This window comes from Strix aluco, chromosome 1 (assembly GCF_031877795.1).
Source record: "Strix aluco isolate bStrAlu1 chromosome 1, bStrAlu1.hap1, whole genome shotgun sequence".
NCBI lineage: Eukaryota > Metazoa > Chordata > Aves > Strigiformes > Strigidae > Strix > Strix aluco.
Window position 1 is genome coordinate 146,784,502 of NC_133931.1, and position 144,179 is coordinate 146,928,680.

Sequence of the window (144,179 nt, forward strand, 5' to 3'; positions counted from 1 at the left end):
TTTTTAGAAGAATGCATTTGAAGAGTTTCAACAAACACCAAGGTCATAGATGGGAATTGTGAGACTTTCAGACTCCTGAGTCACAGAAGTCTCTCAGTGCATCTCTAAGGGCTTTTAAAGTGTTAGGGTTGAAAAACAACCTGGGTAGGACATTATGACGGGTTCTTCCAGATGCATCATATCCCTGAGGACTGCAGTCCTAGTAAGGTAGAACGAAACAAGCAAAAATATAATGGTGAGTATTAAGAAGAACTTGTTAGACTCTTTTTTCAGAAGTGCTGCAAAATCTAATTCAGATAGCATAAGCATTAATTTAAAACATTTTTTCACACTGTACTATTGCTACCTGATCTGCCTGCCTTTGCTGATATATGTACCGAAGCTACAGATTTATTTCTACATATACATGTTTTTGTATTTGGTAATAAATTTTTTTTAATAGAGTGACTCCCCAGGACTGAGATTATATGATCTGATTGATTTAAATGCCTGTATGAGACTGTGCTTTTGCTGTCTGGCAAAACAGATGACATAAATTTGACTCTAGAGCCAAATAAATTGGGGAATTGTACTAAATTGTACTAAAGAGGGAAGATGGATCATGAAACAAGCCACTGCAACAAATACTGCATACTCAGAATGTAAAATGTAAAAGAAATGAAATCCCTATGAACACAGGAAACTTGTTACCAACAGTAGAGCCTAAGCCAGGTCTGAAAATTACTACACATACGGCCTCATGGAGATACATACCTCTGCTCCCTTGGCAGATGGATATTAGATGTCCTTAACCGTATTAGTTGATATTAATTACAAAAAAAAGTGATATGGATAGAGCAAGAACACTTCTTCCTTTTCTTGCAATGATTGTCAAAGTTTTCTGAACTTCAATGAGACAAGGGCTGTCCCAAATATTGTAACAGTAGCTATACCAACATAACTAATCCATAAAAGAATAAAAAGCCCATGCAATGATTTGATCCAGTTTCATGTCACTCCAGGCTTATTCCAGTGAAATAACTTTATTTTTCCTGCTTTAAGATGAAGTAGTGCATTGTTGGAGAAAAGCCAGACCAGAATGGGTCTGCACAGCTCATTATTGCAGAGGAAATCCAACAAACAACATGGGCAGATGTTTTTCAACACTTTTTTTTTCCTTAAAAAATAGAGAAAGAGTAATGCAAAAATGCTTTTTCTAATTTCTAATAGCTTTTGTCAACTTTCTTGGGCTACTTTCCAATAGATGGTGGTTGCATCAAAAGTAGAAATATTTTCATCTAAGAACTGAGAAATACTTCAGTCCTTCAATGCCTGCGTGTGGCAGGGATTTGAAAAGAGAGCTGAGGTCCTTTCTTTAGCAAGAGTTGCACAGCACCTAGGCCCTTTCTTTGTACCTGTTGCCATCCAAGTGAAGAGCCTTGTAGCACATCCTATGAGAGCAGCCAAAACCCAAGTGCATTGCACCAAGCCAGTAACTGTTTCATCTGGAGAGATGGCTCCTTAGCAGGCTGGATGTACAGAGGGTTAGATCCCTTTCTGGGACTGTTACTCAGACACATTTCACTGACACTAAATGTGACTTAACAGCTAATCTTTGAATTAAGTGACTTAATCAGATGTGAGATAAAAGACACTACAAGCTGGAAATAAAAAACGACTGTAAACTTGCCCAAATGAAACTTTTTCTTCTCTTGAAATGTTGACCGAAAAGAAGGGTAAGATACTGTATCTACTAAATCTGGTTTAAAAAGCCAGAAATCCTATGAAATAAATTTATAGTACTGGTCTTCCAGTCTGCTTTTTACTTCCTTGGTTTTCTCAGTGTTAATACAGCACCTGAAATACTTTACAGCTTCTATCTTCGGCACATTCTTATGGCATGTGTTGGGTAACGCCTTGTGTCTGCTATAAGGAAACAAATGACCACAGTCTTTAGCGCCTAGGCTAAAAGTCACTAAGGAAAACATAAAAGCAGGGTTTTATGTCATGAGCATGAGAAACAAAGAGTAGGATCTCCACTGTTCCAGAGAGGCTGTTTCCATCACAGGAGGGGAGCTAGTCCCTTGAGTTTGTGGATGTGCTGTGACACGCTTGCATCTTATAACCACAAATGACTGTTGCTTCCCCACAGGTGCAGCAATCATCCCTGGTAGCTACTTGCAGCACTTTGCTCTGCAGAAGTCTAGAAAGGACCCAACAGAAATGGTGGCTTCTTTGGAAAAGAGTGAGGAAGCTCAGGAAGGTGGTCTCTTGTTGTCTCTCAGTTCTGTTACAGGGCAGGATTGCAGTAACATCATGGTATAGCCCTATTACCAGTTTGGTGTCTCCTACCAAATGTGGTTATTGAGACACCTGAACTCTTCAAGAATGGACATCTGTGCACTGGTTGGCCTGCCTGGATAATGCTGAAAAACTAAGCAAGAGAAGGACGGGGTGGTGTGGGATGATGGAGGGCTGAGAGAAGATCAGGAGTGTTGAGCTGGATAAACATAGTGAGAAGGCAGCTTGCCACAGAGTTCAAGGCTTTACGCTGTTGCTTTGTTGTTCTGTCCTGTCCTGTCCTGTGTTCTGGGGCATCTCACCTTCTGCCATCAGCTAAGATTTGATCTGCAAGGAGGAGCCAGAGGACACCAAAACCTTAGACACCAGCTCTGCTTTGAGGATGGTATTTGGATTTTTACATTTAGTTCTGAAAGAGATTGGCTGGGAAAAGAAAGAAGATGCTGAGCTTGTTAGAGACCCACAGGGGAGAAAGTGTTCTATGAGATAGTTTGGGAGTTGTTAGTTGTTTTGGCAACTGTTATTAGACATGGCCCATAATTACTTCTGTAGCTATAGAGGAGTGTAATTTGCTTTTAATTACTGTATTAGCAAATATATCAGTAGGGAAACCAACAGAAAAAAAGTTGCTGAATTTCTTTCAGTCCTGTTCTTTGCAACTCTAGAGAGGCAAAAATATTTGGACAAAAAGAAATTATGCTCTAATGAGCCCCAAACAGACACATTCTGAGACTGAGGGGAAAATAGCTATTCTAGATAGCAGAGAGCTGGCTTCTAGCATAGCCCTACAAAGTGGAAATAATAGCCTCTTTCCATTGTAATTTTAAAATTGTAACTCAGTGCTGTTCTTCTGATGTTTTGTGATAGATGCCAGGAGTGGAGACTGCTCTGCTCCAAGTGTGAGTCAGATAGTAAAGCAATTTCTGAGCTGTAGCAGCATTGCACCTTTCCTTTTGTTTCCTCTAAGAGATACTGTAAGGCTGCATTATCAAGATTCACCCTCACAGCCTAATATTTTATTTTTAAAATGTCCTTTAAAAGAATTTGTGGGTCCTGAAGGGGATGTCTTATCTCCCATCATTCTCCTCGAGAATCTGAACAGGAAAATGCTGCATGCATTTTCTTACCTTGAATCTCAAACAAAGAAAAATTCAGTGGATTTCCTGACCTCTTAATCTTCTTACTGAGAAACTGCTCTAAACACTAATGAACATTAAATCGCTATTGCACTGTTGGTGTGTAGTGCTTCAGTCCTTCCAGAATCAATAACAGCAGGCAATCTACTGCAGTTTCTCCAGTGTTTATTTTTAAAGATAATACTTAGAATGCTTGAAAAAATGAAACATTTCATTCTGAAGGTGGCAGAGCTGGAAAAGCTCTTCAGGATGTTTTTACAGGATGTGAAAGGGACAAACCATTTGGATTGCAGTTTCGCCTCCCTGCTGCCTAGTCAGTTACCAAGCCATGGAGGGAACATGGCTCTTGGCAGGCCAGGGGTGGCTTTCCTTGCTGGCTTCCCCTATTAGCAAAGCACAGGAGATTGTGCAAGTGCAGCTCTCCACAGGGATCACTGAAGGAGGAAACAGAGCAGCTAAAATGAGAGCAGGCAGTAAATGATGATAAAATCCCAACACTTTGTTTTAAAGTGAAAACCTTCACGCAGCTGCATGTATTGCAGTAGAAAAAATGGCTTGGTTGTGTATGCATCTCTAGCTGTAACATCTGGGTAAAGGAGAGCATTATGGCAGCTAAAAAGGCTTTTCCGAGCAGATTTGTTGTGGGGCTGACTTAAGGTTGTACACAGCTCCTGCACTCTGGCAGCTCCTATCTTTTGAATACTTGGTTTTACAGCCACAGGATTGGCCCCTCAACATCATTTTATGTGAGGTATTTATAGACCACCTTGTCTATCAGTAGTAATTTTGCCTGACTAACAGTTCCAGCTGAGTCTCTTCTGTGTCCCTCGGGGAACTGGTATTTTTTTCCCTGTTTGACAAGTTCCAGCCAAAATGATTTGTCTGAGTCTGAGATACAGTTTGGGGAAGGTGTGTCATTCTGTAATGTTAAAACAAAAATTATGATGAGAAACTCTAGCTCTTCACTGAATTTTAAATTGGAAACTACTGAGAGCAGTGTAGGAAGAAGGAACCAGGAGTCAGTGGCAGGGGTGCCAAAACTATGGAGACCAAGAACCTATGTGGCACTGGGCAGGCTCAGAAAACAGTGGCCTTAATCTCCATGCTTTAATTCTCCTCCTGTAAGGGAGGTGCTATCAGTTTTGCCAGGAAAGGTGCCATGAAGATGCATGTATTCAGATTTTGTGGAGCCCAGGGAACAAATTACATAATTTTGTATTCAGTACAGCGTTTGGTGTGTGGTTTAAATAAGGCCTGCAGGCCACATGCTGAATCTTGCGGATAAAAAGAAGTCTGCACTGAACAAGGCAGACACCCTGTGGAAGAAATAGTACATGAGCTTGTAACTAAAAACCACATCCTAATGTATACACAAAATGGCCTGAATTAAGATTTCTTGTGCATCAATAATCCTGGCATGTCCTAATTTTACAGTGCTTGATTTTGTACCTCAGTGTTCTTTTAAAGTTACTTTTCTGTATATCAACTATGAGGAATACACATGCAAGCACATGAAGAGGGGAGAAAAAGACAAATACATTCACTCCCATGCATCAGGTACTCAGGTATGTGGGTAGCACAGGTCTTCAGTTCTCCTTAAGCCCTTGAGCAACATATGAAGCAGAACAGAAGAGCCTATGAGCAGAACAAAGAGTTCTTCACTGCTTCTTGAAAATATTTAGAGACATTCCCTCAATTTCTTTTCCATCACTTTGATATTTCATTTACTTTTGGTTCTTCTCTCAGAGACCTTGATATAATTCTTTCAATAGACAGGCACTGCTGAGCACCTTCTCCCTCACCTTGCAGAGATAAGAATGTTGCAATCTCTGTGCTCCTGCTAAGAGAGAGCTGGAAAGGCAGCACTGGGGTATGAGTTCATTAAAAAAATCCCAAAGACCAAAACTGGGAAAGTAAGCAGAAAAATGTGGGCAGAAAACCCTTTAATTAGTTCGTATTTCAGTTCTGCTCTATGTCCAAGCTGAGAGAGAAGATGTTTTTTTCTTGATGCCTGTTTCTTCCAGATATCCTTACAGGATATTAGACATTGCAGCAGGGGCAAGCCAACATCCTACAGATTGAACATGCAGCTGACCTAAACATGGAAAAGATTTTGCCCTCCAGGCTGAAATGGGTAACAGGTCTCCCCTGCTAGTGCCTCTTCAGGTAAGTAAGGTTGCAAGCTGCATTTGTGTGTATTTAGGTGGCTCAGACTGTTTGTGTAAGTGTGAATCTCTGATCCTTCTAAGAAAAACCTGACGGAGACTGCAAGAACAGCAATGAGCCTTTGGAAGACACTGCTCAGGGCTTTTTAGTAATGTAGGCAAAACTGGACCAGGGCAGTGAAACTGGATTTTGTAGCAAAGGTAGTTTAATTTAAAGAGAGAGGGAGCAGTGCAGTGGGTGCGTGTGCGCGCTTTTATTTTGTACTCTGAAGTTTTGCTAAAAGCTATTAGCAAATTATCTATCAAACTTGAAGTTTGGCTTTTAAATCCATATTTAGGCACCTCTTCATACCCTGACATTACAGAAAATAGATGCTCACACTAAAGACCAATACTTGTGAAAATTATGTTTCTTCTGACCACCTCTATGCAACACTTACCACAGTGGGGCCTGGATTCTTGATTAAAAAAATGCTCTTGGTGTATATACAAATAGTAATGAAGTATTAAATAACTGCAGACAAGGGCTGGAGATAAAACCCTTGTCTCATTTATTGCTGGTAAAACGGAAATCATATTGTGCCTTAATAACAGAAAATTTCAAAGATCTTTTGGGGCTTCATCTCTGCAGCTGGGTACACTGGTGGAAAACTAAACAACACGCTAATTCAAAAGAGCTCAGGATCATATTCACAAAAAAGCCTGTCATCATAGACACTGATATCTATAGATATGAATCTGTCAGAGAAATAAAAAAAATTTTCCCCAAGGCAGTGCTGTGAGGAGGGGGCATTGGAAGGAATGCCAGGTCCTGGGAACATAGGGGCCATTTCAGTGGCCTGGACATACCCATTACCAATAAATTCCTGTTTTGATGATGGTATTTCTTATAAATGGAAGAATGTTTTCCTTTGAAGATTTCTGTGTCCCCAAGCTCAAGCCAAAAATTCCTGTCTTGAGGATAGTTACACCACTTAGCAAGATGTTACAGAAAGAATAAGAGCAAAAATAACAACCCAGTGAATACTGAGAAACATACCTTGGAGTTCTAGCATCTGAAAACAGATTTAGTATTCAACAGCTGCAAGAGAAAATGTTTGACACGTCTGCCTCTGCAGCCAGTTTCAAAGAAAGGGAGGGTCATTAAGCATGAACTATGTCAGTTAAAAGCCTTCCCTCTCTCTCTCGAGCCTGCTGGTATATGTGACCCTGTAGTAATGGTCATTTCTCATCTTCTCAGCTATAAAACTGTATAAGGACTTCAGGGTATCTCATGTAAAAGACTTTGCTGTTCTGCATCACTTTTTCTCTTGGAAATCTGAATCCAAATAACACTGGTTTCCTTTTATGCTTTCCTTGTAGCACTTTATCAAACAGCAGGAATTTATGCTGTTCCTGAGGGCAATCTATTGAACTGAATCATTTCTTATGGCTTTTCACTGTGAACAACACACTGTTTTCCAAGCTTAATGTCAATTGTGAATGAACATAAACTAAATCCAGTTTTGTGAATGCCTGCTCTCCTGGTATAGGTATATTATCTATGCATAATAAAGGGCCTTTTGCCCTTTAAAAAATGAGATTAATCTTTGGTTTAAAAAACATCACAAGTAACTGATATAACCAGATGGACATGTTCGATTGGATGATTTAATCATTAATTTTATAAATCCATTTTATTTGTCCCTTTTATTGGCATGGTGTACGGAACTCCTTCTTGAGGAGATACTCATTCCTCTTGTGGTTTTGACTGAATTACTTAAAATTAAGTTTCTCAGTACAGTAGTGTTCCAACATTGCTTTATATTCAGGTCTTCCACTCTTTGGATTGTACTACCCATGCCTGTTGCATTCTCAGTCATCATGGTGACTTTCCCTGTGTAATAATATGAAAAGATCAAGGTTTGTTATCATATATTTCTGAGTGGCTTGAATATCTCAGGCCTGACCTAAGGCATCGCTTAGAAGGCATAAAGCTATTTCTTTATCATTAATTGCAGTATTACCATGAAAAATGCCATAATCCTTCTGTCTGATCTACATGATTTAATTTTATCAAGAAAACTCTGTGCTGTCCAGACCAATAATGACCATGTAATTACACACAATAGAACAAAAGTCAACTTCAACAAATTGCTGGTTACTGTAGCTTCTTCACTAATCACTTGGAAAAGTGATAACACATGTTTAAGTATTGTCCTCATTGCCAAGTTATAGCATCATTAGGTTTTACTGGGAAAATCTTATGCTAATTTTGTTTTTTATGCTCTGTGAGCTTAGATATGGCTGCTTTTTTGAAATTAATCTCTACTTTTTTGCATCTTAATTTCTGTTCAACTTCAGATGCTTGGTTTTTGAGTATGAAAGGATCAAAACATCTAAAATGCAGGAGATGGTGGTGTCTCTGTAAATTATCTTCTTAAAACAGCACATGACAAATTTTCTTTGTCTGTATAATTTTGCCACCAAAAAATGCAATTGCAGTTGACTTAAAACTATCAATGTCCTTGGCTCCAATTAACCAGCTAGTTTATAGAAAAGCAAATGGTGGTTTGCACATTCACCTGGGCCTTGAGGGACTCCTCCTCTGTTTAAGGAAATGTGAACCTCAGACTCCAGGGCCAGTGGCTTGGACAGCCAGATACTGATAGCAGAGGGAGGAGCAGAAGAAGTTAGAGCAGAGGTACTCAGGGCGCGTTGCTGAGCACCAGCACTGTACAGTGCAGTGCTGTCCTGTCTGTGGTGCTCCTCAATCTGGAAAACCCTGAAAATGCAGACAGCTCTTCCTAAAGCACAGGATAGAAAAATGCTGTGTTTTGTCTTGATTTTCTTACATTAGCTTCTAATGCTGCTTTCATTATATATCTGATGGATAGTGGCAATTGCTTGTATAAAACCCATTAAGTGGTTGCTATGTATTTTTAGAATAATTTTAAAAGTTTCCTTCATAAAGGGCAAAATTTTATTTCTTTTTTTAGGTTTTTATTTTGCACTCTAAATGTGAAATGGAAGATAAATAGGAGGTGTGAATCATTTTGTAAACATGTGAATTGCAGACAATTCCGTTTGCCTTTTTCTCCACAGTATTCACATCCGATTTGCATTATGTGCTGTATCAGTTCACTAAGAGTTTATACTGATAGACCACTATTTTAGCAGTAAGTATATAAGAACAAAATAAAAAGGGCTGTGCTTTTAAACTTTTATTTTCTAATTTTCTGATTTGTTTCTGAGCCTTAATCTCACATAAATGATTGTTGTTGTGGGCTTTTTTCTTCCATGAAATGCCTTTTAAAACTCATAAGCTCATTAAAAAAATTAGTAGGTAGTGATAGTTGCCCTTCATTCTGTCTTTTATAAAACATTTTAAAGTGAATGTTGTATTTGAATTGCAAACTCAGCTCTTGCCTGCATTCATGGAACAATCATGGTGGTAGATGCAGAATGATCATAATTTTTCATCAAAGTGCTTTAACCCCAGACCCGTCAGGTTGTCTCCCAGATAACAAGGTAGGGCAATCTCTATGATCAATTAGGCAATGTTTCTCAAACTGAATGAACATGAAAGGCTTTGGAGAACCGTATAGTGTTAAATGTTATTTAAACCAAACAAAATGGTCTCTTCTAAACTTTTCTGTATGCATTTAGTTGTGTCAGAAATCTTTGGTTCCTCCACAACACAGTCAGAAACATCTGGACCAAACCTACAAGCTCCCCTTGCTCACACAAAGAATCAAAATAATAGATGCTGGTTACTGCCTGGTTCCTTTCGAATAGATCTTTGTCCTAAATATGTGCATGAGAAGAGGTGTTCGTGAATATGAAAAGAATACTGGAAAACCTAGGGATCCCTCCTGGTCATTCCTTAACACCTGTAGGAATGACAAGAGAATATTGCACATTTGAGGTGGTAAATATTTTACTGCCTCTGTGGTGGGAGATGTGCTTGTGCAGTTCTTATGCTCTTGACTGGGGAGTGGGAAGAAGTGGGCAGGGAAACTAAGAAGGGAGTGGATCACCAACAACAAATTCTCTTTTTCAACTCTACACGGGCCTTTTTAGTAAGGACTGTTGCGATAGGACAAGAGGTAATGGTTTTATACTAAAAGAGGGTAGATTTAGACTAGATATAAGAAAGAAATTTTTATTATGAGGGTGGTGAAACACCGGACCAGGTTGCCCAGTGGATGCCCCATCCCTGGAAACATTCAAGATTAGGTTGGACAGGGCTCTGAGCAACCTGATCTAGTTGAAGATGTCCCTGCTCATTGCAGAGGGGTTGGATTAGATGACCTTTAAAGGTCCCTTCTAACCCAAACCATTCTATGTTTCTATGACACGTAGATGATATTGTTTCTCATTCTTCTTTTACTCATGATTAATGTAATTTAATAATGAGTAAGTAGTTTTTATTAAAAAATAGGAATTTATGATTTTAAAATGGCTAACCAAAAGTGGCTGAAAATTCTTAATACTTCTGCCTTGCTAAATATGTTCAGAATTATCATTTTATGATTATTTTTTTTTTAATTCCCAAACTGGAACATTTTCTTGTGGAAATTTCTACCTGACAAAAACTATCACATTCAGTAATTTTTTCTTCTTTTGACTGCAGTTATTATGAAAATGCATAACTCAAGGCAGAACTTATGTCTGAGGCTTTCCAAAGAGCTGACTGCTACCACAAAGCATTCCTGTCTATCCCATGGGGGGATGAATAATGTGTTTCAGGTAGGTAATTCTGTTATGACCATATTAGGATGTTCAAACCAGCTGAGTGCTGACTGCAGGCTTTGAAAAAGGGTTTCGCAAAACCAGGATGTGGCCACTGGGCTACTGCACTGATATAACTAGTGGTGCTCTCCCTGCACCTATGTGTTTATGAACATTTGCCTCTGACAGACATTTGTCTCCATGTCTGCACAGACTCTTTGCACTGAAGGCAGATGCCTTCAATGAGCAGCATCACATGTAGTGAGTCTGACAGGAGGAAAATCTCTCTATCTGGGTGATGTCAAAGAAAGATGTTTAGCCTGTATGATGCTGATGGGGAAATTAAAGGGTAGCAGAATAACATGTCTCATTCATAATTGCTCTAAAGTATACTTCAAAATAGAAATTAAAGGACAAGTTCTGAAGGTTACTGAGCATGCACAGTGCCCACTGAAGTCAGTGGGAGCCTCAGCTGCTGTAGACCCTCTAAGAGCTGACCCAAATAAAGTACAAATGTCAATCAAATCAATTGAAAGCCTTGAGGCCCTAACTGCATTACACACAAGTCTAATTGTGTTTATCAGCAGAGTGGTGCTACATCTCTTTTGCTGTTGATTTAAGAAATCCAACTTTTCATTGACTCAACAGCAGCTTTCAATGCCCCAAGCACCTAAATAAATCTAATCACAGGAAATCCTTCCCCTCCATCATTTCACTTGCATTAATCCTCCTTAAAGTACCATCTCATCAGCAGAGACTGAGGCAAGTGTATCTTGCTTCTCACTGGTAGCAGGGAGGAAATCACACACTGGGGAATGAGACATCTTTTCCATAGTGCATCCTTCATGTGTAGTTTATCTTCTTCACTGCAAGACGCTAACACTGATGAGCCCTGTGGGTCCTAAAGATTCAAACACAATGGCACAATATGAAGATTAAGCCTAGAAAAAAAAATTGGATTTCACTTCCTCCAACACACTGAAAAGTGCTGATTTTTTCCATTAAAGAAAATTTTCCATTAGAGTGTTTTCCATTAAAAATTGCTTCCTGTGGAAAACTAGGTTTCTGATTAAAAGAACATTTTCACAGCAGGAATGTATTCTTTCAGGAAGGGAACGTGCTTGTCATTAAAACTCCCAAGCCCCAGGTTTAAAATACTGGGTAAAACCTCAGTTTTTCAGTTCCTTTATCTTTTAGTGCAAAATTAACAGCTTTGGCAGGAATTCCCTCCTCTGTTATTTTTTATGCAAACTGCATGTCAGGGCCTGTAAGGCACCTGTAGACTGTGATTAACCTGAGTAGTCTCAGCTGGGACCCCCCCACACACAACCCCTGCCCATGCCCCAGGGCTCCATTTGAGCTCAGACCCAGCAAACATCCAGACCTGACTTGAGCTCCATCAGAAATGTATTTGTGCTCCCTTTTGTCTGCCGCTGTCTTGGTTTATGGATTTTTTACTGGATGGTTTCCAAAGCCATGCTCTCTCTAAGATATGCCTGTGCTGCTTCTGGCCGTGCCTACACGATGGACCTTGGATCTACGTCTTCTCCTACTCCTGACTGGACCTTGGATGTCATTCGTCACCATGCCTTTGTCTGGGGGTGTCAGTGGGACTGCCATCCTGACACTGTTCAGATCCTGTGGGAGGACATTCTGCTGGTGAGGTCCCCATTGTGTTGGGGTCCTCCTTGGCTCCCAGCTCTTCCCTGTTCTCAGAGGAGCCCTGATCCTGCTGGTCCCTGCTGCTGCAGTGGTTGACAGGTTGAGCTTGTCACTTGGACACCAGTGAATAGCAACCATTCTCTTCCATTGGTTTACACTACATAGTTTTGGTATAATGGATACTTCAGAAGACAGATTAAGAGTCGTGAACAAGACTCACATTCTGCTCCTGAGACTGAGCTAACATTCAATCAAGGAACAACAGCTGCTAAGGGGAAAACAGCACTTCCTGCAGTGTCTCACAATCGTCCTTTGCTAGGGCTGTGATGTATATAAACCTGTTCACATCTGTGTTTGAGCACAAAACCTTCTCTATATAAATTGTATGTTTAGGGTCACTGTTCCTGACAACACCAGCTTTTAGATGAGCCTGTGAATAGTGCAGGATGAAGGAGACAAGTTTAAATGTTGGCCTTCAAGGACTGTATAAAAGAGCCCCTAGAAAGAATTCCTAGATGCTGTATTATTATGCTTCCTGTGGTCTTCCCAGTGTTTTGAAACTCTCTGTGATCAATATATCCTTGGATCTTCCACATGTTTGTTTTCTCCATGTGGGTTCATACACTGAAGTTCTTGATGGTGATTAAATTCAACATCTGTTTTGGTGATGTTAATGTGAGGCAGCTGCAGGCACAGACAAAACTGTTGGAATTCTACCTATCACATCCGTTGCAAGATTCACTACCACGGGTAAAAGTGTTGTGAGATGAGAATAAAAATGGTAACACCATTAGGCTTTTGCAATAGACAGCAAGAAGTCAAGATAAAAAGGATACGAACAAATGAATTAAACCTAACAGACAAGCTGCAGACTCCTGGTTGCTAATTAATTTATAATTAATAATTAAAACTGAAGGTTAAAGGATTGATACTATGGAATCACCCTAGTAAATAGTCAGTAATTTATTTTCTATTACTTATTGTTATTGGACCAGGAGGTCAATGACCTTTTCTGACAGCATCTGGGCAAAAAACAACACTACAGTCTGTTCTTTAAACTAGAAGAAATGCCTGTTTTAGCAATTTCCTCTGTCAGGAAAGCAAGCATATCGTCTTGCTCCATTCTTTTTATTGAAAGGGCGCTATCAAGCTTTGAATCCCCATTTAAATTTTTAGCCTGGTTTCCTAAGGAAATGAAGCTTATATGATAATACTGACTTTCTGTCTGTCAAGTCCTCCTCAGTAACATTTAAACTGTTTGGCCAACTGCAACTAAACTTGTGGATAGAAAAATGTCAGCTAGACCTACGTTCTTAAAATTTTTGTCAAAAGCAGAATCTAGGTAGAAGAAAGAGATGCAATTAGTGCTCACACTGAGGAAAAGTGGCAAACTTGGCTGCTGTGCAGTTTGGCGTTTGTGGGCTGGCCAACCAGCCTGTGAGCATCAGTGGGCCTGTCAGCACACATCTAGGCTTTCTTTTGTCTTCTGTGGTGTGCCCCCTCCAGTACTGCGGATGAAATGAGTAAATCAGAGAGGGAGCTGGGGACAACAACTAAAGTGAGAAATCTGCTGGAAAACTCTCTTGAGTAGTTCTGCTGCTCAGGAAAATACTTGTTGTTTTGGGATATAAAATCAGGTTAAGATGGGTGTAAACACATCAACATGAACTTTGTGTATCCAATCCGGCAGATATATTCTATTTTCTTTGAAAATCAAAGTGCAAATAAATAGTAGATTTGAATGTCCTAGTGCATAAATTTAAGGCCTGATTTTTGGTACCAAATATGTCCAAAAACTACATTTATATCAGAGGGATTTAAGGATACGTTGCAAGTTCTATGAATTAGTACACTTGGGACTGGTTTTCCAATCTGATTAAGATTATTGCTATGTTAATCTCAGCTATGAATGTTGATAAATTCATACTTTGACTCTAGGACCAGAATGAATCTTTTTGGTCTTCTATCCTGACCTTCCATATAACCCAGAAAACTTTCTTGAAGTAATTATTTCTTGGAACTTTTTTTAAGAGCGAGAAATATCCACTATTAATTTAAACATCACAATGATATACCAGATTTGCTAAAATGTAAAAGAGGTGATGACAAATTATCCTCACTTTTTTTAAAAAAGCTGTTGTTTTGAGTTTATGAAGCTTGTTGTGCTGGTCATTGGATTGTGTTGTACTTTGATCTATTACAATTAGCAGCCCCTTGAATTATTTGTGTAGGTAACTCTGGTCTGATGGTACCATGTTTTAGCCTTATACTTGATATACTCTTTGTGAAAAACTCTGACAGTTATATCCTTGCTCTTACCATTCACCACCACCTTCTCAGTTTCTTAACTTAATTGCTGAAGTAGAAATACAGAAGTCGACAAGCTATTCTGATAGTGATCATAGAAGAGTCAAATTGCAGTGATGTCTCTTTTACACGCACTAAGGGTTCACTAGTTTCTATGTCAGGCTAACTCTTGTCCATCCAATTGCACTTGAAAGTTATGTGTTGTTGATTGTCTATCATGATTCCCCTCCGATATGTTCAGTGTGCCACTTTCCGTGAGACTCTCTCATGGAAAGTGATGGTGGATTTCCTGGTGCAAATCACTGAATTATTTCAGCAATATAATTGGGCTGGGAAAAGAGAAATCATGAATTCCAGTTATTCTGGCCATTTAGGAACTGAGGCAGGAAATACGCTTTTGCTCTGAGGCAGAGTTTCACAAAGAAAGTGATACTTAACTGCTTCTCTTGCATTTCATAACCTCTCAGTGTTCCTTCCCTCACGCATGATTTAAATGGTTCCAATTAAATTCAAACATCACAAATTTTAAGCCAATTTTGGAAAAAAAAAAAAAAAAAGTTGCCTGAAATATCTGGTACTCACTTCAGTAGAGGATGTAGACACACACAATGATATTTAGCTAAAGGGTAACAAAGGACACAGTCTTTTTTTAAAAGTATCTCCCTAAAAGATGAGATACCAAGTCTTTGAGAAGCACTGACTGAGAAAAGCCAAGATTAAAAATTAAATCCAACAGCATACTTCTAAAAGGCAGCAAAAGATTGCAGATGTTAATAGGGAGCATTTAAAAGAATATGACTTATTAATGCTATTATTATGCATATTTTCTTACTGTGACAGTTTCATTGTTGTCTTTTCAGTGCATTTATCTATGATTTCAAATATCATTAAGTTTTTCATGGTAAATTAAGTTCTGATTATGTTTAGTCTGTTCAGGGCAATAGAGGATAGCAGACACAGTATACATGCTGACAGAGTATTGGTTGTATATTCCCTTTTTGTGTTTGTAATATGAATAGCCAAAGTCATGTTAGCTATGAAGATCTGCAGAGTGTTTTAGTTCTCAATAATAAGGAGCAAGAGTTATTCTTCTCTTAATTTCAGTGCACTGATAGTGTTTTGTCAAGTGTGGTTAGAGCAATTTTTTCATAATCAGCTAACATGTTGAGCACACTGAAGTTCATCTAACATAAATAGTGATTCGTCTCCTAACAAAGCAGAATTTGAGAATCCTCTGTAATGTTGTCATGGGAATACCCGGAATTTTTTGATACATGGTGGAAAAAGCAGGGTTCTGCTGGTACTTCACCCTTCTGCTCTTCCTTGAAAAATCTAACTCATCACCACACCTTTCTGTACCAAAATTAAGAAGCATGTTCTTTCCCAGCTGCATGAGATCTGAAAATGCTTTCCCTGAGAGAAACCCTGAGAATTAGCCACACCTTTAATAGAGCAAAAAACTGGAATGTGCTCCAATGTATGCTGGTGGAGATTGCACCATACAAGGAGGTTGCTGCAATTATTTTCTACATTCCCAATGAACATCCATACCTCTTGAGCAGTAAATAAGGTGTCAGTAGGAAGAAAAATATTTCCCTGCAGTTTGCTGCATCAAAGTTCATTTTTGTCTTCTGAAACACTTAACGATTTGAGTTGTCTTTATTTCTGAAAGGGACCGAAGTGTTTTTCAGCAGAGTTGATTTAAAACCAAGAACAATTGGTTGTGACAGCTGAGCCCTTCCCAGCATCATGTCCCTGCTGAGATACGCACATCCTGTCCTGTCTTTTTTTCCATGGCAGCTAAGAATCTTCCCAAAGGAATTTGTTACATTGAACAAAGTACAGATGCAGAGAAGGAATCAAACCAATATTTAGGTAATTGATTGAATTATGCGGGCTGCATTTTCAAAGGCTATTCAGTTTTCTTGTGAATTTAGTCCTGCTTTGCCCATTCAGTGTTTAAAAAGCAAATCTCCTTCCCCTGCCTGCACTACACACACATCCATGGGCATAAAAATGCACAAGTGCTTTTAGCGCACAGGTGCCCAACAAGCAAACTCATATGGGTACATAGCTAATTGCATATTAACTTGACATACAGCTGGAGATTGTATTTATGAGACTGTAGATTGGTTTTGATGAAGTGTCCTTAAACATTTACAAAAGTGAATTCTTCATGTGAATTTTGGCATGCTTAGTTCAAAAGGGGTATGAAGCTGACTTTTACTGGAAAAAGATAATTTAGGAATTTTGTTTTGGAAGGCTTTCATAGGTTAGAGTGAGTTGAACAGAAGTCAGTCATTCTTGCATTTATTTTACACTGAACATGATAAATATAGTGACAATTGGTGGCCCTTTACTTTGCACATTAGACTCATTGACTTTTTTGGGACTTGTCAGTTTTCCCTGAGTAGTTGTTTTAATTAGAAAGCCCTTTCAATATGAGGAAAATTAGGGGGGTCTATTTAAAATTCAGTACTACAGTCAGAAGGAAGGAATGAGCTATTTTCAGCAAGGTCAGGACACTCGTACATGTTCTGCTCTTTCATCTCTACAGACAAGATTTATTGCTGTTAAAAGTGGTGGCATCCACACTTTCTGCCAGTTAGTTGCCTCCTTAAGATAATAGATGTGATTGGAATTTTCTTGTTATTTTATGTTGTGCGGGTTCATTATCATTCATTTTCTCATGAGGACTGGACTGGCAGTCATAACATTTCAGGAGCATTGAACATTTGCATGTGAGCTCAGCTGTTTATTGTCAGGGTAGTCCTGTATAGGCAAAGCCCGTATCAGAAGATGGCAAATGGAAGACTGGGTATTTTAACTGTTTGTGTCCTTTGTTTTCCTGTTTGTGTAAAGTTAAGAAGTTCTTTTTCTAAACCTGTTCTTTATAATTTAGCATATGTTTACTCAAGAGCTCTCCCAGAGAAATTGCATAAATATTATCTTGTAAAGGATGGTATTAGATTGGCCTAAAGAAATCTTCAGATAAGAAAGTCAGAGATGGAAGAATTACTGCCTGTAGTAACTTCCTGTTGCAGGTTCCTTGAGGACAACGCTGCCTATAGATAAAATAAGGTGAAACAAAGAATTCTGCCTAGAGTAGTAGTCATAAGCAGATTTCAATGTTTCTTCAATACTTCTACCTATGGGCCATTGGATATTATTTTTTGTTTTATGTAAGAATGTTTTAGAGTTTGGCAGCATCCAAGAACTTTTTGAAAGCATATCATGTTGATGGTTTAATTTGTCTTATAATGTGGGGAATTTTGTACCATGGAACAGGAAATCATTTGACCAGAATCAAAGAATATAGAATGATTTGGGTTGGAAGGGAACTTAAAGATCATCTAGTTCCAACCCCCTGCCATGGGCAGGGACACCTTCCACTAGACCAGGTTGCTCAAAGCCCCGTCCAACCTGGCCTGGAACGCTGTCAGGGAGGGGGCAGCCACAGCTTCTCTGGGCAACCTGTGCCAGTGTCTCACCACCCTCACAGTAAAGAATTTCTTCCTTATATCTAATTTAAATCTTACCCTCTTTCAGTTTAAAACCATTACCCCTTGTCCTATTGCTAGGGGTAATAGGAGTCCCACCCCTTCTTTCCTGTAGGCCCCCTTTAAGTACTGTAAGGCCCCTATAAGGTCCCCCAGGTGCCTTCTCTTCTCCAGGCTGAACAATGCCAACTCTCTCAGCCTGTTCTCATAAGGAAGGTGCTCCAGCCCCTGATCATCTTCATGGCCTTTATCTGGACCCACTCAAGCAGGTCCATGCCCTTCTTATGCCTGGAGGTTCCAGAGCTGGACACAGGACTCCAGGTGGGGTCTCATGAGAGCGGAGTAGAGGGGGAGAATCACCTCTCTTGACCTGTTAGCCACACTTCTTTTGATGTTGGCTTTCTGGGCTGCGAACACACATGGCTTGCTCATAGTCACTTTTCCATCCACTAATACCCCCAAGTCCTTCTCTGCAGGGCTGTTCTCAATCCACTCATCACCCAGCCTGTACTTGTGCTTGGGATTGCCCCGACCCACATGCAGGACCTTGCACTTGGCCTTGTTGAACTTCACGAGGTTTGCACGGGTCCACCTCTCCAGCCTGTCCAGGTCCCTCTGGATGGCACATCCCTTCCCTCCAATGTGTCAACAATGCCACAGAGCTTGGTGTCTTTGGCAAACTTGCTGAGGGTGCCCTCAATCCATGTCACCAACAAAGATGTTAAACAGCACTGGTCCCAATACCAACCCCTGAGGAACACCACTCATCACTGATCTCCACTTGGACATCGAGCCTTTGACTGCCACTCTTTGAGTGTGACCATTGAACCAATTCCTGATCCACCAAGTGCTCCATCCATCAAATCCATGTCTCTCCAATTCAGAGACAAGGATGTTGTGTGAGACAGTGTCAAAAGCTTTGCACAAGTCTAAATAGATGATGTCAGTTGCTCTTCCCTTATCCACCAGCTCTGTAACCCTGTTGTAGAAGGCCACCAAAATCATCAGGCGCGATTTGCCCTTAGTGAATCCATGTTGGCTGTCCCAAATCACCTCCTTTTTTCCATGTGCCCTAGCATAGTTTCCAAGAGGATCCGCTCCATGATCTTTCTGGGCACAGAGGTGAGACTGGCTGGCCTGTAGTTCCCTGGGTATTCTTTGTTTCCCTTTTTAAAAATGGGGGTTATGTTTCCCCTTTTCCAGCCAGCAGGAACTTCACCAGACTGTCATGACTTTTCAAATATGATGGAGATATGAATGAAGATGTAACATCTGTATTTATGTTCACCTCTAGCCTTCAGATTCATCCTCAGAAATGACTGTGTTCAATAATTCTCAGAATTATCTTAAAAATATTAAATGGTGATCATGTTGGAGATTCAGTGCTGTTGAATCACTGGTGCCATCAATATGTGTGTTAAAGATGTTCAAGACGATGAATCCAGTAAACTTTTATCACCCTGTGAGACAGCATCTCTTTAATTTTTTTTGAAAATCCCTTGATGTCTGAAAGGTTATACATTGGCTGAATACTCGAGTATTCAGAATGTCTCTGTGCCCATAGATGCCCATTGAGTGGATGCACTCAGGAGATTATTCTATGACAATGAGTTAGTTTTCCTTGTATTTGAGTTTATTGGGAAGTAGACCAGCTCTGTTAGATGCAGAAATTACATTTTCAAGTGTACATTTAAGGCTAGTCCTGCCACAATTTCCCACTGTGAGGTATGATTTTCATTTGTAATAAGTAGGAAAATATCAACTAACCAAAAGTCCTCTCTCTTTTAGGAAGGAGAAACTTTCTGCTCGCACCCTAGTGCTGTATGAAGATGGACCTCAGGCTATAACTTTTGAAGACACCTTGATTGGTCTCTTGTTTCAGACCAGCTAGCACGGAATAGCCTGTGTCTCTACTATTAAATGCTCTTAGTCTCCCAGACAGGATGGCACCCACTGGGGATGTTCTTTGGTCTGTTTTGATTCCTGCTCCATGCCCAGGAATTGCTTAGAAGAGTGCTTTGGCTGGGGCCAAAATCATGACCCAAATCCTTCTCCAAGTATGGACCACTGAGTTTGGGACCATAGAAGAATTCCTTGGCACTGTTCTATTTACTGAGAAGGATGTCAATTTGGATATAGCACTGTGCCACTTAGAGTTCCAGGCCAGCTCTATGCTGTGAAATACAGAAGCTGTGAAACGTGTGATTTTGTGCAAGAAGCACCCAAAAAGCACTTTGTGGGTTTTCACCATTCTCCTTTCCTGTCTTCTTAGGTTGCCTAAGTGGCTGTACAAAGGGGAGTCTGGCTGGCTCTTCATTCAAATATGACTCATAACTCAAGTCAGGCAGATTCAAACGATGTGGACATAAATCACAAAGACTTAAAAAATCTGTCAGCTGGTGGGAAAGCGGAGAGGGCTGAATATGCTAATTTAACAGCAAATTCAGAAACTCCAAATCTGTAACAGTCAATAATGCTTTTGTATCATTATTGTAAACAGTTTCTCTGGGATGCAGTCTTGTTCTTGATCAAAACTTCACAACAAATTACAGTGTAGACAGAGTGTTTTGATCAGAAACACTCACAGCAATGGAAACTGACATTGACCATATTGTTCTTTCCCTTCAATTACTGTCAGAGATGAAAAGTTTCCAGATTTTGGTGATCAACAATACCTATTATTAAAACTATTTCAAACAGTGGAATCTTGTGGATTTGTAAACTGTCAAAATTTTTTTAGTTGAGCTGTGCATCCTTTAACAGCGATTTGCCCTGTGGTTTGTGGCTTGGCCCTCACCTGCTCCACATTAGTAGGCACAGACTATACTTTTGTGCTGCTGTAAAGATAGTGAGCTCTCTCTTTAAGGGAGAAGATCCAGACAAGGCAGTTATACAAAAATAAATTCAGTTTTATTGTCATCACCCCCATCATCACAGATAGCATTAATGCTAGTATAACTTACAAAGATATATGCATGTTCAGTAAATGTACTGGGAATGAAGTCAAAGGTCAGCTCTGGAAATGGAAGAGTTAGAAAACTAGTCCAACCTCACAGGCAAAAAAGACGGGACAGTATCTTAATGAGTCTACAAGGTCATATACATCTACTCTGCAGTAGGTATCAGTCCTTTAGTGCCTTAATGTACACAGCTTCCCCAAGACAACTTGATGTTCTCAATCAGACATTTGGGAAAAGTTAGTTACATATGTAGTGTTTTGACAAAAAAGACACAAAGAAAAATTTACACGTGCATATTGTTTTTATGACCTCTTTCTGTACTGTGCTACAAATTAATTTCTCAAGTAAGCAATGATCATGAAAAAATTAGAAGGAATCAATCCTGCTAACAATTGCTGGTGTGCTCCCTTGTCTCCACTGTGAAATGAACTTTGAAAGGGCTTGAATCCCCATGATTCATGCACACTTAGGAACTCCCAGCTTGACATGGCTGAGCTGAGTAGAGTCAGCAACAAATTTCAGTGAGCCCATGTGGTCAGCTACTGGCATTGCTGCTCCATAGGACAGTGTGACAACTACCACTTCCCTCCCACGGTGGTAACATCTCATTTACTTTTAGTCACCTGTCTGGCAGGTGCATAACCTAAGATAATCTTTGAGATTCTGTGTATAGTCAAATATATATATATGTTTACATATGGGGAATATGTGCTTTCAGAGGATAATTGTTTCTACCTGTCTTAGACTCCTACTTAGAATGAGATGAATTACGCTTTAGAAGTGTCTAACACATGCTGTTGAGACAGAGGCTAGACAATTTTTTTAGATTAGATGTCTAACTTTTAGTTGAGTAGATTTAAATGAAATGACTCCACTGCTGGTGTTTTCCTGCAGGTTTATCCTTTCCTAGCCTTCCAGAAAGGATAGATAAAGTCTCCTGAGAAAGTATCTGTACTGTAGATATCCCACATCAATTATGTTTTTTATAGGTGGGTTGGTGAAATAATATATTAGGGTGAAATCCCTGTGTCCTGAGATTGTATATCGTTGTTGGATTTCATTCATAAGACTTGACACTTTTGAATTAATCTATTCCTCCATATGGGAATTCTCACAAGTGTGATTAAAGTTCAATTTCTTATGCCTATTATAATCCTTTCTTTTATCATTCACATCACTGTATTTCCAATATTGGGACTGTAATGTTATGCAGTATACGTTCCCTGGGGTTCAAGTACAGTAGAAGATCTGCTTAAAAGTAAAGTATGAGGGGGATATAAATAAACTAGATCAGAGAAAAGTGCGAAATCTTGGCTTCAAAGAAAGTTCAAAGAATGTAAAAATGCTCAGGGAGTAGTAGGAATGATTAAACCATTAGTGCCACTGAGAAAATGAGCCACCTCCTATGTTGGAGTTATGAATCAACCCTAGCCTCCAGTAAGCCTTGAATGCATACTGATAATTCAAACTTTCAACATCATTAAAATATCATGGAAGTAAAACAGTTAACTTAGCTGTTGCTATGTATGCAATTCCTAAGCAACACATTACTAAGGCTAAAAGAAAAAAATGGAAAAAAGTTGAGAAATGCAAAATTGAAATTCCCACACTAACAACCCAGACATTACCTCTGTAGACTATACTTACTGTCTCTCTTATTTGAATTTCTTTTCCTTTTCTTCTTAAGAATTATTTAATGTATTTCTATGAGACCAGTTGTCTGCCATAAATCATACAGGCTGATCAAAAGAAGAAACATAATAGCACTGTTAGCCATGTCACCTTTTCCTTTTCCAGGCCTTTCCCTCTAAGAAGTGGAATCCTACCTCATGGAATTTTACATTTTTATGAATTCAATCATAGGAGGCTGGCAGTTAATAAAGACAGAAAGATAGATAAATGCAATATTTCAAAGTCATTTTATGGTTTAGGAAATACAGCCAAGACTTTGAAAATTCTGTAAAACCCCTCACTCTTCAGGATATGGATGAGTCTCTGCATCAAAAGAAACTTTCCCTGATGTCCAGGTATTTGTGACTGCTATCTATCAGGAGTATGGTTTTCCTTTTACTAAAGCAGAAATTGCTGACCAGTGTCAGAAGTTAAATACTGCTCATGGCAATTCCTATGCCTCAAGTAGCCTTACAACCTCCAGTATACTACACAAGCCAGGGGCACTGACAGGAGAAGTTGGATCCCACGTAGAGGTCACCCATAACCCCTGTGATATGAGATGCTTTCTTATATAGTGGAAGAGCATCAGAGATAAAAAGCTTTTTAGATACTTAAGTACTGCTTTTTTTTTCTTTTCCCCCCCCAACATTTGTGACAAGGTATTATATATGGTGTACAGGATAGATCCTGCAAGGTAGAAATGGGAAGTTCTGCTAGTAAATAATTAACATGTGAAGTTATATAACTTCATATGCATCAGGCATTGAAATGCTGGTAAGACTGTAGCAACAAATTTGTGTCATAGACACATTACAGTGTCTTTGTAGGGGATAACCCCTGTATGGGGAGTATTGTGATATCTATTATATTTAACATGGCTAAGTATGGTTATTAGGACACAAAACCAGTCAATATAAAAGAAAACAAAAGAAAATTTAGGGCAGGTACAGAAAGAGCATTTTTTTTTTCTCGCACTGTTGATTCTTTTCCTACTTACAAGCAGTTGTTGCCACTTGTGAATGTCTGACAGAAACAAGCTCTTGCAGCTGGGTTTTTTTTGAGTTCCACTTAATGGAGAAAGGCGTCCTTTGAACTCTGCAGAATACACCAGGTCTGACCTGTTTATTTCTCAGTAGAATAGTAGCTACAGACAAGTTGCCCTTTTGTAACCCAGTCAATGTTGCAACAGAAAAGGCCAAAAAGAAGGCACGGATAAACTCCCTATGCAGCAATCCTGAGCCCTGAAAGTGACTGAAAGAGCACAGAGAGTGAGAGACAGACATATAATATTTGCTCCAGCAATCCCCAGTGCACTGTACATTTATAAGTAGTACCTGGTATCCTGGAGCTTTGATGTGCCAGACAGCAAAATAGCCATGCTCAGCTTGCAAACCTCCAGACAGATAGAAAAATAATTCCTCTTCAGTACCAAACAGGGGTGACAGAGTATCTGTCACTGAAAACTAAAGTTGAGATGATTTCAAGTGGCACATTTCTTTTTACCTGACTAAATTCTTACTGCTCTCTTGTGTCATTCAATAAGCATTGAACAGAAATAGTTACCCAACTGACCCATCAATAAGATGAAAATATTTTCCTTTGTTTATTATTGTGGTAAAGCAAATAGTAGAGATAATGGAATCAACTCATTTAAAGATTCTGGCTCATGTGTGTTAGGTATTAGTGCTCTCCTGACACAGTAATATTTTTGACTAAAATTGCCCAAGAAGTGGGATAATTGCTATCCTGATGGTAGGAATACTGTCTGGGCATTCTGAATTTTGATTTTATATGCTGATGTCTAAAGATTTATAAACATTAACCTCAACTCTTTTGTGTTTCTGTCACCCAGTGGTGAGGACTTGGACACTACCACCACCTCTTGCTGCAGGACTTTTCTCCTGAGGCTCAGCTTTCATTTCCATGTGGACTCTAGTCCTAAGAGTTACTAATGAAAGTGAATGATGCTTGAACCAGCACTGTCATCTGTGCAAGCCCCCTAGTGCTTCCACACATGTTTAATTAAACAGGTGAGTTACCTGCTTAAATCAAGGACCGAGTTAAGCAAGGGTGTAATTGTTTCAAGAAACACAGCCTAAGCCAACAGCACTAGGGAAAGGATGAATTGCTCCATTCATCAACAGGGGAGAGGTTTGTTCTGAAACTTAATAACATTAATTTCTGTGCCAAATAATTCCAGTACTGATGGTTTAAAAGCTGATGTAATATGCATAATTTCACAGAGTTAAATAGCTTCCTATACCCATAAAAGTCAGAGTTCTCTTCAATCTCATCCTCAAAATTACCTCTCTCCCTCTCTGACAAATTCCATAATGTGATGTAAAATTTCACAGTACTCCAGAAACGTTAAAAATGTAGTAGCAGTATAATTGAAATAAATATCAAAATAAATAACACAGAGGATGCTGTAGTGACTGTATTACTCATTTTTATTTTATTCAATAACACTCTTCACTTCAAAATCTACTGAAGGTGCCTTTGAATTTTCAACATTGAAAAGCCCAAAGTGAGAATTTAGGTCAAACTTGCCACTAAGAAACCCAGAGCCTCAGCTATGATGGACTTATGAAGTAGCTTTTTTTCTAGAAAGGCAGTTTCAATTTTCCTTGTTGATATTTTATGTACTGATGTTTCTGAATGAAAGAAGAATCAGCACATTTGATCTTCTGGCCTAGTAGGAATAGCATAAGGGTGAGCATTGGGAACTATCTTATTCTGAACCCTCTGAGGGTATAGGTGTAGTGAACCAAATCCTGAAATATTCGTATGAATATCCAACTTGATGTAGGAAATTTAGGAAACACTCATGTCCTGAGAATCTACAGCAAGTAGACTTTTTTTTTTTTTTTTTTCTTTTTCCTAAATACTGGCTAAAAGTAGGTTTTACACTTCTGTTTTAACCAGGACTTAAGCGCTGGAGAGAGTGCTAAGAAGACAGCGTTGTGTCCAAAATATTTGGTGCTGTGATTTGTCAGCATCTGCCCTTGTGTGTGGCGTTCTTCCCTGGGTGACAAGCCCCAGCTCTCCAGGTCCTGTGAGGTCCAGCCAAGCCCAGGAAGAAGCTCTGCTTCACAAGTGCAGAGAGGGGTGTTCAGACCCTCTTCAGTCTGTTACTGCATCTCCCTTTAGTTATCTCTTTGTTAAGATATGCAATTCCAATTTGTGATGTTGCAACAGGTATTGTTTTCCAGTTTCCTGATGAATCTTTTTTCTCTGGACTCTCCAATTTAGCCCATGCATTTCCTGGTGTGTATTGCCCATAAATGGACATGGATCTATTGTGGTCTTATCAGTGTAAATTAGAGGTGTTCCTTAATGTGTATCTCAGAATATATTCCTGTTTATACACTTCAGTGTGGTATTTGCTTTTACACAACAGCATTGTATCTTTCGCTTGTGATGCTGACTGACCTCCTAGCATTGCTCCTGGGCCCCTCACCGCCCTCTCTGTGCTTGCACACTGTTTTTCATGACAGTTGTAAATGAGAAGCAAACACTGATCTGAACTGTAACTCACCTGTTGGTTCATGCAGGTGCTCAATTGCAGAGGTCTGGGAGGGCAGAGTTTGTAGTCTGGATGGAAGACAGCATCTAAACGCAGCCTGGGGCCCAGCTGCTTGTTAGTGCATGGTCTGCTGTGATAAGAGCAGACTGAAGACAGAAAGATGCTTCCCCCTTAGCTTCCCCTTTCCTTCTGCTGCCTGCTTCAACCTGTGGCCCTAACAGACCTCTTCCCAGCTACTACCACCAGAGAACCTCCCTGGAGCAAGGAAACCCATCTGTCCCAAGGCTTCCGCTGCCAGGAAAAGAAGACTGGTCCCAGTAGCTTGAAACTGCAGTGAGAGATGATGAAGTAACAGCCCATTGGTGACAGGGACACTTTTGCACATATCAGTGGTCTTCTTCCTCGGGATTCCTGTTCCACTCTCAGTTCTGGTTTTGGTCCCATCCTGGAGTCCAGAAAAACGCCAGGGCAGACTGGACTGTGCTACAGAGAGGTCTGGAAAAAATTCTCTTGAGGAGAGGAGGTTGGTGTTTCCATCTTCCAGGGAGTGGGGGAAGGAGATAATGCGGATGGTCATCCAGAGCTCCTGGTGGACAAGGGCTCCATAAGAAAGGAAAATTTATTCTTCTCTACAGGTGAGAAGAGAGAGTATTGCTAGAGTGAACACTTTCCCGTGTATACCTGGAAGTCCTCAATTTACCCCTCGGGAGTTGTTACATTCATGTGTGCTCCCCGAGAAGAACTGAGAGAAGGGGGAAAATGGCCTTTTCTTTATAGTTAGGTTTTGGCCATTTGCTGCAATTTCTTTCTTGTTATGGGTTTTAGTTCTTTGGGAGAATTCTTATGTTAGCTGATAGGGCTTTGCTAAAGCTTCTGAGGACAGGAGGAGCTGAGCAAACTTACTGGAGGAGTACACTTTGACAGAGTTAGGGAATGCCCATGCAACACTTCACAAGTTTTTTCAGTCCTGTCTTGTTCACTGCCATAAAACCATTTCACAAGTGAATAAGTGGGAACTGATATGATAGAGAGATATTTGTGTAATATATATTGGCATTCCCATATTGGCATATGGGTGACCAAATCCAGGCAGTAATGCCAAAATAATTCTGAAAAAGTGTTTTGTTCACCTTGTAGAGGGGGAGTGCTATAATGTCTGCTTTTCCCTCTTGTTTCATGTGAATTTTAAGATGGATAATTTTAAGATATCCATTTTAAAATTTAAGATATCCATCTTAAAATTCCCCTTTCTGGAAAAAGAGCACATAGAAATGAGAGGAAAATAAAAAGCTTTCATGGTGAAAATATGTATGGGGATGGAGAGACTGATTTGTCTTTTTCAAGTTCTCCTGTCTTTATCCTTTTGTGTACTTGTACCAAATTCAAAAAAATCAAAACAAATCTCATACTTCTGAACTTTTATGCAAAGAGGTGGTAAAAAGATAATCCTAACTTTTTTTCAGTGACTTGGCAGGGGCCATGTATTCTCATCTTCATACTTGGAATGAAAAGATCAATAGGTAACTGAAGAAAGGATTGGTTTTATGTTTTTTTATGCCTTCTCCTCAGTTTAGAAAGAGGTAATAACAGGTGGGGATGGAATTTCCTGACAGTAGAGCAGGATTATTTTATACATTTATTAGTAACAGAGACAGAAATGACTACATTAATAATCCATCCAATCCAAACATCAGCCATCTGGGAAGTGGGAATCTTTCCAGTTGTAGGAATCAGAATTCACTGGAGAAATGTTGACATACTGTTGCAACTCAGACAGTGAAAGCCAAGGATTAGGATTGAGCAACATGATGGCAGGGGTTATTTGTCTCCTATTAAAATATCTTTGTTACATCTTACTAAAAATTTTCAATGTTGTGCATGTACCTTTGACCTTGGAATCCCATCTGACAGGAAAAAGGATTTAGTAGCAAAAGAGCTGCCAGAAGGCTGGTGAAAGGGTAAGATACAGGGGAACTTCATAATATTATAAATCAGTTGTATATAGAAAAAACATTCCTGTCACTTTAATGCAATAGGCCTTCATTTCAAGAGAAATTCAGAACAACAGTGAATGCCTAATTAGGACTCTCAGTTGATATAATTCAGCATACAAACTTGTCATCTAAACATCAGTGGAGGTGGAAGTACTTTCTTGGGAGACAGCATCGAGGTCCACCTGTGTCAGGGTTTTTCCCCCTGAATTTTTTGGAAATTAGTCAAGAGTGAGAGTGTTTGAAGTGGGAGAAGATGACTGTGTATGCACTGAACTTGGTGGGCGCTTTGCCCTTTCAGGCACATGTGCTGACCCTTCCCACTTCCCGCTGGCTCCCAGCTGGGGCTGCGAGGTGGCTGTCCCTGCTGCCAGAAATGTGTGGCATCCTGCTGTGCAGCACCCACCAGCAACCTGGGGGGCCTGGGGGCTGCTGCCTCATCTGGAGTACCTGCTGTCTGCCTTGCTGAGCAGAAACACTGGCCAGGCAGTGAGCAAGGAGTGTGTGCTCCTTATTGCCCCTGTTCAGAGAAGTTTCCCTCCTTTACCCTTGTACTGTACTGTTTAAAGGGCGTGAGGTTTACTACCCTGAAGAGGGTGTAGCAAAATATGGTCGCTGCCGCATAGCAGCTGTTCCCTGACTGACAACAAAATTCTGCTGAGTTTGGGAGGAAGGTAAGTCTTATCTGACTGATCTTTTGACCTAACTTTTCAATATAATGATTATCACATCCATTACTCCCATGTAGTGTATTTACTGCAGTAATGATATTCTACAGGACATGTTTTCCACCAAATCATGTATATCTAAGCACAAGAGGAGGGAATGAGTCAGGATTCTGGTTTTAAAAATAATCTGGCAGTTTTCTAAAGCTAGCCGGATATTGCTTTTCATAGAGAAAGTTGAAAAATATCTGAGGTATTTGGGTTTGACATGCTGGTCTCAAACATCAGGTGCTCAGAATATTTTATTTGCAGAAAAGCAGTGGGGAGGAAAGAGCACTCCCCAGACATGTGTCAACTGACAGGAAATAAGTCAATTTATATGTGTACTATCGTGGTTTTCCCTTAAAAATAAAAGATTTTCCTTGTGCTGGAGACAATAGTTTAGTATGTTAAATTATGTGCTGCAATCTGGAAGGTAAATCCTTCCATAAAACTGCCAGTGTAGCTCATAAGCCAGCTCACCATAACAGCACTCTTTTCAGCTTCTACAGTATTCTTCTGGTACAATGTGTATTGCACACTGCCCATAAGTTTTTGATGGGAATGATGCTTCGGTAGTGCATCTCCATATTACACCATCTTTGAAAGACTTCCAGTCATGGCACCTCTAGCACTGTGGAAGGTGGGGGCCGCTAAAAGCAGCATAATGAATTGTAGGCAGATGAGCCTTGATGTGAAGATCTTGTATTCCTTTTCCTATTTGAGAGCACATCAGTAGCATGCATCATGGATAAGATGCTCTTTTTCAAGACATCATTAGAGAGAGATTTCTGAGGATAAATAGAGGATTAATTTTTCATGGGAAAAATACGGGACCAAATAAAAACAGTTAAAGGATGAAATATGCCCACTATTTCCCTAGCAAAATCAGTTATTCAGTAAACTGCATGGATAAACTCGAAATAGAAGAATAAAACACTCGTGAAACTGTCATAATTTTTTTTTTCTGCAAGACTTCACCGCTAAAATAATTCCTGTAAATGTGAAAGATAGTGAGTTCTTTTTCCCTTCACCTTCAAATTGGGAATGAGAGCTAAACTCAGATTTTCACCTTGCAATTCTCAGTTAAATATCTAAACTGGAGATTCAAGGAAAGTCAAATATTGCATCTAAGATGAAATGAGCTCCAAACAGCCCTTTGGCTTTGAAATTTCTCTAGATCTGTAGTAATAAAGTGCACAGTTTCACCCTTTTAAGCCTATTGACTCTGGATGAGAGAGAAGTCTTTCTACCAGTTTCAAAATTACAGGCTGTTGGTTTGACACTGCAGACCTCTTCAACCTATTGAATCGCAAAGTGATGGAAAAGTCGAGATGTAGACTTTATGGATGTTCTTATATCCAAAAATATTCAAATTAATAAAAACTATTCAGAAGTTGGGAGAAGAAAAAATCACTGGATTATATGGGCTATTTCTAGAGAAAAATCTATCATTTACAATAAAATTGGTGTCTGAATGAGTATTCCAAAAGCAGAAGGCTATTATTTCATACAAATGTGAAGCCTAAAACAGTGTTTAGAAAGCTGCATTTTTTTCTGCCTACCTGTAAATCAGAGTTCATCTCAATTCCACTGAAGGACTAGCTGTGCTTTCAGAAGGAGCCAGATTGGAGCCCAAGCCAATAATGAAGAAAGAGCTGACATACTGGGCTTAAAAGGCCAGTAACTACCTAGAAGTCTTTCCAGTGGTGAAAAGTAGTGCATATGTGTTCTAGTTCTTTTCCAATGCATTTAATTTAATTGAAACACAGTATGATTCTATTAAATAAAACACAGTTTAATCACTCAAGTAAATGCTACTACTTGCCTCCTGTGGAAGGAACTTTCTGACTTGATATGATCACTAAACCACACTGAATACAGAGACCTGAAAATGTGAGAAATAAAAACTACTAAAAATTATTAACAACTCCAAACTTGGAATTTAAGTATTATTCCTCCTGCAACTGTAGCTAGAAGCCATGAATTAAAAGTGTTTGAAGGTTAAATGGTCTCCTGATCCTTGGAACTGATCCTGTCACATCAGTCTGGATGACGGTAAGGAATGTTCAGGGTTAAAACTCTTTCTGTGGTCACCTGTACTGTTAAGTCTTCTGTGAAAAAACCTGGAGATTTCAGTCCTTGTGTCTGGACCTTTAACTTCCTAAATTTAAATCTAAACTTTTAAAAGATACCATTTTTGAGATGTTCATTTAGGATGCTTTGGGAGAACCTGTTCTATAGAGGTTTAAGCATCTACATTTCTGAAAGTCATGTTATTTTGAGGCATCAGAAGCTGAGGACTAAAAAATGGCTAGTTGTTTTCGAAAATATAGGCCTAATATTTTAAGTCAAAGATTTATTTGTCATAGGGAATATATTCAGAGATTATCTACAGAGAAGAATTATGTTACTGATTCACCGTGGATGATACAAACAACCCTCCATTTAGTTTTCCAAAGTGCTTTAGAGAACTGTAGTTCTTTTAAAGTGGAGTTTTATTTGCTAAGAACAGCTTTGAGTTGCACATCTGTTGCCTAAAACTTAAATCTAGTTCTACAATAAAAATTTTGCTGGTGTATGTCACTCATGATTTGTTATTAGCAATAACAAGAAATTGCTTGTTTTTCCCACGGAAGTGTCTTGTTTCTTGGCTTAGTTCTATGTAGGACTCCAACTTCATTTCTTCCACACATATTCCTTCTACGTTGCAGTTCCTATCAACTTTTATATAAACTCTTGAATAGCTAATACATTTAATATGATCTTCCTTCACAAGATAATGAGTTTTACAGTTGTGTTCCTTTGAAGTATCATTTATCCAATTGTTTCTGTGCCTGGTTTATTTTAACACATAATTTTTGAAACACCAGGAAAATGATAACTGAAAAGCTAGAATGATGTTGATTCAGAGCTCCCCTTCCTGTAGATTGTTTAGCAATATCCTAAATGTGTATTTTTCAGTGACTCCTTGTGAAAGAAGCTGTGCTTTGCCTTGTGCACTAATGGCACAGTGATGCCTGACTTATTTCAGTTATCCTCTATAGAAGTATTTACATTGTGCTGGTGATTTGATGTCATCTGCCAATGCATAACTATGAGGCAGAGAACTCTAACTGAACCATTAAATGCTCCTACAACCTCCTTTAAGTATCAGAATGTCTTAGCCTAATTCTTCTAGGGAAGGACAGACAAGGACAATGCACTTACAGGCTTGCCAATTTCCCTTTATGTTTGCCCTCCCTTGTCCCAAGGATATAGACAGCTGTAAGTGCCATTTTTAACAGTGGAGTATAGCAATTTGAAGATATCCCCTTAAGAAGGTCCACTCATGAATTTTGCAACAGCAAATTGAAATTTGCATTTTTATAGTTCTTTTATCCCAGGATATTTTGCTAAACCTGGTCAAAACTTTATGTAGAAAAAGTCTCACCCACTGATTGTATAGTAACTTTGCAAACAGAAGCTTTTCTATCCCAGGTAACAAATCAGTTTGTGGTTATTCATTTACAAATGCACAGATTACAGTGAAAGTAAGTGTATGATGTTTCAACCATGGTGGCCTTGAGGATAGTGGAGATATGTAGCATGTAAATGTGGAGAAACCTCTCTACTTTTTAATTTTACTGAAGGCATCTGTGCTTTTTAACAGGTTACATCAGAGGTGGAAGAGGAAATTATGATCTTATTGCTGTTAGTGAAAGGTTATCCATGACATCAGTGGGTCATGATTCACAAGCTATGTGAATGACATTAATTGCATTCTTTACTGCAATTCTGCATAGCTGGAAAATGTATTTCATTGAAATCAAACTAGAAGCCAAATAGTGGATGCAGAAATAATGGTAAATGTGGTTTCGTGTAGATTTTGCTTCTGCACTGCTTTAATAATCAGTATATAACCAATTGGTAGCCAGCATCATGAGAGAAACAGGTATTTAGCTGTCATGTCCCATGTACAGCATGATAGCAGAAGCAGCAGAGTGGAGAACTTTTGAAACTATGGTATGCAAGGAAAGCATGACAGGCAGGCTGCAGGGGGTCCCAAAGATCTGCCTGACTCATTTGGGATTTGTTTGCAGGTTTCCTCAGAGATCCCACCACCTTTTCCAAGTTAGTTGGCCCAACCCAAGCAGTAAATGCCTTTTCACTTGTGTAGCAGTAGAAAAGGCCTGTAATCCCTTATTTGGATCTGGAGGTAAGGGGAACTATTTTGTGATATTTGTGTTGATTGACAGCCGGCTGAACATGAGCCAGCAGTGTGCCCAGGTGGCCAAGAAGGCCAACGGCATCCTGGCTTGCATCAGCAATAGCGTGGCCAGCAGGGACAGGGAAGTGATCTTGTCCCTGTACTCGGCACTGGTGAGGCCGCACCTCGATTACTGTGTTCAGTTTTGGGCCCCTCACTACAAAAAGGACATTGAATTACTTGAGTGTGTCCAAAGAAGGGCAATGAAGCTGGTGAAGGGTCTGGAGCACATGTCGTACGAGGAGCGGCTGAGGGAACTGGGGTTGTTTAGTCTGGAGAAGAGGAGGCTGAGGGGAGACCTCATCGCCCTCTACAGCTACCTGAAAGGAGGTTGCAGAGAGCTGGGGACAAGTCTCTTTAACCAAGTAACAAGTGATAGGACAAGAGGGAGGTTGCACCAGGGAAGGTTTAGACTGGATATTAGGAAGCATTTCTTTACAGAACGGGTTGTTAGGCATTAGAATGGGCTGCCCAGGGAGGTGATGGATTCCCCATCCCTGGAGGTGTTTAAGAGTAGGGTTGACATAGCGCTGAGGGATATGGTGTAGTTGGGAACTGTTAATGTTTGGTTGATGGTTGGACTGGATGATCTTCAAGGTCTTTTCCAACCTAGATGATTCTGTGATTCTGATAATTTCTATCCTACTAAGAGGAATTATTTGTGATAATTTCTGGCCTCGTGTAACACAGGCCTCTTTGTCTCCTACTGCTTTGAGTGCAATGGCATGTCTTGTAGGAAATACATCTGAAGTAAGACATTTATTGTTATGGAAAAGCCTCCACAATCCTTGATAATGACCCACAGTATCTTTAAACGATGACTTATTAATAGTGTGACCTTGCATACTTCCATCCATTCAATCACTGTGTAATTTTCCTGGCTAACCTTGAGTACCTTGCATTTATCTGGCCCACATACCGGTGGGATAACAACTTGCAATTATCTGAAAGTATCTGGTTTTGAAATCACTGCGTTTCTTCAGGGAAAAGTGGACATTGGATCAAACTTTGGCTTGTTTGTGTAAGATCACAAGCTGGGGCAGGATACCTGAGCCTCTTCACACAGAATGGCTTCTGATGGCAATGGAACTTTAATTTTATTTTCAAGTCCATAATTACAATAAAAATGAACATTCCAAAAAGATGCTTAAAAATTTAAATATATTCTCACAAGGCTGACCTTAAATAAAATAAATAATTAAGGGACTTCTGAAAAGTAAGTTTGGTCACGGCTTTATTATACATAGCTTTCATTCAGGTTGTTGAACTCAAATGCTTAGACAGGCGTGCAGTTGTGGTCTGTATGTGCAATGATATATAATCTATATATGGAGAGAGGGAAAGGAGAAAGAGCTATTGAGGTAAGGACAAGTGGCAGGCAGGACTGATGTCCAGTAGCAAGATAGATACCTGCTGTCTTCATAGGTCCCATGATACAGTTCTTCTGTGTATGTTACAGTGCTCAGGCAGCGGTACTGGGAAAATTGCTCATGTGAGCTCAGACCAGTGCTGAGATTTTCTCTGGAAACATTGTCCATCTTTGTAAATAAGCATGGGAAGGTAATGTAACAAACAGTTTTCCTGTTTCTCCTGTGAAAGGGGTCATCAGAGCATGAAAATATGCTCATGGATATGATTCTCCAGAATTTAGTAAGATGTAAAGTAGGACCTGTGCCCCATCTTCACAACAACTTTTTAATGTTCGCATGTCAAGGCAGGCTGTAAATGAACAACATAATGGAGTAAACATGATCACTTCAGACATACCACACCTACTTCCCAAGAGATGCAATTAGGACAGCTGCACTGCTGTGCTTTCAGGTGACCAGAAGCCAGAGAAGGCAGCTTGAACTCTATAGGAATAAAGGCATGGAAAAGAAAACATGGAGTGGGGAGAAAGAAGCATTCTGCAAATCTCTGAAGGTCCTGGCTTCTTAGTGCCAAATCTCAGGGAAGGACAGGCAGGCAAACCAAAATGAAAAAAAAAAAGAGAAGGAGAAGGGATCTTAAGTTAAAAAGGAGAAGCTGTCCAGCCCAATTGCTCCGGTGGCTGTTGAACCAACCTCAGAAGCTAGATAAGATGCTGGAGTACACAAGGACATTCCACTTTCTTAAAAATATTTTTAATGCATTTGTTATTCTATTTTTCAAACATGTATTTCATCCTAGCAAATCTAGATATTAGTTTATCCTCACATTTTTTTCCTAGTTGTAAAGCTGAGTCTTGGCAATCTGATTGAAGAAAGCCTTCCCTCTCTGTGGGAGCAGCAATCCTGAAATCTAGATGTTAAAATACTTTGGCAGTGACCAGTACTACAAGCCATTTTCTCTCAGAGTCTGAAGAGTGAGAAGAGGGATTTCTGCTTAATTGTGCAAGCTGGCTTGAGAGCTGCTTGTACAAGAGTTAGGGAAGGAAACATACCTTTTGGAGGCCAAAGTTATCAGGCATGCAAGTGGTATTAGGGAACACACATGATCTCCAAGGAAGTTCATAACAGCATTGCCAGGAATATCTGGTGTTTCCAAGAGCTGGGACTGCTATAACAATTTACTCTTGGGGCACTCTGCCCCAAAATGCTTTTGCTCTGTTAACAAGTCTATCGGCCTCACTTAGTTTTCCTATAAACACATTGTTCTATTGCTAGGTTACAAAGGGGACGTCTCTACCCTTAGCCCTTGTAGTACAGTAGTTATTAGACTGAAAATAAGCTGAGCCCTTGGGAAGATAATCAGTAGGTCTGAAATTAGTCAACATGCAAAAATGAATTATTTTTTTTTCTTGCTGAGAAGTAAATTACGAGTAGTCTAGGATATTTTTCTACAGCTTTTCTATGTTGTGAGCCTGTTACAGTCTGTGGATAGACTGAGATCCCCATTACTATCCCAAAAGGGTTGTTAATTGGAGTGTTCATTTATAGGAAGACATCAATACGTTCTTTGTGATGTGTGTGTCTCTGTGCATGCATGGGAAAATGTTGCTTACACATTGTCCTTGTTGGTGGGATTTTTAATGATTTTAATATTTCACCTTTGGGCTTCTGTTCCAGAAAATAACTAGGGAAATTAACAAGTGAAATATCAGTTTTTATGAAGGGATAAACCTTTGCCAGCTGGTGGTAACTAAATTTCAAAACAGCAAAATAAATGAGAATTTCTCCATCCCACCTTCCCAGAAAACCTGACTTAAAAATGGCTTATTTTACATTATTATTTCTGCTATAGAGCACAGTTTTCTCATTGGATGACTTACAGTACTTTGTCCTTTTCTTAGCTACAGAAATGAGTAACACCATGTATTGCCAAACGGCAGCAATTTTTTCTCCATCTGAAATTTTTGTGATTTTATATTTTTAAGATTAACCTTAGTGAAATGGGAAAGTTCTGAACACAGCAACAGCAATAAAACGGTTGGTTAAAGTGCTTCTGGCTCCAGTGAATTTGCCTTAAGCAGTAAAAAATCTTGAGTTTCATACCTGAAAGGGAATGCTTGTGTTGTGACCATAGCAAGTGACCTCTAGGTACTAATCTACAATTTCTGTTGGGAGGAACAGATTAGAGTTAAAACAGTTAAACAAAATCTGATTTCTTGAAATGCAATTTCAGAGCAGTCATTGAGGAAGGCTTCTTGTCTGCAATTGCCCCCTGCACAAATTTGATGAGACAAAGCCGAAATTTAAGTACAGGGTGCTGAATTTTGGAGCGGGGAGAACCTCACTGGCAGGGCTGCCCCAGCTCTGTGGAGTCATTTCTGTTGAGAGCAGCCATTGGAGGGTTGTAGCTCAGATGCTGAGTAAGCAGGTCAGTGTTTAAGCTCCAGGTCTCTATTGTTTGTGTTCACACTCATCAAAATTAAAGACAGGCTAATCCTTTTGAATTTTTGTAAAATAAGCTTAACCTGTAAGGCCAGAATGGGAGCAGTGATACCTGCTCCTGCTCTAGGAAGAGGCATTTTGATTGTTTTGCAGAACTAAATCTTAGCAATTAACTTTAGAGTGATGAAACGATGACTCGTCTGATTTTGAGTCAGTCTAATGCCCAAAATCAGAGTCAGACTTGCACTGTAATTATATTGAAAATGGTGCATTACAAGCTGTAATTCAGACTTTTTTAGTGGCAAACTTTTATGCAATTCAGGTAAGCTGATTTTTCAGCAAGTTGTGAGTGCAGATGTTGCCAGATATGATGTAGCACACAAGGTAACAGTTTTATACCAATAATATGTGTTCCCTCTGCAAGACATTAACATTCCTTGTTAAGCATAGCTCATGGATGTGTTCCAGCTTCTGAAGCTCTCGTTACATTATAAAAATTGCATATTTTTGCATTTGTTTGCGCTCCTTTGTTTTTTCCTGTCCATGAATATTCAAAGAAATGAGTCTACTGGCAGAAATGTTCATAAAACTGCAAATTATAAACTAACACTAGAGGATATTGCAGTGCTCCAAGAACGTGACCATGGGAGTTACCTCCATCTGGGCATGGAGGAGGAAAGATTCCTTGCAAGAATCTTAAGAAACAGACAAAAATTATGTTTTAAATTTTTTCACAAACCTCCTTCAGAAAAAATAATCACTGAATTGTAAAAAAGAAATAAGCATGCCTGTCTTTCAGAAAATTCTTACTTTCAACAAATTCCTGTTGTTATAAATCTGACAACATCTGAGACTTATCAGTGTGACAAATTTTATGCAGGTATAGGAATAATGTGAAAGCAAATGCAGTGCAGCAGTAATATTACATCTCCAAGGCTGGTTTCCAAGGCTGCTTCTTTGGTGTGTGGTTGAGAAGAGCAATAAAAGTCTTAGTGTGTTTTAGTCAGGGAACAGCCAAGAAGCAAATTCCTTTGCTTTGCCATGATGTAGGTGCATCTTCAGGAGCAGTTTTGCTCCCACTGGGGCATATTCTGAAATCTTCTGATGATGTATGATGGAAATGTTGGGGTCTTTTGGTTAGGATCTTCTCCATGCTGTCTTTTCATTTACAGAGTCTATTTCTATCCGGGGTTTATACCAGACAGGATTAGTTTTGCTTGATTCTTTTGTCTTTAATATTTTGACTCTTTTGCCCCTTTTCATTCTTCATGAAACTGAATGTTATTGCTTAGCATCCCTTTCTTTTTATCGTCCTCATTTCATATCTGTCCATCAGCATTAAATACTGTCAGGTTTAAGTCTTTGAATGATCAAAGCTGCTCAACATCCCTCTGCTGCATCTGTTTGCCCTTGTTATCCATTCCTTCAGTGTTCCTATCATTCATGCAAGATGCAGCTGCTTTTTCAATCCTTTCCCTGTGCTTCATGTAATTCTGTTTTAAATTTTCTAGGCCATCTTTCCATTCATTTCATGATTCCCACACCTCAGATTTTGTTATTAACCTTGAGTATGCAACTTTGTAAAAAACGTTTTCTGAAGTGAAAACGACTTCATCACGTCAAAGGGAAATATTCTGATACCTGTTAAAGCATGTCATATTTTTAATCTCGAAGGTGATTGTGTTCATTACCTGTAACTATTGGTTTTCTGGAGACAACCACAGCAGACGAAAGGATGTTTGAAAATATAAATCTCAAAACTGTGTGTGTCAAATCCCTCTGTCATCCCAAGGAATCAGGCATGTTTCTTCTTGCCATTCTGGAAATGAGAGACATCATATTAATGGTCTACCTCTTAAAGCTCTCTTGTCCCCTGCCATCAGGAGCTAGCCCACCTCTTTGTATCTTGACCATCCTCACTGTGGGAATCTGCAGAGGGTTTACCTGGTGCTGGACAACCCCAGCAGTGGAGGGAGTCAGCAGGTCTGATCCATCGGATGTGTTATGAGTGGGGACCCAAAACAGTGCTTGAGCCCAGGTACGTCAGGGTGCAAATTGGCTGTTGCCGTGGTCTTCATGAAAGCTTTAGGGCAATTCTGAGAAGAAAGTTGGGACCTTAGTACAGTCATTTGCTCTGAAGTATTACAGCCCCCTTGCTAATCCTACTGAGCAGGCTGAAGAGAGGCAGGCCTATTTTGCCCTTGAGTGCCTGTTCCAGGCACTGACTAATTTACATGATTTAGCCTTTAAAGGTGCAAGATGTGATTTCGTTTTGCTATTTGCTTTTAATACATACTGGTCCCACTCTGCTTTATTTCATGATGCTGTCTACCCAGGTATGTATGAACAGGATTTTACTTCTAAACTGCCCTCCTCGAAGCTTCAATATGCCTCTTGGCTGAAAGTGATGCAGTAAAACCCAGAGTTCTTAACAACCTTTTTATGTTGAAACACTAAAGTTTTACATTTGTCTAATATATTTTCACTTGGACTTTAGAACTCTCATAAAGTATTTGCTCGTGTTGTCAATTTTACCTGTTCTCTTAACACAATGAATCCTAGTTATTACTTTTTCTGACACTTTGGGCAATGTATTTAATGGTAATTATTGTTCTTACCCTTTGCTTTCTTCCCTCATATAACATTGCCTGACACTTTCTATAATTAACCAGAAAAGCTTAAATATTATCCATAATTCACTGGTCTCTGTCAGAGCTAACCCTTAACTTAACCCTTATTCTTCTTTCCATGTCTGTCTGGTTAAGATGCTTGATGTGCTCCACACCATCATGTCCAGTATGAGCTGAAAGAGACCTGCTTCTTGGCTGGTCAGTAATTTTTGTCACCCAGTACTAAATCATACATTGAATCTATCTTGGAGTTATGTGGATGTTGTGAACTACACTTTTATTTTTCAGATTAATTTAGACAAATAACTGCATTCTTAATGGATGATGGTGAGTGACAAGAACCACTGCTACATTACATATTTACTGAGTACTATAAAATCCTGTTTGAAAGTCAATCCTTGGACCATCAGAGGATTAAGTTAACCCAAACTGTTGCAGGCTGTCTTAGCAGGACTGCATAATACTGAGGCTTTGCCATCTTGAATAGGGTCCATGGGGAAGGTCGAGGTGATTATTTTGCCCTGAAGAGCTTTGTATTGTTTCAGTTCAGGCATACTGTCTTTGTCATTCCACACAGAAAAGTTAAAATTTGTGTGGTCTTAGCTAGAGCAGCAGGATGTCCCAGAAAATCAATCGTTAAAGGGTTTTCTAACTTCCTACTACCTTTTGGTTGCATTGACTGCAGTTCATATGAGGAATATGCCCTGCTTTGTGGGGCTGTGAGGACTTTCTAGATGACTATGTTTGCATACCTGTGGAGAAAGGGACTTGATAGAGTTAGAAAATGTGTAAATTAAGGTATTATGAACTTATTACCCAGGAAAAATGAGGTGATGTCAGGAAACAATTCCTGTGGCAACTGTTTGCATGTTAAATCTCAGTACTGGAGCACTCCAACATCCTTGACGGAAAAATCCATAATTACATAAATAATAATAAGAAATGTTTCTTCTTACCTTCCCTCTCCAGAATTACAATGGTCTGAAATATAGGATGAATTATATTTTGTATTTGATTTATGGCAAGTTTAAGATGTACTGTCTTCTGAAAGTTAGAAATATGACCTTTGTTCATGTAGAAAAAAATTGTCATCTGTTTGAGGTAGACACTTTGGGAAGGATAACAGAAAAGTCTATAAAAGCTCGTAAAAAGACCCTGGTGCAATACCAAATGGTTCAGAAAAAACATCCTTGCTCAATATTTTTCAGCAGCAGCAAAAGCAAACAAATGAATAAATAGACACAAGGAAGTTAAAAGAGTTGAATGAATAAGAGGAACAAGATGAGAAATAATTCTGAAAATATGAGAAAGCCATCATGTAAATTGGACATGTTGCTGATAGCCTCACCTAGAACAACATGTACTGTTCTACTGCCATGTCTCAGAAAGGATTTCTCTAAAATAAAAGACATTCAGAGAAGCACACATGCTTAGCAGCATGGGAAACTTTCATAGATGAAGAAAAAGAAAAGAAGAAAAGATTAAAGGAAGCAGGAAAAGATATCTCTGGGACACAATCAATAAACAATAGAGGATGTGTTTCCATTTCTGTTCACTCTCCAGAGGGTGCAGGAACAAGTAACTGTTATCCAATGAAATAAAAAAGCTACAAATCCAAAGAGGGCCTTTTGATCAATAATTTAGAGACCAATCTGAAGACATTTTTATTATATTTACCTGAATGTAAAGAATAAAAAGAAAAAAATAAGGAAGAAAAAAGAAAACCATATTTTAGTCAGAGAGGAAAAATAATTTTTGGGTTTGTTTTGAATGATATCCCTTTTCAGGACAGTATTTAGGCACATGCTCAACTCAACATTATGATAACATGCAGCTTCCAGGAGAGATGGACTTGTACATATACTCAATTTTTTTCCTGAATCTGAGGTAGATGAGCCAGATGTTACCAGCTAGCAGTTGCCTCAGTCTAGGTTTTATGTGCCCCACCACAAGCACCTATTTCTGGCTACAGACTGTAGTTAATATGGATGGGTGGCCAGGGACGATATGGCTATTTGTATTTTATTTTTTTTTTAAGTCATCCGTGCTTATAAGGCTTGATAAAGCTCCCAGTTTACCAGGCTCCTGAGCTACTGATTGCCGGAAGCTGGATGGTACATCTGGGACCATACACTCTCTTCAGTGTCATAGAGAGGACACCTTTGATTCTACCCATCACGGCTGTTTTTATGTTCATCAGGAAATAAGAATTTTGCTTTCTGTTTATTAAATGCCAAGGAAGTAATGTGAGTGAAAATTTTATAGTTAATGCATAATGTCTAGATTTTAAAATAATTGAGAAGGAGGCTTTGTTATTCAAAAATAGGTCTCTTAATATAGATTTTATCAAATTAATAGTATCTTCATTTGTGGATATATTCACTGTAAATAGCTTAATCATTTTTCTGATGCCAGAGTGCCTCTTATCTGATGACTTCTTATGAGAACATTAAAAAAAGAAGGTGACATATTTGATGTCTCTATGGCTTCCCTAAGGAGGGGAGAGAAGGGAGCACTGAGGGATTAGAAGTCTGATTAGTGCATAATGAAGAACTTTACTTTCTAAAATAAAATTAGAGTAATTATAAACTGCCATGTTCACATATCAATTCAATGACTTTACTAAGGTTGCCATAGAACTGGAAATCATAAATATGTGGAACTACCATAATTTCTGACACTACAGGGAGTTTTGTGGGATGAAATAATCTTGTAGAGAAGTCACATCCTGAGCTCTGAGCAGTGATGGAACCTGCTGTCTGAAAATGAATGTGGGAAGGGATACATTTGGCAGTAACGTAAGCATTACTGTTTTGAACAGGACTGTATCCCAGGGCACTCATGTTATGCCAAAGACATTTGCAAGGGGTGTGTTTCTTTATTTTGCAGTTATTCTGCTTGACACTTTCTAAATCTTTCTTCCTTTTGCTTCCTCTAGTCTCTCTCAGACTCTTCCCTACATTTTGATATGGTTTTAAGGATGTACATGCCAGTGACATGGCTTGTTTGCACTGCCAGTGACCTGTCATCAGAATCACCCATACAGACACCTGACATAAAGATTGTGTCCTGAAAGTAGTCTGGCCAAGGCTATGGGTTGGCACCATAGCAAGAGTATTGAGGCAAAGTGTTCTACCTGAATACTGACCCTGGACCCTGACCTGTATGGGAATCTCACTTATTTCTCTTTTCCCAGAGGCACTGACTGTTAGGGAGACAATGTACAAATAAGCATACTGACAGACCCTCGCTGACTTCAGGGGGAGCTGAAGATCCTCATGGGCAAAGATAGCATGAATGGTCAGCAGTGCTGTCCGCAGGAGTCTTGCCTTGAGAAAGTGCATTGTTAATCCTTCTGTCCAAATAAATTTCCTATCTCTCTCAGCAAAATAAAAAGGATAAGATGTCTGTGGGGTCTTTTTAAATTTTTTTTTTCTTTTAGCAATATTTCCTTGGTTGTTCTAAAACATTAAAACATGTTCAGCATAAAAACAGTAAAGCCTAATTCTGCTTTTGTTATTGGGGTATTTATTCAAATCTCTTTAAATGGGGCTATATGTGATACAGCAGACTATTCAGTTCTGTTTGGTGCATAATAAATTTTTTGCACCACTGTATTACTACAACCTTATTATGGCTCTATAAAGCAGGACTTGGATCTACCAAGATCTTTATCAGGCAAAAAAAGAAGAGGGAATGTAAAATCTGTTCATGCTGAGGTTTCAATCCATGCAACCTATCTGCCAGAAATACTTAGAAGAATGTTTTTGGAGAAGAGTGAGAATCTTCATGTATGTACACATTGCATCATTAGAAAGGCAAAACAGTAAGAAAAGGTCAATGTACTTTGGGGAATTCTGTATTTGAAATGACTGATAGCCCATTCTGGTTTTAAATAACATATGTGAACAAAAAGCTGCAGAAGATCACCACAAAGAAGATCTCCAGCTCTTGAGTGGAAAATACTAATATAAATACAATTACCTATTGTTATTTAGACCTTAAATCCTTAGCTCATTTTAATCTTCAATGCTATTATCTCCTGCCTCCAGCTCATCCTCTGAAACAAAAGACTGAAGCAGGAGGTAGTGAATTATCTGCCAAGCTTCAGAAGCATATTTTTAAGGTGAAAAAAATTATAAAGTCTTGAGATGTTCAATGAAGGCTGCTTCTCCGTTCTGGGTGGTGGTACTGTTCAGGGTGCAACTCAGATAATGTGCTAAGATGTGCTGAGTCCCCTCGGATCTGGGAGCAATGTGGGGCTGGGAAACTGCCTCTCCTGGGTTGGTCTGCCCAGTTCCCATTGTGTCCCTAAGAAACCAGGCTGTAAATGACTTGGCCTTGCTTCCTCTTCTCCTGACACAGTCAGGATCAGACAGATGGTTGGTTTGGGCTGTGTTTCCTTTGCCCATCCCAGATATGCGCATATGCTGTCATCGAGCACAGACCTCCTCATATATGTCCAGTGACACTGCAGCTCATAGCGTGTGTCCTGGAGAGCTTTTGGGACAGCCTGCCTCTCTTCTATGTGGCCTTATGGCACAGCTACCCTCTCCTCTTTGGACAGAATTTTCTAGGTTTTCATGGTTAATTGTCTAATCCTGACAGACTTCTGACCTAAGATATAAGGAAACTGGGATATAAGTTATGAGGAATATAAGTAAATTTCTGGTTTAGCATATTATCTTATTCATTTAGTTATTTTATAACTTGCAACACCAACTTTAAACCAGCTGTACAATGCAAGGGTTTTCCCTGCTAAATACATAGCAGATTTACCTCAACTGCAGCACAGAGTAACATACAGATTTTAGGTCCTAACCAAAGGGAACTTTACTTAAAAATCCACAAATGTATGCTATTTTGTATTATAAAGTATATATTAATTTGGGGTAGAAATGTATTATTTATAGTTCTGTATTACTGTAAGAAAGATAATTCCACACTTTTCTTCTTGTTTATACTTAATTTCCCTGTATGATTCCAACTGGAAAAGGAGCATGTCAGCACCAAGGAGTAAAGTTGTCCACCCCACAAGTATCTTGTAACCTTGACAAAGTCTTGCTTTGTCATTTTGCCTTAAAGTGACATGCAGAGGTGGCATAACACAGCAGAGCTAACTACAAATTTTGCACAAACATAAAGCGTAACACCTTTCCATGAAAGAACCCCCCCCCCACATATATATAAAACTAATACTTAAATTTATCACAGCATTCCCATGCATTTTTGTGCCTGTGCACAAAAGGATGGTGGAAGGATGACTTGAGCAGCAAATACTTGCACAGGACCTCTTCTGCGTCTGTCTATAGTGTTAGAAAGCTGGTATTTTTGCTGAAAGCCCCCAGACCTTTGGGTTTGCCCCTGCTATTCTTCTCTTTAATGTGGCACCACTTTTTCTCCCTGGGTATACCCTCTCTGTAAGGAATCTCCACTCTTCCAGCTTCACATGTGACAGAGACCATCTTGTCCACAGCTTATTTTGCAGACTCCTTACATGAGGACATGTCAGCCAGTATGCCAACCCCACAGAAAATATTTTTATTTTTCATTCTTTGGGTCCATAGGGGTCTTGCCTGGAGCCTACACAGATTTGCTAGGGCAAGAGAAGTTTGCACACAGTTAGCAGAGAAGAGATATGCATAAGTAACTGAGCTTCAGTAGCTAGAGGACATTCCCTTTTCAGTTATTCTCCTTTAACTCAATTGTTCTTGTTTTGCTCTTTTGTACATAACAGACATCCCTTTTCTGTAAGGGCTGCTTTTACCCATACAAAAGTTTATATGCTAATATGCTTGCTAGCCCATGCCAACCAAAGCAGGTTAGCCCAATCTCCTTAATTAGGGTTTGTATGCCATCATTTAGCTCAGCTGCTTGGAGGAAATCAGTCTCATCGAGTGAGCCATCTCCTGTATGGGGTGTTGCTATGTTCTTTGGATTCTGCTGCTGAAGGTAGGGAAGCTACTTTCTTTTTTTTTTGTCCTTTGCAGGTGAGGAGAGCTGGTGTCCAGACAGCAAGTAATAGAGGCTCATCAAAGTTTGTTTTAGTTTCTTTTCTCTCCATTTTCTTCAGTTAAAAAGGAGGGGAGGAAGCAGGTTCTTTCTTTAAAGTTTTTCCTGAGAATGGGTTGGTATTGTCTACTCAAGACTGGACTGAATAGCTCTGTATCTTTATTTTTGTTCTGGATGGGGGAATAAAACCTTGGAATTTTTGGAATAAAACCTCGGAATACTTGTACTTATTGTATATTGCAGAAGTATGGCTTGAAAGTTCTTGTTGAGATCTTGTAAAAGTGGAATATGCTTACTCAAGCCACAAATGCAGTAGTGGTTGCACTACAGACACAGCTAAAGCACACATTAAACTGAGTAGATTGGTTCCTACTTGCAGAGAGCATCTGTAAAGCTGCAAGCCCTGCTGAGCTTGTTTAGGTACCTAGTTAAAGCAGGCTGTTTTGGAGTCAGCTCAAACTACTTACTACTATCACAGCAGATTCTTCCTGGTAACCTCCCACTTGATAGCTCAGGGCCATGCTTTGCCTATGCTTGGCTTGGTGGAGAGCTCCTGATTCTCTTCGCTTCTCTCCTGTTTTAGATATAGATGTAGAAATGGACATTCCTTCCTTTACCCTAGCCTGGAGAGGGAAGGAAGGGCAATCGTTGCCCTGGATCCCTGACTCCATTTCTGGACAGGGGCACAGAAAGCTGCAAGAGCAGAGGGCTCTGGTGCAGCCATGGTGTAGGCACTCCCTTCCAGGCTATCAGTGGAATCATGCTGGTGGATGACCAAGAAGTAAATCTTGTCTCTTAGTAAGATATTGATGGATTTGTTCCCACGAGTATGTCTGGACTTACTTCTCAACATACTGTACATATCTATATGCTCAATGCATTAAAAAAAACAACAGCAAAGGAAGCCATTATTCTGAAGGTATTGGAATAATAATGCTGCACAAAGCTGACTAATTAACGAGGTTGTGAAGTAACTAGAGTAAATTAGCAGAGACAATTAATTTACCTTGCATCAAAATACACATTGGAATGCTGCAGAACGATTGCATAATTTTCATCTCTGATTGCTTGAAAGAATTTATGGGACCTGATATTCAGATTGCTCTCCCCTGATCCCTGAAAAGCATATGGAGGGTTCTGCTGCTTTCAAATTTTAGTGCATGATGGCTGGAATTTAAAGTATTTTTCTGGGGCTTTTGCTTCAGGAGTGTTGAGTGTAATCCCTGAGCAGCAGTGCATCTGCAACATTAGTTCCTCCTCTCTGAGGCTAAAACCTTATAATCTAAAGTTGCATGAGAAGGGGTGGTGGTGGGAATTCTTTCTGATCTTCTCTAGGAATTTAATTATTTTGGTACAGAGTGTAAGTAAAGCTTGAAAGTCAAATAAAGGAGGGTTTAAACTAGGTCAGATTTGTTGCTGCAGGTGAAAATGCTCAGATCTAATGGTTAGTTTTAACCCTGTCTCAGATGCACCCTCACAACAGCAGCTGATGCAGTTTAGTGAAAAACTTGCACTACATTGGTATACCACAGACTGGGCCCATGATTACTACATCCTAATCATGCTGTAAATTTCAAGTGTTGCACAGATTTAAAACACCATCTTTCTGGCCTCATAAACTAACTCTCTGCTACTAGAGGAGGGTAAGTTATGATACCTCTGTAGAGCTCTTTGGTGATGTTTACTTGATTCTGAGTGGAGTTAGGAATACAAAAGATTCTTCTGAAGGATTGATAAAGTGCACCTTAGAAAGGCACTTAATTGATTGCAGACCAATTTGCTCCCTCTTCTGCATCACCTTATTCTTCATTCACAATCTAATAATGGCAAAATCTGCAGCAGCTTCTCTTCACATAACTCCCTGTGTTAAGAAGACGTCTTTAAGGCCAAGTCCAACTATTGTAATAAGTAAACTTAAGTCTAAAGTGAGTGTATAAGCCACATAAATATCCACCAGAAATAAGTGTTGGTTGGCTCTGAGCCTGTCTTCAGATTAATGGCTTTGGCACTTCTGCGTATTTGCGTATGAGTAAGTAATTCAAGGTGCCTAGTGTTGTAATGAAGGCTGGTGAGAGTAAACCAAAAGCCCATCCTTCAGTGGATTAAATGTTTGGTGCTACAGTGACTGATAAATTAAGTGCATTTAGCTGGAAGACCTATGCTACTGCCTCCTCTAAAGCACGCGTGCCTTTGAAACTGCTACTATAAATTATATTAGGCAGAATTTGTATATTGATAGGCTTGGATCATTTTTTGACTGTGAATTTGTTGATGTAAGTAAAATGCTTTGTAATCGGGGACATCCTCTCTGGGCATGCCCTACTTACTATTTAAATGAGGTGTTTCTGAGAAAGGAAATAAGGAAATGTCTGCTTTTTCTCATTTGAATAGCTCTGCAGAGGATCCGAATGCTGGTTACCACTGACACATTAATGAGAGGCTAGTACTTAACCTATGCCAGTCTAATGTGAAGTCTCACATGCCATTGCATGTAGGTACCAGAAGTAAGAGAAAATATTTCTTTGAATAAGCACACATTCATTTTCATTTCTTCACTGGTTTAAAAACAAACAAGAAGCCCAAAAACCACACACCAAAAAAATCTTAGGTAGAAAAGTATATCAACTTTACGTATTGTTTGAAAATATCAAAATATGTTAGTTTTAGTTCCTTTTGAACAGTTCGTAGTTCTATCTTCTGCAGTGAGTGTTTATTTTCTTTAAGTCAGAAAGAGAGGAAAGACATGCCAAGACATTTTCTTCCTTCTTATTTGAATTTTACATTGTAATGTGTAATAGTGGCTTAAAAAAATCCCTTCTGGATAAAATCACTGCTATTCTTTACCAACACTTCTTTAGGATCTGTAAGTCTGGAATTCCATGATCTTTTATTAAGGCATTGGCTCCATCAATGAAAATTACACTTTGACTTTTTTCTCTATGATGTGTCTGTTTTGCAGTAGGGACCAAACCAGTAAAATTCACAGGAACGTAACTGGGAGAAGGTTTTTGGCTTTCAGTAAAAACTAACTGGCTGAATATATTTTTAAAGTTGACATCATTATGCAGACTTTTTTTTCCTGGTAAGAAGAATATGGAGAAAAATCAGTATATTGCAATAATTTTTTAGTTGAATTGATGTTCTAATTCTTAAATTAGAAAAGATTTAATTAGGATTGGTTTAAGTATAATTATTTATTAAAGCTTTAGTGCTGGAGGACAAACTTAAGTGGGAATGAGAAATTACTTTACTCAGCTGCAAAACTGAACTCTTGAACTTGATGGAAGGTTTCACCTTCTTTCTTATTAATCTCATTTTGCCCTCTGCATTTCAAGTTCTCTGTCTAAGAGCAGAAGCAGAGGAATCATGATGCTGCATTGGAAGATAAGACTCCTGCAGAAAACAAAGCTGGGATAGATATTTGATGGGGTTTTTCTGGGGGATGAGGAGAAATCAAGAAGCCTGCATGTCATTCTGGGTAGATTCTCCTAAATCAAAAACCTCGTTTTGACAAAATGAGTAGTGTTCCAGAGCGAGTCAGCTGGTGGTAACCAACCTCTTCAGGCTTTGACTTGGTATTCATGGGGTGAAGACTGTTGTGGTTTGAAGTGTTGCCACCTCCTGGCTGTTTATTATTGTCCCTTCACTGGAGGTTCCTGTGCTCATCACTGAACTGGCTAAAGGCAGTGCATGATTTTATTTGCCATTTTCGTGAATGTGAAAGAGGGAATTGCAGGGCCTGAGGAACTGTGCATCCCCCTGTCCTCATGGACAGGAGACAGGGCAGTGACCTGAAGCAGGCAGCCAGCACAGTGACTGCAGGCCGCAGCAGCTTGGTGCTGAGGGTTCATCAGAGACCTTGGCTTGATGGGCTGGAGACCAGATACCCAAAGTGCAGGATGCCAGCTGCTGCAACTCGGCATTGCCTGGCACCTCAACAGCTCACCTTGGGGGCCCAAAGCAATAGCAGTCAATGAGGCATTAGACACCCGAATAATTTTTTTACATCACACATTCAGGGGCATTGCCACAAGCCAGGAACTGAGCTGAACAAACCATTTTGATTCAATTTAGACACCAGAAAGTAAATGAATTCAGGCTTTTTGGAGTTTTTATTGAAACTTGTTTTAAATAAAAAAGAAAAAAATTAATATTTTGACTGCTTACAACAAACATCTTGTTTCCCCTGGGTCAAGATGAGAACAAGTATCGTACCAGGGTACCAGGAATTAAACTTCTCTCCTGTGACATTTTCTTTCAATTTTTATTTTCTTTGCAAAATATCCTATCCCAAATAGGACTTTGAGATCCACCAGGCCCCACCAATATATTGCTTGCCCATATCTGTCTGGGAAAACAGCTAGACCTGGGATAAGAGGGGTGGAAAGAGAGGCTCTGTCTGGGAAGCAAAAGTCATGCAGTAGCCTTGCCAGGGAAAGCCTGCTTGTGAATTGATTCCTGGGAAACTCATTTAGCTTTAGTTAAGTCATTGTTGTAGGTGAAGAAAGAGATTGAGAGAAATAAAAATAGCAGTATCTTATTGAATATTTCAGATGGAGCAGCTCACACAGAAAGCTTCCTGAAAGTCTCTTTTCACATAAGCAGCTGAAGCCAAAAATAGACCTCGGTTTTAATAATCTAGAAGAGATAAAATTGGACGGTTACTTTTGGGTTTTAATCTTTTTGATGGCATCCCCAAGAGGAAGAAGCTTAGTATCACTTCAGAATTTGTCGAGTATTTTTGAAGATGTTTAATGTTTGAGAGGAAGGGAAAGGTAAGACAAAATCCCTTAGTGAGAGCTTCCATCATTTCCTGTGTTTACATTCTGATGACATCTGATTACTTAACTTATAAAGATATTCAGGGGGCTATAAGTACTTCACCAAGCTCTTGTGTGCCATAACTGCATAAATAGTTCGGCAATAAATACTGAGCGGTGCTTTTAAGAGCTATGAGATTCTGTTCCTGCATCTGTTGGTGGGTCTGTCTCAGCCAAGCGAAGATTGTGTTGCTGAAGTCCAGATTTTCATTCCTTGTGCTAATGAACCTGGAAACTGAATGACAGCTTGTTTGGGGGAAGACTGGGGTATTTTACTTTGAGGCATAACTGTGCTGCTTCAGCAGGTCAGAGAATTTCAGAAAGCAGTCTGGGCAGTTAATGCTAATGGCAGCTTTCTTCCAGAAATGCATTCTGAGTCGTCTTATTCAAGGTTCATTCAGAGGCTCTGTTTAAATTGGGACACCTGATTAGTTGCTGGTTTCCTTCCAAATATACCTTCCTTTCCTGACTCTGGTGTCTGTAGACAATGAGATGTCTGCTACTTCTGTTAGTGCTGACTACATTTCTAATGCTCCTAGGGATCCAAATCAGGCAACACAATGACTTTTTTTTTTAATTAGAAAATGATGAAGATTTAATGTCCAGCATTATTGGGGGCATTTCCTCTTAATCTAGATTTGGTCCTTGCTTTTCACTAGCTCTATTGTTGTAGTGAGGGACCCTGGGTCACAAATTACTCTCATTGTGTCCTTAAATTGCGATGTGTCAGCATATAAACAAGTACTTCCATTATAGGTCTTGAGTGTATCATCATCTGCTTTTTCTTGATTGTGCCTGAGAAATGTTCTTGCTCTAAAAGGGTCAGCACTAAAAATAAACATTTCACATGGTGAATTACTGCAGTTCAACTGGTAATTTCTAGGAAGAAAATGAAAAAGAACAAAAGAAACTATACTGTTATCCTTGGCCATTACAACGGAGAATGGAAATCACAGACATAGGAGAGAACAGTGAAGGAAGACAATAATGAAATGTTGCATCACAAACCAAACATACCTCAAAATGAAATACAAATATCCTTCTGAAACAATTCTAAATGTGTCTGTCAGTAGCTCTATACTGAGATGCAGGAGTTCTAGTGTAAAATTTAATGGAGAATGGAGAATGTGTATCAGGAAGGTGATGAAAACCCCTATTGACCTTAAATCTGGTTGTTTATTTTGGTTTTGTTGGGGTGTTGATTTTTTTGCTTGTGATTGTTTGGGTTGTTTTGGTGTATGGGTTTTTTGTTTTGGTTTGTTTTTTTTTAATCCAGAAAAAAACCAAAGAATTCCCACCTAATGGAAATGAATATCAATAGAAGACACTGGATTTCTGAGTCTAAAACAGCCACAATGGTATGCTCCCAGCCCCTCTCCTGGGAAGTCAGCAGATCTCTACTGCATCACTCAGATTCTGTGTGTTTCTTAGACCATCTAAGGGCATGTCATGCATGACAAAACTTTTCGACGTACTCCGCAGAATGCCTTATTTTGTTGTCATCTTCAGTTGCTAGAATAGACACAGCAAGCAATAGCTACTTAACAGTTACAGTTCAATAGCTATTGCTCATCTCCTTCCCATGGGCTTCAATCATACAGTTAGGAAGAAAAAATAAATAAAAAAATCCTCTGAGTTAATTGGATACTGCCCATATTGTATGTCAAACTACAGTTGAACAACTGGTGGCCTGAATGATTGTCTGCACTAGTCATTCTGGTAGTTGCAGTTAAAGAATAGATCAGTAGAAATCAGAAGTGTCTGAATTTTATTTTTTTTTCCCTTGGGCAGGGCTGAAAAAATAATGGGTGTCTTTTAGAAGAGAACAATAGCAGAAGCTATATACGAATTAGTCATATAAAGCAACAGTTTAAATCTGTCAAAGAAACACTAGTCACTTAGCTCCAATCAAAGGTGATAAATCCTGATGAAATAGAGAGGAAAAGATGGAGAGAAAAAGATCACTTGCTTAATGTTCTTGTTACACAGCATTTTCTGAAAAGTATTCACTACGGCTGCACTTCAGCAAAACACTTGTTTGTATGTCCTTTTCATCTTAAATAATAAACCCACCCCTTATGTATACACCTATGGGCTCCTGCATGCTCAACAGCTCTGCTAAATCAAAGCCTATATTATGAGGTCTTTCAAAGCAATGTCTAGAGACTGACATGTTATGTTTATCTGGATGGGAAAACATGAAGCAGTATTTATCAGCCTTTTGTAAAACATAGAGATCTTCTAGAAGAAATCTTTGTTTTAAGATATTTTTGTATACACCACTCTGAAGGTTTATTCTCCTTAAAGTGGGGAAATGCTATCTGTCTTTTCTCCTTTTTTTTTTTTCTCCCCCCATTGCATCATTCATAGTGTTTGGAGTAAATGGTTATCCCATCGCTTGACACAGCTGTAGTCTGCTAGCTATGAGAAGAATTGCAGCACAGGATTTGTGCTACTTCATAAAGAAACAAGGAACAGCACTTTTTCTCCTTGCTCATCATCAGCTAAGTAAATGTGGTTCCAAGGGAACAATATTTGCATAGTATAGGTTTGTTGTTTTTTTTTCCTCTGGTTCAGGAGCTCGGAGAATAACAAAGCTGATTTTAAATTCTCAGCCATCATCTAGAGTCCTTGCCACTCTACTTGAAACAACCTGTGCAAACAGGTTATTGAGTGATGAGGCTGAATCTGAAGTGCATGAGGAAAATGCCCTCTGCTACCTACTTACATCAGTCTGCCTATGTAGAGATATGTGGATCCATTCTGGTAAAATGCTGCTACATAGTGATACCAAACAGGGCTTTCTTCCAAAGTGCAGTAGCTTTCCTCCCCTCTATATTTACAGACAAAATATTCAAGTTTACATTAGCTTAAAAACTAAATTTAGAGATTCTTTAGGATCATCTTCTCCCTAAATATTATGTGCAGATTGTCAAATACTGTAATATTAGGATTCTTTTAGATCTAACAGCTGTCTTGGGTAACATTGGCCATACGGTGTTATTTATGTTTGTGCTCCCTACCAGGAGCAGATGGAGTCTCCTTCTAGCAGCTTTGCTGCTTCTTTACGTGGGAAGCCCAGAGAGTAACTGTTGGTAACTATTCATCTGCCCCACGTCCTGTTCAGTCCTCCCACCTCTTGTCCGTAAGCACGGGTGAAATGCAGGCTCTGTTGAAGTCTTGCCACCGATGTCAGCTTAGTGAGGATTTTTTCTGTGTTACACAATCCCTTCAGCCCACTGTTGCTGGAGGCACAGAGATGGCTTGGAGCTTACAGGGAGCTGGACAGTGAGTGGGTGAGGGCTAGGTGGCCAAGGCTCAGTCCAGGCATGGTTTGGAGTAGGGTGGGACACAGCATCTTCTCTGAAACAAGCTTGGGTATCGCCACACTCGGTACCTCCACACAAAACCTGAGGAAAGCTGCTGCGGCATCCAACTCTGTGCTCCATATTACCTGTGTAAGCGCTTCCCTATCCTCCTGGGTAGGTGTCAGGATGGCAGGGAGCGCGGGGCTACCATGGCAACACTGCCAGAAGAAGCAGAGCTATCTATTTTAGGTGATTTGTGTTGAATGAAACAAGGGGAGCGACTTTCTGGGAGGTTGCTGTAGTTGTCCCCTGGTGAAGATTTTGCTCTGGGAGGGTATTTTCTCATTTAAAGGATGTTATATTCAAGGCTGTGCCTGGATGTACAAGTTGTTCCCCTCTTTTGCAGAGTGCTTTATTTCTATGTAATGTCAGTGAGGCAAGGCTACCTCGTTCTTGGTATATAACTGTTTGAAGACACAGATGGGTATAGCACAAAATACAAGCAATGGTCAAATACCATTATTTTACAGAAAAAAAAAAAAAAGGAATTCCTTGAGCTGATAACCTGTTTGGAAGTAGCTTGTGTATGGGACACTACTTAAACTGACAGTGTAGTAAGAGAAAAAAATATGGCTTTATTCTTCTTTTCCAACAGCTTACAGTAAACCTGTTTAAAACAGGAAATTAAAATTTATCAGGAAACATTATACTTTTTTTTTTTTTTTTCAAATCAAAGCCTCACCTCAAAATGGTGGGATAATGCATTCCACTGCAAAGCTCTAGGTATTTTATTTTCTATGATATTCAACATCCATGAAGGGAAGCTGCTTCCTGGAACCCAGCAGTGGCTAGTTACATGAGAAATCATGTCCTCCTCTGTTCATGATTATTTATTGATTAAAATACGATGTACTGAATTGCAAATTACCTCTTGGATGGCTTGAATGCCATATCATTCCTTTATAACCTTAAAATATAGCAATAGATCTGAAACACAATGTTCTGAGTATATCTGCCTATTCTCACCTTCCATTTATAAATGTTAAAGCTGTTGTTTTTGGTATCGGTAGACTATACTTATCTTTACAGTGCAAAACCTTTGTAGCTAAAAGTAAACAGGACGTTTAGACTGAATTTTAATTACATTTGGCTTTTTATCCTAACTGGGAAACACTTTCAGCAACAGCTTGAAAATATACAAGGAAGCTTTCGTAATGTTCTCATTATCTATTCATGTCTCAAATAAAGGCCGTTTTTCCATATTGTTATCCATGTTTATGCAAATCACAGTCACTTTCAGTCTCTTGCTACACTTCTGATGTTTTAATTCAGATGTCTGTAATTAATTAAATCTTTTTAAGATTCACTTTGAGCCTATTAGCAATAAAATATACGTTGCTATTGCAATGGATTAAAGTATTTTAAAGCTTAAATGACATATATCATAGAATCATAGAATGATTTGGGTTGAAAGGGACCTTAAAGATCACCTAGTTCCAACCCCCCTGCCATGGGCAGGAACACCTTCCACTAGACCAGGTTGCTCAAAGCCCCATTCAACCTGGCCTTGAACACTGCCAGGGAGGGGGCAGCCACAACTTCTCTGAGCAACCTGTGCCAGTGCCTCACCATCCGCACAGGAAAGAATTTCTTCGTTGTACCTAATCTAAATCTACCCTCTTTCAGTTTAAAACTGTTAACCCTTGTCCTATCACTACACTCCCTGATAAAGAGTCCCTCCCCATCTTTTCTGTAGGCCCCTTTTAAGTACTGGAAGGCTGCTATAAGGTCTCCCCGGAACCTTCTCTTCTCCAGGCTGAACAACCCCAACTCTCAGCCTGTCTTCACAGGGGAGGTGCTCCAGGCCCTTGATCATTCTCATGGCCCTCCTCTGGACCTGTTTGAGCAGGTTTATTTCCTTCTTATATTGGGGCCCCCAGAGCTGGATGCAGTACTCTAGGTGGGGTCTCCAGGAGGGGGAGAATGACCTCTCTCAACGTGCTGGCCACACTTCTCTTGATGCAGCCCAGGATATGGTTGGCTTTCTGGGCTGTGAGCGCACACTGCTGGCTCATAGTCAGTTTTTCATCCATGAATGCCCCCACGTCCTTCTGTGCAGGGCTGCTTTTAGTCCACTCATCACCCAGCCTGTGTTTGTGCTTGGGATTTCCCCAACCCATGCGCAGGACCTTGCACTTGGCCTTGTTGAACTTCACGAGGTTTGCACGGGCCCACCTCTCCAGCCTGTCCAGGTCCCTCTGGATGGCACATCCCTTCCCTCCAACGTGTTGACTGCACCACACAGCTTGGTGTCATCAGTAAATTTTTCTGAGGGTGCCCTCAATCCCGCTGTCCATGTCACCAACAAAGATATTAAACAGTGCCAGTCCCAATACCAACCCCTGAGGAACACCACTCATCACTGATCTCCACTTGGACATTGAGCCATTGACTGCAACTCTTTGAGTGTGACCATCGAGCCAATTCCTTATCCGCTATGTGGTCTATCCATCAAATCCATGTCTCTCCAGTTTAGGGACAAGGATGTCGTGCGGGACAGTGCCAAAAGCTTTGCACAAATCTAAGTAGATGTCATTAGTTGCTCTTCCCTTGTCCACCAGCGCCGTAACCCTGTTGTAGAAGACCACCAAACTTGTCAGGCATTATTTGCCCTTAGTGAATCCATGTTGGCTGTCCCAAATCACTTCCTTTTTTCCATGTGCATTAGCATATTTTCCAAGAGGATCTGCTCCATGATCTTTCTGGGCACAGAAGTGAGACTGACTGGCCTGTAGTTCCCTGGGTATTCTTTGTTTTCCTTTTTAAAAATGGGGGTTATGTTTCCCCTTTTCCAGTCAGCAGGAACTTTGCCAGACTGCCACTACTTCTCAAATATGATGGATAGTGGCTTAGCCACTTCATCCGCCAGTTCTCTCAGGACTTGTGGATGTATCTCATCAGGTCCCATGGACGTGTGCACCTTCAGGTTCCTTAGATGGTCTCAAACCTGATCTTCTCCTACAATGGGTGGTTATTCCTTCTCCCAGTCCCTGGCTTTGCCTTCTGTGTCTTGGGTGATGTGGCTGGAGCACTTGGTGATGAAGACTGAGGCAAAAAAGCCATTGAGTAACTCAGTCTTCTCTGTATCCCAGGTGACCAAGTCTCCCTTCTGGAGAGGGCCTACGTTTTCCCTAGTCTTCCTTTTATCACTGATGTACTTGTAATAGTGTGTTTTGTTGCCCCTAATGTTCCTTGCCAGATTTAATTCTATCAGGGCTTTGGCCTTTCTAACCTGATACCTGGCTACTCAGTTTCTCTGTATCCCTCCCAGGCTACCTGTCCTTGCTTCCACCCTCTGTAGGCTTCCTTTTTATGTTTGAGCTTGTCCAGGAGCATCTTGTTCATCCATGCAGACCTCCTGATGTTTTTGCCTGACTTCCTCTTTGTCAGGATGCATCGCTCCTGAGCTTGGAGGAGTTATTCTTGAATATCAACCAGCTTTCTTGGGCCCCTCTTCTCTCCAGGGCTTTATCCCATGTTACTCTGCCAAGCAGATCTCTGGAGAGGCCAAAGTCTGCTCTCCTACTGAGCTTGCTGTGTGCCCTCCTTGCCCCTTAAGGACCTTGAACTCCACCATTTCATGGTCACTGCAGCCAAGGCTGCCCTTGAGCTTCACAGTCCCCAACAGCCCCTCCTTATTGGTGAGAACAAGGTCCAGCATAGCACCTCTCCTCATTGGCTCTATCACTTGGAGGACGAAGGTATCAATGCATTCCAGGAATGTCATGGATTGCTTGTACACTGCAGTGTTGTCCCTCCAACATATATTGGGGTGGTTGAAGTCCCTCATGAGGACCAGGGCTTGTGAACATGAAGCTGTTCCTATCTGTCTACAGAGGGCCTTGTCCACTCAGTCTTCCTGGTCAGGTGACCTGTAGCAGACTCCCACTATAACATCACCTGTCCCTGCCTTCCCTTTAGTTCTGACCCATAAGCTCTTGTTTGGCTCCTCATCCGTCCCCAGGCAGAACTCCATGCACTCCAGCTGGTTATTGTCATAGAGAGTGACACCTCCTTCCCATTTCCCTTGCCTGTTCTTCCTAAACAGCCTGTATCCTTTCATTTCAACACTCCAGTCATAGGAGCCATCCCACTCTGTCTCTGTGATGACAATAAGATCATAGCCCTGCAGGCATGTGCATGTCTCTATGTTTATTCCTCATGCTACATGCATTTGCATAGAGGCATTTAAGTCGCTCCCTGCCTCTATCTGATGAAGCTGGCTCACTGTCTGGAATTCCTTTGTGCTGCTCTTCAGGTGCTCTCTTGCTGAGACCTGTGACCCCTCTCTGGGCTCTGAGCATCTATTGCTGGCACTGACATCATGTTGGTAGGAGTGGGATGGATTGAGGTTCCCTTACCCTGGTAACTTTAGTTTAAAGCCCTCTTACCAGTTTGGTAAGCCTATGACTGAAGATGCTCTTCCCCTTCTCTGACAGATGGACCCAATTGGGCAAACATTAGGACTAACAAGTATTTTTTTCTAGGGTTCAGGAAATATGACCCTATGTTCCTGTTAGAGGACAAGGAACAGTAGAATAGGCTGTGTGTGAGTAAATGGTTTTATGACCATTTGTGGTTTAGGAATTTATTGCAACTGTTTTCAACAACCTTATTTAATGTGCATGTAAGAGAATGTTGATGAAACAATAACTAATGGTTTAAGAGAGCACAACTGCATTATTTTATAGTAATAATCTGTATTAATGAATGGATGATAAACATATTTATATGGTGTTTCCCCTAAAGCATTAATAGTAAAGATAATGATAAATCTGTACAATGGATATATCTGTTTTCATAGTTCAAGTGAGTCTGCTTACAAAAAAAAAGTACTGTAACTGCTTTTTTTTCCCCTCTAATAAGCAAAATGTAAATTTACTTGGATATTAAAATCCACTTACCCTGGATTTTCCCTGTGTTCTAGCAAGATTACATTCTTTTTAAGTGAGGTGCCTTGTGGAGGACCAGCCCTCACCAAGTCCAGTAGTGCCACTCCCACCGATTGGGGATTTTTTTGGAAATGCCAGTGTCATTTCTCAAACAGATTCAGGCTCCTTGGTGAGGATCTGTCCCCAGAGTGGCCTACAGAAGAATAACAGATGCAGGCATTGTTCAGCTTTGGGAAAACTGGATCTTCCCAAGCATTTTCGTTCAGGAGATAGTGATAATTACATATGTTGACTAAAATAAATGATCCCACAGTAGCTAAAAAGAAAGTCATGCTATTTTAATTTCTAGTAGTTGGGTTTAATCCTGTTTTATAGATCTGGAGTCATAATACCATTAGCTAAATCTACTTGCCAATGTGGAAATTTTGTTATTGTTATCTGTATTCCTTAAAATGTGCTAAGAAGTATATATTTCAATTGCCTTACCCTGGAACTAGAAATGTCTGTATGTATCTTCCTTTCTGTACAAATTCTGTGAAGAGAAGAAAGCTAAAATATATATATATATTTTAAAACTGTATCAATAATAACATAATACACTGTAAATTATTGATACTGAAAAATGAAATATCAAATAATCATGTATAAATATTCCAAAGATTTATTCATGATATTTTTTCTTTTCCTAAAGAAAGTAAAAATGTTTGTTTTAAATTTTGCCAGGGGTAATAGAACAAAGGCAAACAAGAGAACAGCATGATGTTCACTGCAGAACAAAAACAGTTACAGAGACCCCATGAGAGAATAACTTCACCAAAAGGTACTGCATCTCTGTTTCAACACAGTTCAAGAGAAATGCAGTCTTGATATTTCAGGAGAGGCAGGTGTAGGAATAAAAATAACTCTATATCTTTGGCTTTGATTATCTTGTTCATTGTGTAGAAACCCACAAAACCTAAATCATGTGAAAATTGCTCAGTTCTAGTCATTCCTAGCGATTTTTTTTCCACAATGTCTATTCTAGACCCTTCTTGACAAAAAAAATTTGTTGTTTATGAAAGTTCCTCTGAACTTTTCATCTGCACTGCTTTGTTGCCTTGAGTTTAAAGAAGAAATTTACCACTTGTTTTTTCCTGCATCAAACTGTGCAAAAGAATTCAGGATTAATTACTCCCCACTTTTAATTATCTAAATCAGATTGAATCTATAACAGGTAAGAAAACGGTTTTCTCTTTTTAAGCTCTTCATCTTGAGGTTGATCTAGGCTGTAAAGAAAACTCATGATATTCTTAATAAAGCTGTCAGTAGGCAAATTTCCAAAGAAGAATAATTGCAAGTGAAGCCTGTGTTACAGCATTTTTATTAGTACTTCATCAAAAGTGTCCAGTGACTGAAAACAAAACCACTCCTCCATTTAGTACTCATCCTTCCAGGCTTCAGGCATCTATCATAGTTATATCCCATTCTGAGAGAGTTGAAGCTATTGTGAGATGCTAGAAATTGGCCATTGATGGTATTTTCCAACAAGGGCAGGCAATACTCACTGTTAAATGAGTTTAGGATTGAATTGCTTAGGGTTGCTGTTGATACAGTGTATGTTGCCATCATACTTAACTATAGCATTACTCTTGCCTATGTTCTGTAAGTGCATGTAATCTAGGTGACATTGCAAAGCAACTTTTAGCAATCCAGCAATCATATCCAGTTTAAGAAATCCTTAATTTTTTTTAATCCAGTCGAAGCAGTAAAAAGGTTGTGTTTTAACTCATGCCTAGTATAAAGACGTTGAGAAAGATCTTGAAGGAAAGGCAATTAATAAGGAGGTAAATCAATGGAGTGGGTTTGTGGATGTCTATGACCATGCTCAAAGAAGAGGAAACATGAAAAGCCAGAGATATCTAGCATTTCTTTGACAGAAAACAGGTATTACCTCAGGCTGTTGCAAAAGACAATTTTTTTGCATGTGTACAAATTAAGGATATTATGTTATTGGATTCAGAAAATGAGGAATTTGAAAAAGAAAGTCTTGGTGTCTAGTATCCCACTCTCTTTTTTCCATTTGACTGGAGTAAAACTTTCCTGCAGTTCTCTTCTTACTACCTATGCGATACAAAGAAGCAATATAGATTTCTAGATGGTTAGACTCCTTCTGAACATCTAGCTTTCCCAGATGTGAACATGAGCATCCTCATAGACCCCTATTCACTGCTAATCCCTATTGCTCTCACACTGTGTGCACCCAGGGTAAGCTTCAACTACCTAGTGAATGATCATGAGTCTCAACAAGACCAGGACCCACAGTGATTAGGACTCGTCAAGATGGTCAAGATTGAAGGGGAACCAGAAACAGACGTGACTTGGTCAAGATCACACAGCTACTGGTGACAGAGCTAGAAACTCAGCCCATCTCTGTTGATTCCCACTTCAGTGCATTTATACTCCAAATACTCAATCCTTGTGAGGTATTGTGGGAATCCCTGTGTATCCAGCCAAAGGCTATCAACAACAGGGGTGCACAAAAGCTAAGAAAAACAGCCCTCAGAAATCATCAAGTCCTGTGGGACACATGGGCTGTAAGAGCAAGCTGTCTCCATAGACTATGTTATTGGATCCCTTTGAAACTCTTGTCTGAGCATAGATCTGTATTTTATTGTTATTTTATTCAATTACTTGTCAGTTAAATTATTAATTTCACCCAGACTAGTACAGTATATAAAATGTACTCTTTTCCTTATAGCATCTCTCTTAATGGAAGAAATAAAAATGCAATTTATTATGCATGACATTTGCCTAAACTTTTCCTCTATACTAATTTCACCATGTGGAAATGATATCAAGAAAATGAGCCATACTCTGCCTGTGCTAATCCTGCATAAATCTGGAGAAGCTCCATTCGAGTTCATTGCAGGTTTAAACCACTGTAGCTGATACCAGGATGCGTCCCATGGCTCCCTTTTTGTAATGATATTCTAAACTTCTCATGTAAATTTGCAGCTTTATGTGCTATAAGTAGGCATTTGTATGCAATGATGCTGCACTGCCTGGACTGAAAAAATAAAGACTTATTTATCCAGAAATACCTGGCAGAGGATGGTAAAAATTTATATTGTGTAAATTTTATTATTATTTTGGTTGGTTGGTGCTACTTGGGAAACAATCTTTTTAGGTTTTTAAAGGACCTGGGTGCTCTCATGTTAGAGAACATATAGGTAAGCAAATAGTATTTTATCTGATTAATGTCAAATGAGTGTATAGTAATTATTTATTTATTGCCTGCAACTATTGTGCCAGTTGCACAGGAAATTAGTGGAAAATAAGTTTCAGTGAATATTCTGTGGTCCAGTCATCACAGTGTGAATCACATTATGTCACTGATATATTCTGAGGAAGATGTGCGCATTGGTTATCATAAAATATCCCATTAGAGTCAGGAGGCAACGAGACGAAACCATCTGCTGTGTATATATGTGTGTGTGTGTATATGCATACACGTATCTATTTATAAAAATAAAGTCTCCTTTGACCTTTCAGAAGTTTAGCTTAATTCAGTAGAAATATTTCTAGTTAAATGGGATTTTTTGTCTGGGATTGTAGACTGATTCAGTGAGTTTTCTGGATGCCTAACTGCATCTTCAGATGCAGATAGGTCTGTGGTGAGCTTTCATTGGGATAATTCCATTTTAAGTTCTCGAATCCTGCCTCTGATGAGGGTAAGCATGCAAGAGAAGTGGCCCCAAGTGGAAAGAGTAATGCTTTATTCCTCTTATCTAAAAAAATACCCAACCATATATTGATTAAAGTATTATTATTTATACATTTTTATACATAAAAAGGAAAAAGTGTGAATTAATTTTTTTTAATTTATTTTTTACTTTCCCCACATCGTCTTCCTCTGTTTCCCTCATCTGGTTGGGTGTGTGTCAACACGTATGCTGGCTGTCAGCATCAGGTTTCTAAAATGAATTATCAAGTGCTTTCTCATGACGTTCATTTTGTCTGGAGTAAGATCTATCTCGCTCTTGTTACCTGTCTGGGGGAGCTGCTGCTTAGCTTTTCTCCCCCTCCTCCCCACCCCTCCCCCCATTTTCTAGGATAAGTTCAGAAACCCGTTCTTTGTCCCACAGATTTGTGCTGTAACCAGACCAGCCGATCAGCTAGATTTCATCTTTCTGTTTTTCCTAAAGCTCGGTTAAACAGCACACAGAGGATAAAAAAGGCATCTAATTTTCTTTGGAAGGAATCTCTCTATTGTTGAACTTGTTTATTCAGGTCTGGCTTCATATGACTGTAAAGGCTGCTTTTTTTTTTTTTTTTTTTAAAGTGACTTTTGTTTCACTATTACAGAAATGACATGGTGCATTTGCCAGAAAAGCCTTCAAAGGCTTTGGTTTAAATAAGTTGTAATACTGCAGCAGAAACACTTGCTGAAGTCTGAAGTGATTTTTCCCAGCACCTTCTGTGTTCCAGTCTCAGTTTGCTTGCTTTGCCCTTCCCTAGTCACTGTCGGTTTTGATTTTTTTTTTTCTATTTTTTTCCTTATTTTGAAAATGTTGAGCAGAGTTAAATGAAAACCCAGACACTTCTAATTTATGGTCCTTAGGACTGTTCTAAGTGCAGGTGGGCTGATGTTTAACAGGGGAAACTTACCTCCTCTTTCCCTCCTACCTCTCTAAGAACAAGAACTAAGAAAAGATTTATTTTATCAGTGTGATACCATGCCTAGAAGAAAATACATAGCTCAAATGTGTTTTCAAAAGCTGAATACATGTGAAAGTGCATTCCAATTATCTGATTCCCTCTTGATGCTAATGAACTAGGAGAAGCTTTATCCTGACAGACAGTGCTTGACTGCCTGCTGCTCTTTCCAAATTGTCGCTCTGTGCTACCTTCTACAGCTCCCTTCAGGCTGTCTCTGAAGGTTCACAGACAGTAATTGTCTGGGTCATATATTAGCCGTTGGTTTACAAAAGAGGCTAAGTAATCTGAAAATTTCTATGGCATGCCTGTTGACTTTAATAATCTATTAAGGATTTCAAGTAGTCTGTGCTTTACCTTAATTTTTTTGCGCTAATAAGAAAAAGTCAATACTATCATGAATTTGCAATGGAAATTGGAGTGAATAATGTGTTGGCAAGGCAGAAGTCAGGACTGCTGGCAGAGGGAAAAATAACACCTAATTTTTTGAGACAATGTGACTGAGTAACTAGAATGATGGTCTGGGGTTAGGAAGGCTGGCTGTGCTTCCCTGGATATGCCAGCTGTCCAAACCTCTGAAGGCTGAGCTGTAAGTATCTTTCATTAGGCACTAAAAATCCTGGAGCCATTGGACATTTAAGTCTTGACCCCTCTGAATTGTGGTTTGTTCTCTGTTTACAGAGAATAGCTTCACACTTCTGTTAAAATATACCAAGAACAATGTATTAAAAACATCCTAACATACGATTAGCTTCTTTAATTTTGAGGTAAATAAAGTGTGATCCTAGACTAAAGAAGATCTTCAAGTCAAATTATTTTAACTTTCCTGCATCTGGCCTTTCAGAAACACGGGATATAAATAGTTGTAGTGGAGATGTGCCACTGGGGAGCCATAGCTTGATGGCAGATATTTCTTGAGTGTCTTTTTTCACTCAACAGCTCCTCTATTTAGCAGCCTGTTGGCAAGTTGCTTTCCTTCAGGTCTGTGTTTGATTTCCACAGCAAATGTCTTGTTCGTAATGCTCTCATTGGCTAGGATGAGGATCTAGGGACAGAAGAGCTCAACATGAGAAACAGACATCTCATGCTGATGATATAAATACTTTTATATTTTTAAGTAGTACTGGTCACATGTTTGCAACCAGAAATTTTCCATCCTGAGGAAAACAGCCAATGTGCCAGAAGCTTCCAAACAGACCTCTCCTGATAGCATTTAGGTTAATGAGTTTTTTTACTGGGAACATATCACAGATAAACACCTATGGCTAGCACATGTGTTGAGAGATCAAAAAGCATCTTGTGTGGGTTTTGTCAGCACCAGCTATAGTGAGCGACCGAAGAGTTGTTACGTAGTTGTACTGGGATTTTTCAGGCCAAATGAGATGAGCAGTACATAATCTAAATTCCTGCTTAACAGGTTAATTTACAATTAAGAGAATGTCCAGGGGAATCCACCTCTGCTGTATAAATATTAATTGTTAGTAATATTTTTGTAGTGGCTAGATTCTACTGTCTCCTAATTCAGTCACCTTCTTTCACTGTCTCATAGTCTCTTCTTCCCTCTTCAGTCATCATCTTTTGAATCTTTTGCAATATTCTTAAAACGAATTTCTGCAGTTGCAAACTGTTTTAATATCACCTTACTGGAACAAAAGAAAAAAGTAGATGGTAGGATTGTTTGTCAAGGAGCAAAATCTTATTGCATAAAAGTAAACTGGATTTTAATATCCAACAGTACTAGCATATACTGTGTGTTCTTGTAATGGAAGTTTTATCAATTAAAAAGCTTTCTACTCCTTATCTGGAATGGCAAACACTGAATCTTCCTTCCCTCTTTCCTTCTATTTGTGCTAAGATTTTCCTCACAGAAAGGCTTGGACCAACCTGAGCTTCACAAGAATGGAGACAATACAACCAGCAGATCTGTTGCCCACAAATGTGGGGACATATTTTCAAAATAACTCAATTGCATAAACGTCCTTAGGAAACTAGTTTTTGGGGCTGCAGCTGCCTGAAGATTAGTTGTAGCTGCATAGGTAAACATATAGTTCCAGAGTTGGCACAAAAGATTACAAAGTGCTTTTTAAATGCAAAATTTGTTATGAAATCAACGGAGGCATCATCAGTCATCATGACAATTTCTAGACAATATGCTTTGAAAAGTTAATCTTGCTTATTAAATTGATAAATCTAGAGGAACATGGAACTTGTCATATCGGAGTAGACTCATTTCTCCATTTGGTTGCATCAAAGCATATCATCAGATACTATAAACCTGTTGTGCCTAGCCTCATCTTGCCAAACAAGTTTCTTGAAGACCCTCAAGTGCAAAAATGTCTCAAACACCTTTTGAGTCCTCTCAGTCTTTGAGAGAACAAAAGAGTTGTCTCTGCCTATGCTGCTTTATAGCCATAATTATACTGACTGCTTCTAGATATCAATCCTGCTGAAATCTGCCAACAACACTAGCCTCAATGTAACTTCCACCCCTTGATTGAGTCCTGCCCACTAAACATAGGTCCCTGTCAGACAAGACAGGACGTGCGTGTCTTAGCTGATGGGTGTATGGGGTTGCCTGTGCTGTGGAAGGGACAATGCACAGTCAGGCATGCAATCCATGCAGCATGTAAGGCTGGTCTGGGGCACAGCCCCAATCTTCCTTACAGGGTCCAGCATGACAACAGTTCCTACCATGGACATTTTGTATAACTGTGGCAGATTAAAAGCTCCTAAAGGTAAATATTAATTTCGCTTACAGCTTTCTACTCTCATAGAGTTAATTCAAGCTGCTGTCAGCATATGACAGTTACACCCAGTTGTGAAGACTATCTAAAACAAAGTGGCACTCCCACACGTTTATAAGAAAATTCTTTTTTCCCTTACGCACAGATTGTTGCTTCCAAGTTTTTCTTTATTCCTTTCCCTTTTTGCTGCTCAGCATTTCTATTTCACCAAAGCCCTTGTGCTTTACTGTGTGGAGATGTGCTTGTGGCTGCTGGTGGCTCATGCCACAGCCCCTCTAGGCTTTGTCCTGTTTGTTGCTAGAATCCGGTACTGCTGCTTGATACTCCAAGGTTGTGGCCCAAAGTTTGGGGTCTTAAATGGTGCACTGGAGACACATACTGTGTAGACCACCAATGTCCAAGCAGAATCTGTTAGGAGAGGAACAGAAAACATAAGGGTGGCAGGGAGAAGGGAGTTATCTGAATAGCTGTGCAAGTAAAAACACTGTGAGCTTTGGGTTGATATTGGGCTTAGTTCTTCTTCATTGTGACCTGATTTTCTTTCTTTGTTCTGTAGTATTTATAAAACATTAAATGTTATTGAGAGGTGACGTGCCTAGGTCTGAGAAGTGCTGAATGTAATCCATATGCCCCTGACAGGCTCTGATGAGCTGAAACTTCAACTGAGAGGAATAGAGGTTCTGCTTCTTGCCACTACTTTTGCTTACCAGTTACACCAGAAACAGGGCTCTTTTTCAATCAAATGGAAATATGTTTGTGGGAAAGGGTGTGGATGTTAGAGTTGTTTTTTTGGCACAAACTTTTGTTACACATATGTTCTGGAGGGGATGGGGAAATGAAGGGAGCCATGGATTTTTCTGCTGGGATGTCTTTGTCTTCCAACAGTTGTATTTCCAGTAGTTAATTCTTCAGTATTGTTTAGGATAATGTGAAGCAGATAAGCTCATACATAGTGTAAGAAAATGAAGTAATCCCAAAATATCTGCCAGAGACATTTTAGTCTTAATTAAAACTGAAGGAGGAAAGAAGAAGGAATTAAATACATTTTATAGTCTTGACTTATTCCCCATCAAGTGAGATTTTTCCATTCCAGAATGCCCCTGCTTAATTTCTAATCAGCCTTTCAGCCTTCACCATGAGTGACAGGGCAAGGAGGAGAATGTCTGCCAGTGTCTTGGGAGAATTTATTTAAGGTTCTTCTGAGCTGTGAAATGGATTTGTCATTGTCAATATTGGCAACATGGCTGATCAGCACCCCGGTCAGTCTTGTCATTGGGAAGGAAATAGTGTTCGCATATGTGACAGAGACATACAGATATTACTTCACAGATAAATTACACTCATTCTAGCTATCTGTGTCTGTGTGTATTCTATCTGGTGTTTCATTAATTCTTGGGGAAATAAAAATAAGAACAACCATTCGATTTACTCTTTAATTTACTTCACTGAGCACTTGGGAGACGAGCCTTTGAGAGAGAGCATGCTGGCCTGGGAAAAAGGAATGCAGTGCTCACTCCCAAGCTATCCTCTTTTATACACTGTGAAATTTCATCACTTAATTTCAGAAGACCCAAAAGAAACTGTGATAAGTAAGACTCTCGTGTTAAGAGGTTTGGGATCTGCAAAGCATCAAGAATTCCAGGGGCTTATCTGAGCTTATCATTGGTAGCTGACACTCTTTGATCTGGCAATTGAGCCAGGAATTGCTTTGAAACAGGTGTCTGTGTAAGGTTTTCCATTGCATTATGATTCCGGTCAGCCTCATGCTTTCACTGCACTTCCAATTTGATCTAAAAATACTTTTAGCTGATGTGTGCGATAAAACACTCGGTCGTAGGTGAGGTTGTACTGTCTTCCCTAATTGCAAGATTCAGTTTTTTGTAATTTCAAAGGTTGAGAGATACATCTCTGATAGAACAATTCGCCAATATATTTGAGTGCTTCTGACACAAGCAGGAGGTGGTTTTCCTTCCACATCATAGATGACTGCAGAAGGTATTTTCTGTACAAAGGAAATGTCTTTCTCTGAAGCCTGAGGAACCTCAGCCCCTCTATTATCCCTTTCTTTTGCTTGTTGGAGCAAAAGAGATGCTGCATGTTAGAGAATCACAGTCAGCCTGTACAGCAAATCCCTCCCAGGCTGTTCCTACAGCCAGAAGGGTATGGCTACAGCAAACATGCAGACAGAGTCTGTCCTGGCTTCAGTGAAAGCTGAATCAACCAGTAGCTGGCCCCAAAATGGTTGAAGTTTAAGTTTATTAAAGGGATGGTATAAGAGGATAGACAGCATATAAGTGGATCCTCTTAATTTGATGATTTGGGGCTCATGTCCTTGGAATCCCAAAATTGAGGAAAGAAGGTATCACTTGCATATTATATACATATATACTCTTCATATACTCATCTTTCTGTGTTTAGGTACTGCCTCTTTGTGTCCTGTGCTTGGTATACGGAAGAGCTTAATACACTGTAACACACTGTTTCATCAGCATAGAGAGTATTCAAGGACTAGGATTTAAGTCAGATATCTAGATTTGAAAATTTTAATAAAAATCAGGCTATCAGAAAATCAAATATATTTGTATTTCTTTTATTGTTGATTTCAATCACAAACCAGCTGTACCCTTTGCTACATCACAGGATCTCAAAATGTTGTTGAGTTTTTTAGGAAAATAGCAACAAAAGCTGCTCTGAAGTTCTTGACTTTAATTTCATTGGCATATCCATCATAAGAGGCTATTAAGAAAATTAAGCAGTGCTAGAGTAAGAACTAAATTTGTATGATGCACTAAAAAAATTCTGATGTGCAAAATTGTTGGAGTAAATGGCTAGTTTCCAACATGACTGAAGCTCTGTAGCTGATATCTAAAGCCCCAATGCAATTACTAGAGCTGCTGGGAAGTGGGGGAGAGATTTTTCTAAATTACTATTTAAATTTTTTTTAAAGAAGGAATTTCCAGTTTGTCAGACTTAAAATATTAATTGAAGGCAATTTGATCTGATGATGTAATGAAATCTAGTTTTCCATTGTGTTTGCCTATCCAGGACTACATCGGCCCAGGCTTCTTGGTCTTACAACTCCAAGACAACTTGGAAGGTGGATTTCCCACAGATGCAGTTTCTGTTCCCTTTCAGAAGGGAAACGATGACACTTGGGGGAGGAAATTTCAAACAACTTAATCTTACACTTAAGCAAGATAATGCCAGTCACTCTATGATTGAGACTTTTATAGAGCACTTTCAACTAAGAATATTTTTAGATCAAATTGAAAGTGCAAAGAGGGGGAGGAAATTTGAATGAAACCTTCTAAACTGTTATTCCTGATTAGGAAAACAGGCCCATAAGGGAGACCAGGCACAGGGATAAGATAAGCCTTAGCTCTGAACAATTGTAGAGAAATAATGAAGCAGAATGTGGAAATGACTAATGCTTCCCTAAATTTTAAATTTTGGCCAACTTCTGTTGAAAACTATACAGCTGATAAACTTCCCTCTCAAGGATATTCCCTTTTCCTTGCCTTTTTTAGTTTTGTTTTGTTTGTTTACTTGTTTGGTTTTGTCCTGTTTTGCCAACTAGATCTCTACAGCTGTGTGAAAAGACAGGTTAAAACAAGTGAAAGTAAGTCTTGAAAAACTGTTTTGCTGGAAGAATAACTGGAACTGCTTACATGTATTGCTGGATTCTAAATTGCTTGTAACTTGCAGGAGGAAACAGAGAAACTCTTGGTCAGCAAGCCCAAACCATTGCTGCTAGCCATCAGAATTTATTACTGAAGAGAATTCATGTTAATTGACTTCCAGCGCAGAGCCCCTACTGCTATATCTGGCTCCTGCTCAGAGGGGAAAAAAATATCTAGGCAACAAAATATTTTGCACTGTTTGGCTCAAACTTAAAAACAACCACCCAACAACAAGTAGCCTGAAGACCAAAACTAATTGTGAGAAATCTTATCCCATAAACACTTGTCTTATGAAAGCCAAGAGCTATGAAAAGTAGGGTCAAATACAGCATGTCTTCTGTTATCCATAGCAGAAGTCCTGGGGGTGACTCAATATAAATACAATTTCTCTACATAAAGAAACATGGTGGCTATATGGATCAGCAGAAGATGGTTCCTCCTTTCCCCATTGAAGAACAAATGACTTTTTTTTTTTTTCTTTTTTTTTTTTTCCCCATAAGCTCCTGGATGCCTCAGATCTCTCCCTTAAAACATCATTAACACAGTGTTTTGATTATCTGTCAGGAAGCTGGTGAGAAGCTATCTTACTGAAAGGAAAATGAACAGCAATTGCAGTGCAGCCTGCTGATGTGGTCAAGGGCCCTGTCATACTTGTGGATTTTTCTTTGTCAGCATGGTAAGCATACTCCACATCTGAGCAGGTGGCAAAGCGGGGCCTGGTGTTAATGCTTGCTTGTGATCGTGGTTGCAAAGATATTACTTAGGTGTATTTTTGCTGACCAGTGTTGTTTTTTCTTGAGCAATTTAGCTTTTGAGTGCTCAACAGGATGAACCCTAAACAGCATAAATCTGCAGTGGGGTTTAATCCTGGAAAGCTTAGCTAATGTTTGCCCCCCCCCCCATTAGGCATCAGAAATCAACAGTCACTTAAAATAACACAGATACACAAATATTTTCCATTTTTTTATACCTGACTTCACTTTTACCCCTTTGCCACATTTTGCTGCATCATCACTTAATTTTATCTTGCAGCCACAGAGTATTGGATATTGTTGACCGTTGGTGTCAATAATAACTTAAGACATATAAATGGCTCCATGGTGTTTCTGAATGCTTTGGGTAGGACTCATCTTTCCTGAGTTTAAGCATTTGGTTTTAACCTGTCATCCTGCATCTTCCCAGAGGCAAGTCATTCTGTCCCAGGATGGGCATCTCAGATGATTTGCCTTCTGAAGGGCTCCATCACTGGCCTTTGACTACATAGGGAGCAAAGCGATTTGACTAGATTAGGCTAGACTAGATGCCTAAACTGAGAGTGCTGAAGTTAGGAGAGATGAATTCTACCCCTCTAGGATAAAGGCAATTTTCATGAATGGAAAACAGTGATTCCACAGATTCAAATCTATGTATTGGGAAACATAAGTAATACTGAATGGTAAGGTCTTAATCTGATTTTAATTGAAAGTATAGATTAAGTATGCTTAACACCTGAAGGAAATACATATTTACTGCATGCCTTTATTGAGTCCTGGCAGACTTCTGAGTCAAAGTGCAGAAGGTGATAAATTGTCTTCTGTGGATGATTCTTTCGTACATACGTGTGGTTGGATTTGTTATGGAGTGCAGCTCTTCATGCACTTCTCACAGGAACAGAGCATTTCTCAGGAAAGGGAAAGGTCACCTTCTTCAAGCTGCAACTGTAAATAACCAGTGTGGGGTCTAATAATTCATAACTAAGTCATGTCTGACAGAACCGATAAGTCTGTTCTATTACGAGTACAAAAATCAGAGCTATGTTTATTAAGCCATGAATGTGAAATCTCTCCAGAAAGCCCACTGAAAATTAAGGCAGATAACATATTTGTGTTTTTTCTCAGAGCTGAAATGAACAACAATTTACAAATATATACACTTTTAATTAAGAAATCATCTATTTGTGTCAGGAATTGATCATGTTGATATTTTTAATTTGCTTGCTTTTGCTTTTCACATTTAAATGGTCAAGTGTAAGGTGGTTTGTTGTTGGTTTTGGCTTGGTTTTTAACATATATAGCATAGATAACCACAGAAAATCATACTTCAGTGCAGATATTCTCATCCAGTCTTTTTTGAGTCATAGTACACAGTACAATTGTGACTCCATGGTGCAGTGCAGCACTGTGTTAGAAATCCCCAAGCTGCCTTCATGCAGTCATCTGTGTCAATATGGCATGGTACAATGTCATGGAACAAGGCTAGTGCAGGTTCCCAAAGCCATGTATTTGCATTATCTATTCTGCAGCTATCTTCTTCCAGCTTGAAGGACCCCCACTGGCACCAGCATGGGGATCTCGGCGCCATGCTCCATTGCTTGCTGTAGTTATCGTTTTGTAGTTTGTGCAAAGCTGGTGAGCTGTTTGGATCACCCAGCGCCCCTGGGCTGGGTGACTAGTGCAGCTAAAGGCATAGACTGAAATACAAGTATAATGATTTACTATAAAATTTTAATCCGTGGTGTGCTGGATTCACAGAGTTACATATGTGACTCTGTGAATAGTGATAAAGCTGGTTGCCACATGAACGTATTACAGCACTGACTAAATATAGAAACACCATTAAAGTTCTATCTATGGTTTCTCTTAGGATCTGCTTAGAGATTAATTTTATCCCAAAGACATTCACCCCCAAAAATGTGTTTAAAAAAAAAACCATCTGAGCATGCAATTTGCTTATATGCTTTACATTCCTAAAAGGAACTAAAATTCACTGAATGGGGCTTCTGTTGCAAATAACTCAGTCAGCACTGTCATATCTGTGTAGAGACACATAGACAGAAACATAGTGAAAAAATGAAAATTTGCCATCTTCAGTCATATATTCAAATGGTTATATATCGGCCCTATTTGATTCAAACAAGATCAAAACAGACTGGTTTTTTATAAGCTAGGTGTTATTTTCATTCTTTAAGTTGCTTTAGGAAACCAAAACCTTAACTTTTGAAAATGTGCAGTGTAAGAAAGGAAATCAAAGTAAAATAAACTCCTTCATTTTGTAGCACAAAATTTCCATTGCTTCTTTTAGTGCATCAGCACTGCAGCTATAAAAGAAAGCAACCATACAGTACAGTTGGCACTGCTCACAAGAAATAATTCCTAGCAAATAAGATCATTCTGCAGTAGAGTCTTAATTAGTTTTTTTTAAGCCAGAAGAGGAGTTATCCAAACCTCCTCTTCCCCCTGTCCATGTCTGATGTAGCAGCAGCAGTACGATCAAGAGGAGCCACTCGATAGTCTGGATTAAATTCAGGCTCGATGCTGAGGTCTATGTATGCCTTTTGCATATGGGTGTAGCATTTATCAGTAACCTCAACATTAAAAAGACCTGAAATTCCCCTGTACTATGTGCCTTTTGGTGAAAGTTAATGCCGTATTCTTACTTATGTCCTATGAAACTGTACAGGCTTTTTCTACTACTTTACAGAAGTGGCACGAAGGGTGAGCAAACACAACAAATACTTAATTTTCATGTTGCATTTATTAATCTCCAGATGCATGGAGAGAGTTTAGCTGAGAGTCAGATTTAATTACCTCTAACAGTGAACCTGGTATCCGAACTTTAAGGCATTTACTATTCCTGGCGGAGGGCTGAGGGTCTCACTGAAAGCGCTGTTTTGGAAAAGGATATTTTCTACAGTCCCAGGAGCTCCAAGATAATCCCTAGAATTTTGAGCAGTTAATTTTCTTTCTACTTTGGAGGCCAACAGACTGAATTCATGTCAGACAGTGGGGAAGGGAAATACCCAACTGGGAAGTGAAATAAAGGGCATTGTGAGCACAAGAAAGGATAAAGAATTTGGAGAGAAAGGAAAGAGAGAGAAAGGGCAGACGTCATTTCTTGCTTGCCCTCTCCTACCTTTGATCCCAGGAGTCCTTCAGTGCTGCCTCACAGGGAACCACTACCTGACCAGGGAGGCAAAGGATGACCCTGAGAGACATTTCATCTAAGTGCAAAGGTGGTGGGCACAAAACTTGAAAGGGAACAATGACACTTATACTGAGAATATTGCTAGGGCCAGGGGAATGGAGGCTTCACTGCTTCACTAAACTCTGCCCCAGGGAAAGATGCAGCATTTGCTTCTCATCCTTTTTTCCACCTGTTCTGAGCTGAGCTGAGCTCTACTCACTCTGCTCACAGCAGTTTGCTACGCCTCTGTGTCACTCCGGGTCACTCAGTACAGCACTCACAACATCTACAGGGGAACCGTGCTGCTGCACGAGTCAGCTTTAACCTGTACAAGTGACAATAACAAGAGGTTTCCTCTTCACTTGAGAGGAAGAGAAGTTAAGTGACTGTGACTGAGTCATGGACTTCCTAAAGGAAGATTTTGCTGCAGCAGTACACTACCAAGTGGCACGGCTGCATTGTTTTCTCGGGGGCTGACTTCAAGTTCAGCATCATGACTCTTTACAAAAGGTCATGCTGACCTGACAAACACCAACTTATGCACCCCTTTCTAGCTAATTTCTGCATCAAGCCCTTTGCTTACTTCTTCTGGAGCCATAACGCATGTAGAAAGCGCTTGATTTACAGGTGGTGTCATAAGAAAAGATAGTGGCAAAACATCTATTCCTCTTGCAAAGTTGTGGTTATAAAGTATCTTAGTCTATTTTCTGCTGTTGTAAGATATGCCAGCTATAGCAGGGAGGTGGCTAACTTGAATGAGGGTGGACAGGTGACCTTGGCGTATGGGTATTGAGCATGATATTGGAAAGCTGTGGCCTCATTTCAAAAAAGATATTGGAAAAGTAGGAAGGGTTCAAAGTGCTACAAAAATGCTTGTCCTTCTGACAAGTCATATAATGGGAGAGAAGAGAGGCTCCAACTTCATGGTTTATCCAAAATAAGGTAAAAATAATTGATAACAAACTACAGACTTCTCTTTTATTCATCAGTAAAAACGTGTTAGTAAGCCTTAAATTTCTGAAGCTGAAGCTAGATACATTTAATGAGAAATTAGGTAATTTTTTTACTTTTGAGATGAGAAAATAACTGTGCACAGGCACAACTTCTCAGACCAGTTCATAAAAGCTGTCTAGCATCACTGTTTCCGTCCTACCAGTCAAGGTGACATAGGGCCTGTTGATCTTGCCTTGGGGCAAGAGGAAGCACAAAATTACCTTGCCCCACACCTTATTTTCTGTTTCTTTTTTCTATTAATTGTTTCTTTGGAGAAGTATATTCTTATATTTTTGCAAAGCAAATCCCTGTGAGGCCCATTCAAGGTAAGAGTGTTTGACCATCCATATTTTCCAGTGTATGTTCTGGCTTTCATCAGTTCACTCTGACGCAGTTGCTGCACACCTTCTGAAATATCCTCAGGGACCTGTTAAAATGTTTCACTGTAATGTCATGGTCATAGGGCAGCAACACACTGCTTTTCTGGGTTGTTTGGCTGAAGCCTTGTAGTGCCATCCCCGTGAACAGAACTCAGACTTACTGCTTTAGCTTCCTCTACTAACCATCTACTTTGATCTTCTATTTTATACTTAGTGCAACTACTGAAGTGAATACAGAACTTCAGCCTGAGAAATGGTTTCAGCATGGAAATTGAGTCCCTCATTCAGAATATAAAAATGCAGGCTCTTGTATCTGTTTTCTGAGGAGGGGCAAAAAAAAAAAAAAAAAAAAGAGAGAGAGAAAAGATAGAAAGGAAAATAAAATAAAAATATATTTTGCAAATGCAGTACTGTTGAGTAAGTCCATTGGGCTAACAGTGTTGTTAGATGGAATGTATGGGATTTGAAAGTAGTTAGACAACAAGCAGTGTATGTTGGTATGAGGCCACTGTGGAATATGAGCAGACAGCAATATATAATTTTGAGCAATGAAAAATACCTAGGAATTGGAAGTTAGTGTCATCTAACATTTGTCTGCCATCATCTTTCCAATGCGTGGTACACATTGTTTGGCGTTAGCAATGAGCATCTCGCTTCTGCTGTCTCTGTTAGTGCTTTCATACGTACCAAAAGTAAATTGATTTTTCATCTTTAGAACTGAAAGGGGACTTTAAGAGTACTTTAAAATTATTTTTTTAAGAGGAGCAAAGAGCTAGCAAGATGCAGAGGTTTTATATTTTCAATTTTTGTAAACTTCATCCTAAGATAGAGCCATGTTTAGATAGCTTTGACTTTCCTTTTCCACAAGCAGCTCTACCTAAACTAACAAGGGTCTGTATGTAGTCAGCTAGGCTGAACTGTCTGCATTCTGGGTTGGATTCTTACTAATATTCCATACATCTACCTTTAATGCATTTAACAATAGCATCAAGAAATAAATGTGACCCACTATCTTGGTCTCCTATAGTAGAAACCAGTGAAGGTTACCCTTACCCTCCATCAAATTTCCTGTTCACAGCCCTGTCATGAACCTCCCCTCTTTTTTTTTTTCTTTGTCACCTGTTTTCTGCTATAATGATGGGCTGACTTTCTCTTGAAATGTCTTATTTATGACAGATTGCCTGTGAAGCTGTACTTTTTTCACCACCAGTTCCATCTGTCATATCACATTGGCTCCTACAGGGGGTTGAAAGCAAGCATACAACCTAGAAAATGAACCCAGAGATGCCAAACATTGAATCCTACCAGCCAATAAAGCTTAAGTTTTTTTTGTTAAACAATGATTGAAAATACTTACAATATCCACAGAGTTTGTTTCAGTCTGCCTCGTTCTTTTCAGATTCTGATAAGACCAAGGGAGGCAGTCAGATTGGGTGTCAATTGGGTGTATCTAATAACTATCATGTGTATCCCTCCATAAATGTGTGTGTTATTTTTATCCATATTAAATAATATATACATATGTAATGTATGTGTAATATGCTGCTCATAATGGATTTTTTGTTGTTGTTGTTCTTGCTTGCTGGCTTGAAACTGAATGGGAACATACATAGTCTCATGAGGTTCCAGTGCATCTCATTCAAACTGCAGAGAGTAATAGGAATCCCAAGTGGTAAGAATTCATGCAAAATATGCAAAAGTCGGGAAAGTTTATAATAACCAGGTCAGTTCACCAAATATGTCTAGATCTAGGAACACATCTGCTGAGCTGCCCCATGAAAGGCAGTGGTCATAATCCTTAATCAACAATGAATTTATATTAAAAATACTAAAATTAGCTTAAGGGAAGAAAATAAAGGTAAGACACCTGTCTCATCTTTGCTTGAGATTATGTTATTTCATACAGGGAAAAGAACACTTTGCAAACTTGTTTTCTTCAGAATTTAATAAAGTGGTATAAAATACCCTTGGGATCTGCCAGCTCCCTGTGAGGACAGAATTGAGTACCATGTACATGTAAGCAATGGGAGTATTTGCTCCAGAATGATAGTTCATTTAGCTTTGAGTCCTTTATGTATGTGATAATGGAATGTCTTTGAATTAGTTATCAGTCTTAGTTAACCTGTCTTTATTAAAACAAAAAGAGTTGTATGTAGAAACAGAAGAGACTGATCTGAGAGATATTTATGTTTTGAACATAGAACTCAAGGTAGGTACTTCTTTGCTTTTTGCCAATCTACTTGTAAAGACATATATTTAAACCCTTAAAGTATTTGGTTTTTTAAAACATATGCACAGTTGCTGGAGATCTTTATAGAAATAAAGGTGCAGATTCTTTCTTGTAGCTCATAGCTTGTATGCATTTTGCGTTGTCAAAGAAGGTGAATGACTCAGGGTCAGCAGTAATATTGGAATAGCAGCTGATGACATGTAGCTTTGAAGGCTTTTGGCACTTGGGCTTCCTTCTAGAAATCTCAAGTATAGACTGAACACAGTATGTTCACAAGCTCAACCTTATATGTTAGATATTTAATTAAAGCTATTAAAAAGGATAATTACTAAGTTAGTAGTTGCCTATGTGTTTATAATCAGAACATAGCATTTGACCTTGGTCTCAAATCCATTGTGTTTGAGATGGAATACGAGATGATCTTCTTGGGACTGTAACGACTGTGCATTCACCCTGTGCTAGAGGAAGAAATTTACTTGGTACTATTTAATCACCCAATTTGTCTTGAGAATTTAGAGATTTCAATGAAAGGGTGTAACTTTTGGGTACTAAGCCACATGGAAGCTAGGTTTTTCACCCAGAACACTGCCATGATCACAAAGATGGTGATCCAGAAGACCCCATCTATAGGTCTAAGGAAAGATGACAGTTCCTTAAGGACTCAACATGGGCTGAGAGAGGGGGTGGCCCCAGGCTCAGCCCACCTTGGCCTACTGCCTTTGTCTTGGAGAAGATGTTTTGCTCCCATGTGAGAGGAAGACGAGTGCCTGGAGGCACACCTTGTGCCTGCATGCAACACTGCATGCATGGACTATGCACATGTCACCTGAGGAGGAGAAGACCCAAATCCTAAATAATGCCCAGGCAGACCCAAAAGATCCTTCCCAACTGGGGGTGCTTTGAGACTACAGTGAAACAGCTCTCAGGGTTCAAAGGGGTATATATAGAGGTTAACTAAAAACTCAGTCCAATCCCACAATTACTCATGTACTGGTTCTTAGCTGAATTACAAACTGCCCTTTGTCAGTAGATAGGGGTGTTAGGGATACTGACCTCAGTCAGCATTTGCAGGATTGCTCCCAAAAGTTTTTGAATCTACAAGATAACTGATGTTTTGGCTGCTGTTCAAGGCATGTGCATGTGTGGCATGTTTATTTCTATATCCTGAGTTGTACCATTGTGTGAAGCTTCTGTCAAGACATTAGTATGTGTCAAATTTCAAGTCAAGTGATTTAAAGGTCCATTGTATTTGTTATTCTACTGATTTTATTCCCTCCCCCCCCGGGTTTCAAGAGAAAATGAAGACAAAAAATAAAATGCAAAAATCCTCAAGTATACAGAGAAGGAAAACTTTCACAACTTAACCAGTTAATCTCAAGATCTACTCATGACCTTCACATCAGCTGAGGATTGAGAGAAGCTGACAGGGCTGGAAGAGTATCTTCAGACAAGCAATAGTTTAGACGGATATAGGTGGTTCTGCAACTTGACAGTCTGGGAGCTAAGGTGGTTTTGAGGGGAAGAAGGACAGGCTTGCCCTCATATCACTCCTACCAGCAGTGTAGCTTACCATAGACCCTACATTTATGGTATGTTGTTACTTGTGCAAATCAGAAGGTGAAGTAAACGTTTTGTTTTGTTTTGTTTTGTTTTTTTCTGGAGTAAAGCCAGTTTTTCCCTCCACAGAACAGCAAGACTCATTGTATCCATGTCCTTTTGCTGGCCTGGGCTTCTGATCACTTTACCAATCTTTTGTAATAAAACTAAAGTAAGTATCAAGCTGGAAGCAATGAAATTATTTGGACAAGGAGAGTAGAGATGTGGATTTTCAAAATGCAGAGAAAGTAATCAAATAACAGCTGGAACATTAACTTTGGGGGAGTCTTCAGTTCTTGCAGTTGGAAGGAATCCTCCCTGCAGAATATCCATCACCCATAACCTAGTGTCACATTCTGCTTTAATATGTCTGTGGTGTCTTAGTAATGACTAGCTACAGCAGTGGGACTGAACTATGTCCAGAATGATGTCCTACCTCCTTTTCAGATCTCCAGCACTCTCCACTCTTGAAAGTCACAGTGCCTCCCATAACTTATTCAGTGTAATATTTACACATGGATCTAAAGTCTGTTTTGCTACAAAGTTGTGTCAACAACAGCATGGTTGGAAAAATTAAAATTTAAGGGTGGGAGTTATTCCTGTTCTTCGATGTTGTATGCGTAACACTTGCTCCACAGACTTGTGGAAAGGCAGTCTTGTGCTAGATCCCACATCCCTCATAAGGATGCCCCATGCTCTTCTGGCCTAAGATATTCATGGGAAAAGCATTGCCTGTGCAATACCCATCTTGCTAACTGATAGTAAATAATTGCTATATTATTTTCTTGTGATTCTGTGTGTTATGTGAGCAATCCCCTATCTTGCCATCAAGATAAAATTGCTTCCTATTTTGTCTGCTATAGGGACTGCATTAAAGTGCTGCTCTACTCTGAGACCTGACTAGGCCAGATATACCTCCCTTCCACTGCAGGAGTGAGGGTAAATCACCTTAGCAAATGCTGTCATGCTCTTCACCTCTACCTCCATTCCCACCTGTATTTGGCAAAGTGTTTAAGAAATGTTACGCTTCTGAGGGAATAGTTCTGTTTTCTCCTTTGGGAGTCCTTACATGCTGAAAACTAAGCACAGGCTTTAATATTTTGTCCCACAGCAGAAATTAAGGCTCAGTGCATCATCTGGGTGGTTACCCTCCTAGTTCATTCTCTCCACTTGGTAGGCAACTCAAGCTGGTTGCCCTAAGCCAAGAGGGAAGCACCTGTTATATTTTATTGTGTTATTAAGCATATTACTACAACTGTTCTCATATTAAGTTTGTCCCACTGTGACCTCCTTGAAAAAATAAGTGCAACTCAGTGCAAGTAAGGGTTGCAGAATAGTCTTCAAAGACCTTTTCACATATTTTTATCTCTGTCCTAAGACTGGCTAGTCATTTCTATAAAGCTGTGGTTTTGTCTTTGATAAACAAGGTTCCTTAAAATCCTCAAACAACTTAATAACATCTATGACAGCAGAAACTACTATTTATGGTGCTAATCAAACCCCTTCAGGATCCCTGCAGACCAAATACCTAAGCTACTATCTCTACATCCTTCCTAGTAAGTCTGTATATTCACAGCCTGGGTCTCCAAGTCATCTTATAGACATACTCTTTCTGAAGTTATTTTCACTTTGTTGTATTTTGTTAGAGCTTGTAAAAAGACCTACCAATAAAAAAGTGGCTCTAGCTCAGCTCTCACATAAATATAGTGATGCCTTAATTCCAACAGTACCCTGCGAGACTTTTAAATATTCCGTTATTTATTTACTACTGATTAGATGACAGATTTTTTTTTAATTAAATGATCTCTTCTTTCAGTTTTCATTATGCCAGTTTTCCTGTTGATGATGGCAGTACAAATGTGCATGAGAGGGGGTGGAATAATGAACCTGCTGAATAACTATAAGGTCAGATTTCTCCTATATAGTAATATCAGAGAAAAGATAAGGTATTGGATATCCTTCTTTGCTACTGTTTAAAATTAAGGCATGTATTAGCCTCACCCAGGGATGCTGGATTTCTTGGAGACAGACAGACAGTTTTCAGTGATCATTTCAAAGGTACCTTTCCAATAGGAACAACAAAATATAACTAGTACCAACAGAGTCCAAAAATCCAAATTGTTCAAGCTCTGGTGAAAATTTTCATAGCTTTTTTGATTGCTGAATTGTCTGCTTAAGATGTGGCTAGCAAGTTACTTTTTTTTCCTCCTGACAATCAGATGGTCTAATCAGAACCTCCGTGACATATTTGTCTGTCTTTAATATTTTATCACATTGCTCTGTTCTTTCATCTAGAAACTAGCACTTGTCCTTCTATGTAAAAGTATCTATCTATTCATTAGTCTGTCAGAATGTCTATAAATATTAGATTGTTTTTGAGGAGGCAGTGCCTAATTTATCAAATGAAAATATTTTTCTCCTGCTTTCTAGCACGTGAACTGTGATGGATGCAATTCTGTTCTGAAATGCATTAAACCCCGGAAGTTATAGTTATTTAGCTGGTGGGTGCCTTGAAAGTGTATCCCACAAATTACCCAGCTGGAGAGAATTGAAACCACGGTGAAAATCCTGTTATTATCTTCAAAAACATATGGACAGAAAAAAAAATTATTAACTTCATAAGGCAGTTGAGGCCCATCTTTTTAATGATTTTTTTGTCACCTGTGCATAAGAGCTCAGTCAACATATGAAAGTACCTTGAATGATATTTCAATCCTTACATTTCATTGAAGATCTATTTTCTTTCTTCCCCTCATTGAAACCTCTCAGACTATCTGGTTACCAAATGTCTCAAAATATCCTCTGGCAGCTAAGTGAAAGTAGTAAAATAATTTTGTTTCTTTTGCCTCTTTTTCCAAAGTGGAACCACTCTGAAATCCATCAAGTAGTGTAATAGCAACACCTTGTACATACCCTGAAATAGAAGAAGTGTAAAACGATGTTGGCAACAAGAGTTATTATTAAGAGTGCCTGTCCTTTGTCAGATAGCTTTGGAAGTGGGGAGAGGCTTTGCAAGGAATGATATTCACAACCACATGTCCATTTGTGCTCACACATGCACTTTTCAAAACACTACAGTGTGCACTGACAGCCTGCAAAGGATCAGCTTCAAAAATTTCCTTTGAGTCACTTCTTAGCCTCCAGCAGTGGCTGGAAAAGGTGTTTGTGATCAGACTGAAATGTAAAACTGCGATACTATAAATAGTAGCAAGCTCTACTTGCTGGAGAATATCCTCCTCCAATACTACATTGAATTCTTCTTGAAGAGAGTAAAATCAGTTTAGTGAAAACATTTCTTTTGTATCTTTTTGGTGTTAAATGATTTCAATAATTGCTTAGTTCAATCACTTCTGCCTCAACTCACTGGTAGTGTCCTGAAAGAAAAGCTTAATTTCATATTACATTCAGGTTTGCTTTGGTTGTTTGGGGTGTACTTTGGTCTGTAGTGAGTCACTCAATTGCATACAACCTTTGTTGACTTCACTGGAAACAGCACCTTTGGTAACAAGTACCCAAGGTACTTCATCTTTCAGAGGGAAAATATCCAACCTGTCTTGCCTCTCTACATACCTTACCTCGTTTGTTATTTTCCAGTACCATACCTTGATCTGGGTATCTTTTTCAGCTCATCCTTGCCCCAGTCTCTTCAGGCTCTATTGTTGCAACATGAAGATAGGAATAAGAAACCTACTGATGATACCTGGGTGCAGTTTGAGAGAGTTCAATGCCTGGAGTCACTGGAGGTCCTGGGGGTGCATTTTTTAAGTCATTTGGACAATAGCCACCAACAATTTGTCCTCTTGCAGAAGAGTTAAGGAGCAGTCATGGCATCCTGTAGCCCACTGGTATTTGAAGTTTCCATTCTTAAGCAGGGAATTCAGCTGCCTAATCACAGGTGTCTGGCACTAGACACCTTTGGGTACCTGCTTGGGTTTGGAGAGGCATCTTGAGAGTTGGTGCCATTCCCCTGTGTGTCGAAGATGGTACTAAATACCTGAGTCCTACCAATAATGTCTAGAGACTTTTATGTCTTGGATATGACCTTTAATCCCAGACCTGAGATTTTCAGGGCATAAATGAGAAATATGCATATTAGTGCTTTTTCAATCCATAGTTCAGTTTTTCTTTCTTTACATAGGTTGGACAATTAATTCTATTCTAGACTATAAAGGTCTTTCAGTAGCATATATCTAACATATATCTTATTATTCCACACTGCTTTCTTATTGTAAAGGTCCAAAATGGGGGAATTAGGAATTATTAAATTTGTTGTATTCTTTTCTTCCAAGAAATTGCAGTACATTATGATGGCTTTATTATTGGAGAATTAAGGTTTTATAAAGCTACTTCAGAGTAGAGAATTGGCTCATTCACTAAAGGGATTACTAAATACCCACATACTTCTATTGTGAAGTCTAGCTTTGGGAGGATGGAGATATATGCTTTCTTCCCTGACAGAGGCTGTGCCAATGATTCCAGGCCACATGAGGTTACATCTCTGGAGGAAATAGTTTGAATTACTATTGATCATTCTTCAGAGTTATTTCTAATTTTGTATTGTCAAAATTGCTCTTGTTCCTATCTACATGTACAAGGCCAGGTGTGCACAGGCAAAATGAGACAGTTCCACATGTGACCACCAGATAAGTTACCATTTGCAAGTGTTATGTGCACTAACGGTGTGGTTGGTTGGGGACCTGCTTGGTATTTGGCTTGTAAGAGGCAGCTGGTGACAAGTTAACAAAGAGTAACAGATTGGGATTTTTTGGGACAACATGGTAGACAGTTCCAGTGCTGCCATGTTTAGCCTCAGAAGGGAAATGACTGGTATCAGATGCCAGAAATGTCTTATTGTGAGTTTTATTCACATCCACAAATTATGCTGTCCTGAGCCACCTCTCTAGTAACATTTCTGTGGTGCAGCATACCAGGATATAAGCATGTGGCATATTTATGACAGGATGGAGTATTCCCAAGTATGTGTGGCTAATAGATGCTATTGAATAAGTAGAGATAAAAAGTTAGTAAGAGACCGGGTTGTTCTACAGTACTGGGAGGCATCCACACTGTGAGATGGGACTGTAGCTTCTATAAATGTATCCAAACCAGCTTTCTGTTGACAACTTTGGGTATCAATGTCAGGGTACTTTCAGCAGCATGGGTCTCATTGTGCATCATGGGCTTTTCATTGGACTGTTAAGACACACTTGGTTTAGCTTAAAGCAAGACTGAATATGTCTCCAGGAGATGCAGTCACAACTTTGAAGAATAAACACAAATGATTGCATAGGTCAAAATGCAAAAACTCTAGAAAAGAAGTGCTGACATTTTGGGAGCCAGTGAATGAGTGGTCCATACATGATGGTGAGAATATGAGCTTAGCTGGCTGGGGATGCTTCAAGGTGGAAAGTCATCTCTTCCTGAAGCAGGGCAGGGCAAATGCAGTCTGAGGAAGAGGTATGAATTATAGTAGCTGCCCTGGTCATACAGTCAGATGTCCCCTTTAGGGACATTGTGAGACAATTACAAACAATATTTCTTGTTGTTCTGAACAATAACATTCTTTAGAATACAAGACATTATTTGATTCCTGAAGATTTCCAGACAAGATCTGTCTTTCTTCATTGTGAAAGCTTCTGCTTACAGACTATTCACACACAATTCTCTCATGGAGAATCAGAGTTACTGTTATATAACCAAGAAGTTACTTCAGCTAAACCCACATCTTTTAACATGTATCTGGAAAGAATACCTCAGCCTTTTTATTCAAGATTTGCATCTTTGCTATACCTTTGCAGACTGGCTCATTAGAGTGATGTCATTGCAATGGGTGGGTTCACTTTGATACTGTTTACAGCTGACAGTGACAAAACAACAGAAACGATTTCCTGAGACAAGATTTCATCCTCAGGATATGGTCAGACTAGGCTGTTCATTGTTTTTCAGTTAGAGTTCAGAGTCTCAGTTTTAACTCCTCAAGTTTCAAACAATCTACTTGAGATATTGTCACACACACCTGAGTCATTTTACCTGGAGACCTCTCTTTTAAATAAGAAGTGTATGGTAAGGTTTTCCCTGCAAGCATTTTTTTGGGTTGGATACTTGACATTCCTGGGCTGGGAGTTCTATACAGTGTTGAATGTTCATTTTTCTCAATGATAAATTCATTTAAATAAAATATGTAGGCTTTTGTTATTCTGATGTTACTATTCTAACACTACAGATTGCTCATAATATGTAAGTGCCTATAGCTATTTGGAAGTGTGGCTACTAACATGTTGACTATAAATCTAAATTAACAGAGATATGTGATTTATGTACATATGATGTTTTAGTAAGCACTCAAGAGGCAGGCTGTTTGTAAGAGAAACATAATTCTTGTATTAACTTTCATAAATACCCTGCTCACTCCTTTGGGAATTCACACAGAGCATGTGCATATGTAACAGCATAGCAGCAGTGCATGTAGTGGTATGATTATAAGAAATACAATTCTGTTTACTGTCTGTAACATCTTTGATTGTTGATTATTCTTGTCCCTGTGCCAAAAAGAGTCAGAAAATTGCCAGGAGTTAGTTCAAGACAGCAGATCTTAATGAGTATGAATGTGATCCCCCTATAGAGAATATTTTTTTCTTTCTTTCCCTGTGGCTTTCCTTTCTGTCTGCAGCACTGAAAATAAACGTTAATTTGCTCTGGCTGGAAGCTATCTACTGGCAGCAGAGCCCTTACCAACATAAAGACACAAAGAATGAGCTCATGTTAAAGGCCCTGGATTCAATATATTTAGGATATTTATGGATATTTCCATTTGGCCTTTGTCATGTCCCTTAGTTTCCCTGCTGAAATTCCTCATGTGTTGAAATTGCTCATCTGTGAAATTTATTAATAATATTAATGTCTTTAGCTAATCTATTTGGAGAATAGACTGTTCAGGACATGGGCTAGCTCTCTATGTGAATACACAGAACCTAGAACAGTGGGGGTTAGACCTTGGTATGGATGAACCACTTTATTACAAGTACCATGCAATAAGAAGGACTCAGTCCAAAATCCTGCTGTGCCTTAGATTTCTGTCAGTAAACAAGAGGAATGAGGTCTCCTGATCCTGAACACATGCTAGAAAGCCTGCTGAGCTAGTTAACAGTGCTCCATTATCTAAAGTGTTTATTGGATTCATTAAGCACCAAAAGCTGTGGATGAAAAATGGGGGTATGTTTTAATCTCCTCATTCCTGCTGTCACTTTTCTTTTTCTTCATGTTGACATTTCTGCTTTAATTAAATGTTTGGTTCTTCCTTGTGATTTCTGCATACACAGTTTCAACATCACAAAGAAATGTTTCTTCCTGGTAAAAGATACGTCTAGACTGTTAGTATATCCACTAGTGTCTTACAGACTGCTTCCTGGGAGTGTCCTCCTAAATATTCTGCTTTAAATGTAATTGTCTGACTTTCTCCTCTGAGTAGAAATGTGTTGCCTGGGACTGGCTAGTCAAACCCACTGTGCAGAATTGATTTTCATGTTTCTTAGGGTACTGATGACTCCTATGCTTCTATTGCAAGATTTTTGCCTTTTGATGGGCTTTCAAACTGAAAGCCCAAGCAGCAGCAGTAAGCTGATCTACATGAGAACAGCAGCTGTCAGATCAAAAAGAAAAATAATGCTGAGCTCTCATGACTGCACAAGAAAAAAAATTAGACTCATGAAGAAAGTGCACAACCTGACGTTCTCAAAAGAGAGAGCAACTAAATGTTTTAAATATTATTTTTAGTTATTTTAACCAGTGCTGTGTATTTAGGGGCTGACAGTAACACCTGTCTTTTATGTAGCACACCTAATTAGTTGATTTAAAAAACTAATCTATAGTGGGATTAATATCCAGCAGTGGGAGTACTATATGAAACAAAGCTTCTGAAGACAGGTGGGCCAAACTATTTGTTGAATACCACTGACTTCAACCAGTTCAAATTGTCCATTTATTCCTGTAGAGCATTTTGAAGAGGGCTGCACTTTGCAGTCTGGCTAAAGGAGAAAGACAGGATACTCTGGAAGCTGGTGGGAGGTTTCAGCTCAACTGTCCTTCATTCTTTCTTTTCTTGCTCAATGTTGTTTCTTATTATTTACCTTTTTTTTTTTTTTGGCATTCTTCTATTCTACTGCATATAATGACTTGGAGGTTGAAAAAAATTGTACGTGGCTTCCTGAGCATCTTGCACTGTGGGAAAAAAGCTTGGAAGTAAAGTGCGCACAGACTGTCAGATTGAAGATTTCACAGAAATTATTTGCTCAGGTTTCCCATCATGTATTATTAAAGTGAAGTTACTGTGAAGTAAGTGTTCTTATGGAAAGAGAAAACAAAAGCATCTGGAGCTATTTTTTTTCTGAAATAGTGACAAAAAGGTGGAGTGACCTTCTCACAGAGGCATGTGGAATGATGTCAGCAGTAAGGTGCAGTGAAAAAGGGTTGGGTTTTGCTTCCTGTTCATGGCAGGAGTAAAGTGGGGCTACTCATAGAGAATCCCTGTGCAAAATGATGGCAGAGTGAAACTCTACCCCAGCCTGCTCTCCTGTAGAAATAACAGTAGAGGTATTTTAATCTCTACAGTACCAGTATCTTGTGCTTCTAGTTGGTAGCCGAAGGGCTCAGGGGCTCCCTCTGTCTCACAGACCTCAGCCTCTCCCATTTTCAGTGACCGCTTCCGTAGAACAGGTAGAGGAAACTGAATTTCCAGATAGGGGGGCATGATAAATCCATGTAGGAACTGTAAATATTCATCTCCTCCAGGTCCATAGTTTAAATGCTGGGACCACACTAGATCTGAGAATCTGTCTGTAAAGCCAAGGCTGGTGGGGAGCTGGTATTTGTTGGCACATTCTCACTTCATTTTAGTGTTGCACTGCCAGCATTCAGATACACTGAGGCAGATGGAGATATGCTAAGATATATGACTGATGGGCATCTGGGATGGGAATGATAGATACTCCTTTCCTTTCCCTCATCCATCCCAGGGCACTGAAGATGGCTATAAAAAAACCTGTCTGACCCCAGAAACAGCTCTGACCTGCAGTAGCATGGGCCTCCAGCTCCTGTTAGCTACTGAGTCAGGTTCCACCAAGGGCAGAAATCCTGCAACAGTTCTATGTGGTTGGAGGACTGGCATTAATTGCATGGGAGAAAGGTGGACTGAACAAGGGGTTTGATCATGGACCAACACCCTAATTAATGGAAGGACTCTCTCCCTGTCTGTAATCCACACCTGAAGGGCAGAAGTGGTGAGAGAGGAGGGAGCTTAGGGAAGAGGGCCCAGAGCATGAGAGACTGTGGGACAGTTTTTCTGTATAAGAGGAACAATTTGTCATGTTCTCTTTGAATCAGAAGGCTGGATCCTGCCTGACCCTTTGAGTACCTGTTCAACAAACACTGATGCACATAAGTGGCACCTGGATTTCTACCCTGGGTACACAGCTGCTCTCACAGAATGAGGTCTTAAAGGAAATAGAAGAGTGGGGGAAAAGAAGGATACAAAAGAGAAGCTGTTTCTTCCTTGTGAGTTTTTTTCAATCAGATTTTCACCATACTCTGGAACAGCATAGAAGTAGTGCACAGTCAAATCCTGAGTCAGGTTCTGTCAAATTAATGATGCATTAGAGAGTCAGACTTTCACACTGTATGTGAACTGCAGTTGTGCAGCTACACTGCAGTCATGCACTAAAGGGACAAAAAAAACCCCCAACAACCCAGAAAAAAATTCTTTCATCTGATTTCTCTCATTCCCATCCCTCCTCAGTTTACCTTTTGATAGGCAGTGACACAGTCTGGTGCTTTACACATGTAGCATCATCGTCTTCATTGGGAAAATCTGTCTCATGGCAAATTTTTGCCACTGGGATAGCCTAAGGACCCTCTTTAATATCAAATCATGCCAAAAGGAAGTGAGTGAGTGGATAAGAAAGGTGATTCAGTTCGTGTATTAGTTACAGAGGACTAGTTCAGCACTGGAAACTATTCAAGTGTAGATAGGAAGTGTAGGAAGATTCAGGCTTTAGGACAAGCAGGGTCAGGTCCAACAACCACACTCCTATTTGCAGACACAAGAATTGGTGGTAATATTTTAAAAAGTAGATAAAGGAACTGCTTGGGTGCCTAGCACATATTCAGTGAGTCACTACAAATTTAAAGAGGTCATCTTCAGGAAAAAAAATAAAATATCCTAAACAGATGCTTTAGGAAGGATTTAACTCTTACCATTTAAAACACCGAAGGATGATCAATGAGAGAAGTAACGCTATCTGAGACAGAAGGAGCAGCAACCACCTGGATCCAGTTACTAAAATGATAACCTTGCCTGCCAACTAGGAAACATCCATTGACAGAGATGCCGCCTTTTTTTTTTTTTTTTTTTCTTTCTCATATCAGCCTCCTGAGAAAGAAGGAAGACAGCTGCTTCCCTGCAAAATATTTGCCATAGAGCTGAAGCACGAAATGGCAACTTCTGAACCAGAGCATCCTGCCTGTTCAGAAAACCTTCTGCCTAGAAAACAAGAAGATCCTGTACAGGTTCATCATCAGTATATTATAGATGCTACGCTGCCCTTATCACACACTGCTGACAATCTGTGTATGCTGTGTTATGCCAGCATTTTTAAAACTTTTGAGAAGTCGTAAAAGACAGAACTGCAAGAGAACTCTAACCATTTGTGTATGCAGTTAATTAGAACAACCAAATTTATTTAAATTCTTGTCATTCTGCGTTTTTATCAGTTTCGAAGGCTATGGCATTCTTAGAGATAAGCTGATCACTGAAGACTTCTGAGTCTCCAAAAAAGAAGCTGACTTATAGGCAAAAGGACAAACAAGAAATAATAATCTGTTGAATATTAAACCCATTCATAATAATAAGCAACACTTTTAGATCTTTCACAGTATAATTCTGGGAATAGCTTTGCCTGCAAATGCAATCAATTCTTAAAAAATACAATGAAAGCAATGTAAGGGGCAATTTGTCATCTTGAATATCTAACAGAATCCTGTAGGTTTTAACATTGACTGCAATATACTTTCCTGGCTTTGAGCTTTTCCAGAAATGCTTCAGTTTAATCACCGGTGCATACTTTTTCTATACTGCTGTTTAGCTTCACTTAACCAGAACACAGGTGACTTGTGAAATAAAAGAGAGCAAAACTTCTATTTTTAAGAAAGTAGTATTGAGCAGAATGGTTTCTCATCAGTACTAAGAACTTTCTCTGGAATCAGTCCAGCTTCTGAGACCCCAAAGTCTGGTATGTAAACTGGAGGGGAGGAGACACATCAGGGATTTCCTTGGCTCCACTGACTAACAGAGACCCTTCTCATGAGAGACCAACTTTTGCTTGACCCTTAAAAGTACTTCAGAAGAAATTTGGGTAAGGAGGGCCTTTGGAATGCCTCAGACTGAATTAAGTCACACTTAGTGTCCAGGATGCTTTGTGTATTAATCCTCTTTTTTTATATCTTCTTAATTTGCTGCTTCCAAACCCTGTAAGAGTTTTTCACATGCATAGATTACAATCAAGCATGGTTAAAGAGGTGATGATGTTACTCTCAGATAGCAATAGGTATATGCTTTTTTGGGGGTAGATAAAATTTCTAAGTATCTCAGTGTCGCTGTAGAGATTGACAAAGCGACACACACACTCACATGGGTGAAGCAACGGCCAGTTTTTTTATTACTAAAAGCATGCATTTTTATATATTTCAGGTGCCAGAGTGTTACAATATAATTGGTCAAAAAGTTGTTTTTAACATTCTTATTGGATAACTTTTATCAGTTTCCTCCCTGCTTGCTTCATCCTGCTATGTAGTCAGCAGCTCCTTGAAAGTTATTTGCTTTAAGCATAGCTTCCTTATCTCAAGGGTACACCGAAATCTTGTCAAGGTCAAACTCTTCTTCAATCAGATGGTCGGCAGACTAGCTGCCTTTCCCAACATCTCAGGTGTGCAGTTTTATTATTGTTGTCTTATTTCAGTGGTTTTAAATGTGAAACATTTTAAATGAACAACGAAAGTTGTCCCCTTTCTAAATCCTGAGGGTTTCAGAAATGATGGGTTTACCTTCATCACTTCCTGCCATTATGCTCTTTGTAGTTGTTCCAGTGTTAGAAGTTAGGTTTTAAAAGTAACAGAACTTGCTTTATGATGGGAAGAAGTATTTTGGAAGAGTGGGAGTTGATGAGGGAGGAAATCATTGACTGTTCTGTGAGGAAGAAAGGAAGAATTGGCTCTAAGAAGAATCAAGAAGGTTAAAAGAGATTTTTGGCCTCAGACATTACAGTTTGAGAATTAGATCTGTTTTAATTGCTATTAGCAGGAAGAGTCTAACTTTACAAGAGTGGTCCATTGTTCAAAACCTATTTCAGGAGTAGTTTAATAATCTGCTAGTGGGGTGTTAACTGGAAATTAGTTATCTTGTTCATTTATGGCTCATCTCACCTAAATAATCTCTTCTTACTTCTGCTATCTTAACCCAAAGCCTGATTTGTCAGGGAAAACCATGGCACATCTGAAGATGGGGATTTTTTACAAACATAACATCAGTGCAAAAGAAATGGCACTGCAGAGCAAAGCACTACTTTTATTCTTCTTATTTCTAATATAGAGTTGTTTGAATAAAGCTAATGGCTATTACCAAAATCAGGTTATCCTAATCCATATAATGACATAAATGTATCTGTTAGCATCTTCCAGTCAGCCTTGCAGTCTGGCTTAGGCTTTCTACACAGGAAAACCCAGTACAGTTTTTGCTTCTAATTTATCTTCTCAAAAATTTTCCAAACATCTTATTGCCTATCATGTCTAAAGCCACATTGGGGTATAACTTTTACTTTGGCTTTGCTAAACATGTGTTTCTATTGATTTAAATTATTTCTAGTGTTACTTTATACTATATACTATTAACTTTATACTAATATACCTTATGCTATCTGATGTACTAAGGACTGCTGTGTTGAGTTATGGTCAACTTCAGTGATTGGCTTAGATTAGCCACCTGACTTTTACCTGACTAAAGATAGACAATGTCAATCTTGAGTTTATGGACTAAATAAAGCTTTCTGCCATTGCAGCCCCTGTGCCATTACAGTGCTTCATCCTCCCCCCCGTGTCCTGCAGCATCCTCACAACACAGCAGGGCAGGGAAGAGGCTATATCAATATCAATAAGGTGCTGATAGAAGATTTACACAATCACTTAGGGTGTTCCCTTCTCAAAGACCAGGGTTGAGTATGTTGATCGGTGGTGGTTGTGTTTGACATCGTAGGTGGGGGACATAGAAAGCAACAAAGGAACCACAGAAGCTGTTGTGGGCTTCATCCTGTCAGGGCATAGAGATAGCTACAACAAATTTTTCTGCTTGCAAGTCATTGGCTTTTACCACTGTGACTTGGATGGTATTGCACCCTTGGTAAAATTTTCCTTAGATGATCTCTTATTGGGCCACTGAGTCATTGCCCTACCATTTTAAACTCCTGTGCCCATAAGCTTTCCTTGGCCCAAGTAGGTTGTATTTTTATAGGCCTCTTCTGTGTATTTCAGAGTGAGATAGCAGAGATCTTCTTCTTTCATTGTTACTAGTTTCCTCACATTCTTGAGTGTTCTCTGGATCTGGGTCAGAATCCTGGTCCCCACAGTGAAGACACCAGCCATACCCAAGCCCCTTCCTGCACATAACTTCTTCCCTAAATCACAAATTTCTCTTCCTTTCTGTTGAGAACTTCTTTCCCTGCCTGCTCCAGAGTTAAAAAGGTAAGCTTTATACTTCTGTGTTCCCCAGATATCTTTTCAGTTGTGTTTCTTACTAAATTCTCATCAAGCTAGGCTCTTCAGATGATCAGCATCCCCACCGTGTAGTACACTGCTCAGTCATCACTGGCCTTGATGTTACCATTGAGAACCTGATTTGCCATCAGGTTAACTATTCTGTCTAACTAAGAGATGATCACCAGAGTTCTACATTTTAGCTAGTCTTGTGCTATGCAAAAATATTTGCCACATCCTCTCCTATGGAGCTCAGGTTCTACAGAAGAGCAAAGTACAGCAGAGAAGATAACCAGCTCTGCATTCAAACTGAAGAGTGCAATTTTATGTAAACCGTGTGAAAGACCATGCTAGGTCAAATTCATAGGCTCAATCAAATTCTCCAAGGTATTACAGATTTTTTTTCTTTTTCTTTTTGAAAGAGAAAGCATTTTAGTATTCTGAACTTTCTTTTGTCTTTGCATAATATGTTAGAAGTCATGATTAGGAAGCAATTAAAAAAAAAAGTGTAGTAATACCTACTCACACTCGCTTTCTATTTCTCTTACTGCTTGCTACTGGTACTTTTCATTCTAGAAATTTGAATTATTTCCTTTAATAATGAGTTAGTTGCAATGTATGCTGTGTTCTTGTTTTAGACTTTTCTTAGCTGTACTTTCAGCAAAACACACAGTTCAAATTGCGGAGAAATGGCCTTAAATAATGCAGTGTTGTTAGAGGTCTCTTACGTGTGTTCATTACTGCTGATATTCTTCAGCTTTCTCACATTGTGTTGTAGTGGTAAATGATCCCTTTGTGCTTCTAACCTTTAATACATTCATTAAATTTAATGAGTTCAAAGTGTAAAAGAAAAATAATCTTGACAAGCACAATCATCAGGACTGTTATTTAATAGGGAAAAAAGGAACAGATTCACAAACATTAGCAGGTCTTATACAAAACTAACTTGCACTCTTTCTGCCTGCTGTGATATTCTGCTGATACAGTATGCTTAGTTTGATAAAAGCATAAGGAAAAATAGCAACAGACACTTGAATACTGTCCTACCCATGTGGTGTGAGAGAATTTGCTATTTTTCATAGTCTAGCAAGGTACTACTTATGTCCACTAGTGTTCACAGAGTCTATTACAAAACGGAAAAAAGTGTGTTGTCAAAAGAGTCAAACCTGAATTTTCATTTGTTCACTTTTTATTTTATAAGATTAAAGCCTCTGCTGCCTTAGTTGTGATTACTAGCAGTTCTTGCAAAATGTGCCCATGTAATACACTATGAAAAATCTACTTGCTGTCCTCTTGAGAAAATTCTTCCCATTGCATCAGGTTAGCATGATGCACCAGCTTTTTTGGGAGCGGGGAATGCTCCTTGTAACTGTGTTATGGTGAGAGAAACTACTTCTACAGCGTCACTGCAGAGGAAACCTCCTCTCTGGGGACAGACTCTGCAATCTGTCATCTCCCACTTTGTCATACTGAAGAGTGCAAAAGACTTCTACAGACATGCAGATGTTTTGTTGTTGAAGAGAAGAGTGCATTCTTGCCTGGAATTTTCAGTAATTCTTTACCTTTCTTCTGCTGGGTTTGCAAAGAGGTGAACGAATCCAGACTGCAGAGCTCATAGCTTCTGTTGTTATTTTAGCAGTCAAAATGGTTTTTCCCATTTGCAGAAACTGCAAGAAGCAGCCAGTGACCTGTGGCACAATACCAGCAGTGACAATGCCAACATTGCGTGGGTTTTTCCTGGACCATTCACCCTCAACATTACATTCCTTGTGCCCATGGGCTCTTCGCCCTAGCTTCTCCCAAAACTTTCATGCCTGTTCTTCTACCCTCTTCCTGAACAAGCTATCCCCGATGCAATCACGTTAATACATATAAGCAAAAAGAGAAAAATAGCATGTAGTCAAATGATATTTACCACTACTGGATTATTCATTCTGCGTATAAGTAGTACTTTTATCTCCTCTTTGCCTTGAACATTTAGACTGTAAACTCTTTTGGGACAGGGACTGGCTTGCAGAAAGAAGGATTGTTCTCAGCGAATTGCAAGGGTGCTACAGCAGGTGAGATAAGGATGAATCAGTAGATCTGACTAAGAGGGAGTGAATCTACTCCTTATTTCCTCAAGATTTACAAGTCATCTTGAGAACAACAGATAGTTCACTATCATGCATTGTCTGTGGTTAAATCTCTATCTTTTACTTATTAAAGAGGGAAGATCAGCCATATCATCTAAATATTAACTTTGTGTAGACTTTCAGATCAAAAAAAAGATGTAAGATACAGTCTTTTTAAGTATTTAGGCATTCTTTTGAAGCAATGAGGAAGTGGAACAACACAGGGAAGAGTTACCTCAGAGTAATGCTTTGTGTGATTTATTTAGTATGGGAGAAATTGAAGTAAATCTGAGAACTTGTGCAAAGCCACTACATACATACAATTCTTAATGGGTCTGATCAAAGGATAAAGATAAATGCATCGGCCTTCTCCTAGACTTCTGCGGATGACACCTCTGGCCATTTGAAACTGTGAGAACCATAAGATGTCTCAACGACATTTCCTATTGCAAAAAAAGTTGCATAAAAGGATGGAGACATTTTTTCATTTAACATCTTGCAAGTCCATTACCTGGACAAACCTGCATACCTGGTACATCATCGTTAGGGTCTTCCCAGAGAAAAGAGTATTTGGATTCTCTTCCATCCTACCATTCTTCAATCTGACACTGTAGCATGAGCCAACACTTTCAAATTTGGAGTGACTGTGGCTTTCATGCTTGTAAATCTATTTTCTCTATAATTCTTAAATCCTAAACCTATGATTTTTTTTTTTTTCTGTTTTCAAACTCATATTTGGGCAGAAGTCACTCTGACTTAATCTTATTAGAGATTTATGAAAAAGGTTTTTATATGTATTCAGCAAGGGTTTTGTGAATTGGCTCAATAAATCTCAAATAGTTTTACAGTAGCTATTCTGTAATACCGCTCTGAACATAAACTATGGCATCATACTGGAATTAGCCAGCCTGTCAGATGACTTCAGTCTTGTTTTGAATACATTGATTGACATGTCATTTTGCCCTTAAAATAATAATGGGATGCTGGAAAGAGCCTTCAAGTTTAAACATCAAAGTTGCTCAATTCACCTCATTAGTCTTCAACCTTTCAAATACAATTGCAGAATACATTAAAGCTTATTTTGGTACTAGATCATCATCTAGCTGAAAATATTATTTTCATGGCTATTCAGTATATTAATTATTTAGTATTGCCTTTACTCATGCTATTAGTAAATTCAAAGCTGAGGAAAACACTATATCACATGGTAAATTAATCAGAGCAACCAGATTTTATATCAACCAATACCTCTTTCAGTTGCCCTCAGTCTCAGAATGGATAGCATGAAAAGCCTTTTGATGGTGGGGGTTTTTTTTTATTTATTCATCAGATTTTACCAAGTGAAGGAGCAGACAGGAGTCATTATCATAATCTGCCTTGATTTTGGTTAGGAGGTACCCACTTTACTTTCCAGGACCTAATGAATTCTGCCAGCTCCGGTTTGTCCTTTCCTTTCTCCTAGAAATGGTATTAAAGCATGATGTTCCCCCTCTTCTCTTTGAGCTGCCTCATGGTATTGTGTCCTCATGTGGAGTGCCATAACTTGTTATCTATATAATGCTTTTCTAAGGAGTCCCAGTGCTTTTGTTATCTACATAAATATCAAAATGCTTTTGGCCCCTGCATAAATGTTTTACCTTCTTACACCTTTCCCTCTTTTCTAGTCTCCCTGAACCCATGTGTTTAATGACAGCTTCTTTTCACTTAACCAGTTTGTATCAAGAATACCTTGTGTTAGCATCATTATTGTCCTTTGTATTAGTTTAAAAGATAAAAATCTTGGAAGTACAAAACAGAATGACATGCCTTTACCATGGATCTCATCTGCATCCACCTCTTTTCTCCTTGGTATGATTTTGGTTTTTAAGTAATTAGTAATTTCAAATCCCTCAATTTTCACAGTTCTATCTTTTCCACATCTGTAACAAACCTGTTTCTTTTTATAATATAAGCAACCAGAAATATAGACAGTGGTTGAAATTAGTATTCATTTCACTGTGTTGGAATATTTTCCTTTGGGTTATGGTAATCAAAATGTACTCACAGACTGCACTGGTATAAAATCTGAAATTTTTGCTTACATTCATGTTGCTCACTAATGGCAATAGAGTTACTCCTGGCTTATACTAGATTAAAAGGAAGCAGCACTTATCATAATGCATTTTTTAAAAAAAAATAATATTAACTTTCAGTTTTCTTATTTCATATTCTCTCCCTATTTCATTATTTTTTTCTTGTTTAATAGCCTGAACTTACTTATCTACACAATTCTATTAGTCTGACCAAGGCGTTTGGAGTTTTCCTTTTCCCCCCTTCTATTTACTGTTCCTCCTTTTCACTCACATCACACCTGGACTCCCATTATTTGAAAGTCATTTATATTTTCATTTCCTTTCTTCACATCAGCCAGAACCAGTGAGCAATACTTAATCCCAACATGCTCTAGCAGTTAAATCTTCCTCTGTGGCACTGAGTCTAGTCACATTTATCCACACAATGAGATTTTTATAACTAGTTATTATCCTGCCAGAGCCGAACTTCCTTAGGTCTGATGATCTTCCTCTTAGTGAAGACGGCCAACGGCAGAGTTGCCGTGATTGTCCAAGGATGTGGCTGTCACTAATTTTGCGGTGACACTCTGGAAGTAATTCTCAAATTCCCAGAAACTCACTCTTCTTTCCCTAGCTCCAAATACTGATTCTGCAGGAGAAAATCCACAAAAAATGACCACCAGCATTGCCAGCTCCATCATCACTAATACAGCACACTGGCAGGTGGCAGTCCTAAATGCAGGCTTTATTAGAAAATTCTCAATTATATCTGCCAGGTATCATTGTGCCCAAGGGGCAGGCCTTTCCCATGACCTGTTGCTTATATATCCAGGAAACTACCTCTGTGGCAGACTAAATGGTTAGGAAATCCCCACTGCACTTAAGTTATACAATAACCTTCTGGGAGGCATTTGTGCTCCATTTTTCTGTATAGTAGTGACAAGATTATAACTATGCAGTTCAGGTTTTATTTAATCAGTGATGTAATTTCCCTTAACAGAACAGCATGTGTTTTATTTGGAAAACACTGAACAATATAAAAGGGTGTTTCACTTAGCAAAATGATTGCTAGGGACAGACTGTCAGGAGCAAGGCTGTATTCTGTGACTTAATACTGCTCTGACAAAATGAAGGGGAAGATGCTGATTTTTACCAGTTGAATGTTGGTCCCACCACTTTCTTCTGCTGCATGGCAGGAGTAGAGGCAAAGTGTGAACTTCTGTGGTGGTCAGGGCATAAGTCTGAGGTGCTTCACAAGAAGACCACCTGCCCCAACGTCAAGCACTGCTGCAATGGCTTAGCACCTCTCCAGCTGGGTCCCCTGGAGTTAACCTAGTGATCCATTGCTGAACTCAGAGGCAAGTGGTCCCTTCTGCAGGCAAATTTGGGATTGGAGGAAGGGAGAGACTTGATCCTTGTGTCAAGTCTGGCTTGAGCTGGTTTAGCTTTCCCAGGATATTCCAGCCGGCCTGGCAGCAGATCACACCCTTCTATCCCATGAGCTAGTATTTAGGTCTCCCCACATCAGGACTTTGGCAGGTTACTACAGAATCCTGCAGGTTACTCTCTCATTTATTGAAAATACCTTCATACACTAAGCTTTCTATGTTAAGCTGCTTTACTTTGGCTGTCACTATCCCAAACCAGACATAAGAACAGAATGATGCAGGGGTTGAGGTTGAAATACTACAAAATCCAGAGAGCTTTGTGTATTTTTCCCTTCCTCTCTTGAAGCGTGCATCAAATTAAATTTGCTCAAAAATTGACAAACTCATCCCAGATCAAAAGTTATGAAATAGAACTATATGCTTTCAAATGCATGCAATAGCTTTGATTTGCAACTCCACATACAAAATCATTTTTATTTGACCTTCTGTAGTCTGGGTCTGTCATAGGCAAAAGTACAAATATCCTATTGGGCTTATTCTCTCTTGTCTGAGTTGTATCTGCAATCAAATAAGGAAGCAAGCATCCCCAGCAAAAGCAACAGCAAATGGTTCAGACTTCTCCAAAGTTGCTGCCTAATAACTGTGAATGTAGAATTACTTTTCAACATGATATCAGCAGTTTTCTGAGTAGCATTCACTGATAACCTCCATAATTAGGGTCTGTTCACAGATGGTGGTATTTTCAGCCTGATGTTAACTCCCAGAATAAGAAAATCCCATCTTTAAGAGTTTTCAGGTTTATCAACTGAAAGAGAAAAAGCTAAGACTCTGCATGAAGAAGCACAAAAGCTGCAATGAAAGTGGAGAGAAGCTCGCTCTTCCATGGGCTTTGTTGATTAACACATAGTGGATACTGCAGGTAAACAAGTCTTCAAGCAACAATTGAAAGTGATAAGAGGGACACTATTTTGTGAATCCAGATAAGAAAGGCTGCCAGATCTGTGTGGGATGAAGGAATAAAGGTGAAGGAGAACACAATGAACACAGCATTGAACACATTGGTACTGATTTGGGTTTTGTTCTTCAGTCTTACCTCTACTTCATTTTTTTTAAGAAGGATATAAATAATCTGCCATGAAATGTAAAATTAGTAATTTCAGCATAACAGTCTCCTAAATCTTGCTCCACCCCCCTCTTCTTAGTCACTAAAAGTGTATGAAAAATGAAAATCACTGAACTCAAAAACTTACAGCCTCAGTAACTGAGGTAACATTTTTTTGTTTATAAGAATAGCATAGCACTCTGCAGCATAAACCTTCAATTAATCCTTTGGTGCAACCTATGATGATAGACTGCTTGGCATTATCAGATTCTGTTTTAGCTGTACCATAAACACAGTAAGTTAAAAGTGTTTCAGGCAGCTAAAATGACATATTTGAAATTTTGCATTGTTTTTTTTATTTTTCATTCAATTGTGCTAACAGGGAAAAAAGGTGAGGAGAAGATCAGAGGAAACCCACACAGGTTTTAAAATAGATTTTGAAAGGCAGTGTACTTTATTTATGTGTATTACTGCGTTTTTTGACTGTGTATGCATCTAATCCCTTCAATCCCTGCCTCTTTACATGGGTGTCATGTAAAGGTGGGCGAAATGGGTGTCAGTGGGAGTGGTGCAGTGCTACTCTAGATACAGATTAGATGTAAAGGCTCAGTTTTGGCTGCCTAAATTTTGGTGCTTACCCTTAGATTCAGGTTAGGTGTGTAGGATGTGTCTGTGGGTCAGGCTGCCTGGCTGTTTGCTCAGGCAAAGTCTGGGTGTGCACCACCCTCTCTTCCCCTGTGCCCTGCCATATTGATACATGGGTGGGAAACCACCAACAGGTCTTCTCGTCTGGATAGTGAGGATGACCAGACATGCCATGCACTGCCCAGTGTCTCCATTTACCTTTGAGATGTAGCCACACCTGGTTTGTTTCCTTGATAATCTCCATAAGTGTCTGCACAATTTAAACATACTCTGGGCAAGACAATGTCCTTCCTTTGACTATGAAGGGACCAAATATATTTTCAACAAAGACTGTTCAAGCAAATGTCTAAAGTTAGGTGGGAAGAAACTACTGAAAAGATCTGTGTTTTGAAAAGGAATATGCATACAGAAAATTATCTAAAGCATGTCTTTCTTTGCCCTTATTCCTAGTGCAAAGCCTGAGACTGAATTCTGCTAACATTGAAAGGGTATTTAGTGTAAGAATGCACTCAGTGCAGCTCAAACAGGATGGGGTTATTCCTCAGTCCTGTTTTAACTAGTTTGACAAGAAACAGAAGTGTTTCTTCAGTTTATTTGTATATCCTGTATCTTCTCACCCAGGACTCCTGTTCCCACCTTCCTCAACAGCTTTTATTGCTCTGTATTATTCTCTGTCTTTAGAGACCTCTTATTCACCAGATATACACATATGCATTTTCTATGTGCTGCAATGCAAACTACTGCTGTACGGTAACAGGAGTATTTGCATACAAGAGGACAAGGGTTCTTCAAACTTTATTTTATTCTGAAAAAAAAACCTGAAGGCCCTGAAGAACCTGTACTAGACATTTTTCACTCCACTACTTTAAAACAGTGCTGGTAATGAAATGTCCTGTAGGGATGGCTTTAGACAGAAAAGTAGTCAGTGTTGTAATACAATTATGGCAGTGCCTGTGGCACTCTGAGCACATGATTACTACTGCGTTACATTCTGGAAGATGACAAGAGAAACAGTGGTTATGCGCTTTTTGACCAGTACTGTTGGAGGGTAGTGGTTGTGATTTCTGCACTGTAGTATTCTCTCAAGCTATTCTGTGAATGACAGTACCTTGGAGGAAGTCCTGGCATTACCCTAGAGAAAATGAACTAACAGAGTCGCAACTAGCTTCCTTGGAGCGTTATTTCTGGCAAACAATGTTCTTCCCTTGGATAGCTCTCACATTGCTGGAAGACTCAGAAGGCACTGAAGTGCTGAGGCATGTTATGTTTTCAGGCAACTGTGAACATAAATTGGCTGTGAACTTTTTTTTTCTGAGGTAAGTGCTCCCAGGTCAGGAGATGAAAAATTAGTCCTCTGGTTTGTTAGATGTTTTCTGTGCAGCTAAAACAGATTTTAAAAACTGCTGAGGTGTCTTTCAGTGAAAACCAAATCTGCACAGGAAAATAATTTCCACATTAACTCTCAGATTCCATTTATGTGTTTTTTTCCCCAAACTGATGCAGTATGCTTCAAGGCAATTCATTTTACTTCTAGTATTTCTGTGGAGGATAAGCTCCAGCCTTGCATGTGTGATTTCAGGAAGGTTTTATTTTCTTTCAGCATTTTGTGTCTGTTAAGCTGGGCTAATCAAAGCTATGGATTCACTGGTCTCTTTCTCCCCAAGTAGCACCAGACAGAATAGTACATACACCTACTACCTGCAGTCACGACTGCAGCTAGATGTATACTCCTCCCTCTTTTCTCTCTCATAAGTGATAATTATTTTCTCCCACCATTTATCTTATCTCCTCAGATTATTAACACTATGGGGCAACAATATTTCTTTGCTTTGTGTTTTTGCTGCATCTAGAATAATGGGATCCTGATCTGTCTCATAGTTTCTGGGAAAAATTGAACTGCAATAAGCTATGTGTATTGCAAGGAAAGGATATGATTCCAGCTAGTAGGAAAACTACCAGATAGACATTATTTTGTCCATTCAAGGAATGGAGAGAAAAGACTTGTGTTATTCAAAAGGCTTTATCTTTCTTTTATGTTACTTTTTTGCTATTATGAGTTGTTGGAGTGCTTCTAGATTTCTAACACAATGACCATGTTGTTAAAGGTCTTTTTCTAAGCCCCTGGCTATGTTCTCATTCTCTTATCACCATTCAGTTTTTCCCCTCTTTCTGTTCCCTTTTCCAGTGTGAGTGGCACTGATGGAGCTACCAGGACATTCCTGTCCCTAAAAACCTAACTGGTACGATAACCATCAGGGAGTTCATTAGACTGCTAGCCATCTGTGTTTGGTGCTGTAGCATATACAGATTGTTTGATTTAAAAAAATATCTTTATCCTCTGAAAAATATTGTCATATAACAGCATAGTCCTTCTGGGTTTCTCCTCAAAGGGTTTGGTTCATAAATCCTACTGTTATCAGGCAGAAAGGGCTGACAAGTGATAGCCTGCAACAGCTCCTGCACCTGCAGTCCTTGACAAGCTGGGAAGAGGCCACCCTTTCATTGTTTGATCCTCTTTGTCCCCCTGAGTATGAGAAAGACAGAAAATGTTAATGAGATCTTTTTGTCCTCACTATCTGTCTAGTTAGAGGAAGCAGGTGGAGCTGGCAGTGGGGTGGGTGCCTCTCTCCCTGCATACTCCTTCGTGCTGCCATGGCTATGTGGCAGGGGGAGGACAGTAAGATAGTGGGAGAGACAAACTGGCTTGCAATCCTCTCCCTCACACGTGTTCTCACACCCTTTTCCCCTATGACAAGTGGATATCCCTATTGATAAATTACATTTGCCCTACATATAAAGTATCCCCACAGCATTGCCAGCAGTGGAAGACCTATTCACTGCTGAATGAGCATTATCAAACCCATACCATACGCAGTCTTTTAAGTTTCAGCAGAAAATGAGCTATTTCGGAAGAAAAAATTGATATTTTGCTGTTACTCAGGCAGGGTAGATGAAAGCCATAGGAGGAGGATCAGTGAAGTTGGCATCTAATGACACAGACTCCTTTGAAAAGAGCTGAGGTATTGCAGTCTCACAGTCTTTGAATTTTACAGGAAATCCTTGCTCTGGTGTCAGGTGTTGGCCACGTACTTCGTTATTGTTGTTTATAATTTTTTCCACTTGTTCAATCAGTGTACGTAGTTTCATGTATTTTTTAATATGAATATTTGCATTTTTAACTTGAGATCACTGAAATTAGATGAAATGAAGCAGTAATGGGTAGTGTTGCGTACATTTTCTTCCTCTTCTGTGAGGAAAAATAGTAAACATGATATTCAAAAATATCCAGAGATCCTGAATGTCACTTTTGCAAGAATCATTGAATGCTGCAGATGAAGTCTTTGATCTCTGAGAGGCTCCTTCAACTAAGCTTTAATGAATGTGTTACCTAACTGTCCTTCAAGGAAGGCCATGATTATTACTTTGTGGTGTAACATTTCACGAACTGCAATGAGATTCTTCACCAGAAATGTTTGTTCTATCAGGCTTCTGGCTCTGATTTGTAATGAAGTAGCATCCTCTGTGTTGCAGGAACAGAAGTTCGTTTGTTAAATGTTGTTTCAGGATGATCAGTGTATACAGATGGGCTCCCTTTAGGTGTGGTAGATTTGCCTGCAGATCAGAAAATGTGGCTGCTCACCACCTGGCTAAATCACCGAGTCCCCAATCTGCAGGATATGCTGACATGCAAAAGCTCTGGTTTTAGAAATGCTCAAACACAAACCCTCTAATGAGCTATTTTCCTCTGGTAGCTTCTGGGTGGAATGAGAAGGGTATCAGCAGAAAACCTGTGGTGCTCACCCTTGGCAGAATCATGGGATACCTGTGAAGCTCTCCTAAAGCAAACATTGCTTCCAGTCAGGTTTTCAGGGCTTCCAGAGAAGGCAGCACTGGAGCAATGCAGAACTGCCACAGAGCCTGGAGAAACCCATGAAATCCACAGTCCCCATGGTTCCTGAACCAAGCCTTGCACGCCACTGGAGTGAGCTAACAGGGAGTAAGAAAACCTGCCCACCAGTGTAAAAATCCATCAAAACTGAGTGGTTTTCTAGAAATCTTCTGGTTTTGGGGAATAGCTTACAAACAAACATACAAAAGTATGCTTTATGAGGCAATTTCTGGTCAACTCTACTTGTAACTGTAGGCATTAATTCTTGAAACTGCCTTTCTAGAGATGGAAATCTCCAGTTACTCTTCCCAGTCCATCAGCTTCACTTCTGGCTGATGTTCAGGATGCCTGTGACAAAACAGATTTTCTCATATGTTTTACACTAAACTTAACAATCTTCTAACTATATTTTCTAAATTAAAAAAAAAAAAAAAAAAGAAGAAAAAATTTTGGTGAGTTTTGTGGTATTTTTTTTTAAGTTTTTCACTGATTATTTAGTATGTCATATTTAGCGCTTTCCAAAATGCTTAAAAAATGTGTTTTAAAGCATCTTCAACTTCATGGCAAACCAGAAAATGCAAAAGCTGGGCTACTTATGAGATTTACACTTCAGTTTGCCGCCAGCCAGACGGATCGGTGACTTGCAGGTGAGAAAGATTAGAAGAGAAGCAGTGAATCACAGAGGCAGCCCCCATTAGAAGTGCCTCCAAAAGCTCAAATAAATAGTTTTCTTAACAGACATCTATTCAGGGCCTCAGCCTGCAGCACCCACTCTGCACAGCTTACTTCATCTTACTTGTTCATGAGGAAGAAAGCACTTGACTTAGCAGATTTGTCAGCAGCACTGCACTGCTCGCAACTAACCTCCATTTTCTTCCAAATAGGAATAAATCCTAAAAGAGAGCAACAAAATGTTCTCACACATCATATGGCAAATGATGGCCCAGTCAGGGTGTGATATTTACTCACCAGAAGGGAAATGCGTATGTGAGCACACCCATGCACAGAGAAGAAAAATTTATTGTATTATTTGTCTTTCCTTAGTAATTAAAACTCTGATCCTAATTTGACACCTCCCGTGTCTGTGTGTAGCCTGTCCCCTGCAAGGATTTCAGCAACCTCAGGAGCACACACTAGTGATCTCATCTGATGCTCGACTGAGCCTTTAATGCTGCAATCAAAAGAAAAATAAGATTTCATCCTAAAAGCTGCATTTGGATTATAACCCTGATTTTAAAAACAGCTGTCTCTGTCACAGCCATGAGATCTTGATGTGTGCTACCCATCTGGAAAGTCTCAGAGAGCCTGCCTTCTTACGTCTTTGAGTGCGTATGTGGTGCCCTTATGCACATTACTGGAGAGGCGGCGTGGGACTGGCAGCCTGGTTTTGTGTCACTGCAGGAGAGGGGCAGAGAGCTCCTGTCCTCTGCCTCCTGCTGTGGGGTCCTCATGCAGGAACGCCTTGTGATCGGATGGCTCACTTAAATGTCAAGAAGATGTCAGTAAGATAATTTCCTTTTAAGAAAAAAAACCTCTCAGCATGCTATTTTCCTATAGGAAATGCCAGGGAGAATTATAGGACTTAAAAAAAAAGGGGGTGGCAAGGAAAAAAAAATACTGAAAGTTTCATGAGACTTTTGCTTACAGACTAGCCTCTCTAGAGGGGAAGGGAGTATGAGCTTTCAGGAACTGATTTACCCCACAGGCAGCAGCTACTTGGGGGTTACTCTGCCCAGGTCCGGATCTCACTGTTAGGCACCAATTAAGTGGCTGTGCTTGCAAAGTCTTTACTTGCATGATCCTGCTCTTGCTCTGCCCACTCATCTTCTGGAGCCTACCCTGTTGTTCTGATGCCTATTTTGATGATCCTGGACCACATTCCCATCCATTTCACCCTTTGAACTGATGTCTTTTTTCCTTTTCTTAGTTCCTCATCTTGACCTGTCTTGATTGTGGCCTTTGTCACTTGCTTTCACTTGGTAGCTAATGTAGCCTACAAAATAGCTTTATTGCCTCATCTCAGTCAAAACTGATATAATCTTTCTCTAGTTGTTCAGTAATCAGGTTTTCTTGTGCCTTTCCCTGTCACAGCAACTGCTACTTACTGGTGATAAGGCAATGGAGCACTGGGCTTTAATCAGTTATAGAAATGCTTGCTTTCTTGTTTTGTGTGGCTTGTAACTGCTGTAATACTTGAAGTCAAATAGACATAAAGAAATCATAGCTAATAAACCCATAATAGAGTTGTGTTATTTAACTAGAAATGCCTCGTACACTAAAAAAAATGTTAGACCATTGAAAATGAAACTAACCAGGGAGTTAGTTCCAATAGCAAATCTGAATAGAACTGGTAGAAGGTTGAGATTACAACATGTAACTGTCTATAGTCATGACTTTTTCTTGATTTTGAACTTCACATACAAGATGATTCATAGCTTTCTACTCCAGTGTATAAAATGAATACTTCTTGTACTGGAAACACTGACTCTGAAAGTATCTGACAGTCTGTTTCTCTGCCATGTTGTTCTTCCTTTACAAAAAAGATTATAAACTCCTTGTACAAGAGATTTCTGTGAGTTTTCTTGGCATACACCTTGTTTGGAATTCAGGTTTTTTATTATTATCATGGGATCAAATCCTGCTGCCCTTATTCAGTCAAAACTGCCACAGATTTCAGCAAAAGCATTGCCTAAGTAGGGTGTGAAGATCAGAAAGCAAGGTCTAGCTTTCTGCCAGTACAATATTTAAGAAATCACAGACATCTGTGTTACTTTCTGTTCATAACGTCTGTGGAGAGGATTTTAAAAAATATTGGCATTGCCTTGGGTATCTAGGAACAGGGCTGGAAATATGTGCTGAGTCAGGGGGCCCAGTTTCTTACTTCACTGACGACCATGTAAGAGACACATACCCTACAGTAACCCTGCAGGCAACAGAAGCCACAAAACTCTCTCCAATATTGTATCATAAACTTAAGACCTTCCATACAGAAATCAAAACCCACAAAATCAATAATGGACCATAGGAATAGTGTAGACAAGGTCCAGAGCTATCATCAGTGCCTTAGGTGTCGGCAGCAACCCCTGAAATTTTGCTCCAAGCTTGTCAGTGTTATCACTTGCTGCAGTGGGTGTAGTTAGGACACTCTAAATGCTTCTGCAGTCCACACCCTGAATGGTTTTATAGTGCGCATTTGAATACTAACTCACTTCTGTCATTTAACACAGTTCTCAAAGGACAAAGCTGTATCTTCATGCCCAGTTTGCACATCTTTGGCCACTCCTAACCTATCGTGGTTCTGCTAAATTTCAAGGCAATATCCAGGTTACTGGCAAAACTGGACTTGTCAATGATCTCTAGATCTGTTGTTTTCCTGTAAATATTTAAGAATTTTATGATTGCAATTATTCAATAAAGTTGCCTTATGAATATGAGATATTTACAAACACGTTTGGAACAGGAACTTTAGCATGTTGGAGGAGGACAGTTTAAGGTTACTATTCAAGTTTTATCCATTTATTTCTTGCAGTGTGCTCAGATTAGCCCACTTCATTCACAGTATCTGAGGTACTCATTCAATTGCTACAGGCAACCAGAATTCTGAAATAAAAAAATACATTTTTAAGAAACTGGTAACTACATTAATCAGCTTTGTAATTTTCTTTTTTGGGGGGTTGGTTTTTCCAGTTTAGGTTTTTACCTTTAGAAGGAGTTAAAGTGAGCAAACTAGTTGGACAGCTGAAACATTTCAGTTTAGCACCAACAGAATTGTTCTAGTCAAATTGCCCAACCAATCCAAATCCTTTGCTGCTTTACTGAGGAGCAACATAGCTCTTATGAAAGCATGGAAAAAGTACTCCTTAGTCTAGAAAAGAGACAAAAGCTGATCCTCCTCAAAAGAGAAGCAGAGACTCCACTGTTTCCAAGTGAAGAATGTGAGAAAACTCACTTTTTCTGGCATTGCCAAAGAAAAATCTGGTCTTTAAAGCATATCTGACAGTGATAATGCAGCATGAAACTGCTTCAGTTTCAAAACTTTTCCCCATCTAATGTGTGTACAGATTGCTTATGAGGCACTCCTGTGAAATGCATTTGCTTGAACAGCAGGCTAGACTGCAGTGCATTAAAGGGCGCACACAAATGAATCCTTAATAAGCCTACACCCTACACCCTCTGTTTCAGCAAGTGTTACAAAAAGCTAGAAGTGAAGATCATGTTGGAGCTTCCTGGTGACTAAAGATCTTGTGCATGCCCAGCACTGCTGGGGGCAGTTCAGTCCTGACTGACATCATGGGCTTTCCAGACACACAGTCCCATTCTGTTTGCGTATGCTGTCTTCACTCAGAAATCTTTTCAGAGACTACTCTTTCTGAATTTTACCAGTGGTCATACAACAGGGGTTTCTCATGAAACACAGTATGGTGTCTTATGAAGACTTCCTTATTTTTGCAGGCCACTGAGTCAGTCTTCCACTTTCAAAAATATGAATTTTTAAGGGTATATCAAAATATGAACAAGAAAAAAATAGGAGAGGAAGTATGTACCTTTTGCTATCACATTGCTAGTCAGAGTCTTTAATAATTTACACTAAGGAGCTCATATCTTCATTACCTTCCCATAATGAAAAACTACAGGAAGCAAAATTAACAACTTCAGGCAAAAGGTCATTGTCAAATTAGGCTGAAATCTAACCATGAATAGTGGCCACAGGTTCACACCAACTAGTAATGACTTGGTTTCTTTTGCTAAAATGCTCTGTAGAAGGCTTGCTCCTCTGAAATACTGTTGGAAAGAACAGCAAATGGGCTGTGATGTCTCCTCCTAACAGGGGCCAGGCGTGCAGTGACAGGTAGGATAACCTGAGTAACTGTATGACTCCAGATGCAAATCTCTAGTAGGGTTATTTCGTTACAAGCAAACTAGGAACAAGTGAACATGTTGCTTGATGTCCTTCTGTATTAAGCTTTGTTCCAAGACTGAAAAATAGAAGTTCTTATGCCTCTCCTGCTGTTATGTTTGGTACCCATCTATTAACCTGGCCCAGGTCCAAGTTGGTGCTTATTAAATCACAACCGCAACAATGATTCTCTCCTGTAAGCATGCAGAAAATTAAAATAAGAATAGAGTTTCTTTTCAGTAGCGTAAGCTGCAGCTAAAGGAGGACTGATACAGTACAGCGAGGAGCACAGCAGTAAATTATTTCTCTCTGATGTTGAGCTGTTCAAATAATCAGCGTCTTGTATAAGCAAAGTTGAAAGGAAGCTGTGGTGCAGTCACAGTCCATCACTGCGGCTCAAGTGCTGAGCTGTCAGCTGCAGTGTGGGGATGGGAAAATGAGAACAGACTCTTCTTCTGACCACTGTAACAGCTCTTCATATATTAATGTTATGTGCATGGACGCAATGTTTGAAAGGGGGTAGTATCTACTCATTCATTGGTATTTCAGCACAGATGCTGGCACTTTTTGTGGAGGGAGAAGAGGGTAGGAGGGAGAAGGCTGGACCTCCAATTTTTCCATAGGTACTTCAGAATTCCCAACCTAAGCACTGCATGTACCTCCATATACTTGAACTAGGGCTTGTGTATTTGGCACCGTACCTGTGCTGTCTAGTTCATAACTGTGCTAGTAATAGATTATTACCTCTCTAGAAAACTTGCTTTGCTTACATCCTTTGACCATCATGGCTGTAGCAAAACTACTACTATTACTTTGATCCATAAAACAAGCTCTCTCACACACACATACAGTTCATTTTTAGAGATCATATATGTAAAATAATTTTCTTTGGTGTTTTCTGAGGCTTACAATAATTGCCAGGTAAGTATTAGCAAATTATAATAATCAAAACCAGGGATGAAATCCCTAAGACAAATTTAAATAGAAGATAACTTGGTCATTGTTCAGTATTCATGCAAAAACCGGTCCTGAAAATTTAAAAGGATTTTTTGTTTTGTACTTTGGAAACACTGAGGGGCATAACAGAAATTAGGTCCTTACTGTACCAATCAATAAGAAACAATTTGCAGAGCTGGCCATCTGTGTGGAGAAAAGGGAGAGTAAAAGTGAAAGAAAAAAAACATTCCTTCCCTCAATTTTTGCTGAAGAAGGGAGACACAGAGCTATTAATTGGCTTGCCCAGTGTCATGCAGGGTTTGTGTGACTGATCAAAGAAGAGAAATCAGGTCTCCAGAGTCCTGCTCCTCTGCCTCAACCACAAGATAATCCTTCATTTTAAATGTCTGCCAATCAGCTCTCCTGATTATAATGCTGGCTGAAGTGTTACCACTGCAGTATGAAACTGGGAACTAAGTGTTCATCAAAGCTGGATGAACAAATGAAAATTCCCATTCCCTGGCCTCAGGACTTTAGGTACTGGTTCTCTTAATATTTATAACAAAATTAAATGGGACAAATTCTGTGAAACACTGAATGTGTGTGAGACACTGGAACCAGTTACTCAGCGAAGCTGTGGCTGCCCCCTCCCTGGCAGTGTTCAAGGCCAGGTTAGACAGGGCTTTGAGCAACCTGGTCTAGTGCAAGGTGTCCCTGCCCATGGCAGGGGGTTGGAACTAGATGATCTTTAAGGTCCCTTCCAACCCAAACCATTCTATGAATACAATAAACCCCCCTTGCAAAACTGGACAATCTGAATAAAACAAATTTGTCATGCCTAAGAGGTTAGCCTATATTTATATTACTCCTTCACATGTAATTCCATTTTCAACAGAGACTGTAGATTTTTATTGACTGGGTTTTTTTGATAAGCACAAAGTGGTCCAGGTTTGCTCTCACTGCTGCAGTGTGGTTGTTCTCTATGTCAGAAGGACATGCAGTAAGGAAGGGCTCTCTGTGCTGCCATCTAGCATGTGTGTTTCTTCATGGTACTCAGTGTTGTGGATTCACCATTGATATGCATGTGTCGTGGTCTGTACAACAGGATAAGGGAACAAAAACTATCCATGAGAATATATGGACTGCTCTCCCGTGTGCTGTGGCTGTGTTTTCTCATGCAATTTCCTCCCTCTGGAGCCCTGATAACCCATCTGGGGGAGAAGCAGAGGAGTTTTGTGTGTTAGCAATGTGTCCGTGGAGCTGAAAAGATGCATTGGCGGTGTGTTGGTAGGGCTGAATTACAATTGAACTGCAGCACAGCTTCCCGGGCCTCTGGCACACTGTAGGGCCAAGCCCGCGTCCTCCTCTCCGGCGGTTGGGGCCAGAGGCACTTGCCAACTGCCTGTAGTACGAGCCAGCCTCTGCCAGCTCCTCTGTGAGAAGACCTGAGGGCACCCTCCCTGCCGGGGAAACCTCAGCTAGTGATTTCCTGGAAGTAATGTGTCTAACCATAACCTGAACATCAGTATTGTGTAACTCTTTAAGGAGACAGGAGTGATTTAGGAAATGAAATATAGAACTTCAAAAACTGTTTCAGTGATTGGTGTTGGAGTTTTACCTTTAAAAATGTGACCTAAGCCCTGAGGCTTCAAATATCTGGCCTTAAACCCCAAATCCTCAAAGGTCTTTAGACAGCCAATTTCCAGTGGCATGAATTGCTTTTTAAAATGTATTTTACACATCTAGGACACACAAGTATGTTCTAAAAGGGCTTGTAAAAGGCATCATTGCTTCTGTTGATAATGGAGCTTCTGCATGTCTGAATTTCAATGAAATTATCTCTCTGGATGAGAAAAAAAAGTGTTTTCTTAAAAAAAAAAAAAAAGCACCATAATGCCTTATTTATTTATGGCACTATTGAAAAGTGAGTCTCAGTCCAGACCTACAGTATTTATCTGATTATACACATAATACTTGTAGGATGCTGTCTCCAGATTATAGGCTTTGGTCTGCTCACCCAAGAGTAATTATGACAAATTTGGCTAGCTTACCTGGAAACATTTTATTTGAATTCTGGACTCCTTTCAGACAGCTTCATGCTTTTCCTCCTCTGGGTACCATTCACTAATAGGTAGCTTTGAACTGCAAATTAAAATTTTGCTTTCTGTGACCAAAATTAATTTTGGAACTGTTTTCTCCTTTTTCACAAATCTGCTCCTCTGAGAGATAAATTGCATTTTATGTTAAAAAGAGGAAACAAGAATCAATTTACAGCAGCTTGGTGACTATGAAAGTGCAATGTGTTGTGAGAGCTGGCAGCACTGTGGCTGCCTGGATTTCTCTTGCTAAAGCTGCTGCACAAAGTGAGTCACTGAAGAAATGGGAATATCTGCTCTGCAGGGCTCACAGTCCAAATGATGCTTAATCAGGGTGTGCCATCCTGTGTAGTCTTCTGTTCAGGAGTCATGCGTGGTGCTGCTACCCACTGGTGTTGTTCACAGCAGCTCAGCCCTTCTGCCATGAGCACAGTGCTTCCTTCGCTCTTGAGCAAATTGTTGTGGGGCAAATATGTTGTTTGGTGACTCTATGGTCTAACGCAATACGCTATTGGAAAACACTAAAAGGGCACACGGATGCAACTAATTTCCCTTGCTAAGCTATCTGGGAGGGCAGCAACCTGTACACTGATGTTTTTGCTTTTGTGGATAAAGACATGATGTATTTTCCCTACTAGATCAAGCTGACTTGTAAACCCTGGAAAGCTCAGTGAGGCATTACAAACACTTCTTGTACCATTGTTCCTTGATTCACGATCTCTAAACTAGAAACTCAGTTTGGTGTGCTGAAGTCTTGATCCCAGCTGCTGTATCTAGCATGAATTAGTGCTGTTTCACTGATCTGGCCTTTGATGCTGTTAGGGACTGGAGCTAGTAGGAATCTTTTCGCTGTACTGACTTTTATCTTTTCTACTATGTAGTACTAGAGTTTGTGGAGAAAAAATATGTAGTATTAGTAACATCTGGATTTTGTTTAGTGCCAAAAAATATTATATTTGATAGTCAAATATATGCCTCTCACTTCATTAAAAGGGTAATTTGTTCATCTCAGATCTAACTTTCAAGGGTGAATTATGGTATTTTTAGCTCCATCCAGTGTGTTTTCTTATTGCTATATCACACTACTTGTACACTTTAGCTGTAAATGTTTGATGTGGAGGATTAATTCTGATTGATAAGGCAGTTGTTGAATTACTTTATTACCTGAACCAACCCAATGTCTTAAGAAACATATCATACACACAAGACAGTAAAAAATGTTTCAAATGGTAGCCTTTGCTTTATCACATGTCAAAAGATTATGTTGGCTCCTTGGATAAAGTGAACCAAAGAACCCTACTTTCTTACTTTCTGTTCCCCCCCCCCGCCCCCCCCCCCCTCCACTATCTTAAATTCATTCTAGAATTTCATACTGCATGGTGCCTTTTACTAATTGATGTTGCCATTTTGAGATTGCATTGATAATGAGCCTGTTCAGGTCATGCTGGTATTTTACTTCTTGCCGTAATTGCACTTGTTAAACAGTTCCCCTAGAGAGTGGCAAGACTCAGCTACCGGTAATTGCTTCTCTTTTGTCTTCATATAACACCTATAGGCACCAACCTACACTTGAGCTGAAAACCTTTTGAGTCTCTGGTTTCTTCATTTCTCTATGTCATATTTCTGCATAAAACCAAAACGAAGAACCTTTTAGGGAGAATTATTGCCCAATAAAATATACTGATGAGTATTATCTAGGCTTAAAAAGCGTATCAGACCTATTTACATGTCTTCCCTTCCCATCCCACCCTCCAAAAGACTCCATAATTCATAGTCAAAGGCTCCAGTGATGGAGATCCATCATATCTTTTCCTGTGCCCCATCTCCTTAGTGACATAGAATAGTTCCTAATTTTGTCTCTGAATCTTCTTTGCTGCAATTTAGGCCCATTATGTCTTATCTAAACAGGCAATAACAAGTTGTTCACTTCCCTTTGCAATTGTCTTGTATATATTTTAAGGTTTCCTTCAGGATAAGCATAAATTAGCTCAATCACTATTCACTGGTGATGTTTCTTAGACTTCTGATACCCGGGTGTTCTTTTTCATACTCTCCAGCTGCTCCAGATCATTCTTTAAGTGTTTTGCCCAAAACTGGACATATTACTTCAGCTGAGGTCTTACCAGTAGAGTGTCTTTCAGATTTTACTCCTCTTTTTATAATTCACGGTGATGTTTTCCCTTCCCAATAGCATTGACTCATGCAAACATTATCATGCATTGTAATTATTAGATGTTATTCCAGAAGTTGCCACCCAGCTCTGTGTATACTCATTTGCCTAGTTGACTGTGCCTGCACTCATCCCTGCTGAGAACCATCTTGACTTTTTTTCCAGGAAGCTTCTCCAATTTATCAAGAACATTTTGTATTCTAACCCCATTCAACCATCAAAAACCTGCCAAATATTTATTCACCTGACTCAGGCTCACCTTAACAACTTAAATACCTGTTTAAAAATATCTACGTATTAAAAATTGAAGTGGATCTACAAGATTACATTATCAGAGTGCTGACAAGCAAGATGCATGAAGTAACATAGTTACATATCCTGCTTCCTTCTGGCTTGGAGGCTTTTCTCAATTTCATTCTCAGAACCATCCCTCGGGAAGAAGGACAGTCAGAAAGCATTTCCTAAAGTCACCCTGCCTTGACCCCTAGACTTTGAGGCCTCTGCTGCCAGCAGAATTGCCCCAATGCGTAACTCAGCATGGACACCTCCAGAGTGGCCGTGGGTCAGTGGGCACTGAGTGGCGGTGGAAGGGGGACATGTGTAAGGCTTTCCTTCAGAGATGTTCTCAAGATGCTGCCACTCATGCTTCAAGGATAGGACATGGAGAGTCCAAGACTTTATGCTGGAGGGCAACTGCAAGGCACTGAAAGCTGCCATGAAGATCTGAGCTTGTGCTAGCTCTGTGCCACAGTGTGGCCTGCTGTGTGAACATACCCTCAGTTTCTGGGCTTGAGGATCAACACAGACCATTTTCCACTTAGATTATTGCTTTGTACATCAATTCTGTCATCTTACTATAGACTAAAGCATTTGAGTCTGCTGAAAAGGCATCATAAGTAAAGCACAGGTAGAGCTTTATGGATGATGTTCAGAAGATTCTCTTAAACATTTCACAGCTCCTTCCTTCCCTGTCTTGGCCCACTGTGAAAGAGAGCTGTGTTTATAAGCCATTCACCCAAACATTTTTCCTCTTTGCATTCATGGCAGAGAGGAGTCTGGGGACAGTGAATGCTCCCACAGCCACTGTGCAAATAGCAGCTAACATTCAAGTCTGCCAGGATGGGGGTATATTGCAGCTTTGAAGTTGCTTGATGGCTTGGTTTGTATATTCATATTTTTATATGCATATTTATTACCTAGAAGCCTACATAGTCACTTTATTGAGGAATATGGAAGAGAAATGTTAAACTGGCACAATCTCAGCATGTCCCCATGGCAACCCTTATACGTGATGAGTTCAGAGTTAGTGGATTAGAGTTGTTTCTCCAATGAAATACCAGATGTGGCAAGCAGGAGTTTGACCCGGCCAAGAGGCTCTCTTCTTTATGGATGTTGGTCTTATTCATGCCCTAGCTAAGGCTAAGAAAGCGTTTATATTCAAGGCTGGTTTGATTTCCAGCTTGAAGTTGTTCTAATTGGCACCCTGATCCAGCAGTTCCTCTGGACTTACAGCAGCAAAGGGCTGCCCCATCTCCTGTCCCTGAGAAGTCTCCTGGCCTGGTTTGTCTCCTGTGGAGTCTGGAGTCTGTGACTGTAAGCACTATATATGACTCCTTAATTCCCTGCTTTCACTAGTATTTCTGAAGATTATTTCGCACTGGCAGCTGCGATGGAGCAGAATGGCTGGGGAGCAGTGAGAAGTGCTGCTTCCTATCACTGGTAGTGACTGCACTTTTGGTAGTTGAATTTCATTACTAAAATCCCTTGTTAATATAGGACCACTCTCTTCTGTCCTCAAAATCTTCTGCCACCAACTGGATCAGAACTGATGACCAGTAATGACTGTCAAATATGGAGTTTTCTTGCCAGTGTTGTACAAAGTAGATGTTTGTGTTAAATGTCCTAGCTTTGAAAAGAATAGCAAAAGAATAGCAAGAAAGCATAGGGTGCCAAAGGAAATTACACATTACAACTGCACCCTCTCTACTCTCCTGCTGTCCTTGCCATTGCAGCAGCTGTAGCCAGCAGCAGTACCTGTGGTGGAGCATTTTGAAATGCGAAAGCATGGGCATCTGGTGGTGTTTTCCTGCAGGTCTTAAAGAAATTGTCCTCATTCTCAGGAGATAAGTATAGGGCATAGCTCATGAGAGCAACACTGGACAGGGTTGAAATGGGGAACATGTACAAAGCTGATTTCACGACTGGGTTGTCTGATCTGATTGAAACCGGCATTTCTGTCAAAGAAGTATCTTAAAGGACAGTTAACAGTACCTGGAGTCCTCTTGTCAGATACTTAAAAAACCTAGGGAAGAAATACGTGAATAACACCAGGACCAAGGAACGCTTTGACATACATAAGAAATCTGGTCCAATGAAGCCCTTTATATAAATCCAAATAGAGTTTATGGGAAAATAGCACAACAGCCTGTCAGAATCAAAGGACAATTGCAACTGCTGTGAGATAAAATAAAACAAGATGATAAAGTCTCAGAGCACAACAGACGCCATCTGACTCTTGTTCCAGATGTAAACTTGGTACTTCGAAACTCCTAGCCTTTTTCTTCTTTCCTGGAGTTCTCCTTTTATGCTGAAAGCTTATTATGGTTGCTGTGAACCAGGTCTTTGGTTTGACTTGCGTACCTGCTTATAAGGAACAGCTGTACGATATCCTGGGGTTTTGAGCTAATCAGATGGAGCAGTTAAGTAGACCTTTATGTCATGATAAGATGTCCCAGGAAATCACTGCTCACCAGGCATCCTGGCAACAATGGAGCTGCAGGTCTGAGGAGGGTTCCCTGAGGCAGATGGCAAAGTTTTAGGAATTGCTCTCCAGAACGGTTGTGTGAGGTGAAAAACAGAACAGATAAGGAAAGCAAAATAGTGAGGATCTCCATCAGAGGAAATGGAAGCAGTAATATTTAGCATGAACCCCTTTGGGAAGGCAGACTTAAGGATCTCTGAACATGGTGACTGATTCTGTTTTGCTTCTGTTGCTTTCATGGAAATAGCATTCCCTGTGCAGTCTTTATAAATAAAGAGGAGGGCACCAAAGAAAGTCCTTGACTAGCATCATCCGTTTCTCTTTGACATGAAAACAAGAGAGCTAAATCCAAAATGTTGTCTATGCCCTCAGGCAAAAGGATGACAAAAATACATGTGTAATTATATTCCTCACTTTGGGCTTTGCTATTATCAGAGGGCATACAACTGCCTCTCCCTTCCCCCAAGATCTTTCTGAGATAAAGATAGAGATTATGTATCACCAGCACTCATAGTAAATAGCCTTCTCATCAGACGGTTGGCATTTATGAAGGAAATGGAAAAGCTTGACAACAGCAACACTGCTGAAGAATAAAAAGTCATTGTACAGGCATAAAAGGCTTATTGTTTTCATAGTTAATTTTCATGCAATTTTCCAGTGTAGCTGCTTTTTTTCAAAAAAACCCTTAACACTTCCTAGCTCTTCTTGGTAGGTAAGCACTGTACAAATATTATCTAATTCATTGTTATTGAGTAAGTAGCTATTAATATTTTCATTTCGGAGACAGAATGGAAATAGGAGTCATTTCTTTCTTAATGTCATGGATTGGGTCATTTGCTTAGCAATGCTCAGGCATGGCTGGCTAGGAAGGTAGGGTTAAGGGCTCAGTTGTACCATGGACTAAACAACCCAATCTTAGTATTCCTGAGTAGTAGCGCAGGAGCAGAGAGAACATATCTTTGTTCTCAAAATGGGAAGAGCAGAAATTAATCAAATCTGGGCACCTTGTGCTCCAAAATGCTCGTGTCATCTGGACTACTGAGATATCACTGCCAGCTAACAAGTCTACTTCCAGGAGGGAGCAGAGGAGGAACTGTCCTATTCCTGGCTAACAAGGCCTTTCAGAGGCTGTTTTTGGTTGGTACTTTTTGGCTACATTGTCTTGGTCCTGAACCCTGCCTAATTCATAAGGCAGCCCCTAAGCAAATTGACCTAAGTCATAAAGCAGGTTTGTACCAGTAGGGCTGTAATAGGGCAGATGTGTGGCATCTTGGGCCTGCTAGGTTGGATGTTTAGCGTTAACTCATTAAATGAGTATACTCTTACAGAAATATGTGCCTGTCTTTCTGGTGGATGGTGTAACAAGACCAGGCACCTCCACAGAAAATATTCAGTGCTCCCAGGGAGTGAAGGAGATGACTGGTCAAAGAGAAACAGCAAGACAGGTGTATATCTTAAAGAGCATCTAAATCAGGGCTTCACATTAAATACATTCATTCTTAAATCCAGCCTTTCAGTACTGAATCTATGCCAGAGAGCAGCTGTCTAACAGAAGGGGAAGATAGAGCAATAGCCTGAAGGGCTCACCTGTGAACTGTTGGACTCTCCTCAGCCTGGCAGCTTCCACCCAACAGCTCCCCCCTTTTATTTTTTTAAGCTGTGAGTCTTTCCCACCAGGCTGAAGGCTAGACTGAAATGGAGTTTCTTGCCATTTCTATGCAGATGAGCCACCGTGCAGGAAGACAAGATCAAGCAATGATGAAGGTCCTACAGTGGCACAGGGCCAGGTGTGGGCCAGGCTAGAGAACAGCAAGGAGAGTCTCATTATAATGGTAATTTTCTTGACCTACTTTATTCAACCATGGCACTTTGCAAGCAGGGTCCCTAGCAACAGCATTGCAGTCCTGGGACATCATGATGGAGCCTTGGTGTTTGGTTGTTTTCAGCTGCTGTTCCTCATCCTGAGCAAGGCAATTTGCCAGCAGTTTAGCAAGGACAGTGCCAAGGAGCCTGCCTCACTCATTCATGAATTCTGTGCAGAAATGTGGAGGAGAGGAACTGGGTTACTTTATAGTGTTACAGTAACCATGTTTGGGATGAAAAATCAAACAAAACTATATGCCGCATGACAAAATTACTGAGGAAAAGAATGCTGTAGGCTACTGGTGCTGATACAGGAGTTGCTCTCTGTTTCTGAGCTCATGATCCTGTGGTTAGATACAGATAATGAGTCAGAGCTGAATGCTTCCCATAGACTTTTTCCATAGCTTAATGACACACTGCTGGGGTCGTTTTAACAAGGTAAGCACACACAGGCATACACCAATGAACAGACAATGGTGGGGGAATAGGGAGGGCCCTAAGCACATTTCGTGTATTTGAGATTCTGTTTTAGTAATGGTATTTGCCTGGCAAAAAAATCCATAAATACTACTTGCATTTCTTTCGTTCAGATGTTTGCTTCTAGTTTCATTTTATCTTTCCAGGAACTCAGAGAGAAAATAAAATGTCACTGAACCTTTTACCTTTAGGCTCCCGCTGGCCATCATATTACTCATGTAACCAGATGTGATGTCCACATTGTGTTGGTCATATGAAATGAGTTAGTGGCCTCAGTCCAGCCTGTAATAGACTGGAGTAATGTTGAATTTAGGGGACAGACACCCTCACCACCATCAGGGTTTGACAATACCTCAAAACCCTGGTAATTCAGCTGCAGAAAAAAGAGTCATCCCCATCTGCTCTCTTCCACTGCTCCTTGGCCTTTCCTTCCTCCTCTAGCCAGAGACCCAGGGCAGGGTTTGTACCTCTCATCCATGCTGCAGTCTCTAATGGGTCTCTGCAAGCAGCAGAAGTGTCTCAAGCCCTGAGGGATGTTAACTCTTTAGAGAACTGGTCCCAGACCTCCCCTCCTTTAATAAACCAATGACTGTTAAATTTTCCTCTCTGTTGAACGTCTGAAGCCATTAATCTAACAGCCTTTTAGTACCACAAATGCCTTCTGTATTTCAGTTCTAGTAACTGTGTAATAATTACCAGGTCCAGAGGCAGTCTTAGAAAGATGAGACTTTCAGAGACCACCTTGTTCTTCCTGAGATACAGATCCATCTTGTTACAGCTGGCCAGCAGCCTGAAGTACGTATTGCTCCTGCTAGAGCTAAACATGTTGTGGGTGGAAAGACCAGCAGTATTACCTCCTATGCACTACCTTTGCTAAAATGTCCATCTCATAGCACCCAAGCAAAATGAATCCCAAAATATCCATGTTTTGTGGTCCTACATAGCATATCTCTGCCCATAAATTTGACTTGAAGTGGTGAACTGAGGCTTTGCAATAAAAGGTACAAATGCGGGTGTTATAAATCCCTTTTCCAGAAATACAGACCTAAAACATTTTGCATGGTTCAGGTGGGGTTTTTCTGAGTAGTTGTTAATCATTCATTTACATGGATCCAAGTCAGATAGCAGGGGCACTGGGCTTGATGCCTTTTGTGTTGTTTCAGACCCAGGGCCACTGAGTACACAGCTGGGACACAGCACAGCAGACTGTCACACACTGTCGGCTCTTTATGGGGCACTACATTGCCTCCTGGGTTAGTATCCAGCTTGATTTGCTAATCGTCTGAGCAGAAGGAAGGGAAGGAACTGTTGCCTGAAGCATGCAAGCAGAAGCAGCTGTGTGTGAGTGAGGACAGAGAGGTGGAGGTGGCAGCCAAGGGGCGGTCACAGAGGGAGGCCAGCACTGCGGTCACCTCTGAGCTGGGGCTGGAGGCTTGAGGACTGCATGCACACACAGCCTGGTAGGGTGCCAGCAGTAGTTGCAAGTTGAAGGCCAAACAGTGGACTGAGGAGGTTACATCATTCTATTGCTTTTACCCATGTACATTGAACTGTATTTGGAGGCTTGTTTTAGAGACAGGTGGCATTTGATCCTTGCTGTGATCTAGCAAAGTCACCCATCAACACTCTGGCTACAGGGAAATTAAGGAATGCAACATCACAAAGGGAGTCAGGATTTCATCCATTGTTGCCAGGATATCGCACTCCCTGCTTGCGACAGCCCTGTAGCATCTCGTCCAGGACTCTGGGGGTGTGCTTGTGGGAATCCCCCAGAAGATGGGCAGAAGGTGCTCAACCATCTGTCTGGGTGCCCTGCACCACTCTGGTCTCACCACACAGCTATTGAGACCCTGGTGCTACAGCACAGCCTTAGCAGGGCCTGAAGCCAGCCTTCTGAATATAGGTATTTACGGAATAACACCCTATTCAAAACGTATTTGGAATATGTATATTGAGTTAGTCCCTTTACAAGCATGTATATAACTCCTATTAGTTTCATATAGAAGTAACAGGGATCATGACCTGTTTAGTGAGACAGGTCTCAGCTACCAGTTGGTAAAAAGGATCTGGCCATATGCTACTACCATTTCTCTCTGGCTGAAGATGTGCAAGACCATAGCTGGCTTTGCTTGTGTTCAAGGGAAACTTTGGATGCCCTTCCCAGCTGGCTTTTTTTCTTTTCTTTAAAACAAGGAATTATAGCCTTTTAATTTTTTTAACACAAAACCCAGCTTCTCTGAATATGCGTCTTACCTTCCAGAATTAATTTCTTCCAACTGTACCATTGAGAATGCTTTGTTATAAATCATGCAACAGTGGGTGTATTTTAGCTGGGCTGATACAGGTTGTGTTGCTTTACGCTAGTGCTGCTGCTGTGCCTTCGTTGTTGTGCATTCAGAGCAGGTGGGTTTTTGCATGTCCTGAGATATCTTACCCTGCCTTTTTAGAAGTCCATGGCAGAACTGTGATTGATTTGAAGGTGGAGAGGATTGTAGGATAATGAAAAATTACCTGAGGTTTGTGCTGAGCTCAAGGGTCTATGAGCAATAACGTACTCATCGTTATTCATAAACTGCGAGATACTGCATGCTGTTTTTCAAGGTTTTAATTGCAGCTGGCATTACAGACCTATTGCTGGTGGCAGCCATCTTGCTGAAATGTGGTGTTTCTGTGGCTACTTGCAATACAAAACCCTCACAGGAATAAATGTCAGCATTTCCAGCAGGCTAGAAAAAATCTGTCTGCAGTTAGAAGCAAATTTTGTCTTTAATTTCTACAGATGCACATAAACTAGTGTTAAATTTGAGCCTAGGTTCTGTTAGGACTAACTTCTGTGGTTCTGAGAGCTGTCACTGCTGTTCTGAGAGCCGAGTGGTGTCTTGACGCATAAGCTTGGGTCTGGGCAGGTACACATACGAAAATACATGGAAGTCAAAACCCAATGTGCAGAAGATCTTCATCGCATGTTACCAGGCCTTGTGAAGGGATGTTTTCCCAACATGTTTCACTTCAACCAATATTATTTTTCCTTGCTATCTCCTTCCTTCTGTCCATCTCCTTGTGAACACTACTCATTCAACATTTCACCCAGGGTTGTTTGTTGCTTTGAAATCATATGCAAAACTAAAAGTTACCTGGGGTCACCTAGTTTGAATGTAGACCTCCCTGGTGTTGCTTTGATGACCCTGAGGGGTGGCATAACCAAATGCAAAGTTAGGCATGATTTGCACTCTCTTCTCTGCTGGCAGAAATGCTGCATGAACATGATGATTCAAATTGGCTGGATCAGTCAAGTATGAGAGGCAAATGCAGAATAATAACTCCACATAGGCCTCGTTGGCAGAGAGATGTAGTCCCTGGTGAATCTTTGGGGAAGCATGAATATTTCCAATAAACAAATGGGACATAGTCTTTGAGGGCAGGCAGAGGAGGTAGAAAAGTGCTATCAGCCATAGTCATGTTCAATTAGTGGCTGTAAAAGTGACATTTGTTCTGAGTATTCTTAGGATCAGCACTGAGAATACAGCTCATCTATTAACACATTTGACAAGCCACAGTGTTTAACCCACTTTCTAAGGATCTTGCCCAGGAGAATAGGTCAGTCTGTTTACTGAGATATTTTGCAGCACATTTTTCTACCACTACTGAGAAAATGGTCATGTTTCAGACAGTGAGGCCCATTAGCTTTTTTTCAAGAGGAAATTCCCTGTGAATATGCTGAGCACTGCCCAACACATTAGCCATGGACGGGCAGTTCACTCATCAGCCAGTGTGCTCATGCCACATGTAGTAACTCCTGATGGGTACAATGGAGAGGCTTTCCTCTTATGCAGAGGCTTATTCATAAGAAAAAGATATAATCAAATAAGAAATCTCTTCTGTCCTTTAGATAGTACATTGCCACATAAACAGTTAAGATTACCACCTTGTACAGGAGTTCTGAAGTTCTCATCCAGCTGATATTATACATGAGCTTTCCTGGAAAAGACATGTTACTACTGCAGGACTTTTGTGTTTAACTGGATGAGAAATAAAAACATTGTCTGAGCTGTTTGGAAAACTGTAGTTGGGATTTCCAGCAGATGGAAGGGGGAATAGCTGAACTGAATGGTGATGTGATATGAAGGCAATGTGAGAACTGAAAGTTGCTGTGTCATGACAACAGTAGCAAAAGTATTTTAAGACGGTGATCACTGCTAATTGCATTGAGCCCTTTGCTTGTATCTGGTGTTCCTTACCACTGTTCTAACAATATCTTTCCTATTTTGGATTGTGTTCTGTAGGGAGAGATTTGTGTCTTCGTGTTCTTTGGAAAGCACCATGCTTGGGACTGGGCAGCCAATAATGAGTAAATATCTTACATGTTTTGAGAGCCTGTAACAGTAGCTATATGGAAAATGGCAAGACTGCCTGGCTTGCACTGCTGTGTGCGCACACTGCGAGAGCTTCTGTAAACAGCATGTGGTTCCCTGGCGAATGTGACCATCGGACTGCACAGATTGTGCAGAGTGAACTGTGCAGAAGTGAACTTCTGGGAAACAAGCAAGCATTTTGCACCAAGCAGATCTGAGAGGACCTTGTTCCCCCTACAGCCACCGGAGACTCCCCTCCCACCCCCCGAAGCTGATGTGTTGTTCTTCTCTATCCTTATTTTCAGTACTTGCTGCAATAACACATCCTCCCGATGTCAGGCCTTCAGGTATTCCTGCTTTTCCCTGCTGGGTCAGGATCAGCTGTTCTCCTCCATGACAAGGGTTATAAACATGCTGTTTCTTCCTCCCTTTCAGCATGTCTAGACATTGGTCTCCCAGTCTTCTCTCAGGGGGCTCCCTTTGTGCCCCATTTCCTCCTCTTCCCATTCAGGAAACCCCAACCCACCACCGACACAGCCAGCCTGAGGAAGACCATTAAGATGAATGCAAGATCTCATCAGCTAAGCCAAAACTCTCCTGACATGGTTTACCTAACAGAATGGGCTGTGCCTCCAACCTCCTACTGCTAAAGTCATAATTTCTTTATTTTCAGGAACATGAGGTTGCTAAAGCAAAACATATAAACTGGGTCACTTTGTTACTATCACCATCAAAAATTCAAAGGCGTGGGAAGGCAGAGCTTCCAATTCTGACTTGGTACCTGGAGCAGGCAGCAGATATCTTTGCTGTACGGGGCTGTAAGATGAGTTTTCCCTTAAACAAAACCATCAAACAGGAAAGGTTTTCCTTCTTTTTTTTATTTTGAATTTAAAAGTAATTCTTGCCAATTTGAGAAACAAAATGGCACACTCCTAAAATCACATGCTGCATTAGTTCAGCATGTATATTAAAAAGTTTTCCTTTATAGAGGGCTGGAAGGTTAGGATTGGAGTCCTGCAAGGAAAGGCTAAGTGTGTCATTGCTTGATGTGGTTAAAATAAGGCTGACTGCCCAGTACTAAACACTGGGAAGGACGAGTGAAGAGCAGTCCCTGTCATCAGAGGGAAGCAGACTATCTGATCTGCTTGCTCTTTCACACCTCCTGCTTCTTGAAGTCCATAAGGAAAATTCATGTATAACGTGCTTTTCTTGAGATATATTTTGCTTCTAACATATTGTCTACAGTTGCACTAATCCTGAAGGCCTTAATCCTGGTTTCGTTACTTTGGAGAAGGCTTCTGATTCCAGTGGTGACAAGTGCCTTAGTACAAAAGGCACAGTGCTGCTGACACATTTATAGTTATGATTGGGCCACACATGAGTTTAGGCTTTTTCCCCTGGTCTGCCACACAAGTACTCTCTGCTGGCCATTTGCTGCTGGCATTTGGTATTAACGCTGCAGAATCACAGAATCACAGAATTGTCTAGGTTGGAAAAGACCTTGAAGATCATCCAGTCCAACCATCAACCCAACATTAACAGTTCCCAACGACACCATATCCCTCAGCGCTATGTCAACCCTACTCTTAAACACCTCCAGGGATGGGGACTCCACCACCTCCCTGGGCAGCCCATTCCAACGCCTAACAACCCGTTCTGTAAAGAAATGCTTCCTAATATCCAGTCTAAACCTTCCCTGGCACAACTTGAGGCCATTCCCTCTTGTCCTATCACTTATTACTTGGTTAAAGAGACTCATCCCCAGCTCTCTGCAACCTCCTTTCAGGTAGCTGTAGAGGGCGATGAGGTCTCCCCTCAGCCTCCTCTTCTCCAGACTAAACAACCCCAGTTCCCTCAGCCGCTCCTCATACGACATGTGTTCCAGATCCTTCACAGCTTCGTTGCCCTTCTTTGGACGCAGTTATACTTTCCCAGAGCCCAGCTCTGCTAGATTCCCAGCCAAAGGAACTCAGGCCACCTCTGTTCCTTTAATCCTTGTACTCTGCTTTTCTCATGTCCTCCATGGATGTCCTACCTCCACCAGAGAGATCTGCAGATAAAAACAGTGGTTGTCCAGCCACCTTGGATATTCAGTCTTATTTTGGTGTATTAATGCCAGTGCTTACAGGAGTCTTGCTGAAGTTTTAGAAAACCTTCCTTTTCCTTTTGAACTTCTTGATGCTTTATCTGAACTTATACAACTAAACAGATTTTGACCTATGGCATGATCTTTAAATAGAAACTTGCCTGTAGTGTATTATTTTGGTTTATTACATGCAAGAAAAATATATTTTCTGGTAATTCCCACACAGTTAAGAACTTCCAAGATGAGACTAAAATTAATTACTATAAGTAATGCAGCCACTGTACACAGTGGTTTTACAAAAACAAGAACTCACCATCAGATTAAGACACTGAGCTCATCTAGAGTTACTGCAGTCAGAGAATTCAATTCAACTGAGACATTTCTCATGCAGCACAACCATACGCTTTCTGAAAATATAAATCACAACAAATGAAGTGGGAAAGGCATGGCACTGACACACATACAATTACAGAACAAAAGAAATCTCTCTTGGTTTTATTTGTTTGATTAAAAAACCTGAAAGGCAAAGATTTGTTTATTTAATTGCACAGGGACACAGCAAGATCATCTGTCAGATCTTTATGCTCAGGGCTGTTTCACATGCATGGTCATGGCCCACTAACATTTTAGGCACACTAGCATTTCTTGTAAATACTTATTAGGGACCTACTGTTGTACTCGGGTAAGAGCAACACATAGGGAACTCAGCAGTGATTGACTTGAAAGTTAAATACCTTGTGGGGCAACCTGAAAAAGGTCTGTTCCCATCAGCAGCTGACTCAGAGGCTTGAAGAAGGATATTGTAGCTTCTGGAGAAGTCTTGCAGTGTAAGTTTTAAAGCTTTGCTTGGTTCAAGTGACAGTGGTTAGTAGTTCAAAACATGGCTCAAGGCAGCAATTTCTTTTCTCTAGATTTCAGCAGGAGAAAAATGTAATAGTTCACATAGTTGTACTCAGCTTGCAATGAAAAAGGAGCTCATGTGCTATAAATACATTTCAAATGCCAAGACAAATCAGATGTGTTCTTATAAACAGTCTTGTAAAGGTAGGTAATCTATTCTCTGTTAGTTATATATTACACCCTCCTGGCCTCATAACTTATGAGATATGCTTAGATAGTAGTTTAAAATGTGAACATTCAGAATTTACATAGCAGATATTTACAGGTTGGCACATCTAATTTTTTTTTATTTTACATGTTCATTTCTTTTATCTGTAATATAAAAGTACAATTTGCTCTTTCTTCTCTGTCAATTTAAAAACCATATTTTAAAGTAATTCCGGACAGAAGGCCAACAGTAAAAACTCTGAAGACAGGTAGGCACATAATGTTGCATGGAAGTGCCCAAAGGGATTTTCAAAACATGAGGTCTGTTTGATGTCTAATACCCATTACTTCTCAAAGGGAATTAGCCCCAGATCCTTCGTAGGCTTTTTTTGCAAATCCTATTTGATGCCTATCTGCATATTTAAGTATCTAAATGCCCTTGCAAATCTGGATTCAAACTCTTAAATACCATCTCAGAACTTAGTGAGAAAACATTAAGGAGAGTTTTGCCTAAGAATGCATTTCAGTATTCAGCCTTGGAATTAATCAGGTGCAAACCAGGAAAGGCTAGGTTCTAGGTAATCCTTCCAAAAACTAGTATCTAAACATACTCTGTGAGTGCTTAGTCCCATAAACTCTAACACAACAATGGCAAAGATATAGTATTCATCTTTCCAGCATCTCAGTTGTTTTTTCTTTAAATAAAGGGCAATAGATCAATGTCAGCCTAAGTCAGATGAGAATCTAATGTCAGAATTTGTTTAATTGGACGAAAGTTCCTGGCAAGGTCTAAATATAAACATACTTAAAAGATAAATCTTTTTATATTACATTTTCTTTCTAATACTTAGGTCTAAGTTTAAGGTAGAAATCTTGTACTGCCATCCAATTTGCAAGAAAGTGCTTTGGAAAGATTTTTACTTTTTAGGTTTTTTTCTTTGTTCTAAGAAGCACTTGAAAACCAACACATCTCAAATGCAAACCAACAGAAATATAATCTCAGCTGTCTAAACGAGCAAAAAGATCAGAGTTCTTCCTGTTTATCTTGTTTTCCCCAGAGCATCTACTTTTCTAGTTGATATCAGAAAAAAAAGGAAAACAAAAATCAGTTCTAGAAGTAAATGAAGAAAGTGAAAGGAATACTGCAAAATGTTAAGACATTAACAACCCCAAACATCCTTGTCTTTCAAAATGCTGTATTTTCAACACTACATAGATTTCAACATAGATTAAAAAAAGTGCCACATGCGCACACACACACACATGTTCACACATATGCTCTTATGACCTCTTGCTGATTTCTACAGAAACAAATAAAGGTCAGAATTTTCTTTTGATTTGTAAGTTATGGAAGAAGTGCCAGACAAGTGTCCTCTATATAATATTTACATGTTTAATGATAGAAATGTCTAAAATTAGCCATCTTGCTCTTCCCCTCAGAAGGGGACATACTTTCTTCTTGTCTGTGATACTTACTCCACTGTGTAGTCTAGGCTCTTTCAAGGCTGTTAATAAATACGAGGAGCCCAGGAACAGAAATACAGAATAAATGAACAGGTCTAATCATGGTTGTGGTGGTGATAACCTCTAAGTAAGATAGATTAATAACCCCATTTTGCCAACCACCAGAACACCAGGGACAGAAATGAGCATCATCCAAGAAGACAGGATCCTACCTGTGCTTGGTTGAGTTTGCATGGTCATAGTGGGCAACAGGTAGTTACAATGCTGCATGTTATTTTTATATACCTTCTTATTTCATAGCAAACTAGCTTGTGAAACAATGGACTTAACTCTTTACTATAAATCTAGCTAAGGAATATTTTGATAGCATACTTACTGTTTTGAGTGTGTGCAACTGAAACGTCATGTAACTAGCTGGCTGCATTTATTAAGTCCACTTATATACCAACTATTCTTACAGACATATATCTGTATATTTTATCTCACAAACAAATACCATTGACAGTCAGACAAGACCATCTAGTCATACATGCCTATAGGCTGGCTCCTTGCATGAATAGCTTTCCCCAATGCACCAACAAAATCAAATTACACTCTGGGAAGAACAACAGACCCTTGATAAGAGAATCCAAAACATCACCAACTCCGTTGCACTGGATACGCTGACTCGTGTAAAGGTAAAAGAGTACAGACTTCTGTTGAAAGATGTGCTTTCAATATCTCATCAGTCACTGCAGGAAAAATTTCTAATGCTTTAGCTCCCCTTTGCATGGCATTGCTCTTGCAGAAACTGTACTCCTGTAGGGGCTCACTGAAGTACAGCCACACAGTAGCATTTGATAGGAAATAAAAAAATTCAGCAAGATAAATAAAAAACTTCTATATTTACAGAGGCATCTACAGTGTGTAGGATTAAATCAGAGCAGCCTGGAAGCTGATCTGTGAGATATTTGAGGAAGAAACTAAAAATGCAAGTTGACCAGCAGCTGCTTGTCATGATAGGTAGAGAAGTATGGCCATTGTGACATCAATTTAATCAAAACTAGAGAAGAATTTATAGCAATGATAAAATATGAAAGTGGTTGTTACTTAACTAGTTGTCTACTAGTATCATAAAGGATAGTTTTCACTTCCATTGTGGGTACACATCTTTTTTGCTTTGTTTTCTCTTTTCCCCTTCAGGCTCTCATAAGATCTAATCTTGTTTGTTTCAGCCAGTATTAATGATCTCATTTTTGATCTTGTTTGCTAATAGACTAGAATTTCCTGCATGTGCCACAACAGAGACAATCTTCTTTCTTCTTTGTGAAATGAGCAACATTAATTCTGATCATTTTCTGAATTAGCAGAGCTTTTCACAGGAGCATTATTTTTAAGTGCTGTTACTGGAATTACTCAGGAGAGCTTAGTTTAAATTAGTGATGTTTAAATTAATTAAAGAGAACAGCCTGTGAATTTTCCCATCTTATTTGGGGGTGTGGTGTGGTGTTTGTATATGTTTCCAGCAACAGCAAATTTGAAGAAAATCTGATTTAAATGTTGTCTGCTGCATAGGTGATTACATTAACATTTCAATTAAAAATTACATGCAGACAATTGCTCATTTATTCTGAGGTTCCATATATCTTAATCTTGGGTAACTCAACATAGACCAGCTGCAATCAGTGACACTGCAGTAACTTGCATGGGCAAGACCCTAGCCCAGATATATTTGTTAGTGAGAAAAGCACATGGGAAGTTTGGACACTTGCCTTCTTTTCTGAGTACTGCCCTCACTGTGCTGTGGCTCTGTGGAATAGAGCAGTAGGAGATACACTTCATGGAGCAAAAGTATGAGTGATGAGTCATTCAAAAGTGCATGAGCTAATTCAGCTTCCACTGACTTCAGCTGGATGGACTAAATGCAAGAATGTAAAGTACTGCATCTAATTTGAAACATTAATTCATTTATCTAAAGTTGTCTGCTGTGTCTGGGTACAAGAGAGATCAGCGTTTTTTCAGTCTCTAGCTCGTGAAGGACTTCTAGCTTGGTAGTGGACAAAGGCTTAGAGCCCCCACTGAAATGTTGTCGCTGGGTAACAAACACAGTACCAACTGTTTCTTGTCCCTTTTCTGTGTTAAGAGAAAATTCTGGTTCCAACAAGAATAGCTATGTAGTCATCACAGAGGCCAGGATTTGAGAGCAGGCATAACCCCACCAAGTCATGTTACTCCACTCTTTCTTTCCTTGCTGCTGGTTGTAGCCCAGCCTTGGCTTGGAGCAGCCACGCTCTGCTTAACTCAGGATATTTGCTGGCACTCTGGGCTACAGCATGCTCTTGCCAGCTTGGGCCATGCCGGTTGGGCAGAAAGGCACACATAGACTCTTTTCCAAAGAGCGTTGGAGCTTGGGCTGAGCTATGTCAGAGGGAGTTTAAGCTGTGGATGCTGCCCAAGGGAAGTTTTCAGCTAAGACACAGACTCCTCTGGACCAGAGCCAGGCTTGCCCAAATCCATACCCAGAGACCATGGCAGACTACTACTGAACTGTTGGAAAAAAAGTGGTGAGCTTAAAACACATCTCAGATAAATTGTCTTCCAAAAGCAGTAACTCATCAAGAGCTTAGAACAAGCCCCATGACATGCCCTTTCATAGTAGCATCTACATTGCTGGACAGGCATGAGATCAAGTGGACTTTCTGTCAGGAACAGCTAAGGAGGGATATGACTACAGATGAACTATGGATGGTGAGAGATAGCATAAAAAATTTTACAGAAATATTTCCAAACATAAGCTCATGAAATTAGGTTCTGAAATTTGCAAAGTAGCCTTCTGAAAAGAATCCTCCCCACAGTGTAGGTCAAGTCAGCTGGAGCTGACATTTATTTAAATGGCACAAGTTACTATCCCTTTTCTCTCTCTTTCTTTTTTTTTTTTTTTTTTTTAAATAACCAAATCCCTTTGAAAGTAACGGATGGGTTAAAACCTTTACTTTAGGGAAACTGTTGGATTGACAGGGCCTACCCACTAAAACTAATTTAATAGAGATCCCAAAGGCTTTCCTGAATGAAACCAATTACAAGCTCTTCCTGAGAAAAGGTGTTGGACCCCTGGGATGCATGTATATGTATTAAATATTTTCCATTCATAAGAAACCATTCCTCCTGAAGACATTGTTTTTTGCTTGCTGACTGTGACATAATCATCTTTATTAATGTAGGTGGTGCAAACACCTAGAAAATAATACAGGAATGTTGAAGATGTTTGGATAGGGTGATGAACCAGAAATCGAGTGATCTTGTTTTATGCAATTCCACTGCTCCTCTGCAAGGCAATTAGATTTCTGATTGCAACCATTTTAATGGTAAGATTCTGTCAGTTTTCAAGTTCAGGTTTTTTGCACACTCTCTCTCTCTCAGATAAGAAAACCAGTGTGAAGAGGGCTTGCTTTATATAAAATATCTGTAGAAGCAAAAATCTGTAATGCCAACCATTACAAATATGCTTATTCCTTTGAAATTTCTTTCAGGGGCTTGGCACCTCTGATGAATAAGAAATGCAATTTTAACATATATCTCCACCTTTAATTCCTCAGTGCATCCATTTTAGCAGCAATCATTACAATGGGGTTGACACGTCTACAAACCTGAGAGAGGCATTGTCAGAATCCAGAGGAATGAGCACGCAAGATGAAGTCAGAGCATTTCTTCCTTGACAGCTCAGGCGTGGTGGCAGTCAGATAGGGCTGGAAAAAAAAGAGAAGGCACTATAGTTCCTCCTCACTGATCTGAAGCCTGCAAACAGATATCATTTCAGACATAAATATTCTGAGCAGCATGGTTTCCTGGGAGGTTGTTGCAAGAGTGAAGCATACCGATGCCTTCTCTGAAGGTTTGTGTTTCATGACCCCATTTTGATGACTGATTGTTTCTAACAGTCCCTTTCTGCACAGATTCTCACTCAGAGAACCTATTTATATTATGAATAAGAGGGTTTTGGGGGGTTCAAACTGAAATTTATCTCCTTATTCTTACAGCTTGCAAAAAATAAAGTTTAATGCCTGAACTGCTACTGAATTCTTACATTTTACGTATATCAAGCAAGACAAAAAGCATTTTATATGCTTACTTTTTTCAGGTTATTAACATATTTTACTTTATCTCTGTGGGGTTTTTTACTATATCTGAAAATATGACCAATGTTTTACAAAACTAGTACAGGCTTAGCATCAGCCCATAAATTCTGACAATTCTGAGAGGATGAGTATTGGGGGCTTTTCTCTGTCAATTATTATTTCTATAATAGATGTATGGAAAAAGAAAAAGCACATGATAATTAGGGCAGCCCTGAAAAAACAAATCCTCACAGTCATGTACAGTTAAGATTAGAACATTGAATTTTAATTCTGAGCTTTGTGTATATATTATTAAATACATTCTATATTTGAGTATATATTATAAAACATATTGTTTAAACAATCAATTGTCCTCAACCTGTCTCTTTACAAATTAAATGTTTTATACATTAATTTACTGAACATACAGAACAAAGCTGATAGCCACCAATGTTAGGAATGAATATACCTCTCTTCCATACAGCTTAGCCTAGAATACTATCAGGCAACTTGCCTTATATCAGTGTTACAAAATTCACAATAATGTCACCATTGGAAAATAATGATCTCAAAAGCTGAATATTGGAAGCCCTGCAATTTCTTCCCTCACCCTTTTTTTTTTTTTTTTTTTTTTTTTTCCTAGAAATGCGAGGTTAGTGAATTTAAATTTTGCAAATATTCAAGCTGTAATGTGTTTATGTTTTTGTATGAGGCTATGATAACAGTATGCATAGAGAGGCATTCATCCTCAGCTGTCTTTTCAGCAGCATTTCCAAGGAAGGCTTGTGTTATCATATGCCACAACCAGTCTTTGGAAAAGAGAGATCCCAATATTCACTGCCAAAAAATTTTCAAAGCCTTCTTCCTTCTCTACAATAAACCTAAAATGGTTATTTAGGCCAGAACATGTCTTTGTCTGTGAAGAGACATATCAAATAGGACAGTGACCCAGACAAAAATGGAGAGTAGTGCCTCTGTCATGAGTACATGGTATAATGTTGACTAAGGTTGTTTGTTGCTAGACCACAGGCTTCTGTCGGTTCAGATTTTAGGAGTGAGTGTGTTCCTTTCATCCCTGGGCCAAGGCCAGTTCATGGATGCAGTTGGTAGCAAGGAGAGATCAATTGCCTGGATGCAGGCACCTTGCCATACAGCTGCTTACATGCCAGCACAGCTCTCCACAGTGTATGTCTCCCACCAGGTGGTTCAGTTTGGACCACTGGGGATAGAGACAAGGTCTCTACTAAATAGCAGCTGGGTTTTTTTCTTCTGCAGTCCTCGTTCTTTCTCCTAATCATGCGTAGTTATTATTTAGATTCACAGTTTCGAAATAGGTCTTCACATGTCCAGTTCCAAAAATAGATCAAAGCACCTATCCCAACACCAGTAATAAAAATTCACAGGGTAAGCATAGAAAGTCTCTCATAAATGCACATCCTGCAGCCCACTCTGCCTTACCTGTGAGGGGGAAATTGAATGCAGAGCAGGATGTCTCAAACATTAACAAAGCTCATGGCTGAAGCAAGATCTAAACCTACTACAGAGGATTCCAGCCAGCACCTCCCTTTACGAAGAGGGTACACTGAATCTCTGCTGGTCTCCCCAGGGGCACTGGCACAAATCCCAAACTATTTGGGGCATACTAAGCTAAAGGTGACCCCTTCAGTCCCATCAGGAAGCTTATCAGAAACTAACACTGGTTTTGGAGCATTGGTATAATGCATTTTCAATTGCTGCTCCATGTAAGAAAGGGGCTAAGCATTGCTTTAACTACACTGGCAACCTCTGGCCCTGGTGGTGATGTGTGGCACTAATGTCTAATAATAAATGCCTATTCTAATTGCTGTAAGATTAAGAAAATTAATCTTTTTGAACAACAATTCTATACCCCAGTCTGCTTCTTAATACCTACTCTTATGATTGGAAGATGATTAGCTAGTATTCCTAGGCATTATTTTTAACATTCATTTACTCCCAGACTGGTATAACATAAACATAACAAAAATAGATTTATTGGTTTGTTTCTCCTTCTAGCCCACTTAGGTAAAGCTCGGAATTTTATAGGATATTGAGGACGCTGAATAATAACGGCTAATCTCTGTTCATTGTGATATATCCCAGAACAGTTGCAAATGATGGCCAAGCTCTGTTATCATCCTGGATAGCATAAAAATTAAGGATTACTTCCAAATACCTCCTCTGCATTACAGACCCATTTTCATTTCCTAGTTAGTCCTCTTCTCTCATATGACCAAAATCCCATTAATTTCCACAGATGCAGAACAGCTATTCCTCATTCTATGCTCACTTAGAGGGGAAGGCTGTCTGGACTATGCCAACATATATTTTAACAGGGCCAAAAAAGACTGAGATTGCCACAGATAATTCCAAGTGTTCCTTCCCTTGTGCTGATTATACTGAAATGTAGGTTTTGAAAATATATTATACACAAAACCAATATTAATGATCAGCCTTCAAACACTTTTGGGGTATCTATGAAACCATGTTTATAATTATCAAGAAGTCCATAGAGAGTACAACACATTATGTGTCAAATACAGGGAGTCTCTATCCCTATAGGAGTAATAGTCAAAATGTAATAATCCTTGTTAAACTGTGGTGCATTGTCACACTCATTCAGCAGCCTTTTTGGGCTTCATGTCGTGTAAGACATTACAGCACAAGGTATTGCTTCCCAGATCATACACTTATTCCAGGCAAGTGTATCGCTGAGCTAATGTTTCTCAAATATTCCATCTTCTGTCCAGCAATGTGTTTTTCTTGTCCCACCATTTCCTGGTTCCCCGTTCCCAAGAAACTGAAATAAATATAGCTTGAGAGACTAAATTTCACTAGAATCAGTGCCTGGAAAAATCTCAAGGATGACACCACCCATCTTACAAGCAGTAAAGTAGTAAGATATGGCAATTCAAGTCTTGTTTTTTAAAGAAAGTGACACATGGTAGTCCTGGTTTTTTGCATTCCTTGCTGCTTTTTGAAGCGTGTTAGACAACTCTAAAAATAGGTATGAGTGTAATTGCCAAGCATTTGTAAAGGAGCCTGTTTGTGAATGCCAAAGAGATTTGAAGGTAGATACATTTTTAAAAAGTTGAGCTGGAGTAGTTTTTTTTCCTTCATCCCACATGTTGTTGGAGGGGGCGTGAGAGCAGAGCACGTGTCCACACGTGGTGCAGTACAGCCTGGCCAGCAATCTGCAGCAAAAGGGACTTTAAGGTATGCAGCCAGCAGAAATGGTGCTGTTTCATAAAACATATGCCACCTTTTTCAACAAAGAATTTTCCTCTAAAAGACAAACGCAGTGCTTTTGCGCCTGTGTTTCAATGCTTAACCAGTTGCAGATACTAGTATAGACACTTCATAGCTTTCCTGAAGTCAGTGGAACTAAGACAGTTTTATAGTTCTCTATTTGTTCCAAAGAGGAAGAAAATGTGCAGCCTTGCTACCTTCTTTTGCTCCAGCATGATCCTGATCTTGACCAGTCACCATCATGTTCCAGAAAGACAACTGAAATACTTCCCTGCTGTCCCTACGGACAAGCAGCCCCTGATGACTTAGGGGCAGCAAGCAGGACATGATAGACCCTGAGTATTAGTGAGAGCATAGGGTTGTTCACAGTGGCTGTACCTCATGTAGACAGAGCTACTTCAGCTTCAAAGTAGCTAGCTTGGGTGCTGCTGGTGGCATGGGAGCCAGGACAGCTGTAGTGCAAAGTCTGCCCAGAAATACTTGGGTAGTTAGCACATGCATGCTTTATCGTAGCCACAAATGATGTAGCTTGAAGGGTTGCATAAGTGAGCAATGGGTAAGCATGGCTTATGAGAGAGCTACTTGGTGTTCTTCACTACTCAGCTTTTGTTGAGACGGGAAAAATGATCATGCAAGAGCCCCAAGCTGTGGCCACTCATTTGCAATGTGGAGAAGTGGCCACTTACAGCCCTGGCTGGTGATTCCCCTGCAAGGCCTGTTTGGTCACCTGGGATCCAGACCGACTCTGAACAAGTGGCTCACCACAATGGTGGTAGCCTATTACCAGTTTCCTGGGTCATCCAGTCATTTGATTCAAAGCCTCTAAATTAAAATTTTCAGTTGCAAGCCTTTTAGCATTACAGCTCTCAATATACTTCATTCTTGTTCTGAAAACGTAGGGAATAACTGCCACAGAAAAAACCAAAACAGGCAACTGCGTCTCCAGTCAAGTGTATGCAGTGTATGATGTTTGTTACATATGTATTGCAACAGTTTTCAAACTCCTCTTTCTTGAAATAATTTTAGGCTTACTTGGTACTTTAGAAGATTTGTTCTTTGAAGTTCTGTAATAACTAAAAAATATTTAGTTTGTTACTGAATTATATCTTTCTTAATAACAATTACATGTACTTAGGTGTGAAGCATGTGTTCTTTGACACATCTCAAACCACCTTACAAAGGAGCACAGAGTGCAATTCATCATTATACCTCTCCGTATCAGATGACTCACGTTGTTCTTCAATCACCAACAGATATTAAAACCAAATTCCATGGAATTTCAATTGTTTACTGTGCTATCTCTGAACACTATTTCTACCCATTAGTATGTCAGCCAATATTGAAATATGTTTTTCACCTAATTTGGCAAGGCAATTATCTCAAATTAGGAACTCTCATCTTTTTGTGTAGTTAGTTTTTAAAGGCAAAGATGCCTTGTACAATCTGAATACAGTTTGTAAAATCTGGAAATCTCCACATGCATTTTTGCTTGTCTTTGAGCCTGGCAACAGTTGAGATACTGACTTTTATTAAACTGTCCAAATAAACCATTACTCTTGTACTGGTGGTGTTCTGTGCCAAATACTAGCCAGAAGCAGAGCTGCTTGGCTCTGGTAAAACCCTGAACTAAGAGGTTCATAATGAAAGCAACCATTCAAACTAAACTGTAAGAAGTATGGAAGGGCCTATGCATGTCGCATAAAAATGAATATGTTGTTTCATTACTGTTCTGTGGTAACAGGTGCCACATTTTGACTCACACTCGAAAGCGCTCACAATATTTGCACACACAACCTCTCCACAAGGAGACTCCTCAGCACATTTAAGAAGTGCTGCCCAGCCCCTTCTTGCATGTGAATATAAGGGAGAGGAAAAAAAGGAACAGGTTGAAAATTCTCCTCGAATTTAGGATGAAGAAAAGATGGAGATCTCACTTCAGTTCTGTCTTGAAGGCTTAAATGGAAGATAATTGCACAGGCCTGTGCCAGCCCTCTGCATCAGGGTGGATGTTATTCCAAAATGCAGTGCAGTTTTGCATGCCCAACAGGGAATAATGGTACATTGCTTAAAAAATCTGCTGCTTTGTAGGTCAGATATGGATACATGTCTTGCCTCAGTGATGATTAATACGAACTTCAAATTCAGTTCTCTTTTTTTTTTTTTTTTTTGTATACAGTTCCAGATGCATTAAAGGATTTCCTTCCACACTGTTTTTTACTGAATCATATTATTTATAAGATCACAATCTTCTGAACTCATATACACAGAGATCTTACCATCCAAATGTTTTCAACCACTCATGTCCCTCAAATTCATTTTTATGCTTGTTTTCATAATGCTTCTGTATGATCTAGTGAACGGTATTTGTCCTAAAATGGAAAATTGAAGTACAACTGACTCTTCCCTTAGCTGTTCTCCTTGACTTTTGAAATTGATTTGTCCTCAGTTTTAGATAAATAATGCTGTTTCAGAAATGTCTCATTAGTATAAACAATGATGTAGTTGATGTTTTTCTTTTTACACTGTAGCATCCCTATATAAGATCTGTTGTTACTGTGCTCATGCTGCATTTCTGTAAGCACAAACAATGCATCACCTCTGGACAATAATTTTGCCAGATTAAGGCTGCGACTTTGCCCTTTGAGGGTTGTCTGTAAGCAGATAATACTGTTGAACTAGACAGAAGGATTTACAATGAACCTCTATTTGATTATCATGCATAACTCTAGGGAGCTTTTCAAAATGGTCCCTCTTTGAGTAATTTTAACACATTTCTAAAAGATTTAAAGTAATATAGGTCCAGAGGCAGAATAATATGCATTGCTATTTTTAAATGCTAGTGTAAAACCCCAGCTGCACAGCTTTGTCTGTATTCATATTTTATTAAACAGTCCATTTTAACGTCCTCACTTTTCTCTCTTTCTCATTCTCTTCCTCTAAGTCCCTGCCCAGCTGCTTCCCAGAGACCATTTTAAAATTAATTGTAATGATTTTAGGCACTTTTAATATGACTATCATCATAAGACTGTTCTCTTACTGAACCAAGTCCTTAGCTGGCAGCAGTATTATTTGGGGACCTCGTTTCATTGTTTCCTCCAAACTGACAAGAGTCAGGCCAAATCCTTGGTCTAATCCTGTTTACTTATTTACAATTTAAATTAATTTAAATGAATATGCCACATGATAATTGGCTCCCTTAAAATATAATTGCAAAATAAAGAGGGTCTAAGCTCCAGCTGTTTTTCAGAGAGGGAGACAACTTAGATCATTTGGTTCTTCCAACGACAAACCCTGTGACCAGACTCATTCCCTGCAACCAGAAAAACCCTGGACCCATGATGAATTTGCTCTGGCCTGTTGGGCATCTGGAGCAGTTGTGCTGATTAGTGATCAGTTTTGACTAACAGTTTCAGATACTCCACTGAACCTGAAAGAGTTCTTGGCAGACCACTGATTTTAAGTGGGGTTTAATGTTTATCCAGGTTAAACACTGTATGGTTAACAGCCATTAGTGCCTTTCAGCACAATAGTTAACAAGAACTCTAGTCAGAATTTGTGCACTCAACTAGTTAACCAAGAGCGAAAAAGTCTGATTTTATTGACAGCCAGAAGAAAGGAGGCAAATTATGCTTCAAATGTTTCTTCTTCCTTGATCCTCTTCTTTTCTTTTGTTTTACAGTTGTTCTTGTAGATCACTATGTATCTATCAAGAGTCAGTAAACTTCAGCTTTGGCAATCTGCCTAAGATCAGTGCCTTGTAACAAAAAATCCCTCAGTGGGCTTCTTTGCGGAAAGTCGTACTTGTACCACTTCATAAAAATCGCAGAGACAGCATTCATGCTTCTCATTTTCCCAGGACCTCTGGTTCTTTCACAGCACTTCTCCATCCAGGTTGCAATGCCAAAGCTTAATTTAATGGGGGGTTCATATTGCACTGTCTTCTGTGGAATTTTCCCAAAAAGGAGAATGTTGAAGAACAGTTAGAGAATCCCAGAGTATGCTAAATTTCCGTCAACTTTTCTTCAGAGTTTAGTTTATGAGGGGGGAAAAATGCACATCTTCTTAGGGTTTCAATCTTGGTCCTCCCTGATGACCAGCACCAAAGACCAGTAATAATAAGGGATGCCTGATATATGTGAAAAGAAGAAAATCTTCACACATAGGAGATATACATATATATATGTTACTACAGATCATGTCATCTCCCCTGTAATACCTGTTATTACACCATAACATATTTGTCCATAATGTATCTGTTATTATACCATAATATAATTGTCTTGCAAGACAATTTCATGGAAGATGAAAGTATATTTTTTAATAAACGAGGGAGAAAAAGCTACCTTACAGTAATTATAACAGCTTTTATACAGCACTTTCCATCCTGTGAGCAAGATTTACTTCTCATTTTATCTAGATGAAAACTAAGTGCCCAAGCACGAGGTATCATTTAACCTATATATTTTGTTCTACTGGTGTGTCTGTAGTTATTGTGAAACGTGTCGCTCAGCAAAAGACTTAGGCATACAGTTAACTTCAAATCTGTTAAAAAGTTCAGTAGAAGTTAATGGCAGTACTCTTGGTGCATAATATTGCGCAGATGTATAAATACCTGCAGGATCAGGATCTTAGGTTAGCAGCTTCTCTGGGGCACATCATACTTCTCTTTCTATTAATGTAAAATATCATGTAAATGTATGGCAAAATGTGCATATTCAGTATATATGCACAATACCCTAATGAATTTGGCAAACAGTTTTCTACATAACAATAACAGACATAACTAAAAAAATTCAACCTAAAACCTAATCAATCAAGTTGGTTATTTTGAAAGACTCAAGATAACAGATCCTGGGTAGTATGTGAGTTCTTCCAGAACAATCAAGGTTTTGTAAGTCCTCACAATACTGTACATAAAGTAAGAAATATCTTCAATATTCTCTGAACAGTGTCTCAGATGTCCAAGTCTCAGATGTCTGGAATGAATACCTTTTATGTTATTAGTTGTTGCTGGATTACTTTTCTCAAATCTCTTTTTCTTCTGATTCAGGAACATAATAAATCCATGAAAGTTTCTCATTTTCTGCCCAGACACCCTGAAAACTGCTTCTGGGATTGTGCTGGTTGCTTCTTATATGTCCCATCATAAACAGTGATTCTTTATGCTAACTTTTTTTTCCATCTAGCTATTAAAAGTGACAGCAAGAATTATGCAATAGAGGATTTGTTTGGAAAACCTCATTTGCAGTCTGTACATCCAGTCAATGAGACAAGCCCATTTCTTAAATAAAACTGTAGTTTAAGGGAAACCTGTGATAAATCTAAACTGAGAAAAATATCTTGATGTGTTGAAGCTATAATCTGTCCTTTCCTCCTACCCTCCAGCAAAAAAAAAGTATCCACACTTTTGTGATGATAAGCATTATATGAAGCTATACCTACTGTGCTCTTGGAGACTGCCAGGTGCAAACATTTGGGGGATCTATGATACCATGGTTTGTTCATTTTGTTTATGGATCATTTGCACTGTCACACTATTCATTACACTTATTAGCGATTAATACAACACATTTTATAAGTGTATTATTCAGAGGCAGTAAGTCGGAGATGTGCATCTATACTGGTATGATACAGGTACATGTGTTTTCTGTTTTGTTTCACCAGTCTGAGTTGGTCTTCTTTTGTTCCTTTCTGTGACTCTCTGGGTAAGACGTTAAAAACAAGTTATCACCAGTTATGTTAGTCTACACAGAGAACAGCTAATTTATGTTTGGTTTTGTAATGGTTTTCCACGTGGAGCCACTTGTGCCTTGCAACCACAGTAAAACACCATGGTGCCTTTGTGAATGCTTTGCCAGAGAGAGTGTCAAGTATCTAAATTCTCACCCAGGATGCTGGGCACTCTCACATGTCACAAAGATGAAATGTGTTATAGTTTAGGGCTGGAAGTCTTCAGAAACCTGCTTCGACAGGGCTTCTCCATGATCAGGTTGTCTGGCTCTCATGCGCTCCTGTCCTATCAGTGTAGGCAGGGAGGGACAATGGATGATGGAAGCTGTGAGGCCAGGTCTCTCCTACTAAAGGCAGGTACCTCCGAGAAGTTCTTCCCATGCGTGCAAGGCAAAAACCTGTAAGCAAACAGCAATATTTTGCTTTGGCATCTATTTTAATTTTGGCAGGAATTGCTTTGGTTTTGAATTCTCCATGGGTTGTTCTCTCCCTGACCAGTGGTACTGGGGACTGTTTGGTACTTGTGACTCATGGTGTAACTACCTGTATTCCTGGGAGCCCTGGGAAAAGTATGGGCTGTTATTATGTTGTGTACAAGCTTTACATTTTGTCATAATTTAAGGCCAGGAGAGATCAGATTGTCTAGTTGGACATCCTGTGTATCAGTGGCTATTAAATATTGTACGTGTACCTCAAATTACTTTCATTAGCCCATAGTATTTTAGTCCTTGAGAAACCAAACTGTTATGTGTCTAAAGCAGTACCTGAGATCCCTGCAGTACTTGAGAACTGATTAGGTGTGACATGCCCAGACAGAAACAATCCATGCAAAAAATCCACCATCCTTGCCAATCTGAGCTAGTAAAATCTCTACTGCTCCTGAACTTGCCTTAATTCAGACTCAAGCATCTGATGTCTAAGATAATTTTCTGCATTGGTTTACTCCCTTCCTGGCTACAGGAAAATAAATAATACATGCTTCAAGGGAAGGCAAAAACTTCTACTGCAGAATATATGAGGCCAAATATCCTCTGGGAGAAGTGGAGAAAGGATTCCTCCTCACCGCTGTAGGCAGCCCACTGGAGCTCTCAAGTATGGGATTTGATTATACTCATTACCTTAATGCCAGCCTGCAAACACCTGAGTGAGCAGGGTGTAATTCAAGCTATCTTGCTTCAGCCATAATGGAGGAAGTCACACAGATGTGTTATTCTAATGCATGTAGGGCTAGAGGGATCACTGGGAATCTAGCCTGATATGACCCTCCTTCCCTCCCTGTTTGAGACTGCTCTGTCCATTACAAATTCTCCTAGAAGCTGAAGTAAAGCCTGTATTTAAGAAAGACAGCAAGTTTTAAGGACAACATCAAGCAATGGTGAGTGCACCACCTCCCTTTGTAAGCTCTTACGGAGTTTAATTACCTTTACTGCTTGGAAATTGCATCTGATTTCAAGGTTGATTACATCTAACCTTAAATTTCCAGTCACTGGATTTAGTTGTGCTTTTGTCAGCAAGAGTGAAAAAGTGCACCACTATCTGTTATCTTTTCCCTGTATCCTCTCAACCTTTTCTTGAGTAAGTGGAATATGTCCAGCTCTTTAAGCCTCCCATCTCAAGACTTGTGCTTGACTCGCAAAACATTTGGATTTTCTCCAATATTTTCTCATTTTCTTTAAAGTGTAGGCACTAGAACTGTGCTCGATATTTTGGAAACACACAAGGACTGTGCTGAGTCCTTTCCACAGCATTGCACCGAGATCTCATGTTTGGGTTGATTATCTAGGGCAATCGCTTTTATCATTCCCTGAGTCTCTGCTCTCAGAGACAATGTCCATTCCTACAAGATTTTGGCTCCCAGAGGTATTAATTTGCATTTGACTGTAGTAAAATGAATTTAGTGTGCTGTTTGCTGGACAGTGATCATTTACCCAAATCAAATTACTGCAGAAGTAATATATCTTCTTTATTTACTGTGTTAAAATACATTGTGTCATATGTAAGCCTTTAAAGCAAAAATTTTATCTCATGGTCTGGACTGCTTAATACAATAAATAGTATTAAGTGAAGACTGTTTCTGATTCTGCTGGGAAAGCTTCCCACATCGAACAAAACCTCCCCACTAAAAGACTACATTTTGAAATCTGTCAGCGAGACACTTCTTAATCCTCGTAATGGGTGACCTGTTAATTCCATGTAATGCAAGACTTGAAATCAAAATGTCATGTGGTATTAAGTCAACCTCCTTGCAGAAATCCAAGTATGTCCTATCAATACAGCTGCTTTTCTCATGCAGACCTGTAATCTTTTGTAGAAATCTTCTAAATAACCAAAAATTCCACAAGTGTGTCTAACAAGATCTAACTTCCCCTAACCTACTTTGATCCGCATTAAATATATCTATTCTCCAGTTCTTTTTGTAATATTTAAGTATCCCAGAAATGCATGTTATTTTGTGAGCAGCCCAAACCACCAGTTTCAAGTAATAGATGGCACATAGCAGAGAAATATGCTTCCCTACTTATATTTTCCTCTAAATCAGAGCTAGGTAGAGTATGAGCTGAACTAGTTGAGCTTATTTACAACCATTGTTTCCCTTTCAGAGCTAATGAATTATTGACAGTCTAAGGATTTTCTGTTATTTAAAACAGAAACTCTCTTCTATAATACAGTGCAACTCCTCACTATGTAGAAAAGGGAGTATGTGCAAAACTAGCAAGATCTTTCAAAATGACAGAACCTGACAAATACAAGAAAACAGAAGCTACTGGTACTTCTTGAACAGATGGTTTAAGGCCCAGTCCTCAAACCCTTGTGAGAGTAGCAGAGCTTAGAAATCAAGACGGTTTCCAGAACAATGCACATTGCTAGCACAGAGTTTAAGTGAGATTAAGGGACACAAAGTATTTGTACCAGCCCTCCTCAAAGATGGCTTTTCTCCATTATTAGTGTTCTTGGGCCAAAACCTCAGCACCTTTAAATGCAGCGGCAGTGCCCATAGGCTGAGAGGAGCATGAAGACTTGGCATCCATCAGCCTAGAGAGACACCAGGGGTAGGTATCCAGTTCAGGAATACAGCTGTAGTGTGAGCACTATTTTTCTGTTGCTGTTGCTTTTAGTATTGCTGGGATACAACATTTTGTGCTTTTTGCGGCTCATGTGGCTCAACACAGACTACTGCTCTGGGCCCGGTGTGCATCCTCCCTTTGAGCATGGAGTAATCCCAATGAGAATGTGCTGCCAACACACCTTTGCACTGTCCTCTACAAAAAAATCACACTCTGGCCCATTGTACCAG